This window comes from Eschscholzia californica, unplaced genomic scaffold, assembly GCF_041429995.1.
Source record: "Eschscholzia californica isolate CP2 unplaced genomic scaffold, dmEscCali1.0.p SCAF_4, whole genome shotgun sequence".
Lineage (NCBI taxonomy): Eukaryota > Viridiplantae > Streptophyta > Magnoliopsida > Ranunculales > Papaveraceae > Eschscholzia > Eschscholzia californica.
This window is the reverse complement of record NW_028238461.1, coordinates 9146699-9284269: the sequence shown is the minus strand read 5'-3', so window position 1 is coordinate 9284269 and position 137571 is coordinate 9146699. Positions and strand designations below refer to the sequence as shown.

The window sequence follows — 137571 nt, the reverse complement described above, 5'->3', positions numbered from 1 at the left end:
CATAAAAAAATATAAATGATTTAATTTGCTTTTTCTTTTTAAAACATTAAATGGGGTGGGTCCCAAATGGACTCCGAGAAGATGTGGCTCTCAGTCCCACCGAGAGCCCAACTCGAGGGCTCCAAGGTTGGAAGCATGTGGGTTGGGTTGGGGCTCCCAAATTTGAATTTGGGACCCCAACCCACCCACATTGGACTTACCCTATCAGGGGAGTTTAGGGGTTGGGCTCTCCGTGGGATTGGGAGCTTGGGCTTAGGCTGGAGGGGCTCCCAGCCCAATTCTATCCGTTGGGGACTCCCAACTCAATTCTATTCGTTGGGGACTCCCAACAGTGAAATTGGCTGGGTCTCATTTTTTTTTTCTAAAATATCTTTTTTACTTTAATTTTATTTGTTTAAATTAAATTTTTTAAAAGGTAAATTTTTTAATAGATATAACATTGATTAAAAAGGCAAATATAAATTTAAACTAAAATGGATATAACTGAATTACAGAAAAACAAGTAAATTAGCAATTAAAGATCTGTCAGTCGTTGTGATCTTTGGTATTCCACAAGTGCTCTATAAATTTTTCTTTAATTGTGTATGGACTTCTCTGCTTCTAACCCAGCCAAAACGAGTAAACATTTCTTCGACAATATCTCCCTTAGGAAGCACTTCTGGAACACTTTCATCAAGATCGGTGGTTGCATTAGGTGATTAGGTCCTTCGTTTTCGATTATCATGTTATGCATTATAATACATACCTTCATGATATTACCTAGTGTTTCTACATCCTAAAGACGTGTCAGTCCTCGGACAGTAGCAAAACGAGCTTGCAATGCACCAAAGGCTCGTTCAACATCTTTTCATACTGACTCTTGACGTTTGACAAAATATTGTTCTTGCAAAGTAAACGGAGGTTGTATGGTTTTAATTTTTATAGCCAATAATTTCATGGTTGAAAATTGAAACAAAAATCCCACACACGTACATCGTACATGTTAATTTGGATTTGGGAGCCCATGTTGGGAGCCTGATATTGGAGAGGAAAAAATCAGGGGCTCCCAAAATTGGGAGCCCGAGCCCCTAAGGGCAAGTCCAATGTGGGGCTCGGGCTCCCAATTTTGGGAGCCCTTCATTTTTAGGAGCCCCGGGACTTTTTTCAATTCCAACGTCGGGCTCCTAACAGGGGCTCCCAAATCAAAATTATGCACGTGTGTAATGTACGTGTGCGGACTTTTAATTTCAATTTTCAACTATAAATTATTAATTTTAAATATAAAATTGAAATTTAATATTATGTTAGAGAGAGAGAAGGAATTTTGAAAATATAAAAAAAATTAAAAAAAGAAAAAATTAGAGAAATGATTGGAAAAACAAATTTAAAACAATTTATATTTTTTGAAAAAAAAATTAGTTTAAAAAAAAATAAAAAAAATTAAAAAAAATAAAAAGAAGTGGGGTGGATCCCCTTTTTAGGGGATCCACCCCAAATATGGCCGTTGGGAGACCCCCAACGGCCATATTTGGAGCTGGGAGCCCCCCAGCCCGGGCTCCCATTTGGGAGCCAGGGAGCATGGGGCTCCCAGCCCCACCGGGAGCCCAGCCCGGGGCTCCCGGGTTGGAGCATGTGGGTTGGGGCTGGGGCTCCCAAATTTTGAATTTGGGAGCCCCAGCCCCCCCACATTGGAGTTGCTCTAAGGGCAAAGCCAGTGTGGGGCTCGGGCTCCCAATTTTGGGAGCCCTTGAATTTTGGGAGCCCCGGGGCTTTGTCTCAATTCCAACGTGGGGGCTCCCAAATCCAAATGATGTGCGTGCGCGAAGTACGTGTGCGAAATTTTGATTTTGGATTTCGACTATAAATTATTAGATTTCGACTATAAATTAGAATGTGATATTGTCCGAGATAGATAATTTCAACAAGATAAACACACAAAAGAAAAAAGAAAAAAGGAAAAAAAAAAAAAGATTCAAAAGTAGCTCAAAACATTTAAGAAGATTAAAAAAAAAAACAATTGAAAAAAAAAATTTAAAAAATTAAAAAAAAATAAATTTAAGTGGGGTGGATCCCCTCAAAAGGGGATCCACCCCATTTGTTACCGTTGGGAAACCCCAACGGTAACATTTTGGGGCTGGGAGCCCCCCAGCCCGGGCACCCAGCCCGGGCACCCAGCCCCACCGGGAGGCCAGCCCCGGGGCTCCCGGGTTAGCCAACGGGCTGGGCTGGGGCTCCCAAAATTCAAATTGGGAGCCCCAGCCCTCCCACGTTGGCTTTGCCCTAAATTGGAGATGAAAAAATCAGGAGCTCCCAAAATTAGGAGCCCGAGTCCCTAAATTGGAGTTACTCTTAGGGCAAGTCCAATGTGGGGGGCTCCCAATTTTGGGAGCCCCTGAATTTTGGGAGCCCCGGGACTTTGTCTCGATTCCAACGTCAGGCTCCCAAATCCAAAATATGTGCATGTGTGGTGTACGTGTGTGGGATTTGTGTTTTAATATTCACCCATTAAATTATTGGCTCTGATATTTTTAATTTCAAATTTTACGAAAATTTTGGGGGGAGTTTAAATTTCAAATTTTAAAATTTTGGGGGAAGTTTAAAATTTGAATTTTTTTAACTTTTTGTTCATCTATAAATACAACCACTCATCCATTAAGTTTTCTACGTCTTGTTTCTACATTAGCTAATCTTCTTTCGACATTCTTTAAATCTTCTCTCTCCCTTCCATGGATCTTACTCATGGGAGACTAAATATGGTCATTCAACAAGAGTTACAAGATAGGGAAGATGATGAAATTTTATATGAAATGTATCTAGCGGAGTTACAAGATAGGGATCAACGACCACGTTTCCGTTATGTTGGTTCTGTTTCGGATCATCGAACGATAGATCGTAACAGACGAGAAGGTCATGAACGACTGATGCGTGACTATTTTGTGGAGAATCCACTTCATGATGCTACTACATTCTGAAAGCGATATCGCATGCATCATGATTTATTTCTTCATATCCTCAATATGGTGGTTGCTCATAATCCCTATTTTGTACAAGCGTCAGACGCCTTCGGTAAAATGGGTTTATCACCCCATCAAAAGATAACTACGGCTATGGAATGCTTGCTTATGGAACACCAGCAGATGCAATTGACGAATACCTTCGACTTGGAAAGACGACTACAATCGATTCACTACGAGAATTTGTATTAACGATGGCCAATGTGTTTGGCCCTCATTACTTGAGGTCTCCAAATGAATCTGATATTTGTAGGGTTTTAGAACTTGGTGGTGAAAAACAAGGATTTCCTGGAATGCTCGGGAGTATAGATTGTATGCATTGGGAGTGGAAAAATTGTCCGACCTCATGGCACAGACAGTATACTGGCCATTGCCATAGTCCAACAGTCATACTAGAAGTTGTTGCATCGTCAGATTTATGAATTTGGCATGCATTTTTTGGACTCCCTGAATCATTGAATGACATCAATGTGTTGGAGCATTCTCTGGTGTTCGATACAATTGCCACAGGTAGGGCTCCAACTGTTAATTTTGAGATTAATGGCAATCATCATGATATGGGTTATTATCTCGTTGATGGGATATATCCACAATGAGGTTGTTTTGTTAAAAGCATACAAAATCCGTTAACTGTGCAAGAACAATATTTTACGAGACGTCAAGAATCGGTAAGAAAAGATGTTGAACGAGCCTTTGGTGTATTGCAAGCTCGTTTTGCTATTATCCGAGAACCGACACGTATTTGGGATGTAGAAACACTAGGTTATATCATAAAGGCATGTATTATATTGCATAACATGATAATCGAAAATGAAGGATCTAATGCGACTAATGATTTTGATGGAAGTATTCCAGAAGAAGTGCGTGTTAGGGAAATGTTGTCGGAGAAATGTTTGATCGTCTTGGTCGAGTTAGAAACAAAGATTTTCATACACAATTTAGGGTTGATATTGTAGATCACTTGTGGAATACTAAAGATCGCAACAACTAACAGAACTATTATCGTTATTTTACTTATTTTTCTGTATTTTGTTATGTGTTTGTGGGGGAGTTATTATGTATTCGGTTTTCAATTAATGAAGTGTTATTTCAAAAAAACCAATGAAATTCTATTTCAAAAAAATTAGATCAAAACAGATTTACATTTAAAAAATAAAATAAAATACTTATTACATTTAGCAAAAGAAAAATAATTTAAAAAAAATAAAAAATGGGGTGTGGGACCCACCCTAAATTGCCATTAAGAGTTCCCAACTTCTCAACGGCTCTTTTTGGGGGATGGAAGCCCCGAACATGGGGCTCCCATCCCCACCGACAACCCAGCCCCGGGGCTCCCGGGTTGGGAGCTAGGGACTGGGCTCCCAAAATTTGAATTTTGGGAGCCCAGCCTCCTAACATTGGATTTGCCCTTAGAGCAAAACCAATGTATAGGGGGATGGGGCTCCCAATTCAAATTTGGGAGCCCAAACCCCCAACCCCTACCTCCCAATCCGGGAGCCATTTTAATTCATAGTCGAAATCTAATAATTCATAGTCGAAATCTAAAATCAAAATTTCGCACGCGTATTTCGCGCACGTACATTATTTGGAATTGGGTTCCCGGGTTGGGAGCCCAACGTTGGAATCGAGAAAAGCCCCGAGGCTCCCAAAATTCAGGGGCTCCCAAATTTGGGAGCCCGAGCCCCACGTTGGTTTTGTTCTTAGTTAAAATATTTGATGGTTTTAGGAATTCAAAATAATCACTTTGAATTAAGACTTTGGACAATTACATTTGACTTAGACGACAAACTTGATTTGAGTCTAAAAGATAATTTTTTTATTTATTTTTAGTCTTCAATCGAGTTTCGGCAACCACCACTTCCGACCAAGCGCGTCATTTTATTTTTTCTCTCATGTCCTCGCCATCTCTTTTTCTTATCTTTTGTTCTCTCTCTTACCCCTCTTTTCCCATTTTTTTTTTCTCTTCTTGCTCTCCCCCCTTCACTTGAGAGGGGAGAAAGAGAAAAGAAAACGATACTGGAGATAAAATGACTCCATAACAAATGGCCAGTCGTTAAAAAAAACGGTCCATCGATTTTTCTTGTTGTCGAGTCAATTTCAAATTAGTTTTTAAAGAAGTAAAATATTAAAAAGGAAGTTGTTTTAAAATGAAATGAGACAAATGTATAGTTACATGAGAGAAAGTTTGGTCGTCTATTTTTATTGGGAGATTAATAAAAATCACATCCCACCACAGATATTAATATCTCATTATGTAAATCAATTCAAAATAGAAGGGGTATATATGTCAACAATCGGTTACAGTATCCTCAAATATTTACTCCCTCATATTTCTCATACATCTACACAATGACGTTGGCCAAGAGAGATCTGCCGTATGAGGCGGCAGAAATTTAGTCCTTGTATACAAACTCGTCCGGGTAAAGAACGATCCAGATCGTAACCAAATTTTGAAATGTCTTGTAGTGAAAGTGAGTCAGCATGTCAAAGATTAAGAAAAGAAATTGTGCGTACTTGTAGCACCCCTTTGAGAATTAAGGGCGAAAATGAATTTATACGGTTAATTAAAATTTTAGTTATTTACATTTTGCCTCTAAACATATTAGCTATTTTCATTTTAGTTAAGGAAAAATATTTCTACGAAAAAATAATTATATATAAACCTAATCGTCTAATATTTTTTTCCAAAACAAATCTGAATTGCTAGTAAGAAAAAAAGACGAACCCCCAATCATCCTATTTACGTCAATGTGGCTAACATGGGTCATTTTTGTTCCGTCGATATAGCTTGGTTGAGTTCTAGATTATTGATATAATAACAATACATTTATATAATTTCCTCGAGTTTACTCAATTTAAAGAAATGCCCGAGCATGAATGTATAAAAGATCTTCATTCTTCTTTTTTATTTTTTACTTAAAATAGTTCCGTTTTGTTAGCTATTTATGAAGCAATGACAAAATATAAGCTCATCTTATTCGTAGCTATTGTTCATATTCCATTTGGTGGATCTCAATCTTTGTTAAATTTGAAGTGTTTATTCAATCACCTTGTAGTACGTTTGCCCATTGGATGATTGATAATTACCTTTTCAAGTATTATGCGAAATTCAATCTAAAATATTAAATCCAGTTATGAAGTAAATCACGAGGTAAATACCACGATAATTAGGGGGGGGGGGGGGGGGGGGTAGTGGTTGGGGACATTGGGGGACATTTTCATGTCCCCCAATGTCCGTGTTATTGGTTGGGGACATTTGAAATGTCCCCAAATGTCCGTGTTATTGGTTGGGGACATTTCAAATGTCTCCAAATGTCCCCAAATGTCAGTGTTATTGGTTGGAGACATTTCAAATGTCTCCAAATGTCTGTGTTATTCGTTCGGGACACGAAATTAGGGACATTTCAAGACAAATTGTTTTTGGGGACATTTGGAGACATTTTAGTGTAAATTTGGAGAGCTTTTGGAGAGAAAATGTCTCTCAAAATATGGAAGACACTTGGGGACATTTGAGTAAGGAAGATAATAAAAATAATTATTATTACCAAATCATATTATAATAATATTATCTTATTATTATATTACTACATTATTGTATTATTATTATTATTATTATTATTATTATTATTATTATTATTATTATTATTATTATTATATTATTATTATTATTATATATTTGAGTAAGGAAGGTAATAAAAATAATTATTATTATCAAATCATATTATTATAATATTATCTTATTATTATATTACTATATTATTTTATTATTATTATATTATATTATATTATATTATATTATATTATATTATATTATATTATATTATATTATATTATATTATTATTATATTATATTATTATTATTATATTATATTATATTATATTATATTATATTATATTATTATTATTATATTAATATTTAACTATATTAAATAATAAATATTTACCAATTGTCCATCAATGTCCACAGATATCTACAGATGTCTACGAAAGTCGAAAAATATATATTTGGAAATATTAATTAATTTTTTTTATTTCATATGGTAAGACAGTAATAATATTAAAAATAATAAATATCAACTAAATATCTATCAATGTCCACAGATATTCACGGATGTCTACGAAAGTCGAAAAATATATTTTCAAAGTAGTAGGGCAAATTTATTTCGTATGATTAGACAATAATGATTACATTAAAATAATAAATGTCTACCAACTGCCATCAATGTCCTCAGATATCCACAGATGTCCACAAAAGTCGAAAAATATATTATTGAAACATGAGTACAAATATATTATTTCATATGGTTTGACAATAATGATAATATTAAAATAATAAATGTCTATCAATTATCCTTCAATGATGAGATAATAATAATAATAATAATAATAATAATAATAATAATAATAATAATAATAATAATATCCACTACACATTTTGTCCATGGATTTAATATGTTGAAATGTCCCCAGGACATTTTGTCCATGAACCAAATGTCTTGAAATGTCTCTGAGACATTTTGTCTATGAATCAAATGTCCTGAAATGTCCATAAAGACATTTTGTCTACGGACAAATGTCCCGAAATGTCTTGAAATGTCTCTGGAACATTTTGTCTCTGAGTGTCCTCCAATGTCCTGAACCACTACCCCCCCCCTTAGTCTAACAGACACACCTACTCCTCCCTCAGGACCAAGGATAATATTTCTCCTGCATTCAAACACAATGATAATAGTAACTCTTCCTGATGCAGGCACATAACACGTGGGCCCACGTCCACGCCTGCAACGTCCCGGTCGGCCACAATAGTGGTCCTAGTTAGTATAGGATTAGGAAGTTACCGTAAATTGGTATTTTTGTTATTTAGGAGTTTCTATGTTTTAAGTATTTTTATTATTTAGGAATCCTAGTTTGAGTCTATTTGACGGTCAATATCATATAAATTTTTGGATTCAACATATGGAAGATTGGTTCATAAACTAAGATATCCATGATGAAGATAAGGTTTTTCTCATTGAACAACATATGTCCGAAAGAATCTATGAACAATTCAATGCAATGCAATGGAGACTCATTAATCAAGGGAAAAAATTCGTTGACGATTGGACTACATTGAAAAACATCTTTAGGTATGTTTTTCTTCCTTTAGATGAATATTTTTCATATGTGGAGATAAAGATTGAATCTAGTAGACAGTTCTCGAATGTTATTCTTTTTGTCAAGAACTTATTCTTCAATACCATCGAACACGGTGACCGAAATAACATTCGAGAACTGTCTACTGGATTCAATCTTTGTCTCCACATATGAAAAATATTCATCTAAAGGAAGAAAAACCTACCTAAAGATGTTTTTCAATGTAGTCCAATCGTCGACGAATTTTTTCCCTTGATTATTGAGTCTCCATTGCATTGCATTGAATTGTTCATAGATTCTTTCGGACATATGTTGTTCAATGAAAAAAACCTTATCTTCATCATGGATATCTTGGTTTATGAACCAATCTTCCATATGTTGAATCCAAAAATTTATATGATATTGACCGTCAAATAGAGGAATTTTAGAAACGGTATTAATTTTTTCTTCATATTTTCGATCAACATAAAATTGTTTTGAATCTCGAAAAGGATCCCAATCTAAACGTGGAAAAAATTTGCAACACTCAAGGAGAGATGTATCCATGAAAAAATTTCATCTTTTGTTCCCAGATTTTTAAAGCTCTGAATACCAGCTAATGTAGATTGTTGCGGAAGCGTAAAAGTAATGGAATCCACCATTATAACAATAATTTAACACATACTAATCAATCTTTGCAGGTTGGAGAGTGGTTGCCGCCACCACAAGGAACTATCAAAATAAATTTTGATGGTTCTTACAAAGAAACGGAAGCGTCTTGTGCGGCCATAGCTTGAAATTCTGAAGGTAGTGTCTTAGGGTCAAAGAAAAAGCAAGTTGCTCCTAGATCTCCTCTATTTAGTGAACTAGAAGGGTTTTCTACTGGTCTTGAGTTGGCTGAAGAACTAGGGTTTAGGGTATTTATAATGAAGGGTGATGCTAAATTATTACTTGATCTTATCTCAACCGTGGATTTGGAGGTTCCTTGGAGAATGATGAGGGAGATAGATGAAATAAGAATGAAGACACGTGCTTTCCAGTTGGAGTGTAGCTGTAGGGATTTATACCCTTCTACTAGTGTTTATAGCGGAAATATGACATCTAATGTCTACACTAGTATTCCCAGGATCACATGCAAAACTAGTAATTAATCTAATGGAGATAGTAGATTACCTTAATCGCTTTTCCCTCAAACTAGTTGAATTGATTGAAGAAGACCAAGAGCTTCAAGTGTAGCTCCTCTATTTGGGACACGAGCAATCAATTTGATCTCCCACCTTGTTGTATAGCTAGCACACCAATGGTGGTTGGAAAAGAAGAACTCCTTTCTTCTTGACTAGATAGATAGTTAATGGGAATTAGCTCACTTTCTCCTCTCTACTTGATGTGGTAGAGTAAGAAAGCTTAGAGAGAAATTCCACACCTTATTCTCTGCCCTAAGAGTGTTTATATAGAACCCTAATAAGAATCCACCTCCTTTTAGGTTTCCTAAAACACCCTTTAGAATAAGATTTAGGGAAATAGTCGAAAATAGCAACTATTGGTATTTTCTCAATTCCCTAAGGAGGAGGTGCCCAAACACCACGAAAATTGGCAGATATAATTTTTATTATATCAGCAACTAACCCTCCAAAATTCAGCCCAATCCGAGTCCTAGAAGTACCCGAACCGGTCTAGGCCCAAAAACCCTGTTTTTGGCCTTTTTGTACTATCTTTGCCTAATTCCTTTTTAGGCCTATGAGATATGTTTATGGGACACTCCCATGATTATATCTCACTCCCACTAGTCATATCCTAGATCAATTTGTCACTCTTATGTGTAACCCGTTGTAGGATCCGATCGAAGTTAGCCGCGAATTACTTCGTAATTCGACGATCGTAGTTGGTCTCTAGCTACAACTCTACGATCCCTAAATCAATCGGACTTGATGATCTTCCACATCAATTGTCCTATCCGACAATTTGTTCGCATTGTCACCTTGGTCGAAGGACATCTCCTTCAACTCCTTCAGACTCCCACTTGGACTTAGAACAAGTGCAATGCCTCGATTCCCGTGTCAATTTAGTATCCCATCTGATACGTCACATCATTCAGACTTTCTTGATATCCGAGTACAACTGTAAAAGACAAACGATTAACTTTAATCCGTTTGAGCGCGGCCACGCATTTTCAGTTGCTACTCATCAAGTGGCCTTGAGACACTTTGTACCTAATGTGATTAGGGTGACACAATCCATTCTTGCGCTCCCACTTAACTTCATGTCTATCCTGTCCTTCCCAGTATCCGTCTTTATAACCTCCTTTTACGGCGCGGCGTTTAACGGAACCAAAGTCGGGCATTCCTTACATAAGATGAGTGGAACACTCATGTTTTGAGGAATCTCTCCAATTGTCTTTATGAGAAGTATTGACGTTCATCACGAGTGATGTACTTCTCATTTGAGGGTTATCCAGTGTATAAACCTTTTACACACCCACGTAGTCGAATAGAATATACTATTCATATAGCCCATGAAACTGCGCTATCCCATCGACTCCCGTGCTAGTCTTCGTGAGTCATTGTTGTCCATGCAATGACCTGGACCAGGGATTTTTGATAATAAATATTCCAAGTTCACTTAATAGGGTTTCATTCATCAGATCACGTATCTGACAAACCTATTCGGAACGTTTTATTATCGATGGACTGTCGTTTAAACACTAAACCAAGTTTAGACGACTGGTGAAATAATTCTTATTATTTCTGATAACGAGAGTTGTAAATCTGAGCCTCTTCCGTAAAACTCCTTTTACCCACTCAGTTTTACTTGTCGAGGTTTAAAATTATACCTCATGCCTTAGACTGTGTATGAATCTCATACTATGTCTAAGGTGACAGTTTAGTTTGACTACCGTGGTAGTCGGTTTTAAACTTTGCTTATTATCAATTAATTTGAAGATTACTATCTTCAACCTTGATAATATCTAGTAATCTTTACTAGGGTTAAGGCCTTTAATTCTTTGTGTAGTATTTGCAACAGTTCCCGGCTTAAAACACTTTTAGCCTACTTTCCTTCCATGTCTGGAAGTTTGCTACGATGACATGTTCAATTTTGTACTACTTCATCCTTTAGCCTTCTAGGATGTACTAAGTAGTGTTTCGGTTTTCCAATCCGAATTCGGATGTTTAAATGCTAATCATGTCCAACATGATTGACTTTATGTTTTCGAACATAAATGTCTCTCTCATGCGTGCTAGCTCATCGGTGTCTTTTAGACTCCGAGTTTTGCAACGCCCTCTGTCATGAGTTTTTGGGTCGAAATTCTTTTAGACTTTCCGAGTCTTAGATTTTCTGTTTCGGATCTCAAGCATCTCAGCGTACTGAGTCTCTCTAATCCTATCATCCTTTTGATCTATGCTTATAGATCTTCAGATGCCCAAAATGGCATTTTATCCTTCTGTGTGTGGTCCTTTATTGAGTCAGTTCGTTACTGTTATACAACACCTTATGTCGTACTCAATCTTTTGTATGTACTCTGCATACGGACCCGGAAGGTTTGTTTACTCCCACTTACCTTCTTGAAACTCGTGATTCAAGATTTTCTTCATTCTCCAGGAATCAAATTTCTCTGATTGCCTTTTGAATCGAAGATTCTAACTCTTGCGTGCTTTTAATCCATCGATAGATTTCTGAAGCATGCTTGTGGACATAACTTGATTGGAAGAATCTTTATTCTTCTTGTCTCGTTTCGGGAAACACGAATGTTTCCATCCTTCTCAGTTTTCTATTTTGGAAAACCAATTTAGGTCTTTTGTTGACTTAAATTATCAAGCTTCATGTCTTGACGAGATATGGATTCCACGATGATTTTGGCTTCTAGCCAAAATCTAGAGTCAGTTTCCGTTTCTGCGCAGGTCTTTTATCTCTTTCAGAAATAACCTTTATTTTCTGTGTCTTTGAGATTTGACCTTTTAGGGCTTTTGAACAACAATTTGGAATTTTCTCAACTACTTTGAGATATTCCTTTAGAGACACTTTCACTTGTTTTGAGAGTTCTCCGGCGAATGACATTCGCTTTTGTGCGGTGGGTTTATAAGATCATATCTTTAACCTTTCCTTTTCCAAGGAGTCGCAGTTTGTTGCTCTTGGTCGAATTTAATCGACTTGTACAAGTTTCATGATTGTTCTTCATGACCCTCCATGATTTTTCTCATGATCGAATTAAATCGACTTGTACTTTTCTCCCACTTATTCTTTTAATAATTAGTGTTTTCTCCCAGACTACTAGGTGTGCTAATTATTAGAAGAATACTATCATGAGCAACAAACACTTTGTTCTCTTGATTAGTTATGGAAGAAGCCCAAATTTCTTTTAAAAGAAATTGCGTCAGATATTAGCTAGTTTTGTAATGCTTTTACAAGCTTAGCTGTTAGACGGAATTTTGGTAGTTTTGTGAGAAGCTATGTCTAGACTAAATGGATTTTGGAGGATAGAGTTTGATTCGTGTTCTTCATCTTAATCCTTTTGGACACTCCAAATATGGATAGGTTAGAAGTACGTTTGAAGATCAATCTCTGTTTTTGACTCAAGGCTTTCTTTCTTGTCAGTTTGATTCATGTTTTGGTTATAGTGGACTTGTTGTCCTCATCCCTTTCGATTGGGATGAACCTATCTTATAGGTTTTTGACCAAGTTTAGAATCTTTTGGTATAGTTTGTTAAACTTAGCACTTATTAACATCTCAATTTAGAAATAAAATTCTTTATTGATTCTCCATAATACTTAGTACAGAGATGATGTTAAAAAACTAGAAAAACGATTAATCTAGAATAGTGCCTAAAGTAGACTTCGATCCCTTTCAGCATCCTTAGCAGTCGAGGCTTCTGCTCCCTCTTGGATCTTGTCTTCCTTAGCCAAATACTCAGTTCCCAGCTGCGCCTGTACATTCACAATGAAAGGGCAATTTTAGGTATTACATACCATAATTTGGGAATTTTACAGTATTTGATAAGTTAACTGTTTATACCTGAATTGGAAGCTACTGTTCCATTCTTTTTGTCCTCCAAGAACTTAGGGCAGTTTCTTTTCCAGTGGCCTATGCTACTGCAGTAGAAACATCTTGACGTAGATTGAATACCTTTGTTTTGAGGTTTAGCAATACGTTTGCCTTTTCCTTTTAACGCGGGTTTCTTCTTCTGCCTCTTGTTCTCTTGAGCCACAAGAATCTTATTCTTTGGCTCAAAGTCCATTGTTAGTCGTTCTGCTGCCTGAAGCATTGCATCAAGTTCCTCTAAAGGCTTGTTCCATCCATTCATCGCATATTCCATCTTAAATAGATTGAACCCTTCATGAAGTGAATAGAGGATCATGTCATTAGCCGCCGATTGGCTAACAGGAGAACCCAGCTCTTCTAGTTTAGCAAAGAGTTCTATCATTTGCCGAACATGAGGACCTACTGGTTTTCCTTTCTCGAGGCGCAGACGCAATAATTTACTGGTTGCATCAAACCTCTCCACTCTCGCTTTGCTTCGGATTGAATCCTCAGTTTTCGGAGTGATGGAGGGGACTTCCATGTTCAGAGGTTTCTCGTTAAGAGTAGCCTCCATGGCTGATAACAACCGAGAAGTCATTGATTCTGGTTCTGCCCTCTTTTGATCATCCTCTTGATGCTCTGTTTCTTTAGCAGTCAGAAAATCCAATTTTGAAAATGGATAGTCTGAGACATTTAGCTTGTTTTTAAACTCTCCATCCAATATTTGAAGTATCTCCCGATTCCTTCCTTCATGGATGTTTTCGTTTAACACCTTCCTTAGGTACGTTCCAAGGTCGAACATGTTTCCTTGTGTCATCTTTAAAAACTACATAAAGTAATGGCAAAGTTTTAAAACTCGTTATCGTTTTTGAAAAACATTAGTTTTCCCACATTATTCAATAAAAATCGTCCCCGATTGAATAAGTGATTCCAAGACCCCAGTTCTTCGAAGTAAAGCGGACGAAGGCCCTACCCTTTGACTCCGTCGTTCCGGGTGAGTGAACTACTTCACTGATCATACCTTATGACTCTTGGTTGATAGATTTCATTAATGAATGACTAATCTATCTTTTTGCCTCGAGTATCCAAGGCTCTCTTGCTGATCTCGTTGAGTAGAACCATTTAGACGTGTAGGCCTCTTCTATAGGCCTACCCGCATTGTCCCAAGGTAGAGGAGGTACTCTGCGAAGGCCGACCCACCTTCCTCGAACAAGGGCGCAACGAGTGTCTTAATCTGGATAGGCGATTACTCAAGATTACTTTTGGGGACTTTTACGCTAGTCTGGCGTTTGTTATAGTGAACTATTTAGCCTAACTAACATCCACGACATAAAGCGTAAATAAGTAAGTAAATGCGCGCGAGAAAGTAAATCAAGCAGACATGGATCCTAGTATGCCCCCTAACCTAGAAGATCTAATCTCCCTTGGTTTTCTTCTTGTTTCGCCTTTTGGTTCGTCTTGGATCGCCATCTTTGAACCTCCATTGATTTCTCCCACTCGCCTTTGGATTTCATCCTCGAGTTTCTTCAATGGACTCATAGACCCTAAACTCTAATTACAAGACTCTAACGATTCGCAGATCGTATAAACTTGAAATTAAAATTAATTACAAAGCATGCACCCATCCGTGCTTAAAACAAGAATAAGGAAATAAATCTATGGCCATACTAGTTTCCCGCATTCACATCACATGCAATCATATAATATATCAAGGCTAAGAATTATATATGCATGATTATCTTGGGAGATACTTTTGTTGACATCACATGTCACATTGCGGACCTTAAGTCTAAATTCGAAGAATTCAACTAATGGTGCTTTCCGGTTTTATGTTTTATGATTAAAATCATCTTTTAGAAAAACTCCGTTTTGGGCTCGAGAAAGCCCGGGTCAATTTCGGAAAAAATATTGGTTCGATTCTTAATGATTTCATAAATCAATTTAAAGAGAAATCCGTTTTGGGCTCTTGGATGGCCCGAATTGATTTTGGAATTATTTGGTTGGAATCGGAAAAAAAATTTGGCAAAAACTCCCACTCGAATGATGGTCCCTTTTCGTGGTCCGAAAAGCCTCGAAAAAAGCCCGGGACAAGTCCTAGACAAGTCCCGGCCCAAGCCCAAAAAGGGCTCGGACAAGGTCCGGACATAGCACGGCCCATAGGGCCGGCATGTCCTGGCCGAGGCTTATCAAGGCCTGGTCTCGTCCTGGCCGGAGCCAGGACGCTAGTCCATGTACCAGACGCGTCTGGTACTGGACCGGACCAGCACTAGGTGTCTCGGACTAGTCCGAGACACCCAGAACCTCCCAGACGCGTCTGGTCGAGTGCTCTGGACGCGTCCTAGACGCGTCCAGGAAGCTCCTTCGCAGCTGCTGGTCGCGTCTTAGACGCGTCCTTAGTAGCTGTTCTGGACGCGTCTTCAAGACGCATCTCAGCAGTTGCTCTGGACGCGTCCAGAGGACGCATCCAGGAGCTTCTGGTCCGACACTAGGGTTTTTCAAAACCCTAGTTTCCAAAAAGAAAAAAAAAAAAAATTTCTTATGCAACTTTAAGTTGCTATTTTCCAATTTTAAAACTTTTCTTAAAATTTTGAAATTCCTTTTAGAATACTTCTAAAATTTTTCAAAACTTTTAGAAACTTTTAAATTTTTCCAAATTTGTTTTGAGAGTTTCCCAAACTCAAAACTACTCTTTTTAGAACACTTCTAAAATTCCAAATCTTTGTTTTTCAAAAGTTTCCAAAATTTAAAAAAACAACTCTTAATCAAACCAATTTTGGATCAAAATCTAGGTTTTTGAAATTTTTCAAAGAACAATTTTGAAATCAATTTGAAAAATCTTTGAATCCAATTCATAATTAATCAAATTTTATGTTTTAAAATCTTTTTAAACATAACTATCAATTTAATCAAGCATGGATTAGTTTGAAATTCAATCAAATTGAGACTTTTAAAACACTTTTAATCATCAATTTGATTCTCAATTTGAAAATTTATTGAATCCCATCAAATTATGAGTTAAAAATACCTTTTAAAACACCTTTTAAAATACTTTTATAAACTCAATTTTCAAACTATCAAGCATATGAATTAGTTCGATTCTTAGCAAAAACTAGTTAATGGCAAGAGGCTCTGATGCCACTGTAGGGATTTATACCCTTCTACTAGTGTTTATAGCGGAAATATGACATCTAATGTCTACACTAGTATTCCCAGGATCACATGCAAAACTAGTAATTAATCTAATGGAGATAGTAGATTACCTTAATCGCTTTTCCCTCGAACTAGTTGAATTGATTGAAGAAGACCAAGAGCTTCAAGTGTAGCTCCTCTACTTGGGACACGAGCAATCAATTTGATCTCCCACCTTGTTGTATAGCTAGCACACCAATGGTGGTTGGAAAAGAAGAACTCCTTTCTTCTTGACTAGATAGATAGTTAATGGGAATTAGCTCACTTTCTCCTCTCTACTTGATGTGGTAGAGTAAGAAAGCTTAGAGAGAAATTCCACACCTTATTCTCTGCCCTAAGAGTGTTTATATAGAACCCTAATAAGAATCCACCTCCTTTTAGGTTTCCTAAAACACCCTTTAGAATAAGATTTAGGGAAATAGTCGAAAATAGCAACTATTGGTATTTTCTCAATTCCCTAAGGAGGAGGTTCCCAAACACCACGAAAATTGGCAGATATAATTTTTATTATATCAGCAACTAACCCTCCAAAATTCAGCCCAATCCGAGTCCTAGAAGTACCCGAACCGGTCTAGGCCCAAAAACCCTGTTTTTGGCCTTTTTGTACTATCTTTGCCTAATTCCTTTTTAGGCCTATGAGATATGTTTATGGGACACTCCCATGATTATATCTCACTCCCACTAGTCATATCCTAGATCAATTTGTCACTCTTATGTGTAACCCGTTGTAGGATCCGATCGAAGTTAGCCGCGAATTACTTCGTAATTCGACGATCGTAGTTGGTCTCTAGCTACAACTCTACGATCCCTAAATCAATCGGACTTGATGATCTTCCACATCAATTGTCCTATCCGACAATTTGTTCGCATTGTCACCTTGGTCGAAGGACATCTCCTTCAACTCCTTCAGTAGCTACTGTAATAGAATAAATAATAGGGCAGCACATGATCTAGCAGCTTCGGTTCTAATCCCTTCAAATCAGTGAAATTAATCTTTAGTCCTTATGGTGTTAGATTGTTATAGATTTAGTCCTTTTTTAAACATTTGTTTGATGGTGTGGACAAATTTGTAACATATATTGTTTTTAGTAAAGGCTTATCTTCAAAAAAAAAAAAAAACAATGATCAAATACGTAAATAAACTGATAAAATACGTAAATAAACTGATAAAGTAAAGAACAAAACGATAAACTTGATTAACAATAAACTTAATTCATAATATTCTCTGTTCTGAATAACAAGGACAGATGCCCACGTCCTGGTCGGCCACAATAGTGGTCCTAGTTAGTATAGGATTAGAAAGTTACCGTAAATTGGTATTTTTGTTATTTAGGAGTTTCTATGTTTTAAGTATTTTTATTATTTAGAAATCCTAGTTTGAGTCTATCTAGGAAAGTCTATTATCCTATAAAAGGAGGTCTAGTCTATTTTGTTATGCATATAGAAGAGAAAAACCATTAAAGTTAATTAAGTTTTAGTTTATTTATCGTTTTCTTTACCGTTATTCGTTTATTTTATTGTTCTTATTTTAATTCCGCTGAGTCTACATCATTTCCCAACCAGGGGCGGGCCCACATAGGGGCCCGTGGGGGGCGCAGACCCCCACGACCCAAATGTGAGTCCCTCCTGTAGTAGTAATACAACAAGGGGGTGCCTATTAATTTATACCAAGTAAGTAGTGGCCAATCCAAAAGACCAGTCCAACTTTATTAGTTACTATTTTTTTTTGAATAAAAAAGTGAATGGCCCACCACCATTTACTTCCATAAAAAAATCACCACTTTCCACTCAATCTCACTGTGTCTTGGTATACTTACCAATAACCCCACTTACTTCCCTACCTATTAATGTTATTTTTTTAGGCCTAATTTCTTTCTACGTTGGAAATTTTTTATAATTCCTTATAGTTAGTCACTTCTATTTTACTTAAATCTTAAATTATTTTCTATTCTAATTAAAATTAAATTTCTAATCTACCATTATATACTAATTCTAATTCTAATTCTAATTCTAATCAAATGAGAAACAAACAAAGATATAGAAGTTATAAATTTCATTATTCAGGTTCCCTTACAAAAGCGTATTCTCATCTTATCTTTTGTCGTGACATCAAAAGAAGACAAGTATGTGATTTTTCTTGGTGGCCAATACGCGGACAACTGTTTTTCTTATATGGACAACTATCTTATGTGGACAACGCAAAAAAATTAAATTTTTATATGGACATCAGTTTCTAAGGGGACAACTCTCTATTATTTTCACTCAAGTCCTCTTAGAATCAGATGTATTATTTGATGACCTCTCTCTTTCTCCATAAACCCTAGGTTAGTTTAGTCTTCATCTCTTCTATTACTTGTTCTTCATCATCACCCAAATTTCTAGAGAGAGAAATTTCTTGGAGAAGCATTAGTGGTTATGGCATCAAACAAAGGCAAGGGAGTTGTTGTAGAATCTCCCCAAAGACAAAGGTTAGAACCCTAAAACTCTAAAACCAACCATAAAGAAGAAGATGGTACTGATGGCAGAAAATTAGAGAAGATGTGGAAGACGAAGATAGATCTGTTGGATCCGACTCTGAAAACGATGGTGAAGAGGAAGATGAATCTGGTAATATGGGTTGTGCAAAAATATGGCATAACAAAACATTACTTGCGACGAAAATCTAGCATAATCAGAAAACTTGTCAGATTTTCGTCGCAACTTAGCTTCTGTTATGCAATATTTTCGTCGGTTTTCTCCGAAAATACGACATAACAGAAGCTAAGTTGCTACAAAAATCTGGAAAATTGTCTGATTTTGCCAGATTATCGTCGCAAGTTATGTTCTGTTTTACCTCATCAATGTCATTAATGCCTATTATAGAAACGCCCAGAAAAACTTCTTCAGGTCCAGATTGAGGGATTTTGTCTTCTTCATCCATCTAGGGTTTGATAAAAAAAATGGTAGAAACTACAGTTTATTTTAGTAGAAGTGAAGAAAGAAGAATAAGACTAAGAAGAGATTTTGTCTTCTTCATCCATCTAGGGTTTGATAAAAAAAATGGTAGAAACTACAGTTTACTTTTAGTAAAAGTGAAGAAAGAAGAATAAGACTAAGAAGAAGGAAGAAGATGAAGAAGAAGAAGACAGTTTAGGTTTTCAATCTTTAACTATTATTTTTGTTAGTAGTCCACAAGTTACTAATTATTACTATTTAAGACTTTATGGAGTTGTCCTCTTATTAAATCAAAGTCAACTAAGTCAAGCATAGTTGACTTGCATCGGGCTCGAAAATAATTGTTCATATAAGAAAAACGGTTGTCCGCGTATTGGCCACCTTTTTCTTTTCTATTCTTATATGATTTAAATTAAATTTTTTATATTCAATAAGTTTGTTAATGTCCGTAAACTAATGTGCCCCCACATCAAAAAATTTCTGGCTTCGCTACTGTTCCCAACCCTAGATTGGTGGAATTCCGGCCGACTCCATTGTATTTGTTTATTTCTGTAAATTTTGTCTGTCCACCTCAGCCATTGGAATGTCATTAAAACTAGGGGGCTATATTTGTGCACTCAAAATTATTGGGACCCCACAAACAAAAACAGGAAATCGAGATAGCAAGATGTTGTTATCCAAACAAGGATTACATTATCAACTGTTCTTCTAACACTGACGAAGCGCTTCAACGACCCACCATTTCTTTCCCTAAAAAAAATGGCCTTCTCAACTGTCATATCTTCTCATCTCCATTTCCACACCCAAACCCAAACCCTAACTCTTCCTTCTCCCACATTCAACAACACCAGAACAAGACCAATTAAAACCCTAATTCCCAAAGCCCTCCCACCACTTTCAACTCTTACTGATGTTTCATCAATAACCTCCCCTTTTGATAGTACAACTCTAGCCGTAGTTGGTGGTGGTTCAATAGCTGCTCTTGCTGCAATTATCTCCATTACTGACCCCGAAAAACGTCGTCAACTTCAAGCCGAAGAAGTCGGAGGAGGCGATAAAGAAGTAGTTAGAGAGTATTTTAATAACTCTGGGTTTCAAAGATGGAAAAAGATTTATGGAGAAACTGATGATGTTAATAAAGTTCAACTTGATATTAGAAATGGTCATTCGAAAACTGTCGAAAATGTTTTAACAATGCTTAATGAAGAAGGTTCAATTCAAGGTGTTACAATTTGTGATGCTGGTTGTGGAACTGGGTGTTTATCTATTCCTCTAGCTAAACAAGGTGCCATTGTTTATGCTAGTGATATCTCTGCTGCTATGGTTGCTGAAGCTGAAAAACAGGTAATTCGTCTGTTTAACTGTTTTTTGGCTAATAGCTAGCCCGTTACAGACGTTTTAACAGTTTGGTGCTATATTGTCATTTTTTGATGAAAGGCTATATTGTCATTGTTAGTTCACAATCTATTAGGTAGATATAGTCTTTGTGGGGATATGGTCGACCGCTCCTACGTTTGGTTGTAAAAAAACAGTATATTGTGCCTGAGCCAGGGTGCCCGACCTAGGCCTGACCCTGAACGCTGGTCCAATGGCTTTTGTGCCGAGTTACTACTTCCATGAGACGTGCTAAAAGAAGACGAGAGTCGAGATAAATTAAATTGTCTAATTGCTAGTCACAAAATGTTCGAGCATTATTGTTTAGTCGTATCACGAGAAGGTCTATAATCATTTAGTTCGGGATGGATCATTGAACATTATAGTTTGAGGCTTCAAGTTCAAACTCGTTAAGTCGTTTTCTTCTTGATATGTCTCATTTTTTTTGTAATAGTCCTACATTACTTGTGAGTATGTCTGTATGGGTGGGCTCGTGGATCTTTCAATAGGAACAAAATCCCGTACTCGTTGGGCTTGGGACTGGGTACTAAGATCGGAGACGATATCAGTAACTGCTAAGGCTCGGGGCTTTACATTTCTTGTACTGAATTCGTAAGCCGAATGGAATAGCAATCAGTGTGATACTGTAATTGTTCTAATATTGGCACAGCATTAAGTAGATTGATTCGATACAAAAAATTGTTAGTACTATGGCCTAGGGAAAAAAATGTTATTTTAGATTTGAGGTCTTTCTTCTAAAAGTTGATATTTTGCAGGCAAGAGAAGAGCTTCAATTGGGGAGTAGTGAAGGATCATCAATACAACAAGTGATGCCAAAATTTACAGTAAAAGATTTAGAGAGTTTGGATGGGAAATATGACACAGTAGTTTGCTTAGATGTTTTAATACATTACCCACAGAGTAAAGCAGACGGAATGATCGCACATTTAGCTTCATTAGCCGATAAACGATTAATACTAAGTTTTGCACCCAAGACATTCTACTACGATATATTGAAAAGAATAGGAGAACTTTTTCCGGGGCCATCGAAAGCCACTAGAGCTTACCTTCATTCAGAGGCAGATGTTGAAAGAGCATTAGAGAAGGTTGGATGGAGAATAAGGAAGAGAGGCCTTACAACTACACAGTTTTACTTTGCCAAGCTAATCGAAGCCGTTCCTGCCTAGACAAGAAAAACTAAACAGAGAATTTGTATACTGGTTTCTGTGTAATTGTTATCTTGGTTAAAGTTTTCGATCTCAAATGTTCTATTAGTGTATGTAACTTGTATACTAGTTTCTGTAATTGTATCTCCTTGAGTTTCTATTGCTCTGATATGCCAATAGTAAAGTATCAATGATCCGTTTCTTGTAACAAGAATAAATTTGCATGGAAGTTTTTGAAAAATTCGAAATATGTCGAAGGTACTTCTACACAAACAAATGTTTCTGACGAAAAACTACCCAAAATGGCAAAATCTCAAAACATTCAGACAAAATTAGGTTTATAGATAAACTTCATTTCAGATCCTAGCAACTAACATGTTTAACTTGCAAAACCCCACCACAAACTCTATATATTTATAGTAATTCTAAAAAAGTTCGAATGCCAACCACTGTTCTTCATCATACCTATACATCTGATCTGATTCTTCTAATCTTCTTTTTCTATAACTTATCGGCAATTTTTCCAAGAGCATCAGCGAGTTTATTGAGCACGGCGACTAAGCTGTTGGCATGATCTGTTCTCTGTTCTCTATCTAATTGACAGTTAACATTCTGAGCTTCAAGTTGGGCAGTAAGCATTCTACTATTCCTATCCAGTACTTGAATCAACTGATCCTGAAGATTTGTATCTTCACCTGCTCCGCCATCTGAAGAAGTTCTCTTCCTTTTATTACTTCCTTCCTGCAGCAAAATTGATTCTTTCTCGAGATTTGAAGAATTTTGCTGCTTTTCACCTGCCAAGTTCCACAAAACAACTAAATAATCGAGAAATGGAAGCAGATTTTATGTGCTTTTGGCATTCATAAACATAATAGGAGAAGCTTCAAGTAATCTGTGGCTACCCACTAGACAGGGCTAGACGAGAGGGCACTCGACTATGCCCAAAAGAAAAGCAAATCAAAGATTAACATTTTCCGCAACCATTAAGGATGCAAGTCTGAAAGAAGTACTTCTGCCGCATTCTTGAAAAATTGTAGGACTGACAAGCTTGTCATGCCCAAATTTTTAAGATTATGATCAATGGTTTTACATGGCAGTCTTAGTCAAGTGTGGGAATGCCTCAAGCCTTTAACACCATGTCCAAGACCAAATGGTCCAAAGTTTTGTTTCTGGCAGAGACTCCGCAAGCTAATCCAAAAGGCCTCGACTCTTACTAAGCTTGAGCAAGCCCCTATAGCCTAGGGTCCGGATGCTCTCCCAAACGATGTGGGACTATTACTAATGCACTATAAACAAAAGTTTCTCAGATAACTCATATGATCAAGGATCGATATTATTCTACTGCCCAACATAATTCTACGAGATTATGTTTTATCGACACGGTAAGCATCGCGTAAACTCTGCCTAGAGTGAGAAACAGAGGAAAAAAGGTAGAATTAGAAACCAAGCTTTTTTTGTATAACTAAGAGGACAATATAATCAATGGCTAAATGCTTAAATCAGATATATTATATATTAGATATGTCTAAATTGCATATAGTTACCTTGATCTGAATAGCTTCTGTAATTTGATTGATTTCGTTTTTCTGCGCAAAAATCATTTGAACTTGGTCATAGATCATCAAGAAATCAGATACCCAATAACAAATTTCTACTGTAAATTCAAAATGGAAAATCAAATATTTCAGAAATCCAATTGATATTCAATTTGATTCAGCTTTAAATTTTGAACTATCATGAAGAAAATACCATATAAAAATCAGAACTTTTTGGGGGAAAAAAAATCAAAACTTTTATGAATTACCGGAAATTGGAGTCGGAGTTGGAACCATCTTTGCCGGATTGGTTTCCTTAGATACTGTTACTTTATCTTCTTGACCCGATTGCTCAAAATCTGAAAACAACCCATCATCTGCGGCGGCCGGTCTACAGCTATCAAACAGTACATCCTCCTCTTCCTCCTCCGCTGCCGTCGCCGCCGTCGCTGCCGCAGTTACAGTCAATACCCCACCTTCATTCATATCCTTACCATCAATAACCACAGTCAAAGGGGTGGTGGCGACAACCGGAACCACAGCTCCATCCAGGATATCATAAACCTCTCTATCAAAAAACCCAGGCAACTTTCTCTCTCTTCTCAAATCATTTCTCATAACCCAATACGACTCAGATTCTTCACTTACCTGAGATTCCCATTCTTTAATTTTCTTAAAATCTCCGGCGAGATTACTCCATCGTTTCCGGCACTGAACTGGTCCACGATTCACACCATGCCGTTTACAGTGAGAAGAAACTGAAGCCCATTTCGGTTCGAGTTGATTTGACCCGAAAGGTGAACCGGCGGCTCGACCTCTTCGAACCCGATTTTCTGCAACTTTTTTCCCTTCAATGAGGGCGAGTATCTCGTGTCTCGTCCATCGAGGAAGTCTTGGTGTTCTATTTCCGTCATCGTTTCCGTCAACCGACGTTTGTCCGCCGTTACCAGATATAACGGGTTTTGAATCTTTTGATTCTTCCTCTACTGGACCTACCGTTAGATTTAACGTCTCAGTTGACATTTATGCACGTGACTTAACGGATTAGTGAAAACGGCGTTTTGAAAGAGAGAGGAATTAGGGAGAATGGGTTAGTGCCCCATGAAAGAGTGCAGAGACTAGAGAGAGAGAGAAGATTAGGGAGAGAAGGAGAAGTAATCTAATCTCTTGCTCTCTCTCTCTCTAATGAAAATGTTTAGAGGGGAGGGTTGGGGTAGTTGTGATTTTGGGTGGGTTTTAAGTCTTAAAAGTTTGTCTTTCTCCCTCTAATCTAATAGGGGAAGAGTTTTAGAGAGGTTGATACTAATTCTAAATAGTGATACCCTTTTTTATGATTATAAATATAAATGGGGTCTTATATTCTATGCTTTGTATGCAATTCTCACTATAAAAGTTAAAAAAATAAAAGACATCACTTTCTTTATTTGTGAGATGATAAGGCACTACTACCTTCCCTATAATTTAACCCCCTTAATTTTAAGACTTTTCTCTCCCTATATGAATCTTTCTCACTCATGCAAAGAGATTTGTACTAATCAATCACCCTTCCATCAATATACTCAATATCTATATTTTGATTTTGTACCCAAAAAAAGCTTGGGGTAATAAGTATATATGGCCATTCAACTTTTTTTTTTTGATGAAGATATGGCCATTCAACTTAGGTAATTCTTTTCAGAATTTCGATATTTACTCTCTAAACGTCACTAGTATTCAAATTCAAGGTCGCGCATCACATAATTCACATAATATAAATAAAAATGAGGATCAAGGATCACTTGAGGTGCATCAGGGACTATTTGTTTTCTTTTTGCAAAGCATTAGGAGCACTTGATATTCAAGGTTGCATTTGTATCTAATGGCCACTTAACCGAATCACATTCATAAACAACCTTCGTGTGGCAACTCTGTAAAAATATTTTATTTAGTATCTTAGAGATTTGGCCAATAAATATTTGTAGTCTTAGTGATTTGTCCAATAAATATGACCGTCTTGCTAGGGACCTTTCATAAACAACCTTCATTCTAAAATTATTTTATCTAGTATCTTAGTGATTTGCCCAATAAATATTTTTTTTTTATGTGTGGCAACTCTGTAAAAATAGGATCGACTGTCAATTGATATCTTCCGCTCTCAATAAAATAACTAATTAAATTTAAGATGGTTATAAGATACTTTTGAGTTTAGGTGAGTGAGATTTTCTACCAATATTACAATTTCAAAACACAATTCCATGAAATATTACCACTATCCATATCATAAATTTCCAAAGAAAAACTCCTCCACAGAATCCAAAATGAACTGTCAAGAGAGGTTATGTCCTAAATATATGGCATCCACAATTAATACCATAATTTTTTGCAGTTTAAAGTAAACAAAATTACCAAATACAAAATGCAAAAAGAAGAAAAGAAATACTCCACCAAATATTGGAGCTAAATGCTTAATTAGGAATGATAATCAAATGGATATTGCCTGTCAACACCAAGGACCAAGTCACTAAGGTCATGGTAGTGTAATTGGTCATCTTTATAAATGGGCATTCACTACCTTAGCTGTGGGTGACTTTGATGTACCCCACAACTTGATTAATTTAGTATTAGTATTTTTCTAATTGTTTTGATTAGGAATTATTGCATCCTTGTTTTACAAATTTTCAGTTCCTAATTTGGTGGCTTAAAGTCGTTTCCACATTTGATGGAATATATATGTGAGATATTATTCAAACTTTTATAATTGGTAAAAACAATGTGCGAAATGCAAAATTGATTAAGAATTATCTCGATCATATGAAAATCATAATATATTGTTCATTAAGTCCTGACCTCTCTTGTCTAATTTTACCAGACAAAGTTTCGGTGAAGTGATCTCCTCCCCTTCACCAGGCATATAGAGAAAAGACCGCGAATGACGAGAGAGAGGGAAAGTGTGTTGCGGTGGTGGTCGCAGACTCGCAGTGGTGGTGGGAAAAGGAGAAACAGAATGTTTTTATTTATTTAAAGTCAAAGAAGTTTGCACGACAAAAAAATGTAAGGTCGAGAGATGGAAAAATGAATGAAAGAGTGAAGTGCAGGAAAGAGACATAAATAATGTGGAAAATGTTTTATGTTTTTTTTAGACTTTCTCTTGTAAATCTCATGTTGTACTCAAAGAAGTCGAAAGTCTTACAACCATTTAATGTTTTGGATTAAATTCCTACGTATAAATGAAAATTCTGGTTTAACTCAAAAAAAAAAAAAATTACAAAAATATCTTAGGTCCAAAACACACGGTTGGTGACAATGCTGACCCAAAACCCAAAATAGAATCAACCCATAAAATGATAAATATAATAAGTAACATATAGTTGTACTATTTTAGTTGTTTTTTTTTTCGATGAGATTACTCTCTTTTTTTTGTTGAAAGAATATAGTTGTACTCATAAATAATAAATCGTATGGGCTTAGAAGGATTTGAGTTTGGATATCGTGCTTTTATCCATGTCAAAGCAAAGTGAAAACCCTATGTGCCCATAACATTATACACTTCCGGTTTGGGACCCGAACCGGCCCGCCGTATCAGCCTGGACTCGAACATAAACTAAAAAAAAGGTAGACATGATGATTTCGCCGTCTTCTGCCATTGATCTTTGAAATTTCCACCTTCTCCGTTCTCTGATACGTTTCCTGCTTTCAGACCGTTTCAACATCGCATCTTCGGTACGATACGTGGCCCTCTTCCCTTCTCTCTCTAAGATTCAGCTCCTAGTTTTTCCCAGTTTGAGTAGTATAGTAATCAACCCATTTTAGGGTTCTTGAAATAAAAAAATTTGATTCCACTTTGAATTTTTTTTTTTGAAATTTCTCTAATTTGTTTATCTTGATGATTTATTGAAGGGTTTTGAGGGAAGTAGTGAGAATTTAGAGTTGTTTAATTTCTAAAGCCAGTTAGTTGTTCTTGGTGTTTAGGTTTCTTCCTATTCTGAATAAACAATTGCTTTCAGTATCTTCTGGAATTGTGCTTGTCTATTTAGTGTTAATCACTTGTGATAGCAATGAAATTGAAGAGCTTTGGTAAAATTGGTACTGTCAGTCGTTTTCCCCAGTATTGGTTGTTACTAATCCTAATGATATCATAGAGGGAATTCAGCTGAAAATGTATACAAGAAAGTAGTTTGGTTATTTTTGTCGGGTCTGAGCGCTCTCTAAGTGTATAAAAATGGTCATTACTATTTCATACATTGATATTTTTGGGGTTGAAATGCTATCTAGGGATAGATTATGAGCTTTCTATATCTTCACGTAGCTATTGTTTCTTTATTCAATGTACTTCTTAGTTGGGTTTGTGTTAGAATAATGAATGGGTGATGTTATATATCTCGTAATAGAATGCGTGCAAGATTCGTAAAAAGTCGGTAAATACATTCATGGCTAGTGAGTGAATAAAGGCAAGAGCTTTATTTACCATGTGTTCTTGTTTATTAAATTGACTTCTGGCCTTTTTCATTCAAGAAATATATTAATAATGGTGAAGATGTTCGAGTAACCCTGTGACGTTGGTGTATCATTTAGGAAAGCATTTTATGATTGACGAGACAAACTTCTCTTGGACCTTCTTATACCCCAATTACTTGCAGGTCTAAGACGCCCTGTTCTATGATCTTCATTCTTAAATTTGTGTCTTGGTAGTTATGTTTTTCTATTATTTTTGAAGTTTGAACAAAGGTAATATTTGTAGAGTAATAGCAACATAGCAGAGAAGAATTATTCTTTTTAATCGTGCAAACTTTATGTTCTCTATCTTTAGTGAATAGTGAGTTATATGTATATGATAATACTTCCTTATTTTTGGCGAGGAAAGTTTGTTTTCTCCACTTTCAAATAACATTCCTCTTCTGATATGCTGGCATTTTTGCTTGATTCCGAACAAGTCTGAATTTAATGGTGTAAACTTGAGAAGCATTTTAGGTGGTTACAGATTTTACAATATTTTCTCATGGTACTTGATCCGGATCGAACCTTTTCTAGTCCTTGACTTGTCTTCCATTGTTAACTTAGAATAATAATTTAAAGATGTGGATAATAGCGAGTCAAGAAAAGAAAAGGTAAGTCATAACCCAATGCAAAAGATATATAGAAATTCTAACGTAATTTTGTGGGGTTAGCGGTTATAAATTAATATGGTGCTTAATGGACGAGATAAGCTATGAGATATTATCTTCAAAATACGTATGGAACTGCGCTAAATGCGAAGGATAATGTATATTGCGATTTCTTCGCATCATGACTTGTGAAGTCTTCTAAACTAGTACCGGGTAGCAGGGGCTATGGAAGTAAATGTCATTAATATTTGTGGAAAACAATGAAAAGCATGTAGGGATGTGAAGGGGAGCATACATATCAATTGCCTTTCCATGAGCCAAGACACTCACTTAGGTATTCCTAGTCTAGGAGAGAGGCTCATTGCACAGTAGTGCTTTCCCACGTCTATCCAAAAAAATCTCCTCTACCATCTTCTTACTATACGTGGCATATATGTATGTTTATGATTTTCGTATTCCATTTATGATTGTTGGTTTATTTTACCTGTCGTATTGGTCGTTGTCTCACATCTCAATCTCTGTTCACTTTCAGTCATAATATATGTAAAGTCCTGATTATGGCGAGGGAAACGGGGATCAAGAGAAGTAGAGCCGATTACTCTGGTAATGACCACACACCTACAAACCACTTGGTTCCAAATAGGGATGTTGAGAGGGCACCTGAATCAAAAAATAAGAAGATGATTAATCCTACCGGTCCTGCACCTGATGTTGCAAGTTCTCCTTTTGCTGCTACCACTAATGGAAGCTGTGATTCTAAAGAACTAAAGGAAGAAGAGAAACCAAAGGAAGGTCAGGAAGCAAAAAAAGAACAAACGGTAGAGGAGGGATCACCGGGTTTCATTTTCATGTGTAATGGAAAAACAAAACCAGAATGCTATAAATACCGTGTTTTTGGGCTCCCTGGGGGGAAAATATCTGAAGTAGAGACTATTAAACCTGGTGCAAAGCTCTTTCTCTATGATTTTGATTTGAAGCTTCTCTATGGTGTATACAAGGCTACATCTAGAGGGCAGCGTGGTTTGGAGCCAGCTGCTTTTGGGGGGAGATTTCCTGCTCAGGTAACTGATTTCTTATTATATTTTTCATGATATGCACTTCATAAACAATATACATGTAAAAGAATGAAAAAAGTGAAGTAGTACTTCACTTGTGGGACTTGTGTTGCCATTTTGACTTAGGTCGAGAACCTAGGTTAGCTTACTATATCTGAAAACACAGTTCTTCATTAAACCGTGCTTGCATTGAACTTCTTCCTGATATTGTGTAGTGGTGTTTGTACTTTCACTTTTGTAGGTGAGATTCAAGATTTTTACGAACTGCTTACCTTTACCTGAGAGCGCCTTTAGACATGCTATCAAGGAAAACTACGAAGGTTCAAGATTTAAACCTCAGCTCAGTAATCATCAGGTGGGAGTTGCAACGTTATTGTTCTCTCATGGTCTATTTCATGTTGTGGATTTCATTTTGTTAGATTGACAATTTATTTACATATTTTGCCTAATTATCAATGCAGGTTAGGAAACTAATCGATTTGTTTCGTCCCATTGTTGTGCCTGCCACTGTGAATGTGGTCCCACAACCACAACCACAACCATCCTCAGTCGGAGATCGGTATCAACAATCAGCAAGGTTGCTGCCACTGGAGGATCCATATCGCCACAGTCATGCTCCACTACCTCTGGAGTCTCGACATACTCTACCTATTGGACAACCACATTTCACCAATCCGTACTTTCCTGCAGAAGCCCATAACTCATATTCGCGTGAAAACATGAATGCAACTGCTCACGATCCTTATAACACCAGGTAACAACTTTTTCCCGAGGACTTGCACATTTTGGTGTTTCTTGTTTTTCTGTGTATCTGCTCTTTTAGCAAGCAAACCTATTCCAAATCCAATGGGCCTTTTTGTGGATCTGTGACAGGTACGGATATGCGCCGGACCTGGTAACAGGGGATGTACTAGTTAGGGAGAGCGAGTATAATCGATCATTACTTTTCGAGAGAGAGAGGGAGAGGCAGAGGGAGGTGGAGAAGGACAGGGAGACCGAGTATCATCGGTCACTGTTGGAGGAAGAGCTAGCTAGAGAAAGGGAACGGGAAAGGGAAAGGGAATTGAATTACCATAATAATCGTGTTCATGGCTATTATACCAACCCATCTCATGCTGCTGCACCAACCTATGCTCCCTCGCTGCAAGCTCCAACATTCGGTACATCATATGAGACGCCATTATCGCATGCTCCCACACCACCACTGCTTGCTCCCTCACCACCTTTGTTTGCCCCCTCACAACCCGCACCACCCTTGCTTGCTCCCGCACCTCCTCTGCTTACTCCCCCACCACCTGTGTTTGATCCTGCACCACCTCTACTTGCTCCGGCACCACCAATTTATAGTCCTCGTTATTGGGCCAACGTGGCCCGTGAAGATCCAAACCAGTTTTATGTCGATCCTCTTCTTCACAGGTCGTCATCAGGAACACCTAATTTAGCAGGTCCACCTTTTCCCGATCCTGCTCCAGGTTATCGTTGAACAAAGTTTAATGATATGGGGAAGGACAAATCCTGTTGTATGGTACTGGCCTCTGCTGTCCCCTGGATAGCTAGCTAGTTGATTGCATATCACAAAAGTAAACTACAAGTACATTTTGATATGGAGTTCCTAAATGTTGTTGACAAGTGATTATAGGAAACACTGTTATTTACATAACTTTGATCTTCTTTCATAATTTTAGAGTCTGACTATTGTGATCACAGTTCTTAGACCTTTTAACAGCTCATATCTTGAGATGTCATTATGTCATGGGAAAATTTTAAACAGTTGAAAGTACAATTAGGCGAGTGGCTTTGTCTAATTTACTGTCTAGCATTCTGTGTATATAGATCTCTCACATCTTTGTTAGTAAGTTGGGCTAAATTTAACCCTACAACTGGTGTAAGGGTACCGATTTGTTGTCATATGTACTGATAATCTGATTGTAGTATAATCGGACAAAGTTAGATCACAAAAATCAACACTTCCATTTGTTCTAAATAAATGAAGGGATGCCACTCCCAATAGTTGCCCATAACCAAGAACAAACAAATCATGTGACATTACATAACTAGTCCAATCTTGTTTTTCAAAAGATTATTTTGATTCTGTCACTACCCCATTTATATAAAATTTACCTCCTTCAACACACGTCTTAATTTCATATCATATTATATTGGAGACCAATTTAGACATTTCTCACTAAATTGCGAATAAACAAACATGACTAAAGTACACATTTTTGTGCTTTTGTGGGGGCAAGTTTCAGACTTTAAATGACAAGGACAACCCAAACCCTATTTTTTTTTTTTTTTTTTTTGTTGCACTAACCTATTTTTTGTTTATAGAATAGAATAAGTTGATGAACTACTTACCAAAACAGGTTGGATGCTCATGGCCCTAAAAATAATGGACCATTTTTATAAAGTGACAGAATATCATATTTTCTTGCAAATATAAATATATAATTATATATATTTTGATTGAGTTATTTATTAAAATGTTTGTCCAAAATAATTGTTGATCTTATTTATTTTACGTTAGCGTAATTATTGAACTTGTCAATTTTTACACAATTTTTTTACACTTTGTACGTTGTCCTGAGACATACAAATATCAAATTTACCATTGTCGCTAAACGATATCACATCAGTAAGAGACAAAATGTGATGTTCTTCCCGAGTATTTACGCACTCTATTTAATTTAATGATGCTTTAAAAGTTGTAAGATCTTAAAAACGTCAAAATTTTAGAAGACTAATCTGCACAAACATTAATGGTTGATAAAAATGTAGTTTTAAAAAGATGGATTGTAAGCCATTCCACTTACATATACAGTGTCTTTTATAAATATTGTTCTTCGATAACACACTTTAAACCTCTTTCATTATGATTTAAATTAGTCAGTTATTGTGCTCATCACGTCTCCATAATGTATCAATGTCTTGTAATGACTAACGTAAATCCTAATCAATTTCTAAAAAAAAAAATCGTTAAAAAAAGGGGTATTTAGCGATACCCCTCATCCCTAATGTCCAATTAGGGATGCCCCCTTTTTTAATTGGATATTAGGGATGCCCCCTTTTTTATACTTAAAAGTACTTAATTACCCTTATATTTATTGTTTCTTTTTTTCTTTAATTTCTTATATCTTTTTGGTGTTATGCTTACCAACAAATTTTTGTTTCTCATAGTTATTTTTCTCTTATCCATCTTTTTCTATTTTCCCAACAATATTTATCGAAAATTTAAAATTGATAAATCACAACAATTCGAAATAAAAATCGTAAATTGTAATAATTTTTTTTTTAATTTACTCATTTTTTAATGTATACGAGTTATAATTAATAAAAGAACAATAGATATCAAGAGGTCTTCTTCAAATTAGTTACATATATCAATTTTAACGTAAAATGAAAAAACAAATGTGAAGTTAAATTTTTTTCTTGAAATTTACAATTTTTATTTCGAATTGGTTTAATTTATTAATTTTAATTTTTCGATAAATGTTGTTGGTATAAATAGAAAAAGATGGATAAGAGAAAAAAAAAACTATGAGAAGCGAAAATAAATTGGTAAGCATAACATCAAAGAGGTATAAGAAATTGAAGAAAAAAAGAAAAACAATAAGGATAAGGGTATTTTTGTACTTTTAAGTGCAAAAAAGGGGCATCCCTAATATCCAATTAAAAAAGGGGCATCCCTAATTGGACATTAGGGATGAGGGGGTATCGCTAAATACCCCTTAAAAAAATTGTAAAATATCGTACCATATCAGTAATAAGACGGTAGGGTGGTCAATGGTGGTCACAATCCTATAAGAACCAATTAAATTCTAGAGAGAGACTTCCTCCTCTTCAATTAATCTCGAACGCGCTTTCTTTGGTTCCTACTTTTTCCTTTCCCCGTCACTTTTTGATCCTTGTCTTAAACGCGGCAATTTTTCCTCTCATATTTTTCTTTTCTTTTCAACTCTCCCTCTCTCTCTATCTCTCTCTCTCTCTCTCTGCAGCTGAAAATGGGGAATTGTTGCTCTGACGTCGCAGGAGGACGGTCGGCCGTCAGCGGCAACTCAGCTTATAACAATAACCAGTCCGGCGCCGCCGCTAACGACGCCGTCGATATCTTCCTCAACTCTCGTGGCTACCGAGGACTATTCACTCAGATCGAGGTTACTTCATCTTACTCCACTGCTCGATTTCCTTTTTTCTCGAGTCAGTCAACTGAACAATCAACACTATATACTTCATTTCGCCTAAATCTGTTATACAAATTTTGATAAATGATGATTTTGATTTCAATTTATGCATAAATGTATGTGGATCCGTCATTTTTATTCATTATTTGATTTGATTATGTTAATGACTTTATTAAGTGAAGAAATTCTACCTCAACTCACTTGACTTCGTTTTAGCAAGGAAGGAAGATCTTGGAAATTTGAGATTTAGAGATTGAAAATTGAGATCTATTGATGAGTATTGAGAGTGACACTGGCAGTAGAAGAATTTTTTGATGAATGTTTTTTTCAGCAATGAAACGGATAGAATTATAGACAGTTTATTCTAGGTTGTTTTTACTGAGCTTTTGAAGATGGGAAATGCCAAGTGTACAAAGGATTTTTGGCAAAATCTGTCACATGGGTAAAAGAACGGTCTAGATCAAAGTCAAACTTCGAAAAAACTTTGTCTTTTAGTTAAAATTAGTCATCAAGTCATGGATTTTGTCATTGTAGCACTCCCGAGTGACGATAATCAGAACATTTAACAGAGTGCAGAATGTCTGAAGCAGTATACTTGAGTCCACATTTTGTACCTTTTCTTTTGTGTCGAGTGGAATTTTCGGAAGTACATCAACTTTTACAGTATTGTGTAGAAATTATTTTGAAGGTTTTAAGTTACCGTGATACCCCAACCCTTTCCCATTTTAGGTGGAACCAATCTACTAATTCTTTGATTCCAATTAATGCGGGGAATGTTGAACTAAGAACTAGACCGTAGAGCTACAAATTCTGAATGTATTGTGTAGAAACTAGAAAGTATACCAATGGTATCCTATGGTCAGCTTGATTTGAGTATTATCAATAGCTTGTTATATGAAACTAATGTTGTTGTCAGTAGGTGGTCTTTTACTCATTTAATTCTGACATGGCTCCTTAATACATTTCATCTCAGTTATCGCTATCTGCATTGGAGTTACGAGATCGAGACACATTCTCCAAGGTGTGTAGCTTTATTTATACAGCTTTCGAAATGAAAAAAATGGTATTTGTTTGATTCGGTTTTGCAATCGTTCCAGTTTGGCTTTTTTAAGTCAACCTTGTTCAGTTGTACTCATTCGTATGTTTGATTAGGTTCATTTCTAAGTTCTAACAGAGTTCCCCTAGGCTGATTCGGATGACTTGTATGGTTGATGCTAATCTTGAGTTAGATGTTGATATGGCGATCACTTTCAAGAAAATTGGGCAATGATATCATGTGAAAATCTAAGGATGATTCAATATAAGCAAGCTTTCTAAGATCAGGTTGTTCAGCTAATAGACAAAAACATGACTTTTTAAGTTGGACTTCTTACTCAACTCAATTACTTCAAACTGTATACCATACTCTCATTGTATTCTGGTTAATTCTCTTCTAAACCCCACACAACTATTTCTTTTTTACTTCTAGGCTTTAAGTAATCTGCTATCTCGTGAACTATTAGATTCCGGCCTTGCTTGTTAACCTATAAACGAATTTATTATGGGAAATTTTCTCTTCAATAAAAAGTCGGAACACTCTTTACACCATAATGAATCACTTAGGGGCTACCATTGTAGGGCAACACATGTGGTATTTATCGTACAGTATTTGGTTACCTGAAATTTTGCTGTTAAGTTAGATTGTTATCTAAGAAGTTCCATTTTTGTGTATAGAGTGATCCAATTGCAGTTATTTATACCAAAGGAAGAGATGGAAATCTTGAAGAACTTGGTCGCACTGAAGTTATTCTAAACACATTAAATCCAGTGTGGGTTGCAAAACATATTGTCACTTATCACTTCGAGATTGTGCAGACTTTTGTGTAAGTACAATACTTTCGTCAGGTGGAACTCTATCATTTGCATTTTCCTAGTACACCTTAACAACTTCTCGTCATCTTAACCAAGTGATATCTATCTCACCTTTGTGTCAGCTTTCGTGTCTATGATGTTGACGTGCAGTTTCACAACATTCCAGTAAAGGTGTTTCCTTTTGCTATATTTTGGTTCTAAATTCTTTGTTGAAGATGATAAAATTCTTTATCTACTTATCTTTTGCATATTAAACGGCATCTAAGACTCTTAACATATTTATAGTTCAAGGCTTCAAGCTGAATGCAACATATGCACCACATCTATTATTAAAATAATAAATTGAGCCATCAATCTTGTTTTTAGTTTTGACTCTAATCCTTCATAAGCTTGCAATCGCATCATTACCATGACATCTTTTCTCGGGTGGTCGCCCAATCCAATTCATCTAAAATGCAGATAGAATATGAATTCCAAGTTTGAACAGTAATTGATATTAATTTTGGGATAGTTACGTAACATCAACTCCTGAAAAAACATTGTGGTTGCTAAAGCTGAGTGGCTGGTATCCCGAGGTACTTACTTGGGTTCCTAAAGATGAACCACTAGACCCTCTATGGGTGTTCACTAATCACTACTTCTGTATGAAATTTTGTTGATTTACTTTCTTTCTTCTGAATTCTGATACATCCACCATATTAACTAGTATGTATGTTATTGTTACATGTACAGTACTCAGTTTTCGTGGGCACCTACTCCCACATCATGCATGCATTAAATAACACGGGAATTCATGAGCCCTGCATTAATGCCATTGCTTTGATTTTTTAATTTAAATTTTCTGCCTTACAGTAATAAATTTTTAAGCAAATTCTTTCCAACGTGCAGGAGCTTAAGCTGGATGAGCAGCAGTTTATTGGAGAGGTTACTTGTGCCTTATCTGAGGTTTGACCTCCTGCTGAGCCTAATCTTCAGAATATCTTAACTTGTTTAAAATTGTCGGAACCTTGTAAAACGAAAAGAAATTTTATAACCATAATCATAAATTACACGACCCTGGATGCCCAGAGTGCCCATTTCATACACGTATTCACAATATATGGATTTCTCAATTGTTACGCTACCTGTTGTTCGTCTTATATTATCTGACCGAAGTCCCACCTAACTGGTCATGATTCCAAGGAAGAAACAAACTAACTACAGACACTAATAGTTAGCACATCTTATTACTAATTGTTTATCTCCTGGTCAGTTTTTGTAAATACACGCTTTATTTTAATTGTCTTTTTGCAGATAGTCTCTAAACCAACCCAATCATTGACGCTAAAACTTGTACAAGGTGAAGAAACTACCAAATCTAACCATCTCGACAAGTTAGGGGAGCTCACTATTCGTGCAGAAGAATGTGTAGGATCAAAGACTATGACGGAAATTATTTTCCGCTGTTCTGATCTTGAGTCCAAAGATCTCTTCTCTAAAAGTGTATGGACTTCTATCCATGTTTCATGTTTCTTCCCCACATATTGTCAGGATACTTAATTGGCACTTGAACATGATTTTTCTTTCTCTTTCAGGATCCCTTTCTGTTAATTTCTAAGACTGTGGAGAGTGGAAATCCTATCCCTATTTGCAAAACAGAAGTAATAAACAATGATCTTAACCCAACATGGAAGCCGGTCTTCTTGAATATTCAACAACTTGGAAGCAAGGCATATACGAGTCTCCCTGAGTAGCTAGGAATTTCTCATGGTGTCTTTATGTGAGGACCCCGTCCTTTCTATCTTAAGGGCATGATTTGTTCACTAGGCACACTTGTTGATCTATCTTTCAGCCACTTATTGGATTGGAAAACACCTAAAGTTGCACCTGTCTGGACGTCTTAACAGTTCTTACTCATGGATCTTTTCAGCTGATTAATCTATTCTATTTAACTTTCATTTTCTCCATGATCTGAACGTTTTCGATGGTTAGGGCTGTTCGTTACCGCAATGTTTGGGGCCTACCCAATTAGTGGTTTGACATTTGATGATTCACATACTAATGAGCAAATGTACCACGTTACAGAGCATGCCTCAGATATGGACGTGGGTTCTTGCTCTAATGACACTGTGTGTTCTTTGTTATATCTCTCTTACTGTTTCATTCTTTTCATAAATGCAGGATAGACCTTTAACTATAGAATGCTTTAACTTTAATAGCAACGGAAGGCATGATTTAATTGGGTAAGCCAGGACCTCTATCTCTTTCTTCATTAGTCTATGCTGATTATGAATTTAAACTCTTTTAGTTTACTTGGTTTCTTTTTTATTGCAGCAAAATTCAAACATCACTCCTACAGTTGGAAAAGCTGCAGAATGAACAGGGAGAACATTTATTTTTGCCAGCTGTTGGTGCACAAGATCACCATAATAAGGTCATATGGTTGTTTGGATCAGGTTCATTCTGCGATACAATGATTTTTTTTTTAAAGTTTGCCGACCGTATCACAGATGTTAAAGAGTCAAATACATGTGGAGAAGTTCTCTGAAAGCATACAACATACTTTCTTGGATTATATCTCTGGTGGATGTGAATTGAACTTCATGGTGGCTATCGATTTCACAGGTACTCAAGCCTTAGTTATAGTCATTCAGTAGGAAGCTTCCTTGTATTTAGACAGACATTTACATTATTGGTGTTAGGGAAACGTCAGAGAAAACTGCTTCTCGTCTTGTTCGTTCTCCACCAATAATTCTCTGTATACACATATAATTGGACCAAACCAATGTCCTCAAGAATACTTAATACAAAGGTTTTTGATGCCTATATATGCTCAGATGCGAATATCTAACTCCAACTTTCTCATGTATCAGCTTCAAATGGAAATCCACGCCTCCCAGATTCATTGCACTATATCGACCCCACAGGCAGGCCAAATGCATATCAAAGAGTGAGATTAAGAAATTAGCTATTTCTCTCTTAGCATATTGTTTCCTGTACACTTTTGATGGATATTGATCTGCACGTACTTTTGCAGGCAATCATAGAAATAGGAGAGGTCTTAAAATGTTATGATTCAGATAATAGGTTTCCTTCATGGGGATTTGGAGCTCGTCCAATTGACGGTCCAGTATCTCATTGTTTTAACTTGAGTGGAAGCAATCACCATCCCGAGGTGAAGATACCGTACCAACTGAATACCGATGAATTTGTGTTTGCCTACAGCTTAGTTCTATTTGGTATCCCCGGTACTTAGCAGATTATCTTCCGTGTGTTTCAGGTTGATGGAATTAATGGAATTATGATGGCATATACAAGTGCTATCCATAATGTCTCATTTGCAGGACCTACCCTTTTTGGGCGAGTAATCACTAATGCGTCGCAAATAGCTGCCCAGTCTCTTGCCAAGAACGAGAAGAAGTACTTCGTTTTGTTAATTATCACGGTAAGCATATCAGTTGGAGAACATTCTAATCAACATTCAAGATAGAATTGCTACTCGTATCTGTTTTAAGTCTCACTCAACTTTTTCTCTAGGATGGAGTAATAACAGATCTCCAAGAGACAAAAGACGCTCTCGTAAAAGCATCTGATTTGCCATTATCTATTCTCATTGTTGGAGTCGGTGGGGCTGATTTCAAAGAAATGGAGGTACAAAGTTCTACAAACTACAAACCACTGTGAACTGATATTTAGTGATTTAATCTATTCATTAGAGCTTTTATTCATCGATCATCCACAAACTACAAATTACTTTTAGTTACACTCACCTGCATCTTTTGTGTCTTTGAATCGCCCCAACTCTGCTTTTGGCAGGTATTGGATGCAGATAAAGAGAGACTAGAAAGCACAACCGGTCAATTAGCATCCCGTGATATCGTACAGTTTGTTCCATTTCGGGATGTACAAAGTAAGAACATGCAGTGTTTTTTTCTTCATTTCTGAATCTAACTTTGCTTGACTTGTTTCGGCCAAGGAAACAATAGTCATTTCAACTTATTTCAGACAGTAAACTCTCAAATTAGGCTTACTTTATGTATGCTTCAAATGGACCCAAAACCGTCCAGAGTCGGCCTTTTAAACTTGATCAGATGCACGAGTTAGGCAAAAACAATTGTTTACAAATCCAACTCTGAGTCAATTAAGATCTCTAGCCTTCTTTGTTTATATATAGTCTTCTTTATTTATTTTCATTAGATTAAGGTTCATACTGATTGTTTATGGCTTGTCGCTTAGGTGGAGAGGTCTCAATCGTTCATTCGCTTTTAGCCGAGTTGCCTACACAGTTTTTAACCTACATGAGGACTAGAGATATACAACCACAACAACCAGGCATAAGTAAAAACTGTATATAAATCTGTAATTTTATTTTCTTTTAAGTTTTGTTTTGTTATTTCCGTCTCCTCAATTCAATAGTACTAAAAATTTTTCCATGGGGGAAGAGGGTTCGGTTCAGTTTTTCTTTTTCCATCTCTGCGAGAAAAGTAATATGTATTTATTTATTTTATTGTTCTGGTCAAGTTGGCAAAGAATTCATTATTGTTCAGCAGTTGGAAAAAAAAATGTGAAACCAGTAAATAACGAAGTATTCCACGCACGCACTAAATTTATCTATGTATTCGAAAAATCAATTTTGGTTGCTTATAAAAATTGTTGTTTTTTTGTTTTTCTTTTTTGGAATCAAAATTGTTGTTAAACTTGTGTACTAGAACTCTAGAAGATTATGGTCTGAGTTATTGCTTTCATTATAGATATGTTTACGTCTTTAACTTTTTATGTGTATATCTTATGGAAATATCTAGAAGTGCTTTAAGTCATTTCAATTTTATATATATTTTGTTTTTAAAGTCAGAAGGAACTTCATCTTATCTTTGAGTATGAAAGCAACCATCTTATAATGGACCCAAGAGGAGAATTTTGGTTTTGATTGTCTACTTCAAAGATTACTTGCATGTGTAATGGGATAAAGATCGTCAGCATTTAGTGGTCAAATATTTGACTTTGACTTAATTTACCTACAAAAAAAAAAGAACAATTATTAAAGGGTGTCACATGTCATACCTGACAAATTGCCTATGTCTATATACATAGATGACTTTGGGGGTATAGGAGCCAAAGTACCAAATGAATTAATGAATACCTGCTTATATACTAATTACAGAGAGAGCGGTGGAAAAAGTGGGGCAAAATCAAATTAAAATTTGGAGTGGACAGTCTGATTTACCTAAAATCAATCAATATATTATATATTATTTGTGCCTTATGAATAGTTTTTGTTTTTGTTGAAACGCCATATGAATAGATTTTTTTTTTTTGTTGAAGGGCCTTATGAATAGTTAGAAATTGAAAAGTTTGACATATGTTTTTTTTTGTTAAAGAGAGCTAGTACATGAACGAAGAACTAAAGAAATGGGGGAATTCTTAGAAGAATGAAAGAAAGTGAATGAAAACCAAAAAAAAAAAAAAAAAAGACAAAAGTTAGGAAGAGAACAAACCCTTAAGTTCTTCCAACGTATAAAACTTAAAGTTGTTTGTTTCTTTATGATATAAAAAAACAAACAAAAAGAAGTTTGTAGATCTAGAGAGGAGAAAGTAAGGAACAATAAGTTACATATAAAATCGATCATCATATCTTTTCTTTTCCCCTCTCTCTCTCTCTCTCTCTCTTGATAAATAAATAAATAAATAAATAAATAAAGAAGTTTTACAATAACTTTTCCACTTCAAACTCCTGTTCTTCACACCATGAAAGTCAAGCGGCTTCAAAGCCTACAAGTTTAGTTCCTCCCACATTCATAACTCTCTCTACTCTCTATAAAAAAAAAAAACCCTTCCCTTCTATCTCTCTCTATACCTCCTAATCTCTCTCTCTCTCTCTCTTTCATTTTCACTTCTTTCACTATCATAACCACTTTTTTTTTTTCATCTTAAATTCTTAATTATATGTCAATATATTCCTTCTTCTTTTTCTAGTCTAACACGACTCTCATCCATCTATCTACTTTCTTAAGATTATAATTCTAGCTATCTAGCTAGCTTAATGAGTTACAAGTAACATCAACAAGGGCAGAGAGAAAGAGAGAGTTGATTAGTACATATATAGTTGAAGAAAGCTAGCTAGCTAGAAGAAAAAAGAGTGAGTAAAGGTGGCTGATCGAAGGTATGGAAAAAGGCCACTTCCTCTCGAAACATCGGAGGCGAAAGAGGTCCATCCTCAACAGCAGGATGACCATGACCATCAACACAATATCTTCTACCCTAACCCCTATGACTATTCTGCCTCTTCTGGTGCTAGTGGTGGTGGTTCAAATCCTACTAGATCCCAACAAGACATGACATCTATGGTATCGGCTCTTTCTCATGTAATCGGCACCACCGCCGACTATCATCACCATGTTCAACAACCGGCAAGCTACTATCAGCAGCACCATGATCCATCACTACCCACGCAGCACCCGCAACAACAACAACAACAACAACAACAACAGGATGAACAAGGTACCTATCTATATGCCTGCAATATTTAATTTTTTTTCGAAACCGTAAAATTCATACTTTGGTCTCTCCAGTGGACAGACATATATACTTGAGGTACATTTTATTTAATTACTGTAGTATATTAGAAACCCTAATATGTTTTATGTTTTTTCTAATTTTGTTGCAAAATTTTAGGTCAAACTAGTAGTATAGTAATCATTTATGTTTTGGTTTTGTCTTTATTGTACAAAAACAATGTATGAACTTAATTTTCAATCTTGTCATCAGCCTTATCCCATTTTGCAGATCCACCACCCCTATCCCTTTTCTTGTTCCATTGGTCATATACATCTTTCAAACCCTAAACTTAATAATGAAGCAACTGTGATATTATGGGGGACACATACTCCGGCCGGATTTCGGCCAAGATATTTGTCGGGTAGAGAGTCATTTTTCATAATGAAAATTTGAATAAGAAGAAGAAAGGGTAACACGATGCTTTCCTTTTTATCAATAAAGTAAGATTTTTGGATTGTAGATCGGAACTCTAGTTTTTACTTGACAGAGACACGCCTTCAACAAACGTCGGTCTCACAACAACAAGACTTGTCTATAAAAATATATATATATCATTCTAAATAAGCGTAACTGCGTAAGACTAAGGATATATGATCTTAGACTCTCTTCATTCATTGTCAATTGATTTGAGTTAGAAATTTACATATTAATCTATGAGCAGAGCCATAAATTAACCACAAGATGAACACAAAGAGTTCAAATCCTACAACTAGGTCAAAAATGAAAAAAAGCCCTCTCTAGTAGGAAGGGCACGGTGGAGATAGGTATGCCTAAATGCAAAATAAACCACTAAATTTTCTATCTCTCCATTAAGCACAATTGTCTTTATTAAAGCGAGTTCTTGGGTTTTTTCATTAAATGATAGCATAAGTTGATAATCTCTTTCTAAATAAATAAACATCTCATAATTATTAGTACTTCTGGTTATATTATACTATGTCATTTTATTAATCAAACTAATTAAGACATGCACCAAGCTTACAACATCAATATCATTTTATGTGAAATTGGAAAAGGGAACCAAAGGATGAGAAGGCACTACAGAGGAGTTAGACAAAGACCATGGGGAAAATGGGCAGCCGAAATACGTGATCCAAAGAAGGCAGCCCGTGTCTGGCTCGGAACATTCGACACAGCTGAGGGTGCTGCCATTGCTTACGACGAAGCGGCTCTTAAGTTCAAAGGCACCAAAGCTAAGCTCAACTTTCCCGAACGACTTCAATCAACCCCTTCAGGAATTGTTATCAGAAATATTACTCCTCCTACTACCACTACCACCAATACCACTTATCAGCCGTCCACCTATATAAGCAGCAACCGAGTAGGACAAGTCGGGCAAGAACTCCTCCAGCCACAACCACCCACATCAAATTTCTTTCAAAGTCAAGAAATGTATCCAGATCTTTACAAGTATGCTCAAATTCTATGTAGTAATCAAGATGAAGAATTGCAAAATGTTGCATCTCATTTATATAGTTTTCAACAACAACAACCCTTTTTCCCACAAGGCAGTACTAGTGCTACTTCAACTGAAGCATCATCAACTCTTCACCAGCAGCAAGATAATCAGTTCTCATCTCACTTGAGGAGCTCATCTCCAAGCTCTGAATATCCTAATCAACAAGATCAATATAAAAAATATGGATAGTAGATATCCAAGAGATTACAAGATTAGCCGACGACCCTCTGCTGGAGTGGTGTGGTCAAGCTTGCACTTGTGTGACTGAGCTCCAGGTCAAGAATTCGAGACACTTAGGTTTCAGGCTCCCTAGTTACAAGTTTCTGTTGACATCAACAAAAAAAAGAGAAAGAGATTATATGATATGCTTTTCATGCATGCATGCATGCAAAAAAGAAGAAGAAGAAGAAGAGGGAAGGGTTAATGGGTGGGAATACCCTTTATTACTTAAGTATTACATTTGAATTCCTTTACCTTTATTTAGTAAGTGTTTGATTTTCATGTTTCCCTCAAGTGTAATGAGTATTTTGATCAATGGCTTTATTTGTGCATGCCATGCCAGGAGATATATATATATATATATATATATATATATATATTATGAGAATGTTCCCTACACCATGAAAGATAGTTTAAGTCTCTAAGCTCTAAATAATATTATTTGTGGGGTAGTTCGGTGACGAATGTGATCACCAGAAATCACGTTTCAATTTTTTTTCTCTTTCGCATGGAACAAAATAAGTAAAATTGTTCGTTGTAGGTAAAGTGTAAGGAAAAATCGTTTACTCTTTACCCTGTTAGGCTACTACTAAAATTAGGCAAAGTTGGAGCCAAGCTAGCTTACTCATGGCTCTAATTTGGATTGCTTTATATGTTCACTAATATATTTTGGGACTTTAGTGATCAGTGGAGGAGGTCAATTCATCTGTTAAAGTAGTAGTAGATATAGTAATATATATCACTAGCATCCTCTCTATGTTTGGCATTATGGGGCTAGCTAGCGGGTACACAATGGTAAAGTGGCTCGCGGCTTGAGCCCTTCACAGAGGTTTAGGATCGGATGAGAAAGTTTTAAGAAATGACGTCCTACAATTTTTCTCTTTATAAAGATATACAAGTACATGTCTTGTTATCGATAAAGAATACCTTTGATTCTTTGATCATTATTGTGCCACATCTATTATTTTCACAATTCTTAAGATTGATAAGTTGAAAATAAAACACATGTTGAAATCATAGACACAATCATAAACCAGTACCTAACATAAATTTCAAAAGTAGATACATGGAATGAAGATTGAAAAAAGAAATGCATATTGACAAGGGGTTGGCACTTTCTGGTCGTACCAATGATTTGTCGACCTAGTTATATTGATTCCTTTCTAGAAAAGACATACATTGAGTTTAGTACTCATCCCACATTATGCATTTTCTGTCTTGTTTCTATTAGATACTAATAGTTTTAGGTTCATACGCGATAGGTCCAAAATAAAAATATAGTATGGGTTTAAGATCCAAATTTAAAATCGTGATTAAGTTTCTACGAATCCTTAGTTTGTTACTAAAAATTGTCCAAATGTTACTCTATATATGCAAAATGGGCGCTATTGAATTGCTAAATTTTCACTGTTTCTCGTGATGAAATAATGTAAAAACCAATAGTTAAATTATAAAGGACAAAATAAAATGTTGTATAAAAGCGTGCCGATTTAAGAACTTTTGGAATGTGAAAAACAGATGGGAATATGAGAGTTTGAAGGAGACTAGAGGGGTTATTTGGTCGTCGAATTCGGCTAGAACTCAGCTTTTTATGAGTTTATAGTAATCAAGAAAAAAAAAGAGAAAAAGGGAGAAGAGTACTTAAAACAATAATATATGAATGAGATGAAGTAGATTGAAGCAAGCATGCGTGCACTTGATTGAAGGCTTCCCCACACCACTCCTTTCTCTTTACTTCATCTCCTTTGAATAAAACATGACCCCACTATTCAATATTATAGTATTCCTTTTTCCTTTTCTTAGTCACATTTCATACAAATTTGTGTCAATTAAAGAAAATGTATTGCCTACTAGAGTAAAAGGATTAATTAGTTCAACAAAAAAAAAAGAGTAAAAGGATTAATATAATAATTAGTAGATGAGAATCAATATCCTTTCACATTTAGGGTTAAAGGCTTAAAGCCAATGAACTACAAGGGGATGGATGATCAAATGAATTTATAGAAGGTAATGAACCCTACCACAAGGGATAAGAAAAAAAAGCTATTTACATATATAAATGAAAACTCTCATCATATCAATGAGGTAATTAACTATAGTTCAAATTGTATAGCATACCGATTTTCTGCAAAACTTATACTTTCTGTATAATCAAGTTAATTAAGTCATCATTTATTCTTCAATCTTGCACATATTAAGGTAATTAAACATCTAACATACATATATCAATCTCGTCTGGCCATCTTAAATGAATCATTTGGAGAGGGAAGGAATTGCGACTCTGTGATATAGCATTACTAGTTCTCAACCTGCCATCCCTTGATCTGGTCCTCGGTAGACTGATTCTAAGCATTCTTTGGCTTTCTGAACCTTGGATTGAAGATAAAAACTCCCACTCGTCTCGTTCCGCTTAAACGCAGTATCATACCGCTGTATAGAAAGACAATTACAGTTTTAGGTTTGTTGTCCGGAAAAGCACAAAGGAAAGGTTCTATCCCCCACTAGACTCTTAAGTTGAGAAAGGAATAATAAGAAACACAAACCTTCAAAACTTCCTCCCATGGTGCCTCCTCGGCAACGCCTAGAATCTGTCTGGCCTCTGATTCAGTCATGGTCTTGCTTACTCTGCGCACTGTGTTCTGTATAGTCTCTTGAGCAACACCAGATTTAGAAGCATCTGTTTACCCGTGCAATAAATGAAGTTAGAGGATGCAGTAAGAAATTTTCTCCGATACTTTGTGAAGTAGAAAGAGAAAAAGAGTACTCATTCTGTAAGGAAGATATGGATCGTGCAAGTTCAACGGGGACTTACTTGTTAGTGCTTGACGGTATGCCTGCACAACGGCCCGTGCTAAGATTCCAGAGCCCATAACTAATAAGTTTGCAAGAATCTTTGCAGCCTGTTGCATCATAACAAAGGGTTTAACTATTCACACTTACAATACAACAAATTATGGAAGTCATAAAGAAAAGGAACATGTACAACAACAACACTTGTGCAATATGCCAGAAAAAGAAAATCGGTGCATCTAGCCGACTCGAACAAATAACTACAGAACTGTAAATAAGACATAAACAAGCTTGACGGCTGGGGCCAATAGGCAATTCATAGAACTAAAGAAGTTTAAGTCTGAATGAGAGTATAAACTATCAAGAATGGATGTAGCAGTTTTCATGACTAGATAAGCAATAATAGAAAAGAAAGAAGAGAGGAGAATGTATAGTTTGTTCTTCACTCGAGGAAAAAAAAACGCAAGTTACAAGTATATCCGCTATATCGGCTAACAAAAATAAAATAATACAGGTAAAAAAAAAATCTATTGAATGCATTATAGTAGTGTCTCCAGAAGACGAAAAAGGGAGATGTGTACCATGGTTCTTCACGAGCAAACCAAACTTAAGAATTAAAGTCTCCGGTGAGCAAAATTCACTTCAGGTACAATTGATGCAGCAACCTAGAGTGTCAAAACCTGTAATGCCAATAATTGAACAGAAGAAGAAAATGACTATTCCACTCATTATATAGAATACGTAAAACATGTGGAATCTATACTAAATATAATTCCCTTCCCTGATTTATAGAGTATCTGTAAATGAAATCGTGTATAAGTAACAAAACGATCTTTTGAAGAACACAACTAGACTTACAAACTATGAGAAGTTCCCTCCTATTGTAATCTCATAATCCTTGATGTGACCTCTTCAATACTATAACCTTGTTAAATTGTGTATTTCTCACCCCATTGGGATTCTGATGACTAACGGGCATTAAAACCTTCTCCAAACAAGGCTTATATTCCACATTGAACCACTTACCCTTCACAGTTTGATTTCCATAGACACACATGACTCCCACCCCAACCCTTACTTTTTCATATTATTTATAAGCATAAAAGGTAAAACAAGTTTATTTCATAATATCAAAAACTCTACCATGGCCAACTTCTTGAATGAATGCTTGTGTTAAAAGGTTGTGGAAGAATCTCGAAGGGTAACATTTAAAACTACTAAAAGCCCAACTACTCTTCTCTTCACGAATACTAGAGCCTGAAGGTACAAGCGGCATCAACAGAACACTACATTTTCTTACTAGCGTAACGTTGCAAATGTCTAATATACAAATTTTGGAGTCTTGGACTCCTACCCTTTGTTTAACAAACCACCACGAGACTCATATATAACCAATATTCTCGTTCTTATTGGATGATCGCATACATCATAACGCAAACAAATGTCTATTTCAAACTCCAACATTTCTATCTAGAGTTCTACCTACCCAAGTAGCTATCTCGACCCTTTAGTGTTTTTTTATACGGACTCCAAGAGTCATTACATTCATTACATGACACAGATAAATCATGAATTGAATGAATAACCCATATTATTGCCACTGTCCTTGGCCCCTAGAAGCCATGACCCGTTTAGTTTTTTTCAATTTTTTTATTTATTAATCATATAACGCGATTTAAGTGGCAATGTCAAATTCGGCAAACAAACACAAACCCCTAACTTAAGGGTAAAAAAACTACAATAATAGATGTCCTTAGCTAGTTCTTCTGTCTGACATCGATAATTTCTAACATTTCACATCGAAACCCATGGACGAAACAAAGAATAGCGCCACCCATGATTCAATATACACTCCAAGGGGGAAAAGGCACCACATTTATCTATACAAGGATTCAATCTCGGTTCCCATTAGAGAGTTCAAAATCCCCAAATACATAGAGAGATACCTATCTATTCAATGAACAAAGCATCACTCTTCAACCTCCACATATGAATTGAAACAATAAAAAGAGACAAAATTTCAGAAAAAACAATCGAAACAAAAGGTAAAAACTTTCACTCTAATAACAAAGAGTAGTTAATGAATCAAAACAATTCTATGGGTATAATTAAAAAGGGCAATATAATCACAAAGAGATTGACTTACCTGTTCTGATGAAAGAATTATTAGGGTTTCCGAGAGAGAGATGTTAATGCTGAAAACCAAGATGCCCCAAATTAGGGCAACGATTCTATTTAAATAGAAGAAAAACAGAGGAATTACACATGAGTCCAAAACAAGTACAAGACATACGAGAAAGTCCCTGACAGAACACAATGTGTAAAAGACACCCTCACCTAACTATTTTATTTACATTAACACCCCCCCTCAAGCCGAACGACCATTAACGAGTGAGAGCTTGAATCTCAATTCATTAAACCTTCGTGATGGCAATCCTTTGGTGAAAATGTCTGCAACTTGGGATTCTCCTGGAAGATAGTGCACCCTGATATTTCCAGCTTTAACTTGTTCTCGAACAAAGAAGAAATCAATGGCAGCATGCTTGGTTTTGGAGTGTAGAATAGGATTAACAGAGAGATAAGTAGTACTGATGTTATCACAGTAGATTACTGGAGTAGAAGAAGAAGGAATACCCAATTCAAATAACATGTTTGTCAAACAACGAACCTCAGCACAAGTGTGAGAAACTGCTCGAAATTCAGCCTCTGTTGAAGATCTCGCAACTGTTGGTTGAGTCTTAGATGTCCACATAATGAGATTTGGACCAAGAAATGCGCAAGAACCAGTGGTAGAACGTCGATCATCCGGCGAGCCAGCCCAATCCGCATCAGAATAGCCGAGAATCTGATGACTGATTGCTCGCCGGAAACAGAGACCATTAGAAATAGTACCCTTAAGGTATCTAAGGATTCTTTTAGCTGCAATTAGATGAATAGATGAAGGTCGACTCATAAACTTAGATACCTGATTGACAGAGTAGGCTATGTCTGGTCTTGTGATTGTCAAGTATTGGAGAGCACCTACTAGACTTCGAAAAGAATGAGGATCCTCCAATGGTGTTCCTTCTGACTTTGAAAGTTTAGTACCAGTGATTGCTGGAGTTGACACTGGTTTTGAAGATTGAAGCCCAAATCGATGAAGAAGGTCATTGATGTATTTCGTCTGAGTTAAGAGAAGAGAGTTATCATCTCGAATGGCTTCCAAACCCAAGAAATAGTGCAAATTTCCCATATCAGTCATATCGAATTGATTCTTTAGTTTTTGAATGAGGGTCTGAATAACTGAAGAAGACGAGCCTGTGATGATTATATCATCAACATAACGAAGCAAAATAGTGAGTGAATTCGAATTTCGAAGAAAGAACATCGAGGAATCAGAAATTGATTGAATAAACTTTAATTAAAGAAGACAGTCACTAAATCTTTTATGCCAAGCCCTAGGTGCTTGCTTTAGCCCATACAAGGCTTTATGTAGTCTGCAGACATGATTTGGTGATGATGGATCGACGAACCCCTTCGGTTGATTCATGTAAACACTTTCTTCCAAATCTCCTTGCAGAAATGCATTCTTAACATCCATCTGATGAATGCCCCAATTTCCCGAAACAGCAAGAGAGAGAACAGTACGAATTGTTTCTGGTCGAACCACTGGGCTGAAGGTTTCAGCATAATCAATCCCAGGCTGTTGAGTGAATCCTCGAGCGACAAGACGAGCTTTGTATCGAAGAACAGATCCATCGGGATTCTGTTTGACCTTATAGATCCATTTTGAATCAACAATATTCATTGATGGATGTCTAGGAACAAGCGACCAGGTTTTATTCTTGTGTAATGCTCGAATTTCCTCTTCCATTGCTTGATTCCAGGGAGTAATTTTGGAAGCTTGATTAAAGGTCGTAGGTTCCTGACTTAAAATCTAAAGAAGAAATGTTAGTAGTAAGAAGTATTTTGGGCTTTCGTGTTCCATCTCGACTTCGAGTTATCATAGGATGAGTTGAAGAAGGAGGTAAAGATGGAATTTGGGAATTAGGGTTAACTGCAACAGTAGTCGTAGATGGAATAGAATAGGAAGAAGGAGAAGTGGTAGTGCCAGGTGGAGGGACCACCACAGTAGGCGTGACAGCTGGGACAGACTGTGAGGGAGTAGTGGAGACAATTGGAGCAGTCTGAGAGGGGTCGTTTTGTCGAGGGACCACAGACACTTGGGGGACAGATGGACGTTAAGGTGGAGAGAGAGGTGGTCTCGTACGATGTGGTCCAGAAGGGACCACATTCTCAAAGTCAGGTGAAATACGAGAAGAGGTCATAGGGACAGAACCGTTGGTGGATAACGATTGAGGTAGACGGTTCAGATTAGAAGATGGTGGAGTGGAATCAACGGTCCAATTTAAAATTAGGGGATTAGAAGATTTGGGCGGAAAAATTGAATTGGGTGAAGAAGAAGATGAACTGTGAGAAGAGGAAGAACAGGGAAAGAGGGTTTCATCGAAAATTACATTTCTAGAAATGTAAATTCGAGATGATTTTTCATCAAGACAGAGATAACCTTTGTTATTAGGGATGTATCCTAAGAAGATACATGGAAGAGTTTTGTTGTCAAGTTTAGAGGAACGATAAGGGCTCAAGAGAGGGTAGCATCTGCAACCAAAGATCCGAAAAATTGAGTAATCCGGTTTTGAATTGAATAGGACTTCATAAGGGGATTTGTAGTGTAGGACCGATTAAGGTAGTCTATTAATTGTAAACACAGAAGTCTGAAAAGCTGCTGGCCAGAAAGTTTTGGGAAGAAAAGATTGATGGAGAAGACAGAGAGAAGTTTCAACAATGTGCCTGATTTTGCGCTCAGCAACCCCATTTTGTTGTGGGGTGTGAGGGCAAGATCTCCTGTGATGAATGCCATTTTGAATAAGCAAATTTGAAAATTCTTTGCTTATGTATTCACCCCCACCATCTGATTGAAGAACTTTTATAGGTTTTGAGAATTGAGTTTCGACAAAGATTTTGAAGTTTTTAAAATGTGTTGGAACTTCAGATTTGTGTTTCATGAAGTAAACCCAAGTGAATCTAGTATAATCATCTATTAAGAGTAGCATAAAACGAAATCCAGAAGATGAAGAAACTGGTGATGGCCCCCAAACATCACTGTGAATAATTTCATTAGGGTGAGCAGCAGAGTGAGAAACAAAATTAAAAGGAAGAGCATGATGCTTTCCTGAAATACATCCAATACAAATTGATTTGTTAATCTTAGATGAAATTACAGGTATTACATCATTGCTATTAGGTAATTTAAACATTTCTAATGAAGATGAGCTAATCGATGATGCCAGACATCAGGAGAAGCTTTAGAGCTAGCAGACATGGTCTGAACAAAGAGAGAGAGAGAGGTGAAACAGGGGCTGAGGAAAGACGAAATAATCCGTCTTCAATCGTGTCTGCGAGCAGAGTCTTCCTTGTGAGAAGATCCTGGACATAGAAACCATGACGAATTAAACACAACTTCACAGTTGAAATCACGTAGGAGACGAGAAATAGATATTAGATTCTTTTTTAAAGAAGGAACAATTAGGACATTTTTAAGAGTAAAAGAAGGAGTGAGATGATAATTACCAACACCAGAGACAGAAGCAGCAGTACCATTACCAACAAAAACATTTTCAGGAGGATGAATATCAGATCTGGACGAGAGAGAAGTTGTATCAGATGCTATGTGAGATGTAGCACCTGAATCCACATACCAATGAGGATCAGGAGAGAGAGAGAGTCGATCCCAAGAGCAGCAAAAGATGAGGAAAGATCATTTTGACGAGTCAGATGATAACATTGGCGTGCTGAATGACCAACACGACCACAATATTGACAAACCAGAGGAGGACGATCTGGTGGTCGACCAAGAACAGAAGAGGAGTAGCCTCCTCGACCACGACTAGAGTAGCCTCCTCGACCACGGTTACTTTTAGTGTAGCCTCCTCGACCACGACCTCGATAAGTGTTTGTGAATGAAGGCGAAGAAGAAGAAGGAGGAGGAGGAGAGTGAGAGTAGAGAGCAGTTGGTTGGGAGACATTGGATTGAAGAAGTTGAAGACGAAATTCATGAGTAAGGAGTTGAGAGTGAAGTTCAGAGAATGTTGGAGGTATTAATCTTGTGGTAATGGAGGTGACAAAGCCTTCATATTCAGGGCCAAGGCCAGAAAGCACTATTAGCACTAGCTCCTACTCATTAACTGGATGGCCTATAGCAGCAAGAGAGTCTGTGATTCCTTTCAGACGAAGAAGAAATTCAGAAACAGAGAGAGCCTTTCTTAGATGTTTGAAGTTGGAGTTTTAGATTCATGAGACGAGCAGAGTTGAATGAAGAAAAGGAACGTTCTAATGAATCCCATACAGCACGAGAGGAGGTTAACCCAAGAACTTGAGTGAGTATAGGTTCAGTGAGAGTGGCATTAAGCCAAAAGAGGAGCATTTGATCAACTCTGTACCAGTAAGCATAATCTGGATTAGGAAGAGAAACAGAGGTACCTGATTCAGATGATGAAGAAAGGAACTCAGGTGGAGGAGGATAGGTGCCATTAACAAATTTGTAAAGGTCTTGAGAATGCAAGATTGGAAGGAGCTGACTCTTCCAGAGAAGGTAATTTGTGTTGTCTAAACGAATGGAAACAAGATTGGAGATATTGGTGAGGGTGGGAAGAGTAGAAACATTTGAAAAAGGTGATGAAGAAGAAGCAATAGGAGAAGAAGCTTGAATGGGAGTGTCAGCCATTGAGACATAGAAGATGAAGAAGAAGACGAGATGAAAAACACAAGACCCAAAAAGGATTTAGGAAGATGGCTCTGATACCATGTTAATGCTGAAAACCAAGATGCCCCAAATTAGGGCAACGATTCTATTTAAATAGAAGAAGAACAGAGGAATTACACATGAGTCCAAAACAAGTACAAGACATACGAGAAAGTCCCTAACAGAACACAATGTGTAAAAGACACCCTCACCTAACTATTTTATTTACGAGATGAAATATTGAATGAAGAAGAAAGAGGAATAATTCTGAATAGAAGAAGGCCATTGTTAAGTTAGCACGTGCGAATAAATGGTTCGTAAGAGGACGTCTAGTGTGTTCTCCAAGTATACCGAATAACCTATAAATGGTTAATGTTAAGATGACGTGGGCAGATTGGTGATGACATGGAGGTGAGAGAAGCGTGTTTGGTATTTTTAAAAGAAATTCTGTTTTGACCCATAATTTTTTTCTAAACAATTTATGTTTTTTGGGAATCAACCCATTTTTTAAGGGGGTCAAATTTGAATTTCCAAAATCCTTTTATAAACAAGGGTAATAATGGAAACAAAAAGATTAACCATAAAAGTTGACTGATGGTATTAAGAAAATGAGGCCATATTTGAATTTACGAAAAAAAAGGGGGCCATAAAGGAAGTTGGTCACAAAGTAGGGGCCAAATAAGAATTAACTCTTTTTTTTAATATACCCCCTCAACCCTAGTTTGCCCTTCAATAATTGATAACTGAACTTTTTTTTTTGTTAAGTCATTGATAACTGAACTTACCTATGTAATTGAATTTCCCTCTTCAATAATTGATAATTGGACTTATCTCTTTGAATTTAGAATTTTTGTCAAAATCACTGAGAATATATCTGGCTAGTGATAATAAAATCATAAATAAATAATATACAAACAAAATCAATCTTTACTAATCATATTTGAAGCCAAATCAAACAATAAAATAAGGTGGAATAAATACTAAGAATCATATTGAAGAATAATTGTGACTGCCAGTCACAATTATTTTACGTACGTCAAACACAACCTTTGTGTTTTTGTCAAAAATAATAAACGTAAGGAGGTAAGCTCAATACCCATCATTAAGGGAGGTAAACTCAATTACCAATCAATTATGAGGGGATACGCTCAAAAATCCCTATCTTGAATAACAGTGGGATTTTGGGTCGTGGCCCGGTGCCCGCCCACGTCCACCTGCGTTCGAAGGGTCCGTGGACGATCAATGAACGAATCGGTCAAAATTCGCCCGCCTGATAGATGTTGAGCAAACGGACACGGGCAAGGGGGCTTAACTAGTTTACCGCCCGAGTCAGTTCGTTTACCCGTCTGTAATATCCAGGCATAATAAATATGAACCATCAAAATGATTAGAGGAAGATGGTAGTGTTATATTAGATTAACTATGACATATAACCCTCGAAATTAGAAGAAGACTAACCATGTATCAGGCGGGCGATTTTCACTGTAAAATAACTGAGAGAACTTCTCATGTAAAATAACTTTTTGATCGAGAACCATAGCCCTCCTATGGACGTTTATTTTTTTCACTTTTAAGGACGTATTCCAATATTTAGACCATTAAAACTTCAACGATGTTTTAAACCGACATCATGGACTCGTATAAAGCACAAAGCATTTGTTCCCCTACAAGTTTAGTAAAAAGTTTCATTAATTTAATAATCGCACAAAATTTAAATCGTGTATGTAAAACAGTTTTTTATTAAGATCTATAGTTGGCCACAAACAATTTGAATTATACCTAACTATATATATTGAGATGTCCTCTCAAATCACCACTTTTTGTGGATATATATATATATATATATATATTTTTTTAGAAATCGACTATGATCTATGTCAGTCGTTACAGGCATTGTTACATCTTGAAGATATGATAAACACGATAACACCCATAGATTCCACTTCCTCTGAATCGAACTTGGAACCTCAAAGATTTTGTCAACCGCTAGGGCAATAGAGTGCTGACCTTAATTATTACTGTAGTATTTTACTACTCCTTTAGATTAGTTTGGTTAATTAATGCCTTTAATCTAATTTTCCCCCATTACTGTTTCTCTCTCTCTCTCACTCTTTCTCGTTCTGTCGTGGCAGAAATTTTCCTTCTTTTATCTCCTATCACATTCGTGGGAGTTCATCTATTTGGAATCTGGTAAGAATGCTTTCACCAAAATGTCTTTTAGGAATTCGTAGCATATAGTATGCCTTTCCCATCTACGTAATGCGCCAAGAATTAGGGTTAGGGTTTCAGATATTTGGGTGTTTCTAATTTTTACGCTTAAATCATTATTTGGCATGATCTATTTAGATGAAATTTGTGTGCTTTTTTGTTAACTTTTCAAGTTCAGCTAGGTCAATTAGTTTCATGATAAGGGTTTCATAGTAGTAACACTGTATGTTGTTATCATTTTGAACCTCTTTCCTCTTTTTTGTTTTTGCTATTTCAGTTTCTTTTAAAAGTATTAATTTTTTTTTGTTGTTCTGATAAAAAAAAAAGGGTTTATTTATCACCATTACTATTAAAACAAACATCAAAATGGGACTGAATCATTGTACTTTCAGGTGTTTTTACCATTTTTTTTCTTTTTCTCGAAGATCGATTTTGGGATGCAAAGTTCAAGATCAAACAAGAGGAAAGACATTGAAGATCTTGACCTAAGATTAGGACCATTGGCTAGAAATTATGATGGGAGATATCCGGATTTAATCACACTCTTAAATGATGTAGACGATGATCTGGTAATGTATTCTTGTAGTTCGACACCGTCTGGGTGTCTGGGGGGTATGCTTCAAATTTATGTACAATTATCCTATTATTAATGTTCTCGATATATATTCACTATTTGTGTGCTTGTGTTTCGGTAATGTGTTATGTGCAGGCAATGCCTTTGTTTCCAATTTCAAGTTCGTGGGTACCTATCATTACCGAAGAAGACTTAGAACTTCGGCTAGGATTTAGAGGTGATTATATGAATTCGTTGCGTTGTTTGATGTTTAGTCTCAATTTTGCTTGTTTAATGCTTAGCCACAACCATGGTATTGAATTTTGGTGGAAATAATGCAAAAAAAAAAAAAGAGATTTAAGTAAGATTTCGTTTCGGTTGGACCAGAGATAGAAATATTTTATATTTTTCGATAATGTCGGTGGAAATCTTGGGGAATTTAGTACCCTGGTCACAACTTACAAGGTCACAGGAGTACTTCCTTCTTAATTAGTTAATTTGGTTACATACTTTTGGTTTGGCCAGCACAAAATGGAGCTGCTGGAAACTCCGGCGAGTCTAGAGGAGAACCTTCAGAGTGTGTCGAGGTATTTCCAATTCTATTTAACTCGATATACAATGTGCATGTTAGTCAAAAGTGCATTTACAACCTATTAGATTGTCGTCAAATACTATGTTAGTGGCGAAATAGTGGTTGATTAGAAAGGTCTATGCTTGACCCATGTTGTGGTGGTTAACTGGAAGAGAATCATCCTTAGATTTCTCTAGTCATTTATTTGGAGATCCATGTGTCTTGAGTTATATCACATCAGAGCTATTACAGTTGTTTCATGTAAACAAGCCTGGTTCGTAAAATGGAGAAGAGATTGTCAGGCTGGCTGTTAATTTGGTTATGACAATTTCCTTACCATTTAGACAATCCCCGCAGTAAGAAAAACGACCTTGAGCCCATTCGGACAAAAAAAACCACCTTCTGAGTTCTGACACAGGTAATCGGTTGGTAATTGAAGGTTAACTTCCAAGGGTGGTTTACAAGGCAACAGGATAACGGTTATTGATTAGGTTAAGGCTAACACGGACTTGAAATCTTTAACTAAGTACTTATACATTTCTGAAATTGGGATGTCGACAGGCCAAGTATGGACTGGCTTCTTCAAGCAGGAGGGAGGTTATGGAGTGTGTAAAGCTAAGATGCACGATCTGCATGGATACTATGAAGGAGGAGACGTCCACACTCTGTGGGCATGTATTTTGCAAAAGTTGCATCATCAATGCTATTCGATTTCAGAACAAGTGCCCTACCTGCCGGAAAGAGGTGTATATGAACAACATTCACCGAATCTATCTCCCCGGAGCTACTTCCTAACAACTACAATCCCCCGCTAGTACTAGGAGTCTAGGACTACTCAAGTCATACCACCAATACGTCTCTTAGCCTATTCATGATGTGTGATACATCTCTTAGCCTCTTCATGATGTGAAATTGCAGCAGAAGGTTCAACGAGGAGAAAGGGTTAAAATTCTTCAGAAAGAATAGCTAGTTTTGGTCAGGATTTGGTTTGCTTCTATCTTCCCTTCAGGGAGGAAGAATTTTGTATGTGTATCGAGATTCGATTATCAAAACTTAAACAATTGGAAATTCACTTAATACTACTCTTTCTTGTGGACATCTTGTCTTGCTTCTACAACACCAACTTCTTCCTCACCACTAATTTAAAAACTATAAGCTTTTTGAAAATAAAAATATGGGACTACATTAAAATTTAGCTTAAAAAGAGAATGTTCCTAACGTAGTTATGCCACAATTTTCATGCCAAGATCATTTCAGAGTAATCTCTTCAAATTGACAAACCCAAATAATGTAGCAAGAAGAGCAGATAAATTTGTTTGACAAAATCTCCCGGTGAGAATTTAAACTATGTTTTGACTAGGGTATTCATGATCATAGCCGTTGAGCCGCCAGTGTTTTTTCAATGACCTACCCTTGTTATAACTCTGATTAACCTGTCGAATTTGCTGCTTATACTTGGATCTAAAGTTGCAGAATCAAGGTGATCCCAGCGTTGTCAAGCCCACTGGATTACCCCTGAGAGAGACGATTCCTTATCCTGAGAAGAGAGAAAAAATTAGTTGCATGCAAAAGAAAACTTAGAAACCAAGAGAAGATCAAAAGAAACTGACCTGAAATATTGTACATAATGTGTTGTTTAAATATACTTCAATCCTGTTATATGGAGCTGTCTAGAGATTAGATACTGAGACAGGGAATAAATTATTCCTAATAACCCCAATATCTTAACCTTGATCAAATCCGTTATTATAACAGGCGGCAGATTCAAGGGTATCGAAAGCAATGGTCTCGAGTCTGCCTGCTTCGTGTGGCTCCACACAAACCGATTGAAGAGAATATGGCTAGGGAACGTCAGGATAAGAAGAGCAGCATTCTTGACTGCAAAGAACCAGTCCGGCCCTCCAATTTCCACTCCCCACCATGCATTCCCATTACGGAGCTCTTCCCATATCCTGTATAATGATGTAAGAACTAAGTAGACAGATATGACCACCGTGACTGGGAAATACCTCTGGCGATCCTTGAACCCGGCAACTAAGTCAGAATCTTGATTGAGAAGCAATAATATAGGAGCCAACAAGAATATTGCACGGTCTGAACCACCAGTTAGATTGAAGTTCAGGATTAGGCATATAGCGAAACACATCACCGTGGCAACGTTACCAACTGAAGGCATCCAAGCACCCTCAGCAGCTAACCTCTTGATGGTGAATGTTGGGACTGTTGAGACCCTTCTCTGTTGCATAAACCTCATCTTCGGTGCAAAAGCGGCAGAGGAACTTCTCTGTCCTGGCCGACTTGGCCCACCAACCCTACTATCCATTGCCTTTTCATGCATCAACGAGGCCAGCTCAAATTTTATCTCAAGAGCTATAACCATGAAAATTGCAGCATAAAGCCCGAGGAGAGATGTCCTAGCACCTTCCACTGCCAATAGCATAGTGAGCTTCTTGTCCTCCTCTCCGAAATCTCCGAGCCCTGCACCTTCTGCCAAGCTTTTAATTCTAATTTGGCCCTCAAGTAGGTAAGTGACTGGGAAGAGAGCCACAAGTAGCGCAAAGACCCATGGGAGAAGTCTCGTGCTGGAGGCAGATGGGAAATGGGTGAAAACCACGAAGACAGAAGTGCATACGACTGTTGTTACTATGAGTGCATGCAGCATTGTTGCTTGGAAAAAGTATTCCGCAGAGATGTAAATGCCGAGAGCAATACCAACCCCAATTGCATAAAATGTCCTCAACTCCACGATGTATTTGATGGGAATAATAGAAGTTACCGCTGATAAAGTAAGTAGAATAGCTGCAATAAGTAGCCAAGACGGCCATGTGGGCTTCGACGTCACAAGGCCATATATGGTTATGTCATCAACAGTGTGATGAGCTGCCCTGATGATATCTGAACGGAAGGCCCATGACAAAGGAACGGGCGGTTGCAAAAGGATAAAAAGCAGGCCTGTAGCCACAACCAACACCACACATCTCTTGGCAGACTGCACAAAGCCGATAAAAAGAACCAATTACTAATTTAACCCCTATTCAGCTGAGATGATGAATGAAGCAAGACAATAGTACGAAACTCTAGCCATTAGCCCATTAGTGCCGCATATATCATCTGCTTTAACAAAATAAACTCAACCAAAATCCACAACCAATATTCTCTCTAAGATAGCAGTATGACCTGATTGAGCCGTTCGGTTTTTTACTATTTTCTACATAATGACTCGTGCTCAAATCGAGATTACTCGTGCACTCTAGTCCAAAGGTGGAGACTAGGATATGAATTAAGCAAGCGCAACATTGACTCATAAATTAAAACAGAAACATAAAGCACGAAGAAGAATATAGTACCTGGACATGCGAAAAGTGGAGGGCGACAATTGGAATGCAAGCTAAACCCGTTAAACTAATACATAAACCCAAGAGTAATCCATTGGATGGAGATCTTCCAATCCACCATTGTAAAGCCTCAAAAATTGTTTCCCGGCAGAACCATGTAGATAAAGCAACAACAACCGCATGCGCATAACCTTGCCAAGGTTTCATTTTCGAGGCTGATTTTGACTTGTCCCTGCAAAATTCCAAGAAAAAGTAGACAGTGAAAAACAAACACTTCAACTAGTCATACATGAAAAATCAAGACAACTGTCAAGGTTGGGCATATACTTATAAAGTAGCAAGGGGGGAGAAATAGCCAACAGAAGAACAGCTGACACCCATATAACGAACTTAGATGTAACAAACAGCATGGCCAGCTTCGATGCATACAGACAAGTTAAGACCCAATATGACTTTTGTCCAATGCGATGGTCTACAACAAGCCTCCTTGCCAAAGCCAGACCTACAAAAGTAGTAGTAATAACCAAGTAACTTGGGTACACTACCTCTTCATCGACTCCAAAATAGTAAATGCTGTGGTATGTAAATAACTCATTTTCTATGTAGCACAGCAGCAAGGCATGGCCGACAAGACCAACCTCGGTCAACAAACGGAATTTGAGTGGAAGAAGAGCAAACCCCGGAACAGCCATTGCGAGGATTACATTTGCTACTACAAGCTTACAAAAAGATTTCAAAGACATTCCACCCAACCAAATGCTAAGATCCCAGAAGTTATGTACCACAAACCAAGCAACTATCAGGCTGGCGAGAAGGATAGCCACAAAGTATGAAGACAAGCTTTTTCTTGTAAAAAATTGAGCAAAATAAAAGCCTGTGATTAATGGAACTGGAAGGAACTGCAAAATAAAGATAACAATAAAATATCTTGTCAGTATCTGTCTAAGCTCCCAGAGTTACAAATTTAAAGCTCATATAGATACTGTATCGCTGTCATTTACCTAGACAAAAATTATCTATCATAACCAATTAATTATAAATGCCAACGTAATATAACATTCAGAGTAAGTGTTAGAAACAACAAAAACACTAGGCTAACAATACTTTCTTTAATTAAACCATATCACCGTCTTTTCTGAAATCCATTTGAAATGATTTTCACGAACTATATGGTATGTTGCCTCTAAGTTAGAGAAAGCTGCATAATCAATCACCATCTAGTCATTTCTGTAGTGATGACCCTAGCATTCAATTGAATGGCCAATTCAGTACAGCATATCGGAGTTTGACCAAACCAAAAGGTCTTGAATCATTCAGTTTAACCACATTTACAGTTACTTGTGGACTGCCCCGGAAACACTTCTAGTTGTAGCTTAATTTAGAACTTAACAAGCAAACAATTCATCATAACGAAATAAAACTCTACCTAACAACAAAACCATATTCGTCCATGATGCCATCAGTAGCATACCAGTCCCATTAGTATTAAACCAGAAAAGTTAGTAATAAAAAGGTTAGAGTTTTACGATATTGAAACCAGAAAAGTTAGCAATAACATATTCAACTAGTTACAAGAGAAAGGAAGTCTTGAACAAACAAGTTATATGCATACCAAAATGGGGAAGCCAATGACAAGAGCACCAGCTGCACTAACTAGAACCGACAAAGCAGTAAATGCCATTGAGCTGAAAGCATCACCAATCATATCAATAGCATAAGCCCCTAATGCCGACGCTCCTCCCAACATTGTAACAGTCACAAGAAGATAGCTTAAAGGCGGTGGCACCTGTATATACCGATCGAACGAATGGAATACAACCCTAATCTCCAAACAAATTACAACTACAACCAACGCTACAGCACCATTAACAATCCGAATGCTCTTAAGACTGTTCGGATTTTTCGTAACCCACCACAGAGCTCCCTTCGTAGAGGCGTAAAGTTGGAACAAAAACGGAATAAAAAACAGCAAGAATAGGTCACTGATTGAAGAAAACATAACCCCATGATGAGATGCAATGTGAAACATTAGAGGCATGAAAAGAAGATGCAATGTGTGAATACAACTCTCAAGGGGACCCAAAATTAGGTTTTCATCAGGTACCTCTCCACCATAATAACCAGTTTCCTGCTTGGATTTGAATGACGAAACACGAGGAATCGAAAATAACCAGTAAAAAGCACAAGAGAAAACCATAAGATAATAAGCAGAGTTTGCCATACCAACTGCTGAAACAGTCGCCCAAGTAAACAATGTCGAAGCAGCGATCGGCACAGAAGCAAACAGAAGTCGTTCGAGTACAAGTACTATCGACGGATTCTCGATCTGAATCCATTTGAACTGCAACGAAATCCAAACTCCGATCAAAAAGTTGGTTTGGGCACAGAGAAATGCCGCCAATAGAGAAATCGGAAGAGAATTGAAAGATGAGGTCAAACTCGAATTGAAGAAGAAAGCGATCTGAGAAGCAATGAGAGAGAACCAAACACCAAAGAAGGAAGCAGATTTGAGATTGAGAGAATCAAGGATGTAAGCGATCATAAGACCTAGGGTTAGGGTTACGATAACAGGAGTTCCACCAAGATCAAGGAGAAAAGCAGCAGAAGGAACAAGAGCGATGGCAATTCTGTAATTGTGAATGAAAGAGGAAGGAGAGAATCTGGAATTTTTAGAAGATCGATTAGGGTTTTGTTGTTCAGGAGAGTACCCGCCATTGAAGGATGACAAAGTTGGAGCACTGAGAGAAGAAGAGATGAAGGAACGTTGAGGACGAGGTTGGAACTCCGGCGGCATCATAATTGACGGCAGCGGTGGGGATGAGAATCGGAAAAAATGGGGGGTTTTGGTCTGAAAGTAGGTCAGAGGGTGGTGAGAGAATTGGAGAAGGAGGTCATTGGGTTGATCCACTTTCGAGTTTGGCCCCCCTCCCCTTTCCTCCGACTTCGAGTAATTAATTTTTAATTTTGTTTTGGACTAGTAAATTCTTATTTTATCTTACTAATCTATCACCATTCTATATATATTATCTATTCTAACCTAATCTTATTTTTTTTTTTTTGATGAGAAAGCCTAATCTTATTTGATGGAGTATAAATATTTTTTCCTCTAATGGTCGAATCTTATTCATTAAGCAGTAAAAATGTGTTTCAACAAAAAGAAAAGCAGTATTGTGACTTGATCGAGTTGACATAGCCAACAAATAACAAAATTTGATGATAGACTATCTGTACTGTACACTCAAAGTTTAGTAGGAGCTAGAGAGAGTGGTTTTTGACTTCACATTCTGCAAGCGACTATATATTTTGCTTTTGTTTCCTCGCATAGATAAGTATTTATAATATAAGATTATTTTCCTTAAAGAGCATTTTCCTTAAGAGCATGCTCGTCATCGTGATCAAAATCTCATTTCGTTTAAAATGGTCTGAGCAGACATTGGTCAATTGGCCCATAAGAGTGTAAGAACCCTTTGAACTTTCCATGAACTAAGGTTGAAAAGAAAATTTATACACAACGTGGTTTGTGCTATACACACCGCAATAACTAACACACGACTCGGTTAACTTATCACTGTGAAAGCATTGTGTAAAGGGACATGTTACCATTTTTTTTATATACAATCACATTTTTTCTTTTAAATGGACTGCATTCTCACTCACATTTTTTTTCGGAAACGAAAAATCCTTTGCTGTGAGGGCATATAATAAATGGATTTCTCAAACAAAAATGGTGCATTTAAAATTTCCCAGCAAGAATCCTTGGCGTATACAAGATTTCCCAAAATGAAAAAAAAAGGCACTGGGGATTTTACAAACCCAATCCCTAGCTAAAGGCACCACAGCAAAAAAATACAAGTTTTACAAGAGAAAGAGACATCCAACCCCTCTAGTATTTCGAAATCAGTTGATTTTGATTTTTCTCTCTTTCTTCCCATTATCTTCATCTTTACCTTCACGCGCACTATCTTCATCTCCCTCACTGTTTTATCTTCCTCTCTTGTTTATCTTTTCTCCTCTACTTGTTTTCAAGAAAATGGTACTAGGGTCCAAGTTGGTGGAACAAGTCAACAAGTTTTCATTTGGGGGGGACAATAAAAAGGATACCAAGGTGCTTATGTAATTACCCCGTTTCTCCTTTAACTTCAAGGATTCATATACACTAAGACCGAAGTCTTACCCATTTATAGATGGAGCTTCGACATCAGCTAGGTCTAGAGGGAAACTGTGAGCATTACGTTCATGCATAACTTCCATACCAAGGTTAGCACGGTTGATGAATTAGCTATATATCCATGATTTGGCTATAGATATTGTAAGTCAAAATAGTTTAGCACCATAAGAATGTCAATTCATAAAAATAAAGTTACTAGGTCGCGATCGTATATGACCAACATGCATATATGTATACAAAGAATCTCAACCAAGCAGTCCTCCGTTGCAAAAGATCAACTGTTAGTATTTTTAATACTAATGACTAATGTGGACTAATATATGTATTAATTACATAATACATGTTATTTCACTTAAGGGTCCCAAAATGTGATCTAATTAATTTATACATTATGGACCACAAAATATCAGTTTGAAGTGTGGGGAGCGTATTAGCAATATGTCATGTGTAGAGCGCTCAAAAGTAATTATCAAAGAATAATGGGCTCTTTAATAATTACTTGGGTAACTGCTAGTAACTTCCTAGGCAGTTCCCATATTATTCAGAACAAATCCCTAAACCAGAGGAGATAATGGGACTACTGGTCCGCTGCTTTTACTTTTTCTTTTTTCAACTACTGTGACGAAAGAAAGCAAAGAAACTCAGCTTCTTGCGGGTCCCAATAAGTGGGTAACTAAGGTCTACTCGTCATGAGAGACGTGATTTTCCCAACTCTCATTTTTGAGAAATCAGAAACAACGTCCATTCTCAAGGTTTAGAAGATATTATCCAAAAATTAGGGTTAACAAGGAAATCTATTGTATCTTCAAGCTATGGATTCGGGTAAGTACCTAAAACCTTTTACATCTCTTTAATTCATCAAATAGAGATCTTGGTTTAATTCATTATTTGTGTTTTTATTATTTATATGCATGAGTAATGAATTTTCCATCATCAACTACTCTCTTAATTTTGAACCTAACTGTTCATTGAATTTGGAGAAAGCTAGCATGGATTTATAATGTCAAATACAACCAAACTAGTCTAGAACTCTCTTTTCAATTGTCTTTAAACATCAATACCCGCATATGGGGTACTCTACTTGACAACTTGTATATGTATAGGTTTTTTTCTTAGGACAAGTCATTTTCTCACCAAAAGATTTCTAACTCTTTTCTTCTTCTCCCTCCCTCACACACACACAAGACACACTTGATGGGACCCAAATAACTCCACCTAGAGAGAGAGAGAGTGAGTGTGTGAGAGCATACATATATCATATATGGATGTTAGGAAGCCTCCAAAATTTGAGTCAAGACAAGGACATTAATTTGGGTGTTGTCACTTTCTCTCATATAGCTCCCCACTTACCCTCATCATTTCTATAAATAGTAATATGTTTGATCTTTGAAAATATCATGGAAATAAATGGATAACATTGAGTATTCTTGAAATATCTTGCTTATATGATCAAGGTACTCCTTGTTTCACCACCATTCAAACGTATAGAGACTTGGACAAATTACTCTCACACAAAATGAGTGATGGTAGTAGACATATATAGATGCATGGTTTTGGGTTCCCATCAAGATCAGAGGATACTGATCAAATGTTTGGAATGAAACATTGGCATGTTCCTAAACAGTATTTGTTAGGCAACTAGCTAGATACTCCTCTATGTTATCAACAAACAATATACTACTAACATTATTTTGTACATGTAGTCTTCCTCCAGCTATAATGCATCTAATTGAAAATTCCGGACGTGAAAATTTCTTACGTCACAATGATCGATAAAAGTGAAAATCCAACATTTATTAATTATGTATCCAAGGATATACATAATGGTCTTTAAAATAGTTTCTACATAGTAGGGTGTATAAATTTGACCACTATCATGACATTTATGGTCATGTATCATTTTTATGATGTTTGTAAGATTATTAATATATGATGACTGATTGTCTATTGTACTCATGTAACTCGGTAATTTAAACTTTAGGAAATTAGTAAAGCCTTGTTTTCTTTGCTGCAATTAATTTCTAGCGATAAACTTTCAGAAACTTTGAGCTGACATTAAAGATGAATGTTCCGAACCCAATTCTTCCGCCTCTACTTGCTGAAAACCCTTCGCCCTCAACCAAACAATAGGAATCCATATAAGATTCAGTCGTAGCGCCAAAGACGAATAAGCATTTCAAAACTTCATATCGAGTTCTTTTCCATAAAGTTGGCTAGAAATGACTTTAAAAACGGACGGTCCGATGTGATTGCTACCTGTGGGCAATTACATTTAGTGTTTATCTCGCCTAGTCGCCTGCCTAAAATCCAGTAATATTGGCTTTGACTCATCGAACCCTCATCGACTTTTAGCCTCTTTTGATACACACTGAAACGATTCTCGACACCTCTTAAAATTCGAAACTCACCTATCTAAAAAAAAATGTAGTTTGAGTAATAGTATTTTTATTTTATGATATCTGTGGCATGCGAACAAATCAATTGTGAATACAGAATATCAAGAACTAAAGTGTCGGCCATATAAATATATATACATATAATCTGCAGGAAACTTAAATGAAAAATAAGAGTGTATAAGTAGTATATTTCTTGCACATATACTACTTATACACTCATAAAGTTGGTTAGTTAGTTAAGAGGGTATCGAGAACACCACATATTCGTTTTGTTTGTATAAATGCGAAACGGCATAGTAGGTAGCTGTGAACCTGTGACAAGATGGGGGCATATGAGGAATGTAATTTGTGATCGTGCAAAAACTAAAATCTGAAAATGACATTTCATATAGGGTGGGAAATTGCTAGTAGCTAGCTTTTTCAATCTCCCAATACCAAACTCGTGGCTTTACTCTCTCCTCTCCTTCCTCATGGCTGTCCTCTTTCATCTCATTAATACCATCATTTAGCTTTCTCTCTCATTACTTATATGAATTTGTTTCTACTCTAGATGTTGATATATTTGTTGTATTTGTACATCAATTCACAACTAAACGACAAAGAACGAAACAAAATACAATACTCCTCGTATAATATCATGGGGAATGTTAAAACTAATATGTACGTCTTTCCACTTAAGAAACCCGTGTCCGAACCTTTACCATTTCCCACAAAAAAAGTGATTAAAGAAACTTCATTTTATTTACCACTATTGAGATGAAATGAAGTATTTTCCTAAATAGACATAATTCCCACACATTATGATTTATGAACAAGATAAAAAGACTAACACCACCTCCTTTGAATAAACACAAACAAATATTAACTTCTTCAACAAACTAAGATGGCAGTTTGGTCATACATTCAGGAGAACCCTAAAATGGAAAAATAAAAGGAAAAGAAAAATGAAACAAGTTTTACAAATTCAAATTCTAACGGATTCCTGACCTACGTGCCACAATCTTCACCACTGCCACATACCACCTCGCCGGATTCCGGTGAAGACGTCGAAAAATACGACTGCCGTGGCAGATTATTTAGTTTCCATTCTGTAAGGTTTCCAAAAAGGTGTTTTCCTACTAAAGAAGTTCCCAGTTACCCTTGAGTCCAAAATCTTGATTGTTTCATCAGATTTGATGCATCTTGGTGTTTTATATTGATTCACAGAAGAACCTTGAGACACACAAAAGTCCATTAGAGCATCAAAAGTTCCATTTTTAACAACCCTTATCTCTAATGGCCCAATTGATTTATCTTTGCTCCTACATCTTCTATATACTGAATCAAGTGATTCTTCAACTTTTGAGCAACATTCTTCCATTACTGAATCATTTAGTTCATCGGGCAAATCGCCGTTTTCTCTCATTTTGAGCTCCCAGTAAAGTACATAGTGACCTGGGATTGATGAAGTATCAGCATAACTTGTGTACTCAGTTAAAAGACAACCTAATGGTTCAAGTATTAATTTTGCATTTGTTACAGCTTGTAGTAAATCTTCTTCATTTGTTTTGTCTGTGTCAATGCTTAAAACGACGTTTCGACGATGTATGAATTTGAATTGAGGGGCGTTGTTGTAGAAACCAGTCACCTTCAATATGTCTCCAACTCTGTACCTGTATAGCCCTGAAAAGATGGAAACATAGTGATTTTGCCATCCATGACATGAAAAATGTAAGTTCTTGAAAAATAACCACACGGGTATTCTGATGATAGTGACGCTATACTGGACGTACCCATTATAGAAAGATCGAAACAAAACAACATGAAAACAAAAATGCAAGTTCTTTCTGTGTGTCTAAGTTTGGAGCTTTAGTCGGGTACTTGGGGGAGGAAACAACACAACATGTGGGTATCATTTATGAGGGTAGAAGACTTTAAATTATGGCAACTCTTAGTGGAATTTAATAAAATAAGACAGAAGGGACTGAATAGAAATGTGAATCAGATCTGAGGAATGGAGAAAAAAAAACTTACCTGTCAAGGTGGTAACAATGATTTCGTAATAGTGACCGAGCTTCACTTCTGTAAGATCAACAGTTTCAATTTCTTCTTTCTCCTTCTCCAAACAATTCTGACCAGAAACTCCATTACATTGGTTTGATTCTTCATGGTTGTTTTCAACATGGAGGAATTCAAAGTAAGCCATGTTTGGGAGGAGAGTATAAGAGACATCAGACGGTTTACTTAATGGATCGAGATTGATCCCAAAGTAGCATTCTGATGAAGCATACATCGTCGATACTAGAGGAAGTCCGCCGCTGTAGAAATCAAGTGTGGGTATGTATTGAGCCATGGATCCTGTAACTATGACATCGACATACTTTGTTTTGGGCCAGAGCCTCTTAACTATCCCATCCCATGATCTCGTACTGCATTCTAGTTCGATTAAATCAGCTAAATCTGAATTCGGTTGCCTAAGAATGTCCATTACAGCGGCCCGGCAACTAGAATCCGTGATCCAAGAACTGACATTGCCTGTCCTTATGTTAGAACATAATTCTTTCCAATAATCTTCCAAGAATTTGATTGCTCGCAAGAAAGCAGATGCGAAAACTGCACCAACACGAAGAACCACATCTCTCTGGATCAAACCACAGAGTAACTGGCAATACATACTTTGTTTGCAATCTGTACACAAAATGGTCTCATCTGGACTTGTATAAATATTGAACTTATTGAAAGGCCTATTTCTGAAGTTACTACTCTTGTAGTAGCTAGTCAACACTGGACGTGCCATTAAACCAGACGGAGTGCTGATTTCTGGTTTGATAAACAGGAGATACATTCCTTTGCCTTGATCTAAACCATCTACGCACCTAAAATTTTAGACCCAAAAGGGGGAAAAGAGATAAGTGACGAATAAACTAATCTTGTGATTTTTAATATCACGGAAGAGAGATGTTAGTTACTCACTGGTTCATTACAGGTACTAAGAGATTATATAAGAAGGTCTTTCTATCCAAGTCTTCAGCAGTTGTTGGCATCATCTTTGATTGTCCACCTGAAGTTCCTGAACTGTACGAAGAACAAAAGCTTTTTTAGTTTGGGATCGAAATGTAGGAAACATTAAATGAAATGTCAAGAAATTCCTTATAACGATTATACCTAGTGAGGAGCTCTGTAATGGGTTGAGCTGATATGATACTAGATGGTTCACCATTGCCAATTCGCTCAATATAAGGCTTAACATCTTCATAATTCACGACAGGAACTTTTTTCTTGAACATCTCTTTGTTGTTGGCATCATCACCAAGATAGTCACGTAGATATTCTGTCTCAGCATTTTGTTTCAATATCTTCTCGAGTATCTGTTGCTGAATATACTCAGCATTAGTCGTCAGGTCTTCTAAAAGCTTCATACTACCTCCACTGTCATTAGGGTCACAACTTGGAAGCATCTTAAAAGCAAAAGAATTCTATAGATGGGAGACAAAAATGGGTAGTTTAAGAGAAAGTCACTGAACACAACAGATACTAAACTCTTATATCAGTTGAAAGATACAAGTACAGGATGCGTTTATGCAGATTCAGGATTCTGTTGAACTGAATAAAAAAAACATGAAGGATGCTCAGAAGACACAGAGAAAAATGTCTGAGAGGAACCAACTCCAACTAACTTAATGCCTCTTGCTCAGCTATCTCACTTTGTACCTCTATATTTAAACCACTCACTCGGGTATCTCTCTTTTTCTGCGAGTTTTCTGAATCGTGTTTCTGTTTTCTTGGTAGCTGCTAGTAAGAGAGAGTCAATGATTAAATAACAGATTATTGAGGAGATTTTGGGTAATGGTGTATTTCAAAGAAAACCAATTTAAAAAAAATTGAAGGAAATGTAGGGGAAATAGAAGCTATGGAGGTCCTACAACACGTGGCCTTGTCCCGAAATTGTAACTAGATTTCTCTTTGAGTCATAACGACATACTTTTCTCTTCTTTTTCTTCTAAAAGATAACAGTTTAGATGTCCCTTTTATCTTTTCTCTTGGATTCTGCTTTTCTATGGGTAAGAATATAATAAGTTGGTGAAAGTTCGGAGTAGAAAGATAAAGTCATAATATTAGACGGAAATTTATATTCGACATTGAATGTTAATAATGTGACTCGTGGTCTCGAAAAGTCTAGGCAAGTGGATAACAAATAAACAAGTACAAAAACTATAAAGAAGGAATCTAATGTAGGAACAAGACATTATAATCAAAATTAGCAATCACAGAGAAAGAGAAACACTAGTACAACCCGTGCAAGGAATAATAGCCGATCGTGTTCTAATAAGAAATATCATATCAAGGTTATGTTTCTCCTCCATACCTTATGCTTCCGGTTTGGCTAACTCTCCCCTTTAGCTAATTTTAGCAGCTGATTTGGTTAGGCATTAGACATATATAGTTACATGTCATGAAAAACAGCATTTACCTTAGTCACTCACAATATTGGCTTAGATACAGAAAGTATACTCAACCCACCTCCCGGGACGCCCGCGTGAACCGCTTGTGAGAGCTCTCTCTTCTCACATGTTCAGTCACGCGGAGAGAGAAATCCTTGTTTCTCTCGCAGGCAGTTCAAGTGGGAGTTGAAAGAGGCGGGTCATGTAGACTTAGAAAAGGGTAATGTGTGTTTGTTTTATAAGTATTCATAAGGGTATTAAACTCATCATCATCATATTCAGTCAGAGATTTCGACAAACAGTTATTGGGTAGTAATAATGCCAACCTTAGCTTAAGCAACTACCTCCTTAATTATGAAATAAGATATTAATATAAACATGGGTTGTCCTTAATAAGATGTCTTCTTGAAGAATCACAACAAATTAATCACTGAAAAATCCTTTTGAACTATATAAATAATATAATTATCAAAGACTAGTTAAGGCCCTAAAAATATTGTCAGCTCTAGTCAAATTGATCATCAAAAGCAATCTAAGTATCAAATTTTGATATAAAGAAGACATTTTTAAAAGTAAAATCAAAGTAATGAAGAGTTAAGCAAAGTGGGTAATCACAATTTTGTTTACTTGTTGTTTAGATGAAATGAACATGGTGAGAGATCAATTAATCAATCAATATAAGCAAGTTAAATAGCACAGAGAGAGAATCTGATGCAGGGAGATTTTCATGAGATATTCCAAGTATCTTGGATATCTTAAAATCTAGTTATTTTAGTAGCATAATATTTTTGTTAGTAGAAAATTATTATTTTTAGCAGTTTTATATTTTTAGGAAACCTTTTAGGTTTTAGATTCTAGTATTTTATTTTGTTTAGAAGTTGTTATTAGAATTTGATTAGGTTTAGGAAAGTAGTATTTTATTTATTAGAAATTGTTATTTGAGTTTGATTAGGTTAAGGAAACCCTAAGTCTATCTAAAGGGGGATCTAGGAGTTGTTTTATTCATTCAAGTTGATCAATAATATTCGGTATTTTAGTTTATTCTTATTAATTTCAGTTCTATAGTCTTTAGACGGAGTTCTAAGTCTTTTATTAGTTTTCCGCTGCGTCAGTTGGCATCAAGAGGGAGGTTTCTCCTGGCTTAATGGCAGAAGACGAAGCTAGAAACGCAAACCTCGACGGTGAACGAGGTAATGATGCTTTGTGGGTAAAAGTTGACGGTTTGAGTTATCAACTAAATCAGATGATGGAGATGATTAACAACCTGAATGTCAACATAAACCCTAGGCAACCTATTAACAGAAAACGTGTTGAGGGATTCGCCCACAACCAAGCTGTTAATGGAAACAAAGGCAGAGCACAACCACTTCAACAATATGCTGACAACCAAGAAAATAGAGGTAACTATTATCCTAACCAATTATATCCGCATAGATATTATGATGAATACAAAATCAAGGAAGAAATACCACTCTTCAATGGTTATTTGTCGGTCGAAGAGTTCCTTGATTGGCTACATGAGGTTGAGCGGCAAGTGAATATGTCATATACTGTTCCTGGTGAACAGATGGTAAACATTATTACTTGTAGACTGAAGGGAAGCGCTGCTGTTTGGTGGGATCAGTTACAACGTCAAAGAGTGGGGCAAGGAAGGGCTCCAATCCAGAATTGGTTGTCTATGAAAGAAAACCTGAGAGAGAGGTTCTTACCACCAGATTATCAACAACACTTGTTTATGACTTACCAGAACTGTAGACAAGGATTGCGTTCGGTGGGTGAGTACTATGAGGAGTTTTCAAAACTGGCTCAAAGAAACAATATGGAGAACATTATAGAATATGAAGATGTTGTAGCAAATCGATTTCTAAGCGGATTAAAATTTAGTTTGCGAGAAAAAGTGGGGATAGTTACAGTATGGAATATTCGGGAGGCGTACAACTTGGCCCTAAAAATTGAAGCTGAGGAACGGGAATATAGGAAGTTTGGATTTCGGAGGGAAGAACAACCTCACTTAACTATTAAAAAGGTAAAAACGACTCCCTTAGAGAATGTTGAACCACCACGAATTATCACCATAGACGATTCAAACAATATTGTTCATGAAGCAAAATCTGACGTTATTGTGTTCAAGGATAAGTCTCCTAAAATCAATTTACACAATAACATAATTATTTCTGAAGAAATTATTCAAAAAATTGAGTTAAAAGAAGTGGTTCAACCAATTGAGTCAAAGGAAGTTGTTCAGGAAATTGAGACAAAGGACGTTGTTCAAGAAGCTGAATCAAAGGAAGGTGAAAAACTTCGGAAGTCAGACATTAGTCCAATTGAAGTTCCTTCATACGAAGATCCGTTCTCAGAATTTTGCGAATCTCAAATTGTTTCACATGGATTGACAAGTAATTTTATTCGAAAGTCTTCATCGAAGTTCGTAATTTTCAATCACTATACTCATGATCTATACAAGTTTATTTTTGGAGTGAAAAGGGAGTTTGAATCACATCACAATTATAGTCAGAAAATTTTGTGTGACTTAAGAAAGTCTTCCGTCCAATCTGATAGCTTGGTGATTCCCATGCACAATTCACGACAAAGTTTTCTCATGGCTGTACCATTCAAGACAACCTTCCAATCAATCAGTAAACTCGAGGCGAGTTTCTTTGAAGTGGAGGAGACTGATGCAGGGAGATTTTCATGAGATATTCCAAGTATCTTGGATATCTTAAAATCTAGTTATTTTAGTAGCATAATATTTTTGTTAGTAGAAAATTATTATTTTTAGCAGTTTTATATTTTTAGGAAACCTTTTAGGTTTTAGATTCTAGTATTTTATTTTGTTTAGAAGTTGTTATTAGAATTTGATTAGGTTTAGGAAAGTAGTATTTTATTTATTAGAAATTGTTATTTGAGTTTGATTAGGTTAAGGAAACCCTAAGTCTATATAAAGGGGGATCTAGGAGTTGTTTTATTCATTCAAGTTGATCAATAATATTCGGTATTTTAGTTTATTCTTATTAATTTCAGTTCTATAGTCTTTAGACGGAGTTCTAAGGCTTTTATCAGTTTTTCCGCTGCGTCAGAATGAAAGACAGTAATTAGTTCTAAGACAAGTTAAAGTCAAATCTAACAGTATTAATATAATAGATTAAAAAGTGAACCTTAGCTTATAAAAATCAATAATAAGTTGATATTAGAACACAAGAAACGGGATTTGCTAGATTTGGTACTGCAGATTCTATGTTTAAAAAAGGGTTATTTCCCCAATAGCCCCTAACTTTGTGAGCAGCTTCCTGCCTAGCCCCTAACTTTATCAAAAATTCTCAGATGGCCCCTTTTTCCAGTTACCGTTATAACACCGTTAAACAGTCATAAACTCTATCTCTTACATCTCTTCCTCTCTCTCTCTCTGCCACCTCATCGTCTTCTCCAGCGAAGGTCGCCGACTGGCCAATTTCCGGCCGACGACCTTCAAACATTAAAAAAATAATAATTCTTCACCCATTAGTACAAATACATGGAAGAAATTGATGTGGTCAAGTATAAAGGTGACAGACGACAACGGGCAAAACCGAAGCTACAAGTGTTGGAATTGAACGAAATTTTGAGAGATGGTGCGAAATAATCTTCCGCTGATTCGGTGTGGCTTCGCCACAACGGGCCCACTTTGAATGTCAAATTTCATCGTTTAGGTCCTCAAAATGGACTATAGTAATTTTTTTTAACTATTTTTAGTAAGTGTTTTTAGTTTAGGTACTATCTTATTTTCTTGAGATTTTAGTGTTTTTTTTTTTTTTAGGAGTTGCTATTTGAATTCGATTAGGTTAATGAAACCCTAGGGCTATTTAAAGGGAGACGTAGGAGTTGTTCTATTCATTCAATTTAATCAATAAAGTTCAGTATTTTAATTAATTCTTCTTAGTTTCGGTTCTATAGTCTTTAGACAAAGATCTAAGGTTCTTTTAGATATTCCGTTGTGTCAGATAAGTTTTTTATTCTTCAAATGCAAAACGAACCACTATTTTATAGAAAGAGTTATGATGGTTTTTATGAAAAGTGCAGAAACAATCTTTAAAATTGACTACTACGGAATTTAGCTAGACACTTCCATTTGTTTCTGCATTAAAGATAATGTTATTGGCATTTCTAAAATCTTCTAGTGTATCTAGGGTCTTGCATGTTTGTCTAAATACTATGTACTGTCCATTAGTAAGCCAAATAGTCTATTCTAGTGGGGAGGTTGTTCCAACTTTTAAAATAGTGAGTAGTAATTTGTTTTAGAGCACATCATATTTTTTTGAATAAAAGAATATTGAAAGTCATGTGGAGTGGTGATTTAAACTTTTATTTCTCAGTTGTATTCTTTTCTCTTTCGAGAAAGCGACTGCGATCTACGTTAGTCGTAACAAGACATTGAATTAAACTTTTATTTCTCATTTGTATTATCTTTCTCTCTTCCCCGTTTCCTAACACTGGTTTTATGCAATTGGAACGGGTTTGTGTCGATGGTGTCATTGGGCCCATGTTTTCCGGACCAAAGATAGTAATCCTTGCGGCCTTGCCTACCCTATTGATTATTGATTACAAAAAACCCGTTTTAAGGTGTCGGGTCGGGCATTTATCAAATGGGTCTTATTCTGTCATGTTGACCATTGACTGTACAGATGTCGGGCCCGGTTGATCTGACGCATTGACCTCCTGAGTTGCACGACCGTCCAGTCAGAACACTAATTTGCTCACCTGTATTTAAAACCAATCAATAATAACAACTATTATTTATTATTATAATACTACAATTATTGAAAGTCAAAGCATTTTTTAAATTACTTAAGACTAATTCTTTAACCTTAATCGAGATTAACACATGGATTCCATATCTAAGCTAGACTAACTAATTCAAGGTAGTTAGATAAATAGGCAACAAATAATGCCTAGGGGGTAGTAGTTAATCAGGCATTATGTCGAGACCAATAGTAGCTTCATTTTAATTATTATTTGGTCTGGTAAATTTTTATTCAATCGCAGACTCACAGGTTAATTATATTGGCTGACTAACTGAAATCACGATTCTATTGTGTTTACCATGTACTCCACCAACTAAGAGATAATAACAGTGATTTTAAGGATTCGATAAAATTAAAATATATACAATATTATATAATGTAATATATATATACACGTATTATTTTAATGTTTATATACATCAAGTTGGGAAATATTATAAGCCACCCACATGAGCCAAATGTAGATGTAATGTGTATGTTCTTTTGTGTGCACAATCAAATTTAGTTAGCTCTTGATTAATAAAGAAATCGATTTTGGGGAGGAGATAAGGTTGAGGTATATAAATATGAGAGATTATATTTCGGCCGAGCTCACGAGGAAGAAGAGATTTTTCAGATCTGAAGCCGCGTACTTTCTCTCTCCCTCTCTCTCTCTCTCTCTATATATATATATATATATTTCTCTAGGTCTCTATCTTGTAGTATCTAAATGTTTGTTGAAGAAGGAGCACATGAGGATCTTTGAATTATCATAAAAGAGAAGCTTAAGAAGAGGTAGTTATTCCATGACATCCTATTTTCACATGCTAATCATTAATAATTCTTTAGACAATTATGTGGTCCTCACTCCGTGATAATAACCAATAATTTTATTTAAAATTTCATCCTTAATGTGATCTGGATTTTGACTTTGACCCACCACCATTTCCCGTCTTTACAGCCTACCAACCCTTGGGTGTATCTGGAAGGTGCTTTTAACACTTTGGGTACACGGGAAGCGTCTCCTTCCTTCACAAACCCCTTTTCAAATTTGTCAAGAGGAAGACGCCTTTAACACTTACCAGAGTGCCTTTAAAATTGAGCTCTGTTTCTATGGTGTTGTTGTTTAGGTCCAAGTCAATTACAATTTGATTAGTTTGAGCCTTTCCATAAGCCCAAAATCAATGTATTTTGTAGGCAATGAATCAAACCCAAGCCCAACAAGTAAGCTATATGGGTTTGGGCAGAGCAATTTCAGTGATGCCCATGAAACTTTCCATCATTGCTGAATGATTCATAAAGTTGAGTCTAGCATGTATTGTCAAGGTTAGGATACTAGTGGATACTGTACCTCTAGACTTGTCCAATTGAGCCACTCTATGTCAAAAGAGGTGAATTGCACCTACAAAGTCCTATTTGTTTTCATATGATAAAGATATACTAAAAAAAAATAATGGGAGATTTGATAGGCCCCCCATTTTTTTTTTTTTTGTTAAAAAGACCCCTCCTATAAAGGCTCCTCCAAATCTCCCATTTTGGTTAGAAGGGCCCTGCAGAAAAAGACAATCTTCCTTTTCTAGTTTGACCTAACGGTAAAGTTAACGTCGCTAGGTAAAAAATATTCAAACCAAGAAAAAGTCCCTTGACCAATCAAAAGGCCCACCCCTCTTTCATCTTCATCGATCATAATCTCTGTTTCATCGTCTTCTTCTTCAGTTTATCTTCTATCTCTCTATAAAATCAATCACATTTATCACTACCGCTATTTTCATCTTCATCTCTCCCTCATTCTCTCTCTGTTTTTCTCTTGTTATCTCTTTCTCCCTCTTATCATCTTCATCTCTTCCTCTTTCATCTTCCTCATAACCTTAGGTTTGGTAATTTTCGATTTTTTGAAATTACATTGTTTGAATACTTGCATCCACTGGTTAGCAACACAAGCAAGAAGATTTGCGGACCTTATTTGGAAGCATTTCGTCTGGAGGCGGGTGAAAATCAAGAGAAGAAGAAAATCCCCAAGTGAACTTTCAGGTAGCACCCTACCGATAACCTACTGGTGGCAAATACGATAGGCTCGAGCTGTAAATGTTGCATAATTCACCCTGAGCCCACTAAAAATTGGGCCAGTAGCACCAATAGCTCTGTTTCATTTTCTTCTTCTTCTTCAGTTTATCTTCTCTCTATCTTACTCTATATCTCTCTCTAAAATCTATCACTTCTATGACTATTTTCATCCTTATCTCTCCATCATTCTCTCTCGGTTTTTCTCTCGTTCTCTCTCCCTCTTTTCATCTTCATCTCTTCCTCTTTCATTTTCCTCAAACACTAGGTTTAGTTTTTTGAAAGTTTGGTTATCACCAAAGTGGAAGAAGAGGAATGTTCAGGGATTTGAGTTTTGGAGAGATTTAGGTTGAGGCATGTAGATTGATAATGTAAGTGATATACACCCTTAAAGTGGGTATTTTAAACCACTGCATAGGGGCCCTTTAACCAAACAAGCTCAATGACTCTTTACCAAGTCAATAAATTAACGAGGAGGCCTTTTAACAAAAATAAGAGGGCCCTATAAAATTTCCCAAAAATGTTTCATTTTTAAGTTAAAATTTTTGGGATGAGTACAATCTGTAAATTGTGTTGAACTTTGACTTAATAAAATTTAAATTTTTTATAGAATGACCCTATTTTTTTTAATTTAATAGGCACAACTAGCTAGAGGAGTGGAAGTCCGACTAGTTAAATTGAAATTTTGTATAATGTACCATGTACCTTTTAGCATTTCCAATGCGACGCTCAATCTTAAATTCAGAGCCGCACATGGTTTCTAGAGTTTTTTTCTTAAAAACTCTCTTCAATCAACACTCTATTTAGATTTGTAAGATGACATGTCGAGGCTGAAATAGAGATATCTCAAGAGGACTATCTATTTTTAGAGTGTCCTTTTAAGATATCTCCAATTGTCCAACTCATCAATATTTGATTTTTCAACCAATAGAAATCGACCTTCTATATTATATATAATAATTAATTATTTATTAACAAGAATAACTATGTCACGTAAGTAAATAAGATAAGTTTAGAGTTTTGCATTGATGACAAAAAAATTGAGAATCTCTATTTTCGCCACCTAGGAGTGAGAATCTCAATTGGAACCTGACACTAGGACGAATAGAGATTTCTTTGAGTTTTGCATTAGAGATCTCTTAAAAGGCAGGCCTGTTATAAAAATCACTATTAGGTAAGCAAAACATTTAATGAATTAGTGAATGATTTTCCTGACATAACTAAATATGAGACATTTTTCAACAACAAAAGTTAACTACCAAACATATTTGAGTGATTTTTTTTTTCTTGTTTTGGAGAGAAAATTTAATATGAGACAAATAGTTAGACTTTTACTTAATAAAAACCCAAAGAATTTTTTTTTGATGAAGAGAAGATACATCAAAACACTAGCTAGAGCATGAAATTAACTTTTAGAGATTGTGCCATGTGCGTTCTGCCGGTTTTTCCTGCTCCATCTGGCCAACGAGTCAGCCATCTTGTTATTCTGTCTCGCAGTGTAAGAGAAGATGATGTTTGTGAAGTTATCTTTGAAGTTGAGGATGTCTTCAATTTGCTTACCTGATTGCCATTAAACTAATATACTAGAGTCTTGGAGATGCCTAATCACATTGATATTATCGTTCTCAATGTGGAGATGATCAATTGTTATAACTAAAAGTCGCGGAAGCTATCGAACCTATCCTAGAAATTGATCCGATTATGAAGATTAATCTAAAAGCTAAGTCAAAACCAAATATGCGAACAGAATTTAACGAGGTTCGGCTTTAAAGCCTACGTCCTCGGGCGAACAAGAAATCTTTATTGAAGGATAGATGAAGACGACTAACACAACCCGCAAGTTCGTCCCAAGATGGTACCGCATAGAAATTAACCTTCTATACTAGATCTTCGACGACCGAGAAATTAAACACCGCTCAAAACTATGAACCAAATTTCTCTCTTACTTGCTCTCTCTCTCTAGCTTTTTTGTCTGCTTTAAAAGTTGATTTCATTATCTTAGTTGGGGTAGCTTTGATTCTGATAATAACCTGCATAGGTGTTTGAGACTGCAAGGAGAAGCATTTCTCACACTTGCCTTCTAAATAAACCATAAACTTTTAGCATAAAGGTTAATTAAATAATCATCAAGGTACTTCCAGTTAAGAATCCAATCCTTGTGGTTGGTGATATTACCTGTCAGTATTTTGAAGTAAAACCAAATTGGTCTAGCGTAACAACAATGTAGTAAAGCATGATTAATAGTTTCGTTCTGGTTGCAATATGGACAAATATAGGAGTTACTAATAAATTTACCAATCTTTCCTCGCATCGGTAGACTGTTTGTACAACATTTCTATAGAAAAACAACAAGGCTACACAACCCGCCTCTAGGGATTTCCACTTGAACCGCATGTGAGAGAAACAAGAGTTTCTCTATCATCTCACATGTTTAGTCACGTGGAGAGAGAAATTAGAATTTCTCTCACATGCGGTTCAAGTGGGAGTCCCTGGAGGCGGGCTGAGCATACTTTTTGATAGAAAAAACTTCATTTTAGGGTCATGTTGATATTCTAGATGAAATTCCAATTAACACCATCATTTTGGTTAATATTCCTTGTAATCCTTAAATTATGGTACATGGAACTGATAGTGTAGTTACCTAGATTTCATTAACGACCATCTTACCGTGCCCTCGTTGTTTTCCTGCAGGTGAATACTTAGAATGACATTAACAATATCAATAGTAAAACACTGATTAATTAAATTTATGTTCCACGTGTTACTGTATATGAGTTGGGCCACCTGATTAAGGTTGACGTTCCTGATGTTAGGAATAGGTGGAGGATGATCAGGAATCCAATAATCATGCCAGATAACAATGTGAGTGCCCTGATTAACATCGCAGAAGATTAAGCTTGAAACCTGGTTAAAGTGTTGCAAATGGATTTCCAAATCCAAGAGTGATTAGATTTGGGACTGGAGGGTTTTGACTCTTTCGGAAAGTACTCGACTTTAAACAATTTCGCTCAAAGGGGCTGAGGGTTCTTAATCTTGCACCAAGCAAGCTTGCCTAGAAAAGCTTAGCTGTTAAGATGAGAAAGGCGGAATCATATTCCCCCAAATTGGCGCGGAAGGCAAATGGAGGACCAGTTAATAGTATAGATGGTTTTGAATTTTCCCCACCAGAAGGACCTTTGGAGGATCTTAATTTTGTTGCTTATTCCTTTGGGAAGGGCGAAACACTGCATTTGGTACCAGAGAACAACCGTTGCAATTGTGGAGATAACCACATAACGACCAACTAGGAATAAGAAATTTGTTTGTTGGAAAATTTATTCTAAATCTGAGATAGGAGGGAGGAGAAAGCTTGTTTTTTGTTAGCACCAATGAAGCGGTTGGTTCCCACATACTTGCCAAGAGAAGAGGATTGCCGAACTTTGAGATTGTAGATGATCATCCTTTTGAATTTAGAATGAGAGTTTTTGGAGAAAAAGATAGTGGATTTAGCGTAATTTATCATTTGGTCAGAAGCATCACTAAAAGTTTTGAGGATCTGTTTGAGGTTGTAAACGTTCTCTAGTGTGTTCTGACCGAAGATGATGCAGTCGTCAGCAAAAAACTTAAGTATTCCAATAAATATGAATTACACAATGACGAAGAATATTTGAATATATATTTTGTAGAGGACCTATAAATGCCATTAAGTTTAGTAACATATCTAACCATTTGACTTTTTTAATGGGGAAAATTTAAGAATTTCTTTTTTACTTTTTTACCAAAAAGAAAAGAAATTGTGATTGTAAGGGGAGTTTAACTCGCCTTAACTTACTTATCTATCGGGTTAAAGTTGTATTTGAAAATATTCACATCTTGTTGGTCTAAGAAGATGACTCAATTATATATACGTATTAACAGTAAAAAAAAAATGTAACGATATAAAGATTAAAACAATAACAACAAAGATATATAATTACTCAAATAAATTTGAATTTCTGAAGTGATAAACTTACCCAACTTAAAAGGGAACAAATAATACTAACTAGGATAATATAGACTTCCAAAAGACAAAGGAGAGTGAAAAGACCCTTTCCTTTTATTCACCAGTCACCACACCATTACACCATTAACTTTTAAAACAAACACATCACATGAAATAGCAAACACCCATAAATATATCATTTTTTACCCCCATCAACCCCAACCTTCACATTTCAGCTAGAGTTTTTTGTTCTTTTACTCCGATTCATAACCGACTCAAAATCACTGAGTTGTAACAGTAGGAACACTGTGAAGCACCACGGTTTCGACGGTCAGACCTGGTCCGAACCCGAATAAGACACCCCATTCTAACCCTTCACCAGTAGTTGACTTTCCTTCCTCAATTGACTTCTTTCTCATTTCATCAAGAATAAAAAGCACACAAGCACTTGACATGTTTCCATACTCACTTAAAACGGTCCGTGTCGCTTTGAGTTTCTCTTCCTTGAGACCGAGTTTAAGTTCAACCTGGTCAAGAATCGCTGGACCGCCAGGGTGAGCGATCCAAAACAGTGAGTTCCAATCCTTTATACCAATTGGAGCAAAGGCTTCGTCTAAACTTTTTTCGATATTTTTCGAGATCAACCCGGGCACGTCTTTCAATAGATGAAAAGTGAGACCTACTTCACGTAAATGTCCATCGATAGCACCGTGTGAGTCAGGGAGAATCGTCTGAGCTGCCGACACAATTTCAAAAAGTGGGCGTTCTATGGAAACATCAGGGTCGGCCCCGATAATCAAAGCACCTGCACCATCACCAAAAAGTGCTTGACCCACAAGTGAGTCCAAGTGAGAATCATTTGGTCCACGGAAAGTAACAGCTGTGATTTCAGAACAAACGACGAGTACACGGGCTCCAGCGGTGTTCTCGGCTAAGTCTTTGGCTAAACGAAGAACGGTACCACCAGCAAAACAACCTTGTTGATACATCATCAAACGTTTAACCGAGGGTCGAAGACCAAGGAGTTTACTAAGTTGGTAATCGGCACCAGGCATATCAACTCCTGATGTGGTACAAACGACTAGGTGAGTGATCTTTGACTTAGGTTGACCCCATTCTTTAATGGCTTTTGTGGCAGCTTCTTTTCCTAGCTTGGGTACTTCAACAACAACCATATCTTGACGTGCATCTAAGGATGGTGCCATAAATTCACACGTGTTTGGATTCTCCTTCAAAATTTCCTCTGTTATGTGCATATATCGCTTCCTTATATTTGATTTCTCGCCTGTAAATTTCGTCAGACGGAATATAATATTACACAAAAAATACCAAAATTTATTTATAATAATCAAATGATAGTAGTTAAATTTTGTATTATATAATGCATATGACCGAGACGATAAATAACTACACAATTTTACAAAAAGAAGAGGCATAAATATATACGTACACATTCTTTTGAATTTTTCTTTGAGATCGGTCATGTGTTCGCTGTTGGTGATACGGAAGTAGTAGTCAGGGTAATCGGCTTGGTAGACGCAGTTCGCAGGGGTAGCCGTCCCGATGGCAAGAACATTGGCTGGTCCATGAGCTCTTTGAGCATCCCTGATTTCTTGAACTGATACCATTTTCACTCACTAAACTAGTACTAACTACTTGTTTAGTGATTGTTTGTTTTTTAGGGGTAGAAGGAAAAGAATAGTGAAATGAGAGTAGTGAAAAAAAGTGAAAGAGAAAATGTGAACTTTATATGAGAGAGTTAGGTTGGACGAACGGCTAGATGTGTGACTACTTGTAAATTAGGGAATGTTGGTTGACCAAGCGGTAGATATTTATCCACGTCTGCCCCATTCTCTCTCTCTCTCTCTGGTCTGTTTCATTGTAGTAATGTTGTATGAATTGAGGAGTGAGTGTTGGACTAGTGTCACTCAAGTGGTGTGTGATGTGTTAATTGTTTTGGACCCTTAAAAGGTAGGTAGGTAGGTAGGTCGCAACTCGCAAGGTAGAGAGACCAATAGGCCTCCTTTGTTGTTTATTTCCATTCATATACATGTTGTTTTGGACCCTTAAGAGGTTATGTTATATGACTTGCACATTATAAGTTTAAATCTCTTAACTAATAAACTATACCCGAAATTAGTTTTTGGTCCAAAAAGTTATCTCTTAATAAGAAAAAAAATTCACGCCCGAAACAAAAAGGAAACATCAAATATCATGTTTGGAGCTGACATGCTAAGTCAAGTTAGGTTTTGATGTGCTTATGCACATCTCGAAGAGTAAAATGTAAATTTCATGAATGTACGTGATTTTGGGTCGGGTTTACATGAATGTAAAGAGCGCATGGGTGGTGTCAAATGTACAAGGACTTGGCAGCTTATGGGAGACGAAAAAGGTTAAGTTACGTCCTTTTTATCTGGGATCCAACACAGTGCAGAAACTCGTGCATAATACATTTTGAAATATCTTGTACGAAACATCAAATATCATGTTTGGAGCTGACATGCTAAGTCAAGTTAGGTTTTGATGTGCTTATGCACATCTCGAAGAGTAAAATGTAAATTTCATGAATGTACGTGATTTTGGGTCGGGTTTACATGAATGTAAAGAGCGCATGGGTGGTGTCAAATGTACAACGACTTGGCAGCTTATGGCAGACGAAAAAGGTTAAGTTACGTACAAGATATTTCAAAATGTATTATGCACGAGTTTCTGCACTGTGTTGAATCCCAGATGAAAAGGACGAACATTTGGAAATATACTTGTGCATAGATTATGTATTGGAAATTTACCTTGTTTGTAGAAATACGGCGTCTTGCATTGTGAATTATGTGATATGCAAGGGCAAACATGTTGTTGTACAATTTTTTATGTACCAGAACTAACAATTTTTCTGACACAAAAGTATGATGATGTCACTTTTTGTCAGTTCAACCTGATTTTTCAGACTTTTCATTTATTATTTTTCGGACTCAAATTTCTCTCTTACTGACCATACTTTTTAGACCTTTTGTAGAAACCCCTAAAAATTATATAGGGTTAATCGCTACGAAATTATATCAAGTAAATATGGTAACCTTTTTTTTGAGAGTTGGTAGCCATAATCCTATAGTTTGTGCAAGTAGATTAGCAAGATGCAAATTGTATGAGACGACTTCAAATGGGACAAAGGAGTCGTGTACACACATAGATTGGAAAGTATTGACATCAACCGTTCCAATCAAGCATCACCTACCAAAAATAAACTTAAATTTGCTTTAGCAACCATGGTGGTAGTTAGGCGTGTGGCCTTTATTTTTAGTACTTACCCAAAGATGTAGATATTATAAGCTAATGTGGCCTTTACTTAGTCGGTATACCTTGAATGTTTATTAGGATTAGGTTTAACACGTGACAAAGGCACGAAAAATATTATTAGGACAAACAGTTTAATTTTTTAAAAATAAGTAGCACATCAACTTTAAAAATTGGAGTAACCTAGTTCCTGGTTTTTTGTTGTTGAAAACCAGTTTCTGACTTTAGAACTCAATAAAACATCATTTCGCACTTATTAGCGTGTTGGTGTTCCGCTTGGTCGTCTTATTAGGTTTTTCTTTAAAAAAGTTCGTCTTCGGCACATTTGGCCCAAGCGTTCATGTTTTTTTTTTGTCCCATATTCACGCTCATTTCAGTAAATAGAGTATGAGAATATTTATATTTTCTGGAAATCTCGTGTTAAAAAATATTATAAATGGGGTATATATATATTTGTATATATACACAACCCAGTTTCTTCTTTCTCTATTTATAAATGTTTTCTCTCTTTACTTCTTTAAAACTCTATTTTTTCTTTTTCTTTCTTGTTTCTCTCTTTACTTCTTCTTTAAAACTCTATTTTACTCTCGTAGGGAGGGATCCCTAAACCGGGATTTTCTTTTTATTTTTTTTATATCTTTTGGATGTAATATTATCCATGTTGGAGTAAAACAAAGAGATTTGAACAACGATGGTGGTTTGGGTAACTGTTTCTTCATCATCAATCTCCATAACACTAAAAGGGTTCTTCTCGGCTTAAAGATGATGGATCCATCATAATAATTTCTTGATCACCATGGTTGAGTGTTGTTCTTGATGCAACCGTCATGCGTCTCTACTTGGTTCAAACTTCTTCATTAGTATAATAATTTTCACGATTTTTAGTTTCTCTTTCGTGATCTTTAGGATCTTTAGTTTAGGGTCTTTTTGTTTTATCTTTGCAGTCTTGTACTCCTTTCTCTTCATGTTGTCTTTAATTTGTAAGTTTCATGTTATTTACTTTAGTAAATCCATGTTGTAGTCAAAAGAGTAAAAAACTATCAAAACCATGTAACTTGGATTATGAATGAAATTACCTCTTGTCTTATACCCATAGCCAACATCCAACATCAAAATCTTTACAATTAACAGTTCTCACTGTTCATCAGGTTGTGGCTTTGGGCTCGTTATTAATAGGCCCACATAGTCAATCTTTGCAACATCATAAGGCTTGCCTTCGTGTGTTTCTTTTGGTTTCCCGATTTTATCATGCCTTTTTTTAGTGGAGAGGGTGCCTACAAGAATCTTTACGTTGTCCAAATACCCTGGAGCAGTATTTACTAAAAAAAAGTGAATTTGTACGTTGTCTTGTCAGAAAGTTAATATTAACAATTCACTTTTCAAAAACCTATATTGGCAACTGAACTTTATTTATTAGTAAAGTTGTATTTTATCCACTATATAGACAAACGTATAAGCTGTATCTCACTATGTCACCATAACATCTTGATCATTTGTATGACTTTTCTTTATGTTCTGATCATAACTACCTTCTACAATTTCATTTGCAATAGGATTGTTGCCAACGGCAATCTTCTTCTTCTCAATATATGGAAAAAGACCAGTAAGATAACACTTCGAAGACCAAAAACTGAAAAAAAAAAATTAACACTCGAGATCCAATGGGTTAGAACGTTACTGTTGAGGTAAAAACACCCATATAAGAATTGGGTTCTTAGCATAAAAAATACACCTTAATGCACCCCCTCTCGTGTCGGATTTAATATCTAAAGTTGCTGACAATATTGAGGAATAATATTAAGATGAACCAACACTAAAAATAAAAAATGGCCTTGTTATACTCGTAAAACGATAACCTAAAACAAAACTGAAGAAATAATATAAAACGACAGTTGTGTTTATTAAACGATAAATGAAAGATGTTGAAAGACTAAAACATAAAGGACTCAATGTAGAACACAACAATGTTCAAGGACTAAAACATAACGTCTCAATGCAATCAACAATAATGTCGCTGATGAAAATTGTGGTTTTACAAATTGTTAACAAACCCAACTTATAAAAATACAAGACCACAAAATGCTAATTTCAGTGTTCTCTTAATTGATACTGATTAAAGATAAAAATTGAGAGAATAATGAGTTCATATTTATTTCATTATCCTTAATTAATTACCGTTACTTCCCCCTCTACATTCTACAATTGCTGTGAAAATCAAAGGAAGATTAAATGTTACGTTTTACAAGTGAATGCTAAGTTTTAATAAGAGAAATATGAGATTTGATAATGTGGATATGATAATGTTCTAAAGGTTAACATCATTGTTGATCTGGAACAGATGACCAACATTTGATGTGAGAAGATTTTTAACGGCGAGATCTAACGGAAGATGGTGAGTTATTTTCAACAGTCAGATTTTTCAACGTTAATAAAGTTGATTTGAGACAGACGACTAGATTTATCTCTGAGTTTTCAAAATTTGTCTTTGAGTTTGTCCCAGTCAGGACTCTTCATTCTGTTTATATAATAGATGATATGGAGAAGTATTGTATGTGGACATGATATGAACTCTTGAACATGGAAATGAAATGAATTCTTCCAAATGTTGCTTACATGTAAAAATGGAAAAAATAAGAATAAAAAGAAAGGGGTGCTTCTAAAGGCATCGGGCCAAAAGGCTGTTAGCGGGCGGAAATTTGATTGACTCGGGTAAATGGCCATTGACCTGAGTTCTCTATACACTTATTTTTAATGTGGGTGACGTTCACCTTCGTATGCTTAATCCATCTTCTTCTTTCAAAATAAAAGGAATCCCAATTCATTTACAAAATCCTAGAAAAGAGTGTCACATTCTCCGGTAACGGTACCGACACCTACCGGCGACCATTCTTTTATTCAGAACCATCAATCCGAGTGATTTGTTCATCATTCGACTGTGTTATATCTCCTTTATAACTTCTTTATACCATCTTTTCAAAAGAAATTAGGAAGTTAACCATGGAAGAAGGGAATTCTAAAATTTTGATTTCTACATCGATTCCAATTCTTTCACCTACTTCCGAGCAAGGAGAAGTTTCTCATGAGGTATACAACCATTTTCCGACCATTTTTTCTATGTTTCAATACATTTTGTGTGAGTTTTTGAAAAAAAAATGTGAAACTTTGGTTACGTGAACAGTCTGAACCAGTCAGGGACCTCTCAGCCCAGAACGGATCACCTTGGTGGTCCAGGTCTGAAAGGTCATGGAGAACCTAGTCCGTGACCTTTCAGACATGGATCCGTTCAGTGCTGAGACGGGCCCCGGACTGGGCAGTCCGTTCCATCCTGAATATTTTTTTTATCTTTAGGAGATTTGTATGTTTTTCAGCTTTTGACAGATTCCAGACCTTAATATTGTTCCTAATGAAGATGAGTACAATGTCGAAGAGGAAAATCAATCTTCAAATGATGGTTGTCAATTTGGTATTGATGTTGGTGAATATTTTTTGACTGAAAATATTTTTCAAACTCGAGAGGAGTTAATCGCTTGGGCTAAAGAAATTGGGAGACAACATAAGTTTGTAGTATTGATCAAAAAGTCAGGTAATAGAAGAGGTGGAGAGAAACCCCGGTCAGAATTATGTTGGGCAATTCCGTTCACATGAGAAAAAGGATTTGGTTCCAAAATTCCATCAACCACCTATAAAGAAAAGGAAATCGAGACAAAAAAATGTCAATGGCCGTTCAAGCTCAAAATAATACTGGGTGTTAATGACACGTGAAAAGTGACAGTTGTATCTGAAATCCACAACCATGAGTTAGCTGACAGTCTTCTGGGTCATGCATATGTTAATAGGTTGAAACCCGATGAAAAAACTATTGTGAAACGTCTATTAGAAATTAGTTCTAAACCAACCCAAATTCATGACCAATTCAAGGATAACACATCAACGTTGAAAACCGTTTACAATGCACGTGCAAACATACATAAGGAAAATCAAGAAGGAAGAAGTCTGACGCAACAACTCATTAAGTTATTGGTGGAACACCATTACGTCTATCATTTTTCAAAGAATGAAGACATTGATGAGGTAACAAATCTATTTTGGGCACATGCTGATTGTATTTTATTATTACAAAGTTTCCATACCGTGTTAATGTTCGGTTGTACGTATAAAACCAACCGATTTAAAAAGCCATTGCTTGAGATTGTCGGGGTAACATCTATGTTGAAATCCTTCACCGCGACATTTATGTTTATGGACGGGGAGGCAACTAATCGTTTGAGGACGTTGTTCCCTCCCAACTCAATGCCAAGTGCGTTTGTTACTGATCATGAACTTACACTAATTCACGCTATTGGTGAAGACTTTCCACATGCTCAAAGGTTACAATGTATTTTCCACATCGACAAGTGTGTGGTAGAGAAAGTCAAAAGTTATTTCAAACAAGAACAATTCAATGTTTTTATGACAATGTTTCGAGCTATCATGTATGTTAGGTCTGAAAGTGGTTATAATGAGGTTGGAAATTTTTGTGAAGCTTTGGTCAGACACGCATCATAAAGATGTTAGTTATGTTCAGGATACCTGGTTGGAATTGAATGAGAGATTTGTGACTGCATGGACTAACAGGATTATACACATGAGAAATACTTTAACAAATCGTGTGGAAGGTGCTCATTCCAAATTGAAGAGATATCTATGTAACTCCGAAGGTAACTATGTTACATACTAGGAATTTATTCATATCATGACGGAAACTGAGACAGGTGAAATTATAGCATCTTTTAAGAACAATCGTATTAAGGTGAAGGAAGGTCACCTAACCAAGTTTACGAAAGAGCTACTTGGTTATGTCTCGCACGTTGCATTACATCTTATGGTGGATGAGATCGACCGTGCAAATGTGATTGATATTAAAGTTTAAAATTGCAGATATGTTCGCGGATATGTTCTAAGGTATGTCTATGGTTTCCCTTGTACTCATGAGATGGTATCTTTAATTAATCAAGATAAGGTATGTCCTAAGGACATTATTCACCCTCAGTGGACCAAGCTATCGATTAACCCGGCTCTGTGACTTATAATGATCAAGGCGCATCACATGAGACGGAACACCTTTATTTTATGTGGGATAAATCGAGTGATCCTGAGAGGTCTGCAATACTTGAGAAGTTGAGGGATATTTCTTGTCCGACCATGACAAACTTAGAGTGAGTCATTGCAACATACAAAGACCAAAGGGGCTCCGAACAAAGAAGAATGAGCAAAAGAAAAGAAGCTGGAAAATCTACTAAGAGGAATCCATCTGCTTTCGAATATTCCAAGTGTGTTGATGAATATGTTCCCTCCACTCAGACAGTACCTAAAGTTAACAGAGCAACTAAAACAACGAAAACAACCATATCCAATGTTGAAAGATACAAAAATCAGATTATGTTAGTTATGCATCCATTCTTGGATGACATTATAGATGTGTCAGGCGATGGGTCATTGTGGGTTTCTGCTGTTGGTAAAGGACTTGGGTTTTCCATAGAAGATGGTTGGAACCAAATTCGCGAAATGTCATAGAAGAACTTGAGGTACGTCACACACTCTACAATGGTATTTTTGGACAAAGAGATTACACTCGGATATTAAGTGCTGCAAACAACTTCAATTATACATGTCCAGATGATTGGAACTATGGTCACATGTATACTATTATGGTTGTGCAGACTCGTTACAATTGCATATTAGTTCATTTGTCTTATGATTGTTCAACAACTTTCTTACCCTTAGTCAGTGGTCCATCTTCCGAGGGTGATAAATTTGTAAGCATTACATATAGTGGTCGTCACTTTATGCCCGTTAAACTCGCAAATGAATCTCTGCTCCCTCTAATTGCACCTCAATGGGCTAGGCATGCATCGCTAGAGGCAATGGATTGGCTTGAAATTGTTAAAAATAGAATCGAGGAAGGAGCGAATTTTACCTCCATCTTTCGAGGAAGCCAAGTAGTGGTGTGGTAAATTTAAGTGATGATTAAAGTGTATTGAAATACCAGGTTACAAACTTTTTGGTTTAATATATGAATATATTTAGATGATGGTTAATAGTCTTCGTTCTTTACCTTCCTTTTTGGTTTAAAATCGAATTATACAAAACATTTGCGACCCGAAGTACTCGACGGTCTGTTCATCTCCTAATTGACGCATCCATAGCTCCGTTACACTCACCTTAACGACTTTTTTGTTATTCCCTTCCCCGAATTCGAGTCGCGAATTTTTTGTGTTCTTTGATTTCCATGTTTACAACTTGTTCCGCAAAGAGTAACGATGTTCAAATAATATTACTTCTAATTAATGTATTATAACTTGTTCAAAAAAGAGTAACGATGTTCATGTTCATACTTCAACCAAACATTACGATAAAAATTGTTTAAAAAAGAAGTTCAAATGTGTTTCAACTTCATTCCCTTTTTGATTTTCTTATTTTCTTCACCTTGGTTTTTTGGACGATCTTCTTGGTTCGGGCTCTGGTTGAGATTGATGGGGATATTCTGGAAGCGGCATTTCAGCCCTCGTCTTAGTTACGATTTCAAGCCCTAACCCAACGTCAGACGCTTGAATCGCTACAATTGCACGATCAATTCCATCTCTCTAAAAAGAACAACAATAGATTAATACCAACTTATAGCTATAAATTCAAAAGTAAAAAAAAAAAAGAATGATAAATCAAATACTCACGTAGTACGATACTGAACTTACGTATTGGTTCGGTATGCTGGATTTGTACCAAGTTGGGTTTTGTACAAACGGGTGAGATACCCTTTTGAACCAATCGTAATAATGAGCACTAGCCTCCCACGGAGCCAAGATTACCGAAGTTTTTGGAACCTCCGTCCTTCAACACCTTCTTTGTTGGTCGAATCGGTTCTTTAGGGATGACTTGAACCAACCCAAACTGCCGTAACACTCTCTATCAGGGTGATAAGGCTCGACAATATCGTTCACCGCGATGCATCTGGTGTAAAAAGAGTATTCCAGAGGTGGTAGTGCAACGTCAGACAATAAGGGACGATATGGGTCCCAAATGACCCACATGATACAAACGTTTAACATGTGCTTCCTAGAACAAATGCATTGTTGTTGGGTATTATAGAACACACGAAAAATAAATAAATAAAGTACTTATATCTCTCTCGGTCAGACCGTCCAATTGTTCACGGGTGCTTCCTAGAGTACATGTCTTGTTGACTTTCATGATGTGTTCCTCTCATCTATACGTCCGGGGGATGTTAGATGTAGGAACATATTTTGGATTGGGAACAGACGTCCCAAGGTTGAAGTGTTCATCGATCCACGTCTACCAATGTAAAGTTAAATACAACATTGTTATTCACTACTCCAATACGATAAATACAATAAATAAATAAATAAATAATCGAGACACAAAAATATATAAGAAATTACCTAAAATAAAGTAAGGTAACCAACTAATTGGTTTACTCCTCTCGAAGCAAAACCAAGCATCTATAAAGATAGACAAGCACCACAGTTTTCCACGAGTAGGTTGAAACATCATCTAAGTTTTTCAGATAATGTAGATAGATAATCGGTACCTTAGTTGCACTCTTATTAGCAAAAAGAATACAATCAAATAGATGCAAAAGGTATGCCCGTGCAGTAACAAATTTGATAAGGTCGGTGTCCTCCTTCTGCCCTACTACATTGCTGCCTCAACCACTTAAGCTCCACAAACTTAGATTTACCGAAGTGTTGTTTCACATGTTCGTAACCTAATCCTAAATAACGGAAGACTAGTAATGCGTCTGGATCTTTTGTACCATCATCATCATCCGCCTTGGACAGAACAACAGATTGACCTTCAATTGGAAGACCACAAATGCGATACACAACCTCTAACGTGATCGTCATCTCCCCGAACAACATGTGGAAAGTATTTGTGTTTTCGTACCACCGCTCTGTAAATGCCGAGAGTAGAACCCGATCTAACTTGATGTGTGAATATTTTGCAATGTGGACCAATCCTGTGTTATGGACTCTCTGTTGAACACTTTGATAGTCAATTTCCAGGTCCCACCCATTATTCTTCTCCAAAATAGTACCCACAACTACGACATACGCATGGTTGTGTAACTTCAACACTGGCATCTCCTGAAAATAAAAAACAAATTGTTTTAGATTAATGATTAACACAATTCTTATTATAAATACTAAAATTAGAAAATAATATTTGCTTACCGGTTTGTTCCAAATCGTGAAAGCAACATGTTTTTTGAAACAGGATAGCAACGTACGATCTACCGGACCTCCACAGTACGGGTCCGAAAATAAATATGACTCTCCTACTTTTCTTTCTGCTGTCGAAATTGGAGGCTCTTCCTCTAAAGCTTGGTTCTCATCTCTCCGCTTTCGTTGTTGCCTACAACCTCTTTCACTCGTCGTCGGATGAATACGTGATGTTATAATAACTTTTGAATAATACGCGGGGTACGTGATGCAAAAGCAATAAATAATCAATATGCTTTCTAACTCTAAATACATCATAAATGAATGTCTCCGTAATTATATAAATTAAAATTCTAATATATACATGTATCACTAGTAAAAAAAAGTCATTCAAGTAAGAAATAAAATATGAGAAAGAAAGATAAGAAAGAAAATTGAAAAAAATAAGAAAATAAGCATGTCCCGAATCAGGTAATCCGAGACTTTTCAGTCCGTCACGGATTACCTGATCCGTGACCAGGAAGACTCAGACGAACTGGACCAGTTCGTCTGAGTCGTTCGAACATCCATGATCACCTTAGGGCAGACTCATAAGGCATCAAATACTCACACAAAAGGTTCTAAATATGTTAAAAATTACAACATACAACATTCTAAACATGTTACAAGATACTATTAACATCCCCAATCAATCAAACTACCAATTTATTCAAAAAAATCATAAAAGTTAGGATTTTTGAACCAACCTTGAAGGAGAAATTGTAGCTTGATTTCTACATTGTCTGCACCAAATGATGCTTGATTCTAACACTTAGAGAGTGAAAGGACTTATTCACAACAAAATTTGAGAGGGGTTTGGAGATTATGAGCGATTTGGTGAGGGTAGAGTTCGATTTTTCAAAGCTTAGAGAGAAAAAGTTCAGAAATCCCCATTTTGGTTGAATTTTGTGAGAGATAGATAAGGGGTTATGGTTAGCAGAGAAAAGACCGGTGCCTACATAGTTGGTCGGTGCTAATAGAGAAAGGGGCCGTTGGGTCTGGTGCTAACAGCCTATTGGCCCGGTGCCTTTGGAAGAAAATTAATGAGAGTGGTAAATTTGACACATTGGGAGAAGCCACATATTTCCCCTAGTTGTGTGGTATTAAACTATTAGACTCCATAACGGTTTTTAACTATGGACCATTAAGTCATTTGAGACCTGACCGTAAGTTGTTCCGAAAAGTTCAGTTAGTAAATAAAATCGATTTGATTCAATATGTTCGTGATTTGGTTCAGTTACTGAATCAAATTATATGCGAATTGAACCACAGGGTTACACTCCAACAAAAACAAAATTTTAACTTTAAAACCTATTATACTTAAAATCTGCTGAAAAATTAGCTTGTGACACAAAATCACGTAAACCTGGAGTCTTGGAGATGAAGTATTGTTCAGTAATTTAGTCGTTACTCAAAGAGACTCAGAGAGACGAACTGATGTTGAAGAAAAATAAATAAAAGGAAGAAGAGGGGCAACAAGTCAACAACCCTTGGGAGAAAACAAAGGAATGAGAGGAGAAATGAAAAATCCTAGCGTTATCATTTTTTAAATATGTGGGTGTTTTAATATTTTGGTGTAACTGGCTTAACCATTAAATCTTCTATCATCCATACATAATTTGATTCGGTTTTCTTTTATTATGAATTAAATAAATCTACGCACTGCACCAAACAGAAGCCAACCTTCCCTAGGTGGTTTGATCGATTTGAATAAAAGGAGAGTGAAAAGACTCTCCTTTTATTCACCATGCCATCACACCGTTAACTTTTAAAACAAACACATCACATGAAATATCAAACACCCATAAATATATCATTTGTTACCCCCATCAACCCCAACCTTCACATTTCAGCTAGAGTTTTTTGTTCTTTTACTCCGATTCATAACCGATTCAAAATCACTGAGTTGTAACAGTAGGAACACTGTGAAGCACCACGGTTTCGACGGTCAGACCCGGTCCGAACCCGAATAAGACACCCCATTCTAACCCTTCACCAGTAGTTGACTTCCCTTCCTCAATTGACTTCTTCCTCATTTCATCAAGAATAAAAAGCACACAAGCACTTGACATATTTCCATACTCACTTAAAACGGTCCGTGTCGCTTTGAGTTTCTCTTCCTTGAGACCGAGTTTAAGTTCAACCTGGTCAAGAATCGCTGGACCGCCAGGGTGAGCAATCCAAAACAGTGAGTTCCAATCCTTTATACCAATTGGAGCAAAGGCTTCGTCTAAACTTTTTTCGATATTCTTCGAGATCAACCCGGGCACGTCTTTCAATAGATGAAAAGTAAGACCAACTTCACGTAAATGTCCATCGATAGCACCGTGTGAGTCAGGGAGAATCGTCTGAGCAGCCGATACAATTTCAAAAAGTGGGCGTTCCACAGAAAGATCAGGGTCGGCCCCGATAATCAAAGCACCTGCGCCATCACCAAAAAGTGCTTGACCCACAAGTGAGTCCAAATGAGAATCCGATGGGCCACGGAAAGTAACAGCTGTGATTTCAGAACAAACGACGAGTACACGAGCCCCAGCAGTGTTCTCGGCTAAGTCCTTGGCTAAACGAAGAACCGTCCCACCAGCAAAACAACCTTGTTGATACATCATCAAACGTTTAACAGAGGGTCGAAGGCCAAGGAGTTTACTAAGTTGGTAGTCAGCACCAGGCATATCAACTCCTGATGTGGTACAAACAACTAGGTGAGTGATCTTTGACTTAGGTTGACCCCATTCTTTAATGGCTTTTGTGGCAGCTTCTTTTCCTAGCTTGGGTACTTCAACAACAACCATATCTTGACGTGCATCTAAGGATGGTGCCATATATTCACACATGTTTGGATTCTCCTTCAAAATTTCCTCTGTTATGTGCATATATCGCTTCCTTATATTTGATTTCTCGCCTGTAAATTTTGTCAGACGGAAAAAAAATATTACACAAAAATACCAAAAATTATTTATAATAATCAAATGATGGAGTAGTACTTAAATTTTGTATTATATAAAGAATAAAAAATAGAATAAAGAGAGACATGAATATATATACGTACACATTCTTTTGAATTTTTCTTTGAGATCGGTCATGTGTTCACTGTTGGTGATACGGAAGTAGTAGTCAGGGTAATCGGCTTGGTAGACGCAATTGGCAGGGGTAGCGGTTCCGATGGCAAGAACATTGGCGGGTCCATGAGCTCTTTGAGCATCCCTGATTTCTTGAACTGATACCATTTTCAACTCACTAAACTAGTAGTGTTGTTGTTTTGTTTTGTTTGAAGGGGTAGATAGATAGAAGGAAAAGAATAGTGAGATGAGAGAGTAGTGAAAAAAAAGTGAAGAGAAAATGTGAACTTTATATGAGAGGTTAGGTTGGAGGAACGGCTAGATGCGTGACTACTTGTAAATTACGTAATGTTGGTTGACCAAGCGGTAGATATTTATCCACGTCCACGGTCCATCCCATTCTCTTTCTCATTTACTATCTCTCTCTCTTTCTCTCTCTAGTCTGTCCCATGGTAGTAATGTTGTATGTATGAGGAGTGAGTGTTGTACTAGTGTCACTCAAGTGGTGTGTGATGTGCTAATTGTTTTGGACCCCTAAGAGGGTAAGTAGGTAGGTCGCAAGGTAGAGAAGTATAGGCCTCGTTTGTTTATTTCCATCCATATACATATTGTACAAATACAATGATACATTTTCTATATTATTAGATGATCTCAAGAGTAATTCATTTTCATCTAGTTCAACAAAAAAAAAATCATTTTCATCTTTCAATTTTTGGAAAATGTTATTTGATCCGTCTACATAGGTGTTATGCGCAAGTCAATCTTAAAGTTTTACTAAAAAAAATTAAATTATGTATAAGAAATTTCAAAATGTACTGTGCACGAGTTTCTGTACTTTGTTGATACCAGATCAAAGAGACGTACATTTAGAAATATACTTGTGCATGGATTTATGTATTGTGTAAGTACTAATAAAGGGAATGACATTTGGAAATGTATTGTGTATTTTAGAAATATGGCGTCTTGCATTGCAAATTATGTGATGTACAAGGGCAACATGTTACTATCCAACTTTTTATGTATCAAAACAAACATTTTTTTTGACACAAAGTTTGCTGACGTCATTTTTTGTCGGACATGTCATTCATTCTTTTTCGACTCATATTTCTCTCTTACTTACCATACTTTTAGACCTTTTGCGCAAACACCCTAAAATATTATATAGTAAAAAGGGTTACTCGCTACGAAATTACATCAACTAAATATGGTAACTATTTTTGGAGAGTTGGTACATTATTAGCAAGATACAAATTGTATGAGAAGACTTCAAATGGGACAAACAAACGAGCCGTGTACACAAATGGATTGGAAAGTATTGACATCAACCGTTCCCATCAAACATCACCTACCAAAAAAACTCAAGTTAGCTTTAGCAACCATTGTGGTAGTTAGGCATGCACCCTTTATTTTTCGTAATTACTTAAAGATGTAGATAATATAAGCTAATGTGGCATTTACTTAGTCGGTCGTTAAATTTTTAATATACAAATGTGTCATCAACTTATGATAAATAATTCACATTGTAAACTTTTCAAGGAATAAAAGTCACCCACAAATTCTCATAATTGTCTATATTTTGCTAGGAATGTTCTTGTCATATTTATTAGGATGATATGGAGAAGTATTGTATGTGGACATGACATGAATTCTTGAACAAGGAAATGAAATGAATTCTTTGAAATGTTGGTTACATGTAAAAATGGAAAATAAAGAGAAAGAAAGAAAATTAATGAGAGTGGTAGTTGGGATAGAGGGTGGTAAATTTGACACATTGAGAGAAGCCATATATTTCTCTAAGTTGTGTGGTACTAAACTATTAAACTCCATAACTGTTTACCACTACCGATCATTCAAAAAATTTGTAGATCTTTTTTTTCTATTTATTAATTCATTTCTTTTGGGGCCTATCCATAAATTCCCAAAGGTTAGGTTACTAAATAAGCTCAACCTGAGTCAATCCATTTGTGATTTGGTTCGGTTACCAAGTCAAATTATATGTGAACGGTTTGATTCGGCTGGATAATCGAACTACAAGATTGAATTTCAACAAGAATAAAATTTCAACTTTAAATTTTGTTATACTTAAAATTTGTTGAAAAATTAGTTTGTGACACAAATCCATGTAAACTTGGAGTCTTAAAAATGAAGTACAGTTTAGTGATTTAATCGTGACAAACTGATGTTCGAAGAAAAAAAAATCAAAAAAAGAAGAGGGGCAGCAACTTACCCTGAGGAGAAAACAAAGGAAGGTTTTTTAACAGTATATATATTTTTTTAAATATGCGAGTGTTCTAATATCTATGTGGCACTGATTTAACCATTAATTCTCCACCATCCATACATAGTTTGGTTCGGTTTCTTTTTATTATCAATCAAATAAATCTATACACCGAACCAAACCATACCCAACCTTCCTTACATGGTTTGATCGATTTGGATACTAAATATACACTCCTAATATTTTGACCGGTGTGAAAGACAGTTTGACTCAATTAAAGAAGGGGCAAAATTAATTCTTGTATTTGGTGTAACCATGACACCCACAAATTCTACCTACACCCAAAAGAACACCAAAAAAGAAGTCACTTAATTAGTATGGCTGATAACTTAAGCATAGGATTGGTAGCTAATAATATGAATCTCTATTGAGTATAAGCTGATTCCCACGTGAGTGATTCAATTCTACTTGCCAGTCTACTTCCCAGACAGTATAGTAAGAAAAAGACAAGGTGAGTAGTCGGAATCAAGCTCTTGAACTCTTTGATGTTATGTCAACTACACTTATATTCCAACAAGGGGCGTTCCCTGTCCAAAGTTATCAAAGCGATCGTTTCGACCCCAATTTTATGAAGGGCTCATATTTTAGATATTAATGTTTGTTTCGTAATAACAATTATGTTCTAAACAAACTTATAACATGATTAAATTGTAGTTCAGTGATTAAGAGATTAGTTTAGGACCCTAAAATTTAATTTCTCATGGGGCCAATGTTTGGGTCGACCGTGATTCGATATACTTTATTTTATTTTTTTGGAAGAAGGTAGAATTGTATTCAAGAATTGCTAAGGTTGCAATTACAAAAGGAAAAGTAAAACACTGAAAAAATAAAGGAAAATTACATATGAGTTATTGCATCCCAATTGAAAATTCACTCCGAGAAAATAGTGGAAGAGAACCAAGGCTCGTTAATACTCCAGTAATGCATAAGTCCTTTGATGGACATCTAGAGTCTCTTCCTCCATCTTGCACGACGAACATTGATTTGGAAACGAGAAACCTCTTCTTTGAAGAAGATCACAAGTTGGGAGAGAGTTGAGATAGGCTGTCCAAATGATAAAAGAAATTTTTGGAGTATTCTAGGGGTGGTTTTCTACATACAAAATTAAATGACAAACTCTTTATGTGTTGGTTTTATTCACGATTAATAAATTCAATCACGAAGACAAATCGATGAACACGAAAATTAGGGACCAAAAAAAGAGAATTAGGAGGGAAAAGGGTCAAGTTGTTTGCTTCGTAGTCTACATTTGCGTTGATGATTTTCTTTTTGTTTTTCCCATGCATAAGTGAGGATAGAGAATTCCTTCAACACAAAGTTTTTATATTTAACAAATTTGTGAGTAAAGCTTTTGGTGAATAACTTTATGTTTTTAAATGAAAGACGCTCTTTCTATCCTTAATTTTCCGTCTTAGTACGAGGGTTATTGGTTGAGAGAAAAAGGTTGTTCCGAACGTAACTGGTTCGATTCTTTTGAGGTAGTAATAACCCATGGTTTTGTATTTTCAAAATTATAGACTATTTACAATGGTACATCAAGTATTCAAGTCAGAACATTATTGCTTACATGAACAGGATAAAACATTAGCAATCAATTTGTATGATTTGTTTTTCGTTTTATACTCTTACTTTTTAACTGTGAAAGAATGGAGTAAACTGTAGGTAACTTGTTATCGATCCTTTTCCTTATTTAACTAATGAAAATAAACTACAAATTTTATACTTACCCATCCTTCTAATTGCTTTTTTAGGGACTCAGGTGCTATTTTTCATCAACTTTGGGTCCTCATAAACTACAATTTGACTGATTCATGAGGTTGTGGTGGTGGACGGGTGGTTGTGGGAGAGTTGATGTGGAATTCATTCTGCATAAATAATTTATTGACTAGACCAAACAAGAACTCTACGTATAAATGAAACAGCTTACGAAATCAATCTCACAAAAATTTGATCAGAATTTAAATCTAAATTTGAACTCAAAAATTAAACTAGAAAAAGCGTATTTGAGAGAATAATTGAAAATAACTACTAAACTTAATCAACACTGACAAAATAAAATAAACTCGTAAAAGACGAAAAAGTGAGAAACTCAAATAAGATACCATTGAAAATGAAACAATGACCTTTGTTAGAATATATGAGTGTTAGAATATTTAGTACCACATTACTTCATGTTCATAGATTTAGTTGGAATTAAAGCCGAAAGAATAGATTATGTACCAGATAGTGGGAATATCTTAGGTGCAAACAACGAAAAAGAACAGTTGTAGAGAAGGCGAAAACCGTCGCTAATGGACTAAAGAGTCGGTAATAGTTTTCAGCCACGGCATAAAAGTCGTCGCTAAAACTGCAGTCCGGATATTATTCCAACAGTTTGGGTACGACGGTTAAAAACCGTCGTTAATATTAGTTCTGTGACGAATTTTGAGAAACTTTTCATAGCAAAATTAAATTTGATATTTTACTTTTTGGTCCCGATGCTTAAGAAGCCATCGTTACTGTATAGTAATGACACAACAAAATCGTTGCTATTGAGTTTAAAACATCTTTTTAATAATTTTCACAATTGCATTGATCTCATGACTTCAAATTAATCCTATAAAAAAACATTCTCTTTTTTTTTTTTTTTTTTTGGAAATCAAACTTCATATAACGGCCAAAAGGCTAATGAGAATTACAACATGAAGTTTAAAATAACAAAGACATAACCAAACGAGCCAACAAGCCAAGATATGCCCACTTGGGTTGCTTCTGGAACTACCTGGTCTAACTGGTGGGCTACTTCTGGTACAACCACCACTCGCCATTTAAGGGTAGTAATATAGTCGATGCTTCGTTCACCTTCTTCTTCGATGATCAAAACACTCGACCCTAGAGAAAATGAAAGTAACAAAAGGTCCTAAAGACCAACATAACAGGCCCTAAAGACCAACATAACAGGCCCTAAAGACCAACAAAGAGACATAACCTTTATTATAGTAAAAATGTAGAGAACTAGTAACTCTTTCTTCTTCCTTGCTCCCCAACACGCACTTAATCCATCTTTGATTCCATAATACCACCATATAAATGAACCAGTAATTACCTTGTAATCAAGAACAAATCTTTCCAGTATTTAATTCATTTTCAAATCTGGTATAAACCCTAATGGAACAAGTTCATCTCTTCATTTCTTCCATTCGACAAACATTATTGATGTCTTTTCTACATCCATTGATCTTGCTATCAAGAGCCTCATCATTGTTTCATCATTATAATCCTGAGTTGAAATTTCTTGATTTTCTATTCTGCCCAAATAATGGTGAAGAACACATCAACACATGTATAATTGAAATAAAGAAAACAAAAGAGAGAAGAAAGATGGGAGAGAAATAGAAAAGAGAGGATCCTAGAGACTACACATGGAGGAAATACTAAATAAAACAAAAGAGAAAGGGGATCCGGCGAAGGGAGAACCCTTCGCCGGAGGAGCAAACACAGATATGGGTATCTCAGAGAGAGACGGTTATTGAGAGAGAGAGAGAGAGAGAGACGGTTTCTAACTCAAAATTATGAGTGATCCAAAACATTCTCAAATCATCATCAAACACATTCCCAAATCCTTCATATATCTATATTCTAAACACTATACAAATTAATATCCAATGTCTAAGAAGAAGAAACACTATATATGCATCACATTTTTAGATCGTCAAAACATATTCAATTTTTCTTCTCTTCTAAAGTTAGAATACTTACTTTTCAGTTGCTACCATACCATATAGCTGTCTACTCCCCCATTGGCTACAAAAAAAAGTACATAATGATTAAGATTATTAAAATTGATGCAGTAATTTAATAGTGAGGTTTCCAAAGACTTAAATTTCATAATGAATTATCTAGCAAGTTAAAATATGACCCACTCCAGAGGACAATATGTCGAAATATAGTAGAGAAGATTACTATTAGATTTCCAACAACTAAATCATTTGTACTAGAATTTATTGCAGAAAAAACTCACTTATTCTAACGAATGATCAAATACACAGATTAGCATAATTCATGTAGAGTAATGAGAAAATTTAATTGCAGTTTTGGACAATGTTTATTGCATTAAAATAGGGAAATTGGGTCTGGGAAGAGAGAGAGAGAGAGGGTATCCATTGATTTCAATTAATAGGATTACAGAATCAAGAACTTCAAATAATTCAGACATGGAACATGAAAAATCCAGAAACATATTACTAGCTATGAATCTCAGAAACCATAAAAACCAAGAAATAAATTTTCGAGTTCAAATACGTTCTTCATTAGAAACTGGAAGAAGAAAAAAAAAAGGAATGGAAAAAGATTGACTAAAGAGAATGATAGGTACTTGTTGCCATAACAATCTGCAATAGTTGTAGGAAAAACATCTGAACCAAGAGGGAAGAAGCTCCATCATCTGCATACCAGCAAGGAAAGAGAGAAAAAGTGTAAAGAAAGAATGTAAGGACATTTTAGTGAAACAGATTTGCCTACAAGTTTACTAATTGTTTATAGTTTATTCAAGTAGTATACGAATGAAACCTGACAATGATCTTGACGAAACATAATAATATTTTATTGTAGATATAGTAGATATACCCATAAATTAATCGAATAGGATCTTTGTACGAAACTAAATGCACATTGAATGATTTTTCATTAGATGCAACATACATAATAATTTTGAGGTACAAAAAGCTTTAAATAAAAAATCTGATTTTTGTCCTAAGCCCTCACCACAATTGGCAAGCGTTCGATTTTTTTTCCTGATCTTCTTCTTCCTCTCCGACCACCACCACATACGACTACCACCACCATTCTCTCTTTGTTTTTTTTTCTTTCCCCTCTTTATTTCTCTATTCAATCTCTCTCTCTCTCTCTCTCTCTCTCTCATTTTCTCTCACCGACACTATTACGAAGGGGAGGTCCCCTTCGCCAGAACTCAACATCTGGTTTGGGAAAGATCCTCTAAACCAGAACGCGATCTGATTAGGGGATTTCCTCCAAAATCAAGTCGAGCTATGTTTTGGACGATTATCTCCAAATTAAAACACTAGCTTTGACGAAGAAGACCTTCTCGGAATCGGAACCAAGTTTTAGTGAAAAGAATCTCCTTTTTGCCAATTTTCCAGAACAAAGAGAGGTGATTGAGTTAAAGAGAAGAAGAAAATATAAGAAGAATGAGAAAGGAGGAAAGAGAGAAATAGAAAGGATGTTAGTGGTGATCAGAGATGATGGCGGAGGTGGTAGTGGTGGTGGGAGGGGATGAAGAAGAAGATGTGATTTTTTTTTAAAGGTCGTCGACAATGGCAGTCTGTCAACGAATTTTACCAACAAAAAGAGAAGTGGTCATGGAGACTGGTGGGAAATTTTTTTTACTTATTACTCAAATTTTTGTTCCTAGAAAAAATTTCTTCTTTTCAAAGGCCGCGGCTTTGGGGAATAAAGAAAACTCTCAAGGTAATAAAGACTTTGTCAAACAACATTGACTTAGAAATTATATTTATTGTTTAGTCCAAAAATTCACTTGATTGTAGTTTGCTACCTGATCTTCATCTTCTACCTGATCTTCATCTTCTCTAGTCATCTTCACCAACCTGATAATAACCAGAAACTGGAAGCAATCTCTGAAAACGAATGAGATCTGATCTGGTAGTCTTTTAATTTGTGTTTTTGTTTTCAGATTTGATTCAATCTCTACTATTTGAAGCGGAATCATAATATAAGGTAGTAGAAACTGTTCTAAAAGGAACTGTGAAACCGATTAATAACATGTTACTAACAAATCATGTTTCAAAATGCCCAACCACTGAGTCCTGACCAGATTGTAGAACCCTCTAACCAAGTTTCAAGGCTAGTAATAGCCTAATTGATAAAGAAAATTAGGGTTTTTAGGGAGAGGACTAGCTGGAGAATGTTAGTGTTAGGGTTTTCGTCAAGAAAAGTTGAAGATCTATAAGCTATAAAATAAAAAATAAGCCCGGGAGAAAACCAATTTTGTGATTATAAGAAGGGGAAATAGAGTAAGAAGAAAAAAAGAGAACTAGGGTTTTGTTTCTTCCATTAAAATACATCAAAAAATTGAGAAAGCCCACTCTCAAAATCTCGAAGATCTGAAACTTAATCAATTTAAAACTTTCTCTCTCCAAAATTTGACTGTAGTAGAAGATCAAATCGGGGTGAAGAAAACAAAGAAATTATCCATTCCTAATTTCTTTCCTCTCTTCCTTGCCACAACTCAGTGCGAGAAATGAGAGAAAAATAGAGAGACGGAGAGAGAGAGGGAATGAGTAGTGGAGAAGGAGAAAGAGAATGGACAGTTTAGAGAGAGAATGAGCAACCTTGAGAGAAAATCAACAGGAAAGAGATGAGAGGGATGTAGATTAGGAGCAAAATCAAAGAAAATTAGTTTTTGGACTAAACAATAAACATGGCTCTTCAGTCCATCTTATTTGACAGAGTCTTTATTCCCTTGAGATTTTTCTTTATTCCCCAAAGCCCTGACCTTTTCAAAATGGACAGTTATTATCCCTTTTTTTTGTTGTTGTTGAAAGGGGACAATCATATCTTATGTGGTGAAACTATTTTACTTCTGAATAAACAAGTGATATCAAATGAGTTAGACGTCATTTGGTTTACTTTCAACTTATATTAATCGCTTATTGAAGAATATGTGTGTTTGGATAAAAAAAAAAATTAGTTATAAAAGTCCATTTTATTAGAAAAGCAGAAGGCCAAATTTTTTGGCTTCTGCGTATAGCTTTTGGCTTTTGCAGAATAATTACGGACATAGATCAAATTTAAAAGGGCCGGTAATTATAAGGCCCAAAATGGGGAAGTTAAAGAGAATCAGGCCCGATACTAAATAATAATGAGGAAAAAACCCAGTAGGTAAAAATACAATTTTACCCTCCAAAATGAAATTTTCCGCTCAAATCAACGTCAAAAATAATTTTGAACATAACTGAACAATTCTTGGTTTGCTCTCGACAATTTTGTAAATTTCTGAACAAATCTTAGTTTGTCTCAACAATTTATAAATTTTTGAACAAATTCGTTTTTGCTTAGACATCGTTTTGTCAAAATATTTCGCATTTTTTTCTTTTGCATTTCACATAGACAAACTAACACAAACATTTTGGCTACAACATTTTCCGATTTGTCTTGTGAAAAAATAAATTGATTTCTGCATTTTTTGTTTTGCTTTCGACATAAATATAAAGACTAAAGCATTTTCTTATTTGTCCTTTACAAAAATTAAAATGTTATGCATATTATCCTTTGTATTTAACAAATCCGTTAACGAACAAATAATATTTTGACGTTGTTAAGAACATAATTATATATGACGCCAACATTTTATAATAAGTTGGGACATTATTATAGATATTGTCAACATTTTATAACAACACAATGATATATGTTATCAACATATAAGGGTAAAAATGGAATTATGAAAAAAAATATGTTGTCTTGTTAACAACATAATTACATATGTTGTGAACATTTTGAAAAATGTTTAAGAAATTAGTTTTTTGACATTATTATTTTTTTTAGCGGGTTTTTTTTTCTATTAGGGTCTAGATTTTTGGGTTTTTCACTTATTTTTTCAAATTTAAAATTAGAAATTGTCTTTTTCTTTGCACAATTTTTTGCCTTTTTCTGGCTTCTCCTTCTCATGGTAGCCTTTTCATGGTAGTGAGGAATTGATCCTTTTATTACCAAATTTCAGTTCACCAACAAGTGAACAATAAATAAATATTTGTTCGAACTTTATCCATTAAATGGAGATAAATAAAACATAAGTAGACAATAATAATGATAGATTTGGTTTCCAAAGCATAAGCATCCAGACATTGGCTCATATAACTTCAGCCCTACATTTTGAGTGTTCACTTAATAATCTATTTCGAAAAATAAATTCTTTGAATAATCTATTTCAAAAAATAAATTCTCTAAATGACTTTTATTTGAAAAAGTAAAGAAAACACGAATCATTTAGTAAATAATGAAAAGCAACTAAAAGACAAGGTTGAATATTGAAATCAACAAGCAGAAGATCACACTGGTTGATTGTACAACAAAAGACAGTTAAGAATGAGATGAGATACATATTAGTGATAGATATCTTTTGCGGTAACTATGTTATGCTGATTTGTAGGATGATAATTAGTTTTTAGTATAGACCTCTAAAATGTTTTTAATATAGACCTCTAAAATCCGTTTTCATGACATTAGATTCACATAAAACTTAACATTACCATTTGCTAGAAGTGGTGATTATAAGTTAATCCGAATTTTTTGACATAATCTTATGGTGTTGAAAGCTTAACTTTACTGGAAGTTTAGTAACTCGTCCTTGTATAGCAGTTGGAGATGAATAACGGTTTCTTACTTTATCCGTTCTTTTAGATACATAATCTTACATTGTCAATTTCACATTACAAATGTTTTGAGAGATGGATAGATTGATTAGAAATATGTCTAGCAGATATATTCCAATCGCCGTGTCCTAACTTTTAGGGTCGGTTTCGTACTAAAATCAAATTTCCCGTTTTTGATTGAGTTGTGAAGTGTGAAAACTCATTTTCTGGTAGAAAATAAAGTGAGAAAATATGATGATTTATTTAGCACCAAAACAGTGGTAAATCCCTTTTCCCATCCTCGTCTTTAGAACGCGCTCTCTCTCCATGCTTCTGGATCCTTCGCCTTTCTTCTTTCTCCCAGAATTCATCATTCACAACTTCTCTCTCAAATCTTCACCAACAACTTCTCTCTCAAATCTTCACCCCAATATTAAATAGTGATTTTGAATCAAAAGCAACTAGATAACCATTAAGAAAAATCCTCTTGATCAAATGATTGAAGATTATGATTTTCCTGTTCTTGGTCAAATGATTGAAGATTATGCTCTTCTTGTGTCTTGATCAAATGATTGAAGAGTTGGTTAATTGTATATGTGAAAGATGAATCCTCTTGTAGGGCTGAAAACCACATGGGTAATGACTCAATTTGTGTCAACTATTTAAAAAAAGTTGATCACAATAATAAGGTGAACCATTGGCCTGTGCATAAGTTTTAACTTCAACCATCCTTGAATGTGGAGTTAGGGGTGAAGCCAGTTTCGTCACCAGATTCAATTGAACTGGTGGTGCCCTTAGAATTTTCGTCAATTCCTACCTTTCTAAACGGAAAAAATTGAAATTGTGTAAGAAAAACTTAGCTTCCCCATCAGAAAAAAAAGGTTTTCACACCAAATATTTCCACACGTATCAAATGGACTGTTAGAGAGAAAAAACATTTTTAATAGGTTATGTGGAATGGTTACAATAACTTTTTGATGTAGATTGTTGCGGAAGCGTAAAAGTAATGGAATCCACCATTGTTAATAAACTAAACTAACGAAATAAAACTGATAAAATAACGATAAACAATAAACTTGATTAATAACTTGATTAATAATAAACTTGGTTGATAATATTCTCTGATCTGGTTAACAAAGACAGACTAGACTTCTCTTATATAGAGATTGTACTTTCCTAGATAGACTCAAATAAGGAAATAAGATAACTACTAATAATACTTTCCTTGATTGCTAAGACTCATAATTATGGAAACCCTAAATACTTAATTATAGAAACTACGCTAATGTAGCTTCTTGACCGTGAGGCCCAATAGGAAGATGGTCTCCATCATACTCCCCCGCTGCGGAACAACTTGCCCTTAAGTTGGTGTTGTCATAAAGCGGATCGTCCAAGTAATGAGGATATATATCAGCGATGTTGAAGGTAACTTCGGCGACGAGTTTGAAGGCAATCCTTAGTTCCCACTTTTCACGAAAAATGCCGAAAATCCGAAGAAGAAAAATATTGACAATATCACCAATTATAATGTGAAACATATATTGCCAAGATACTCGCAAAAGCAATACCAACGTAGATACGTCTAGTAAATTGCGACATCGCCCGTCGTCTTTTAGTTTGATGAAAGATACCACAAATACTACCTTTGTTATTCTTGGAAAAACAATGAATGTCGTCCTCCCATCCAAAATGTATAAGACGGAGTTGTAAAGATCTTGAAATCCACCATCTTTGAACAAAAGGAGTGAAAATACCACATCCTTCTTGATGTAAAAATCAACCTTGAATATCTTCGCCCACTTCATCACTCTCTCTGTTTCTTCCCGCTTAAAAACAACTTGCATTATCTTTCCACGTTCGTCTTCGTGATGCTTATAAACCAAAACTTGATCATAATACGTGAAGTTAGAAAATACGTGATGCTTATAAACCGCAGCAGAATCTCCCATATCTACTTTCAGTAGTTTAATTGAACAACTTGGTCCAATTTTGATGTTATAGCCACCATTGTCAAATGTTAATCCCTTTCCAACCAGAGCAAGTTTGGCGTTGACAGTTCCAATAGGAGGTTCGTAGCATAAGTGGATGATGTGAGAAAGATTTTCATAAGAGGCAGCAACACCTAAATAAGAACCCATTTTCAATTCTTTGCACAAAATCGTTGTAGTGAGAACATCAATGTGGTTAAAAGCAACTTTTGAAGCTTCTTCAACTACCACACTAGTAGTTAATACATTAGTTGGTGCATTCACAAGTTCTTTCCCAAAAAGAACCCTTGAGCAAACATTACCCACGTATTTCTTCTTGTTATCAAGTTCAGGTCCAGTACTAAGACCAAGAATATCAACCGACTTGAGCAACGACTGCTTTGATTCCGACTGAAGCCAATTATCTCCATAAAAACCCAATACAACGCCAGATGCTATTTCCGAAGCAACATTAACCTTTGACAAACCCTTAAAAGACGCAAGTGTAATAGCAACGTTACTTGCTTGAGAAGACTTCGCCGCTGCTGCAACAGTCTCACTCAGAGTTTTGTAAGCACTTACAAAAGAAGAGGTAGAGTTCCCAAGACCTATTAAACCAATCTTCTTTGAACCCAAATCAGGAAGTCTGAAAATCGTTGGTTTCCCAACCTTGCCAGTGAAATCCTCTCCAGAGGATGCTGCAGCCAAAAAACCACCCAATTGCGACTCTAGTTTTCTTAAGACTGGGTTCTCAAATTTTGAGTTTTCATCTTTGTCAAATTCAGAGGTTGAAAGCAAGGAAGAGAAAGATGGACTGGGAAGTATCGTATGATTCGAAAGAACTAATTCCTCTCCTGGAATTACATACGGATCAAATAGATAGTTTGGGTTTGTGTCATTCAATTGAATATCTTCTTCTCTATTCGTCTTAAAGAACTTTTCTTTCTCCGTCGTTGAAAAACTAATATTTTTTTTTATCAAGAACCACTCCTTCAACAATATCGATCATGGTGGTCGAAGGAATTTTGGTGGTAACGATAACTTTCTCTGCAACAAGGTAAACCGAGTAAAACCCAACTCCAAACTGCCCAATCATGCTAACATCAACACCAGCAACCAATGCTTTTATGAAATCCTTGATTCCAAACTTAACACTTGTTCCCAGATTGTCATCGTGTGTCAAGCTTTCATATTGAATCTTTTTCGAAGCATTAGAAGCATTACTAATTAGTTCATGAAGGAATAACTCCTTATCGCTATATAAGGTATTGATGACTAAACTCAAAACTCGGTAGGTTTCAGCTTGAAAAGCAAACGTCTCATTGTCCACCATCAAGGGTGATCGAGAACTTGTAGAGAAAGCAATTGAGTTTCTAAGGATTCTCTGAAATTTAGGAGATGAAACCCATGAAGACACAAGAGAATGAACAAAAACAAACAAATCACCTGGTTTCCAAACAAAGTTACGAGAATTCCTTTTTTTTTCGTCGGGTAAAGAATAATAAACGAGAGAATTATCTTTGAGAATTTGAATATCATAACCAACACAATCGTTCCAAAAATAAGGGTTTAATTGATTTTTAAGAGATGAAACCAATATCGGCAGAAATTGATGCGGCAGAAATTTATGATTTGAAACATGAAAATCTTCTCCTAGAACTGCGTACGAGTTAAATAATTGGTTTGGGCTTGGGTGTTTCGTCCCACGGCTAAGGTAGAGGTGTGATGAAGGGAAGTTACCTACCTCTTCTTCCTCCTCTATTGAAAAAATTATGTTTCTCTCGTCAAGAACTTCTCCTTTAATATCCTTGAGTACAGAGGTAGAATTAACTTCGAAGTATTGTCTGCTTGATTCAATCTTTGTTTCTTCATAAGACAAATATTCATCGAAAGGAAGAAAAACATACCTGAAGATATTTTTTAATGTAGTCCAATCGTCTATGAATTTTTTTCCTTCGTCAATTAGTCTCCATTGCATTGCATTGAACTGTTCATAAATTCTTTCGGACATATGTTGTTCCACGACAAAAACCTTATCTTCATCATGAACCTCTTGGTTTAGAAACCAATCTTCCATCTGTTGAATCCAAAAATCTATATGATATTGACAATCAAACATAGGGATTTTGGAAACGTCATTAATATTGTTTTGATCTTTTCGATCAACATAGAGTTGTTGTGCATATCTAAAAGGATCCCAACCTAAACGCGGAAGATTATTCCAACATTCAAGATGAGAAGTATTTAAAAAAAAATTATCTGTTCCCAGATTCTTAAAGCTCTGATACCAGCTGATGTAGATTGTTGCGGAAGCGTAAAAGTAATGGAATCCACCATTGTTAATAAACTAAACTAACGAAATAAAACTGATAAAATAACGATAAACAATAAACTTGATTAATAACTTGATTAATAATAAACTTGGTTGATAATATTCTCTGATCTGGTTAACAAAGACAGACTAGACTTCTCTTATATAGAGATTGTACTTTCCTAGATAGACTCAAATAAGGAAATAAGATAACTACTAATAATACTTTCCTTGATTGCTAAGACTCATAATTATGGAAACCCTAAATACTTAATTATAGAAACTACGCTAATGTAGCTTCTTGACCGTGAGGCCCACTATCACCATGGCCGTGAGGCCCAATAGGAAGATGGTCTCCATCACTTTTGCTTTTGTCAACGTGGTTTGGTGGGCCAAGTGGTTGATAATGTTGATATAAAAATCCAAATCCCTGAAAGTACCAGGTTCGATTCGCACTGGAGGCGAAAACCATAGTTTATTGAACCTGAGTTATTACAAGTATAAATAATGTAGTTAGATGGCCTTTATGCCGTTTATTTCGTTAGACTATAGGTCACTAATTTAATAGCTTTAGGCTTTTTCATTCTCGATCTTCAGTATCTTTTGTCGACCTTTAGGGTCTTTTCATTCTCGATTTTCAGGATCTGTTGTCGACCTTTTTAGGGTCTTTTATTTGAGTTTGTATCTGGTCAATTTCTTTCCCTTCATGAGGCACTTGACATTCGAAAGTTCAATGAACTTATCTCATGTAATTCTCAAAGAAATAAAAATTATCATCCATGTAGCTTGTGATTGAATCGTTTAAAATGAAATATGGTTTCGCTTGGTTTCAAAAAAAAAAAAGCTTTAGGCCCGTTTTTGAGAATTTTTTTTTTTTTGATGAAATAGCCATTTGCATTTTATTCATTCAATAGAATTTAGCATCAGATGATTTTTTTTTAGGATAACATCCTTAATACAATTAGGTGGGGTTGGTCCCATCCATAATTTGCTTACATTGTTCTCAAAAACATATTTTGTTAAAGAATGGGCTGCACTATTGCCTTCTCTAGGTATAAATTTGAAGACGATGAATTCAAAAAATTTCTTCATATCATGGATCTTGGCAATTAATGCTCTGACTTTCCAAGGGGAGCGATCCAAATGTGTGGAACATGCTTGTAACGCCGTTTTTGCATCACTTCAATTGCACAACATGTTAAGCTTAAATGAATTGCTAGCTCTAGCACAAGTATTATTGATCTACACTCTGATTCCATAGATGTGTTTGCTAGAAAAGTTTTTGTTTCACATACTAATACTTCTCCTTGATAGTTTCTCGATGAATTTTTTGGTTCCTAGTCCAAAAATCTACCCATAAACACATATTTAGTCCCCCCTAATATTAATATAGGATTTTAAGCCAAAATAATAATTGTAATTGATATTTAGTCCAAATTAGTTAAAGTATGTCTATACTTTAAAGTTACAGTATTTTTCTGTTTAAAAGTTCTTGTTTTGTTTCATAAATTACCTGTTATTTATTGTTAAAGTTTCATACTTTATTTCATGTTTTCCATACTTTATTTCATTTTTTTTTTATATGTGTCATACATAACACGTTATTTATCAACAATGTTTCTTACAAAACGAAAAGGACTAAAAACCTATTTTCTGGGAAGATTAGACCTTAAACTTTTTGTGAACTTTATTTTGGACTTAAAATTCATGGACCCTTTCTCGATATACATAAAGTTGCTCCCTGATTTGCCGAGAAAGCGCCATCAACATTAATCTTCACTACATTCGCATTTGGTGTTTCCTATTTTTATGAGATAAAAGGTTGTTCTCAGGGATTTAATGACTCACCTTCCTTTTTCTGGTGCTCCTCATAATCAAGATACATTTTCGTTGTGGTTGTTAATATCCACGACTTGTCTAATTTTGCTCCTTCAAAAACAATTTTGTTTCTAAATTTTCACATCTGCCGCAACAAATACATACCCAATTTAGTCCCTTCAATGTTCTATTTTTTATTCAACCAATCTTTTATCGTTTCTTAAACTGAATGATGTTCTTCTGTTCGTAACCCTAACAGAGATTTGAACTAGATTTCTTTACTGAATTTAATTCTACAGTTATCATGAAGATTTAATTCTACAGTTATCGTGTTTATCACCTCTTTGATGTATCAAACGTCATTGTAATGACTTTGGTAGTCCTTTTTTCTTCTTTTGTTGCAACAACTTTTGTAGCCACTTTCCAAAAAAAGAAATAGCCTTTTGCTTCATTTGGTTGCACATAAAATAAGCTAAAGCACTTTTGTTTAAGTGCTGTAAAAAAGTTCATAAAATAAGCCATGTGTGTACGGAATAATCCAAAAATGGTTATAATATCCCAAATTTTAATGAAATTTCCATCGAATAATTCCTTTCCAGTTTGGTTATCATCATCATCATCTCTTGAAAATGCCTACTTTCTACTTTATCTCTCATCTTACAGGCGATCCACCTCGATATCTCCATCCATTATCGCCGGAAGTTGATCTTTAATGACTTTTTCTCGCAGCGACTTGTGGCTTCTTCATTCATCAAATAACGTTTCTCCTTCTCGTCATCCACGATAACCACCGACGTCAAAAGCCCGTGATTTTTGGTTAATTACAGACGACACTCCGACTTTTGAGGTTATTATTTTCAATCTCTCTCTCTCTGCTTTCTTCTTTTGATTGAAAAATATTAGGTCAATTTCTGTTTTGTCTTTGAGTTAATTATTGTTTTCTGTTGACCTAATTGATCTTTTGTGGAATCTTAATAAAACCTATAATTTTTTAATATTCAGATTTGATCCATTAGAGAACTGGAACTTGGATCCTTGGAGCTTGAAGATTGTTGAATCTGTTCCATCTTGAGTGAATCAGATCGAAATTTGTAATGCTGATTAGTACAAATGCAAATAGGTTGGATCTTTGTTTTTGTTTATCTAGCTAGTATTCTGTTATAGCTTTGATTAGTAGGTATTGGGATTTAAATGGTTTCATTGATAATTGACTGTTAAGTTATCATTTTGTCATATTGGGATACTTGAAGAGTTGTGAGAGTGGGCTGAAACTTGGGTAAGCTGTTGAGTGTGTGTTAGTTTCTGAAAATGGACGGAACGAGAACAACTGCAAAAGAACGACCTTCGGGTGGTTGCAATCCTGTTAAGAAAGCAGGGCCAGTTAGTATTGATCATGTTCTTCTAGCATTGCGAGAAACAAAGGAAGAAAGGGAGATAAGAATTCGGAGTTTGTTTAATTTCTTTGATGCTTCGAGTATTGGGTTTTTAGACTATGCTCAAATCGAAACTGGTCTCTCTGGCCTCCAGATACCGCCAGAGTACAAGTATGCAAAAGATTTGTTAAAGGTTTGTGATGCAAATAAAGATGGTCGAGTTGATTACCAAGAATTTCGACGCTACATGGATGATAAGGAACTCGAGCTGTACAGAATCTTTCAAGCCATTGATGTTGAACATAATGGGTGTATCTTACCAGAAGAGCTTTGGGATGCACTCGTTAAGGCAGGTATATGATGTACCATGCATTTCGTATTCCTATATAGACTTTTCAAAATTACTTTTTGGTATTGAACTGATTTGGTAGTCTTCTTGTCTTTATTGGTAATTGTCTTTATTAATAATGCTATTTGGCTGAGGACAGCCATCTACTTTACGTGTCCGCTTCTTGCCTATAAGTTGATTTCTTTTCCGTATATGGATTTATACTCGTTTCAGTGTTCACTTTTTCGCTCCTTATCTCCACGACTGATTCTTTATGTAAAGTAGGTCCAAATATATGATTCGCGAGACACCCTGTTGTTCCATACAGTTGTTGTGAATAAAGAAATATTAGAGACATGACTTGTAGAATTGCACTTCTATAATAGGTTCTCACCAACTTCAAATCATAGCCATCTTATTTGAAGGAACATGTTATGGCCTCTTGCAAGAAGGATCTATTTCGGAACAAAATTTGCGGGTTTGCAATTAGGACATAGAATAAACAGCTATTTACTAAGTAGGATATTAGTAAGTATTTACTTTGCTTCGAGTTCCATAGGTCGAAACCCCTAAATCAAGGATTTGCTTGTCCTCCTACCTGGACTGTGCCTATTGGATTTTCCTTTATATGAAACTTACTGTGGGAATAAAGCAATTTTGTGGATCTTAATATCTTATAACATGGCAAATCGGCAAGTGATCCTCTGTCTCATGAGTAGTTTTTCTCCCCATCGGTTAAGAATTTTAAACTCATGAGTACCAGGTACTATTAGCCTCATACACGATATTATGAATAACTGAATTTAGTCTATAGAAAGGAATTGGGTACCTCTCGATATTGAGCAAATTATTGATTTCCCTTGCAACAATAGTAACTATGAAGTTTCCGTCAATCTATTGCTTGGTGAATTTATTTTCGCTCTCCATTTCTTGCTGAACTTGGTGTGTTACAGATTTCTTTATGGTTCATTATATTGCTGAGTTGTTCAACTGCTTTTTGTTTCTGAAAGTAGTTGTTTTAATGCTTACAGTTCCTTTAAGCTTGAATGTTAATCAGGTAAAAATTAAGTTTGTCTTATTGCTTCTTATAAGATGTTACCATTCTTCCTTTGCAGGGATTGAAATTGATGACGAGGAACTAGCTCGTTTTGTGGAGCATGTAGATAAGGATAACAACGGAACTATCACCTTTGAAGAATGGAGAGATTTTTTATTACTTTATCCCCATGAAGCAACTATTCAGAACATATACCAGTACTGGGAAAGGGTTTGCCTTGTTGACATTGGAGACCAAGCTGTTATTCCAGAAGGTGTCAGTAAGCATGTCCATGCAAGTAAATATTTAATTGCTGGAGGAGTCGCAGGAGCTACTTCTCGTACTGCGACCGCTCCTCTTGATCGTTTAAAGGTGATATTACAAGTTCAAACAAAACAAGCCCGTATTATGCCAGCAATAAGAGAAATTTGGAAAGAAGGCAAATTTTTGGCATTTTTCCGAGGGAATGGATTAAATGTCACAAAAGTAGCACCTGAAAGCGCAATTAGGTTTTACACATACGAAATGCTGAAGAACTTCATCGTTGAGATTAGAGGGGAAGACATTAGTGATATTGGTGCTTCTGGGCGCCTTGTCGCTGGTGGTTTGGCAGGAGCAGTGGCGCAAACTGCTATTTACCCAATGGATCTGGTTAAAACTCGGTTACAGACTTGTGAAGGTGGAAAAGCTCCTAAGCTGAGTGCACTTTCTAGGGATATCTGGGTTCAGGAGGGACCTCGAGCATTTTACAGAGGCCTCATTCCATCTCTTCTTGGTATTATCCCATATGCAGGCATTGACCTTGCTGCCTACGAGACATTGAAGGATATGTCCAAAACATATATTCTCACTGAAGGTGGTAAGAACATCAAACCAACAATTCTCCTCTTCTTGTTTCTACTTGACAGCAATCTCTAGTTCAGACATTTTAAAATCGTAGTACTACCTGACAGTCTTTGTTTCTCATTAGAACCCGGGCCACTTGTACAGCTTGGTTGTGGTACCATTTCAGGAGCAGTTGGGGCTACATGTGTTTATCCATTACAGGTCATTAGAACAAGGTAAGTTCTATCAAAATTAATTTCTCATATGATCATATCAAAGTTGAATCCAGTGTTATGTTTGTACTATATAAATCTTGATACTGATTCTTGTCCGGATTCAGATTGCAAGCTCAGCGGGCCAATTCAACTGCTTATACGGGGATGTTAGATGTGTTTTGGAAAACCATTCAACATGAAGGGGTTAGAGGATTGTACAAAGGAATCTTCCCTAATATGCTCAAAGTTGTCCCGTCTGCAAGCATTACTTACCTAGTTTATGAGAGCATGAAAAAGAGTCTAGATTTGGAGTAACTTATGGTGTAGCTCTGACTGATGCTAGGTACCTTAATTGACAATGTTGACTACAGGGCTGACAGTGGTGGCGATGTTCTCGATGATGACGATAATAACATTACTAATCCTTTAGGAGTTTCGATTATTTCATTTTAGTCCCCTTAAAATTTTGAAAAAAAAAACAGATTCTTTCAGTTAGTTATCAATACTCTCCTCAAGAGTCCCATGTATGTGGTCTGATGGTCGCGTAATATTAGTTTGCAGGCATTTTGGGAATAAAAACAATGAGAAGATAAAAGAGTTACCTATTATCTGCCTCACTAACAGGTACAACTCTTTTCCATTTCATATACAGTTCTGTAGTAGAATATGACTAGAATGAGTATATAGTGAAAGCTATAGTGAATCTTTCAGGCAGTAGTTCCCTATTAGCTGATATATTCTTGTATTAAGGGCCATTCACGAGAAAATACTCTCATGGATCTTGTCCTCGCTAAAGCTATTCCGAATCATTTTCATTTCGGTCTAGTAGTCATATTACTTCCATATATTTGTTTGCGTAAGGTACTCTCGATATGTTCTCTTATGGATCTTGTGCAAGTCTTATGCGCCACTCAGTTAGGGTACAAACACTAGGAGAGGGATGAACTTAGACAGGAAATAATTTGGGATATCTCAAGTTGTTGGTAAGAGATTCTGACATGGTCAGGACTCTGGATTACGACTATTATGAGAGCACAAAAAACATACATGGTGCTAGATGAGAGACCAAATTTAGATAGTAGTAAACATGGCATTGACTAAAAATGTAGCTCTAGAGATAAATGGACTGACAAATAAGGTTCACGATGATTTCAACACTGGAGCTTGTGATGAATGAGCACTTGGTATATAGGGGTAATGTCAAGTTCACAAAAAAATTTGACAAAATTTTTGCCGAAATGATGTGGCAAGTCTCTTTTCAAAGTTTGACTGAATCCGTTCATAAAGAGAACGGTCCAGATTCAGTCAAAGTGTGAAAAGAATCTTGGCACGTCATTTCGGCAAAAAAAAAAAAAATTGTCAAATTTTTTTGTGAACCTAGCATCTCCCATATGTTTATGATAAATTTTCGTTTGGAGTTTCACTTATTTCTTTTAGTCTTAGGATTTTCCACTTGTGCAACATTGGTCTTTGGAAATGAATACAGATTTTTTCTTTTTAACCCAAAAGGTTTATGGGGTTTCTTAGCTGATGCAAGTTTTTTTATTTCAGTTGATGGAATCACACATACTAGGTTTGGGAAATCAACTACTACAAGGATAACTACTTTTATTTTTTTGTAATTAAACAGTTTTTTGCAAATCTTTCATTTGCACAAGTATACTTCTATTTACTGATTTGTAGAGAGAGAAACAACAAAAATTAGAAAATTTCACTTGCAGACTCAAGTGTGCTATTAGTAGGTAGTATTGTGTTGTGAAAGAGTTTAGCTCTAAAAAAGGGTAGTTGAGAGGGAACTACTAAGTCAGTTGGCTATCACATGTTGACACAAAGGAAACCAATTACAACTACAAACAAAAGTAATTGAGAAGTAGAGACTAATATATACTTTTCTATTAGAGTTAATTCTTATATGGCCCCCTACTTTGTGACCAGCTTCCTTTATGGCCCCCTTTTTTTTGTAAATTCAAATATGGCCCCCTATTTTCAGATAAATGTCATTACTACCCTTCTTAATTCTAAATTTAAAACAATAAAAAAAATTATTTCCACCTCACCCCCTCTCTCCACCTCATCTCTCCCTACACCTCATCTCTCCCTACACCTCACCCCTCTCTCTCTCTCTCTCTCCAATTCACCTCTCTCTCTCTCCAACTCTCCTCTCTCTCTCTCTCCTACTCGCCCCTTTCTTCTCCGGCAAGGTGACCGGCCGGAAAATTTTCCGGCCGGCCACCTTCAAACTTAAAAAAAAAAAAAAATTGTCTCTCCTCTCTCTCTCTCTCTAAAATTTTTTTTTTTTAAAAAAAAAAATCTCTCCACTCTCTCTTTCTCTAAAACTCCGGCGAAGGGGGTTTCCCTTCGCCGGAGATCTGTTCGTGAACAGCAGCTCTGTTCACGAACAGAGTTGCTGTTCGTGAACAGAGCTTCTGTTCACGAACAGATTGCTGTTCGTGAACAGCAATCTGTTTCACGAACACTTATCTTCCCATTCATAAAACAAATGATAACCCACATGATAATAGAAAACAATCAATCAATCAGAAGTGCTTCATTTGGTGATAACTGATTCAAACATCAAACCTAGAAAAAGTCGATTTGATTTGGAACATATGCATAACTCGAAATAAAGTAGACAAATTGAATGGGTCGAAATAAGTAATTGAAGGAACAATTAATTGATACTTATTCTCTGGGCAGAAGAAGCATTAACCAAACTCGTTCTGATCATAACAAAAGTTGAAAACTTAGATCTGAAAAAACCCTAAAATTGGGAAAATCGATCTCATCAATTGCTTGACCAACACAGGACCAATTAACTTGATCGGATCTAAAGGAACCAGGATTAATAAAGTAATTAGGGGTTTTCTTCCGAAATTGAGTTTACCCAGGTGTCTCGGCGGAGGAAGGCGTTAAGCGGTGGCGGTGACTGGCTCGGCGGTGGAAGGTAAAGCGGTGATTGGTGGTGGAGTAAGGAGACGGTTTTCTTTTTGTTCTTCATATTTTGCTAGAGAAATCGAGAGAAAAGGCAAGGGTAGAAAACAACTCTGTTCACGAACAGATCTGTTCCTGAACAGATCTCCGGCGAAGGGAAACCCCCTTCGCCGGAGTTTTAGAGAGAGAGAGAGTGGAGAGATTTTTTTTTTAAAAAAAAAAAAATTTAGAGAGAGAGAGAGGAGAGAGAATTTTTTTTTTTTTTAAGTTTGAAGGAGAGAGAATTTTCCGGCCGGCCACCTTGCCAGAGAAGAAAGGGGTGAGTAGGAGAGAGAGAGGAGAGTTGGAGAGAGAGAGAGGTGAATTGGAGAGAGAAAGAGAGAGAGGGGTGAGGTGTAGGGAGAGATGATGTGTAGGGAGAGATGAGGTGGAGAGAGAGAGGGGTGAGGTGGAAATAATTTTTTTTTATTGTTTTAAATTTAGAATAAAGAAGGGTAGTAATGACATTTATCTAAAAATAGGGGGTCATATTTGAATTTAAGAAAAAAAGGGGGCCATAAAAGAAGCTGGTCACAAAGTAGGGGCCATATAGGAATTAACTCTTTCTATTATTATTTACTCAAGACTTAAACTCTCCCAAAAGTTGCTTTTCCTCGCAATGCCAAATCTTTAGGTAGAACTAACTACACTTACTGAGTTGATTATGCTTCTGATTAAAAACTATATCTTCTCAGTCGAAAGTGGTCATCGAAGTCATCATGCCCTTTCTACTCCGCTAGACATGTGAGTAAGCATCCCAATTCAGTGTTAGTGGAGCTAAATCTGAACCCGTCTCCATTTGGGATTGTAATTAGTGCAAAACTCAGTCTGCATGAAGCTAGATTCATCGCTAGACACTGAGCGGCGGCGGTGAATTTGTTCTCAGCTCTGTACAGGCCACGGCACTGTCTATTGTTTTATTGTTTTAGGTGATGGAGATGATGATGTGGCAGTCTATAACCCGACCAATAGTTGCGACGTGGACGTTTTGTTTTCTCTGTCGACATAGTTCGTTATGAGATGAGTAACTTGTATCAGTCGGTCCCTGTCTCTTTTTCTTTCAACTTGTTATGAATGAAGTTAATATTGGTGGGGGCACAGTCCTTCCTCACGTGTTTGGACTTTTCTGGAGGTGGTCGGGTGGATCCACGTCAGATCGATCCCAACAAACTATTCACCCAAAATTTAATCCCTTCAAGATATCTCCCTACCTTTTCCCCTTTCTCTAGGCCATTGTTTTGAGAAAGCTGAAAAATTTTAGGAGAAGACCGTGGAAAACTTAAAAAACTAAAACTAAACACACCTCATAAATCGTCGGCGACGGCGGACGACTTCATCATCTTTATCTCTCTCTTATGCCTCTCTCTGTTCTGCCTCTCTCTTTCTTCACCCTCTCTTCTATCTTCTCTTTTCCTCTCTTCTATCTTCTCTTTTCCTCTCTTCTATCTTCTCTTTTCCTCTCTTTCTTCTGTCTCCGGCGAAGTGGAGCAGCCCCTGCGCCTGCTCCCCTTCGCCGGAGCAAACCAGTCGAGCAGATTTGGTTTGTTCAAACCAGATCTACTCGTCTGGTTTGGTTTCCAAACGAAATCAAATCTGGTTTCGTCTGGAAACCAGAGCTCCGCCGAAGGGGCTCCTCTCCTTCGCCAGAAATGGTGGTTCGTCGAAAATAGTGGAAGTTGTCAGAAATGGCGGAAGTTGCCGGAGATGGTGGTAGTAGGTGAAAGGAAGAAGAAGCTAAAAAGTATTAGGATTTGGTTGTTTGCGGAAATAAAAAGTTGTAATTTTTTTTGTTTCCACCCAAAACTTCACACCTCGGAAAATTTCTTTATTTCCCCGTAACACCGGCCTTTCTCTAATATGACACTGGATAATTTTGTTCCAACGCAGTATTTTTTTTTTTTTACATTTAGTTTCAAAAGTCACATGTTAGTCAGTTACAGTATTACGTGTCGTTAACAGGTTAGAACTGAAATATATATCATGTTAATATAATAATAATAAGAAGAAATATTGTATGTTATGAATTGAATAAATATTATAATTGTTATTATTAAAAATATCTCGATTGTTATTAGAGGTGTTACGACAACAATAGCGAAGAACAAAGGAGGGATCATCGCAACTTTGAAACGAGGGTTCAATCCACAATTAGCTCTCCACAGCGTGCTGTAAGGCTTTCTTTTTTCTTTTTTGGAAATTCACTACGATCTACGATAGTCATTACATTAACATTGATACATCAAAGATGTGATAAGCACGAAAGCCGAATTCAAACTCTTACAAAGAACGGGCCTATAGCCCAACTAAACTATGGCCTAAAGCCCAACAACATTATTTATTACCTTAATAATTCAAGTTCAATAAACCATGGAAACCACCTCCGGGAATCGAATCCAGGACCTCCAGAATTTTAGAGTTTATGCCAAAACATTGGACCACTTGGCCAACCAATTGTTAACCGCTGTAAGGCGACTAGATGACCAGAAGATCAGCAAGCCACATGGAGAATTTATAGTGGAGGAGGGATCATTGCAATTGAACGGCCATCAACAAGCCACATGGAGAATAGAAGATCAGATCACTGAGATACATGGATGGATCGCATAGGCGAAAACAGAAGTACTATTTTGCCACTGTGACAGTATAATAGTGCAGAACATGCTAGCAACCTAACCTTGAGTACTTCAAATGTGCAAGTCTGCAAGAGCATGACATTACCGCACAATTAACTCATAATATATTAATGATGTGTTAGGTTGCAGGATTTATATCAAAAGTGAGATTTGATACGAATCAAAAATTCATGATTTATTTGTCTACCAAGAATCTTAGGACTCTTCAGTCCTAAGGATTCCTAGTTCTAAAATTTGTATTAGATCAAAGTTTCACCTTACCCCCTATAATTTGCTAGAATATTGTATTAATAAATATAGATTTCAAACTTAAAATCAATAAAAATAATAATTCCTTCTACAAAATAATTATTTTAAAAAGTATTTTTTTTCAAAAGTCATTTTTTTCCGAAAATTGATTTTCCTACAACAGTTTTTTTCCCGAAAAATCGATTCTTCTCCAAATAACTTTTTTTACCGAAAAATCATTTTTTTTTTCTCGAAACCTCTCCAAATAACTTTTTTTTACCGAAAAATCATTTTTTTTCTCGAAACCGTTTTTTCGATAACTTAAATTTACTGAAAACTTTTTTGCTTCATGAAAATTGTTTTTTCCCAAACTAATTTTTTCCAGGAAAAAACGTTTTTCGAAAAAATCGGTTTTTGGGAAAGTGAAAAAAATAAGGTTTTCAAAAAGAAATTTGGGGAAAAAGTTTTTTTTCGAGGACGGCTTTCGGAAAAAACTATTTTTCGAAAAAAAAATTGTTTACGAAAAAAATTAGAAAAACGATTCTCGAAAACAAAATTATGAAAAAAAAAACATAGATTTCTTAAATGAAACGATATTTGAAAATATAAATTTTAAGAACAAGGTTTCTTCAATATTTTTTTTTAAAGAAGCGTTTAAAAGTATTCAAATAATAATAAAACATAGGATTCTTATTAGTTGTCAAACAAACTAAAAAATATTTCTTAGATTCGTGAATCCGCGGATTCATAATTCTATCGTCCAAACACACTATCAGTCTCTATTTTAACATTTCTTTATTTTGGACTTTTGTAGTCTATTATTAATGAAAAGTTTCTTCCTTTTTTTTTGTTGAGAAGAAAAGTTTCTTCCTTGAAAAAATACTTTAAGTCATCTTATATTTCTGTTTTTTTACTTATGACATAATTATGGTAATGGTAAAGTGTTTTGTATGATCTCATGACCTCACAGACTTGTAGAGTGTCCAACTACTATACTAAAAGTAGTTGAAAGTTTGATTACATCAATATTTTAGGTAGACCATCAACTTTGAGTTGATCTTGAGTTTGAGAACCACTAAGTCCTTTTAATATAAAAATTTATATGATTTCATATGAGGTATTTATTTTCTCTAACCCATATATCACAACCCTCCAATTATTTATGTAACTGTGAAATTAAGAAAATATAGAAAGTGGGTATGTCTGAATTTGATTGGCAATTGTGGAAAGTATACCATCAATAAGTAAAAGTGAAACTTGCAACAAAAAAAAGTAAAAATATAAGTGGTCCATATATCTAGCCCTGTATTTGGCACAAGAGAATCATTTTATACTTGAGAAGTCCAATGCTAGCTAGTAATCTCATGCATAAATAGCATAGTTGGTAAAGTTTAGGTCTCCATCTATGTCTTAGATAACTAAGATAAGGTATTGATGTTGGGTCTTTTCTTTCTCACTTGTCAGTGGGATTTCCTTTTAATAGAGAATCCTACCTCAAGCATGGCTACATGGGTCTTCTAGTTCATCCACAGAAAGCAGCCTATCACATATTCCCTTAAGGAATATATGCAGAATAATAGGAGTCATTAATTGAATACTTTTGGCTCATATTCTGCACCAATAATTGTAAAAGTTAACTAAACTTTTCTCCATAAGTTGTTCTAATCCAAAGAGCTAGGAAAGTCGACTCTAGTAGATTATTCAGCTATTCCAACCCGAGTTTATTCACGAAGACCGCAACTTTGATTCTTCTTCCGATGACTAAAACTTACCATGATCACTTTAACTTCAATGAGATAATGAAACACGATTGTAAAGTGTATTACATCAATTAATACAATAAATATTACGAAAAACAAAGTGAAAAAAAATATATATATATTTAAAATATGTAATGGGCCTTAACTATGACACCAAATACATATTTATATAATGAAATGCAAAGTAGGATTACATGGGGAAGTTAGGTTTCTCTTCTTATAGTATATAAACCCTAAACCCTTTCTAATGTCTTTTGGTTGCATTTTTGTCTACTTTTGAAGAATACATTAGTCTTTCCCTTTTAATTTTCAAATTTGAGATTTTTCTTGAGAATTTGATTTGTTCCAATACTTCTTTTTAAAGTGTGTGGAAGTGTAATGTATAATGACATGTCTTAACCACAATATCAATAATTGTAGGTTGAAATGACCTAATTTTCCTTAATTTATAATCCACAATTAAGATGATATTGAATTTATATTGACTCATTATAACACCATTTGAGCTCTTCCAAAAGTGAAATAGAGATAGACCCTAATTTATACCCATTGGTTTAGAATCTTATTCCAATATTAATCTTTTCAAAGACAATAACATGTGTCTTCCATGATATATTATTTAAAAAAATTTATCATGCTTTCTTGTTTTGTATAAAAGATTTTACTTACAATAAAAGAACTACATTTATTACTAATTGCTCATATTAATTAAACTCTTATACCTAAAATAATTGTCCAATATTTAATTAGTATGATTTTGTTGACTTGTGCTTAAATTAAATATTATTAAATCAATCCGTTATTTAAAACGTCGGACAAAATAATTACATACATAGATTTGTAATGTTGTCTCATGTGACTCAATATACATTACATTATTTTAATGTCTTGATCGAGCTCAGAATCAGAATATAAAGGAAACATGATAAAAGAGATTCACCGAGTAAATTATAGAGAAAAAGATTGTCTTAAGTTGGCTTTTTTGAACTAAAAGTTCTTCTATTTTTTATCTACATATAAAGAAAGAGAGAAACATGAAATAAATGCATCATGTGCTATGAAGAGTCGAGGAGGCATTAATGGAGTCAATTGTATTTGTATTCCTACCCTTGTGGACAACCCTCTCTCTCTCTCTCTCTTTCTTCTTCTTCTTCTTGGGGGTTTAATTTCTCTCTCTATATTCTGTTGTTTGATGATAAAAGATTAATCACAAATAAAAACCTCAAGTAATGAACTCTAAAATTATCAATCAACTAAATCTCATCAAACTTAGATTCAAATATGAACTCAAATCTTTTCTACAACAAAGTTAAATACTCATAAATAACTACTAACCTTTTGACATAAACAACACAAAATACCATTAAGCTAAAGAGTCTTGTTCCATTAGATTGTCTCTTTAAAGTAGCACATCCTCTTGCAAAGGAACCACCAAGAACTCTATCTCATTTTTACTTTCTCTCACTAGGATACTTTTTTAATCTCTAAAAAAAAAAAGGCACAGGCACGTTTTTGACTTGCACCACCTTTTTGTTCCAACACACTTCTATTTGATAACCCTATAGTACTCAAGCCACACTCAAACTCCAAGCCCACATAATATTCCCTACAAGGCCCAACTTCAAATTTGGTTTAAAGCCCCTTTTTCCAACATCCCCCCTTAAACCAAATTTCCGTAGCTTCTCATACCTAACATCCACTTCAATCTTTCAAAGACATCATGCTTTAAAGGTTTCGTAAATATATCCGCTATTTGATCTTGAGACTTGCAATACATCACTTCAATATCACCTTCTTTAACATGTTCACGAATAAAATGGTAGCGTGTATCAATGTGCTTGCTTCTTTCATGACAAACGGGATTTTTGGCTAAAGCAATAGCCGATTTGTTATCAAGGAACACTTCGGTTGGACCAACTTGAGGGCATTGAAGATGCTTCAACATATTTCTTAACCAAATTGCATGACAAACCATAGAGCTAGCGGCTACATATTCCGCTTCACAAGTAGATAAAGTCACAATGGGTTGTTTCTTAGAAGACCAAGTAAATGCCGTGTAGCCCATGAAAAATACAAATCCGGATGTACTCTTTCTTTCATCTAAGTCTCTACCCCAATCACTATCGGAATAACCGATAAGCTTAAAATCTTGTTCACAAGAGAAAAATAAACCATCATTGAGTGTACCTTTAACATATCGAAGGAGCCTCTTTGCAACATTAAGGTGAGATTCATCCGGTGTCTCCATGTACCTACTCACTAGCCCAACTCCATAGAGAATATCCGGTCTTGTACATGTAAGATAACGTAGACTTCCAATCAAACTTTTGAAATATGTAGGATCGACATCACTTCTTCTTGTGCATTTTCTCAACTCCACTCCACTTTCAAGAGGGGTGTTTACCGGATTACATGACTCCATTTTAAACCTTTTAAGAACTTCCTTGGCATATCCACTTTGAGAAATAAATATGCCATTTTCCATTTGCTTCACTTCAATTCCAAGGAAATGACCCATCAACCCAATATCGGTCATATCAAATTCCTTAATCATGCTCTTCTTGAACTCATCAAATAGTTTTGAATCATTACCGGTGAATATCAAATCATCAACATAGAGACAGACAAATAACATACCTCCATCTTCTTTCACTTTCATATATAAAGTGTGCTCATGAGGACACTTTTCAAACCCATTTTCTTGAAAATACTTATCAATTCTTGCATTCCATGCACGTGGAGCTTGCTTTAACCCATAAAGGGCTTTCTTCAACTTATAAACTTTATCTTCTTTTCCCTTTCTAACATATCCCAAAGGTTGTTCAACATATATCTCTTCCTCTAGGATACCATTTAAAAATGCCGACTTGACATCAAGTTGATAAATCTTCCATGAATATTGAGCCGCTATAGAGATTAACAATCTAATTGTTTCCATACGAGCAACGGGAGCAAATACCTCACTATAATCAATGCCGGCTCTTTGCTTGTAACCTTTAGCTACAAGTCTTGCTTTGTATCTTTGGACTTCTCCACTTGCATTCTTCTTTGTCTTATACACCCACTTCACGCCAATAGGTTTGTATCCCTTTGGCAAATTTGTCAACTCCCACGTATCATTTTTTTCAATTGCATTAATTTCTTCATTCATTGCATTTTCCCATTTTTCTTCTTGGATGGCCTCTTCATAACTAATAGGATCACAATCCATGAGAAAACAACACAAGTTCAATTCTTCTTCATTATCTACAACTTCATAAATTTCTCTCAAACTTCTCGTCTTCATTGGTCTTTCATTAGAACTTCCCCCCGATGATGAAGATGATGGAGACGAGGATGAAGGTGATGACGATGATGATGCTTCTCTATACATCGGTGTTTGTGGCTCTCTTTGAACTTCTCTTGGTGCTTCTTCTTTTTCATGTTCTTCCCCTTCAAGCTCAAGTTCAACTTGAGTAATTTCTTTTCCTTTCCACTCCCATGCCATTTCTTCTTCAAATACAACATCTCTACTAAGGAGAACTTTATTGGCAATAGGGTTGAATAACTTGTAGCATTTTGTTTGTTCATTATAACCAAGGAATATACATTTTTCACCTTTGTCATCAAGTTTTGTTCTTCTTGCTTCCGGTATCTTTGCATAAGCAATGCACCCAAAAACTTTTAAATGAGCCACACTTGGCTTGTAGTAGCCCCATGCCTCTTCCGGTGTCTTCATATACACACTTTTTGTGGGACATCTATTCAATAAATATACGGCACATGCCACGGCTTCCCCCCAAAAATTTCTAGGCAACATTTTCTCTTTTAACATGCTTCTTGCCATATTTAATATGGTGCGGTTTTTCCTCTCGGACACTCCATTTAGTTGTGGTGTGTATGATGGAGTAAGTTCATGAATAATCCCATGATTTTTACAAAACATATCAAAATCTCTTGAAGTGTATTCTCCACCTCTATCGGATCTTAATTTCTTGATCACATAACCACTTTGTTTTTCAACCATATTCTTGAATTCTTTAAATGCTTCAAATTTATTTTTCAAGAAGTATACCCATGTTTTTCTACTATAATCATCAATGAAAGTAAGGAAATAGTTATTACCTCCATTTGTCATCGGCTTCAATGGACCACAAACATCGGTATGCACAAGTTCCAATGGATTATAAGCTCTCCACCTTCCTTCTTTAGAAAAATTTGTTCGATGATGTTTACCAAAGATACATCCTTCACACACTTTATGTGGGTGATCAATATATGGTAAACCCCTTACCATATTCTTGCTTGCCAAAGTCTTCATCCCATCAAAGTTTAGATGCCCAAGTCTCAAATGCCACAACCAAGATTTATCTTTCACAATAGAGTTTAAGCATTTTACATCACCATGTTGAATGTTCAAAGGGAATAATCTATTTTTCGCCATCTTCACCTTGGCAATGAGAGTTCCACTTCTATCTCTTAACGTGAGATGAAGATCCTTCAATCTAATATCATATCCCTTCTCTAAAAGTTGTCCCAAACTCAAAATATTATTTTTCATATCGGGAACATAATAAACATCGGAAATATAACTATGGTTGCCATTTTTTAGTTGAATGAGGATATTACCTTTTCCTAGCACCGGAATCTTTGAAGAGTCGCCAAACTTTATATTCCCTTTTACATTTTCATTTACTTCAACAAACAATTCTCTTTTCCCACAAATATGATTACTTGCACCGGTATCAAAATACCAAGTATTTGTTTGAGATTCATCAAACCCATCACAAGAAAATAACAATGTAGGATCCACATTAATTTCTACATCGTTCTCAACAAGATTTGATTCTTCCTTCACTTCATTTTTATACCAACATTCATTACTATAATGTCCAAGTTTGTGACAATTGTAGCATTCAATATCCCTTTTATCTCTACCTTGACTATTATAAGGTCTAGTAAAGTTTCCTCTACCTCTTCCTCTTGATTCATTTGTTCTTCCTCTATTAAAAGGATTTCTTCCTCTTTGGTTTCCAAAGCCCCTTCTATGATTATCATAGCCTCTTCCATAACTCTCATAGTCTTTTTCCTTTTTTGATATACATTGTTTTTCTTCTAAAGTTAGTTTTGCTTGAAGCACTTGATCAACCGAATAATTTGAAGAGTTTGTAACATTTCTATTCACCTTTTGTTCATGGATTTGCAATGTTCCCATCAATTCATCTACCGTCATAGATTCCAAGTCTTTTGATTCTTCAACAACAATAACCACATTATCAAATTTTGGTGTCAAAGACCGTAAAATCTTCTCCATCACCTGAACATCATCACATTTTTCACCACACCTTTTCATTTCGTTAACATTAGACAATACTCTTGAAACATAATCGGAAACAAGTTCTCCTTCATTCATACTCAACCTTTCAAATTCACCGCGCAAAATTTGAAGACGAGCCTTCACTACTTTATCAACTCCTCTAAAAGAATTCTTGAGAATATTCCAAGCCTCTTTCGATGATTTTGCTTCGGATACTTTTTCAAATGTAGGACTATCTATCCCTTGATATATGAGAAACAAAGCTTTTTTATCATTCTTCCTTGAATCTTTAAGAACATTTTTTTGTAAATCATTCATACTATCCTCTTCTTCTAAACTTGGTTCTACATAACCATTTTGAACAATATCCCACAAATCTTGAGAACCCAACAACACACTCATTTGGATAGACCAATGTCCATAGTTTTCTTTTGTTAATCTAGGTATTTGAGATTGTACCATATTTGCCATCTTTCTTACAAGATCCCCAATTTTTTTACAAACCCTATATTCTCAAAGTGTTAAAATGCTAAAGCATTATGGCTCCGATACCATGTTGTTTGATGATAAAAGATTAATCACAAATAAAAACCTCAAGTAATGAACTCTAAAATTATCAATCAACTAAATCTCATCAAACTTAGATTCAAATATGAACTCAAATCTTTTCTACAACAAAGTTAAATACTCATAAATAACTACTAACCTTTTGACATAAACAACACAAAATACCATTAAGCTAAAGAGTCTTGTTCCATTAGATTATCTCTTTAAAGTAGCACATCCTCTTGCAAAGGAACCACCAAGAACTCTATCTCATTTTTACTTTCTCTCACTAGGATACTTTTTTAATCTCTAAAAAAAAAAAGGCACAGGCACGTTTTTGACTTGCACCACCTTTTTGTTCCAACACACTTCTATTTGATAACCCTATAGTACTCAAGCCACACTCAAACTCCAAGCCCACATAATATTCCCTACAAGGCCCAACTTCAAATTTGGTTTAAAGCCCCTTTTTCCAACATATTCCTGTTTCGGTGGGAGTTTTCTTCCTATAAACTAGACTATAGATCATATATAGGTGGGTGGTTATTTGTTAGATGTTAGTTAGTACCTTACGACTTTAATGTGTTTGTTTATGGTTTTAAGTTGGCACTTTTTTTAAACTTTTTTTATTTATTGTATTATGACCGTGAATTATGTATATATATGTTTTCTTATGATAAAGTGGTATTTTAATCTTACATTTTCATAATGTAATCAAAGTCAGGTAAAATATTAAGATTTAGTTCTTACATTATTGGAACACTAATTACCATAAATAAAAAAGAAAATACCACCAAACTTTTAGAAGTCCATCCCTTCACTATAAATTTGAAATCTATATATTTAGAGGACGAAGTAAAAGAAAAAGTTAGACGACTAGGTCCTCGTTAGTAACTTACCCACTTTTCTCTTTTTTGGACGGATGCACTTTTCTTTTTTGTCTTAATCAATGTACTTGAGTATCTGTAATTCAGTCTAAATCAATGATCACTTATCAAAAAGAATAGTTTCTAACGTCTCGACAGAGTCTCTTGTTTGTTGCAAGATCGACTAAGTTGAATACACAGAACAATTGGACAATTGAGATTAGAACATAATATGAGGAGTATTACTACGTTTCTGTCCAAAACATAAATACCTAATTTATTTATCTAACTATTATCCGTTTTAATTTCAACCCTTCACTATAAGTTTGATATCTACATATTCACAAGAGGAACAAAAAGTTAGGCGACTAGGGGGGCGGGGGGAGGTTAGTGGAGTGAGACATTTCAGGATTCTGGGGCATACAAATCCAGACATTTAAGAATCCTGAAATGACTGAGGCATTCAAATTCAGACATTTGAAAGTCCTGAAATGTCTGAGGCTTTCAAATCTAGACATTTATAAATTCCCGAATGTCTGTGGCATTCAATTATAGACAAAATGTCCGCGAACTTTGGTAGACTTCATAGTTTGATGGATTTTGTGAAGGATTTGGGACAAGTTTGGAGTCCAAAATGTCTTTACAAAAATAAAAGACATTTAGAGTCCATCATGTGATTAAACAACAATAACATTATTAAAATAATATATGACCACTAAATGTCCACAAATATTTACAGATGTCTACGAAAGTCGAAATATATTTTTGAAATGTGCATACAAATATATTATTTAATGTGATTAAACAACAATAATAATATTAAAATAATAAATGTCTACCAAATGTCTATCAATGTCCACAAATATCAACAGATGTCTACGAAAGTCGAAAAATATATTTTTGAGATGTTCATACACATATATTATTTCATGTGGTTAAACAATAATAATAATGTTAAAATAATAAATGTCTACCAAATGTTCATCAATATCCACAAATATTCACAGATGTCTACGGAAGTCGAAAAATATATTTTTGAAATGTTCATACAAATATATTATTTAATGTGATTAAGCAACAATAATAATATTAAAATAATAAATGTCTACCAAATGGCCATCAACGTCCACAAATATTTACAGATGTCTAAGGAAGTCGAAAAATATATTTTTGAGATGTTCATACAAATATATTATTTCATGTGATTAAACAAAAATAATATTAAAATAATAAATGTCTTCCAAATGTCCATCAATGTCCACAAATATTCACAGATGTCTAAGAAAGTCGAAAAATATATTTTTGAAATGTTCATACAATTATATTATTTAATGTGATTAAACAATAATAATAATATTAAAATAACAAATGTCTACCAAATATCCATCAATGTCCACAAATATTCACAGATGTCTACGAAAGTATATTTTGAAATGTTTGTGCAAATATATTATTTCATGTGATTAAACGATAATAAGAATATTAAAATATAAAATATCCACCAAATGTCCATCAATGTCCGCAGATATTCACAGATGTCTACGAAAGTCGAGAAATATATTTTTGATTAGTACAAATATAATATGCATTACACATTTTGTCAATGGATTCAAGATCTTGAAATGTCCTCAGGACATTTTGTTTATGGATCAAATGTCTTGAAATGTCTATAAAGACATTTTGTTTACAAACTCAATGTCTTGAAAATGTCTATAAAGACATTTTGTCTATAATAAATCACCCGAAATGTCTTGAAATGTCTACGGGACATTTTGTCTACAAACCTTTTTGAAAGTCCCAATCCACTACCCCCTCTAAGTTTCTACTAGTAACTTACCCACTTTTCTCTTTTTTTGGACGGATGTACTTTTCTCTTGGGTTATTTCCCAAATGGCCCCCAACTTTGTGACGAGCTTCCTGCCTGGCCCCCTACTTTAGCAATAATTCCCGTATGGCCCCCTTTTCTGTTATCTTTAATTTTCCGTTACTCTCTCTCCTCCATCTCATTTTCTCTCTCTACCAAGTCACCTATCACGCCACATCATCATCTTCTCCGGCATAAGTCGCCGACCGATCAAATTTCTGCGGCTGACCTTAAATTTTTTGTATTCTCTCTCTCTAAATTTTTTTTTATTTCCTTTCACCTCTCTCTTTCTAAACTTTGGCGAAGGGGGTTTCTCTTCGCCGGAGGTCTGTCGAACAGATCTGTCTGTTCGTGATGAACAGACTTGATCTGTTCATCACGAGTCACGACATACCTCCGGCGAAGGGAAACCCCCTTAGCCGGAGTTTAGAGAGAGGGAGAGAGGTGAGAAGAAATTTAAAAAAAATTAGAGAGAAAGAGAGAATAAAAAAAAATTGAAGGTCGCCGGCCGGAAATTTGGCCGGCCGGCGACTTATGCCGGAGAAGATGATGATGTGGCATGATAGGTGACTTGACGGAGAAAGAAATGAGATGGAGGAGAGAGAGTAACGGAAAGTTAAAGATAACGGAAAAAGGGGATCATACGGGAATTATTGCTAAAGTAGGGGCCATGCAGGAAGCTGGTCACAAAGTTGGGGGCCATTTGGGAAATAATCCAAAATGTCTTGAAATGTCTATAAAGACATTTTGTTTACAATGGAGTGGTGTGGATCCAAATAACGGTGGACGGACAGGATCTTGTACCTTGGGAGATGGATGTTATGAAAAATGGAGTGGTGTGGATCCAAAGTTCCAAAAAAGTAGATATCACCCAGGCTTTATCTAGGTTATCTCGGGTCATTCATGGCCCTAACAAGTTCCATCTCACCGAAGTAAAAGATAATGTTTTCCTTATCAAATTCGCTACAGCCACTGAACTTGACTTGGCGATGGAAAGTGCTCCATGGGTAATCCAAGACGAATTAATTATTCTTCAACAATGTAATCCGGAAGTTATGCCAATTGATCACGAGTTTAATTCGGCTTGGTTTTGGGTCCAAATGCATGGGATCCCACCTAGTCATCTTAATAGCACAGTGGTTAATCGTTTAGCGGGTTCAATTGGTAATTTCATTCCAACTACAATTGAAGAAGCCTCAAAATGGAGTCTTTTTGGAAGAGTAAAGATCGAACTTAATATTCTCAAACCATTGCAACAAGTGGTTTATCTGAAACTTTCAAACACCAAAATCATGGCTATCTCACTAAAAATAGAAAAACTGCCCAGGTTCTGTATTTTTTGCGGTCTCATAGGTCATACCATCAAGTTTTGTTCGACTATCATAGCATTTAATGACCTTTTGAAACAAGACATTTCGGAAGATCTTAGAATTAAAGTAATAAAGGCCATGAAACCGGAATATAGTGAAGACTTTAAAGTTCCGTTCAGCCCTAAGAGTAGAGTTAAAGAACTGGATTCTTATGGTCTGGGTTTTAATTCGGAATTGAATCTATCTAACGATTCAACGTCGAACCAGGATGATCAAGAAAAAGAGTTTGATTATTCGATTAAAACTAATTTTGGTGAACTGTTGTCTAATCTGTGTAGGACAAGGAAGAGAGGAGTACCGAATGCCATTATTCCTATGGGTGTTCACAATAATTTGCTTTTTGAACAGGATAAGTTACATCAGGATAATAATTCGGGGAAAGCATCAACCAGTAATTCTGGTTATGTCGACGTTGATATGACTCTCGAGGATGTTCGGGCTACAAAACATTTCAAGCGATCTAGCAGACATCAGGCACAGGACAAAAAAGATGATCGGGTATCGGCAACCCTAATGCCGACATCGAAATGAATATTCTGGCTTGGAATTGTCGGGGGCTTGGGAACACCCCGACAAAGGAAACACTCAACCAGTTCCTGAGGGCGCTTAAGCCCTCCGTTGTCTTTCTTTCTGAAACTAAAATTTCTACTTTTATTCCTCTTTCACTTTTTACTAATGCTAATCTTCGGAATTTTCACGTTGTACCCTCCTCCGGTCGGAGTGGTGGGTTGTTATTGTACTGGTCTAACGATATTAAAATAGATGTTAATTTTTCCTCTATTAACTTAATTCATGCCACTGTTAGTAGCCCAGGAGTTAATTCTTGGGAATTGCTTTGTATTTATGGTCCTCCTAATATACAGGACAGACCAGCATTTTGGAATAACCTTCTTCATAGAATTCAAGGGTTAACGAACCCTTATTGTTGTATAGGAGGTTTAAATGCCTTATCCAACCATAATGAAAAATTTGGAGGTAGTTCTAATATCCCTTTCTTGAATCAATTTCAGCAATTTATTAGCAACGCTAATCTTCTGGATCTGGGGTTTAATGGACCGGCATACACTTGGACCAATAACAAAGCCATACATCATTTGACTAAAGAACGATTGGACAGGGTCCTCTGTGATGCAGACTGGTTGATGTATTATCCGGAGGCGGGGGTTTTTCATCTCCCGAGATACAATAGCGACCATGCGCCAATTCTGTTGAAATTAATTGTGGAAGGACAACCCATTAATACTGTTACTAAGTATGAGATGTTTTGGACGAAACATAAAAATTATAGCCCTCTTTTCAAAGATACATGGGATCAGAGTTTAGGCCCCTTCCTGGATAAAATTCAAACAGTTAAACACTCGATTCAAAAGTGGAGTAATAGAGCATTCGGGGTTATTAAAAATAGACTCTATATCTCGAGGAAGAGGCTTCTCCAAATACAGGCTCTACTACCGACAGACGACATATTAAACACGGAGAGTAAAATTCAGGAGGAACTCGTTTATTTGGAGGACATTCAAAAAACTAGAGCAGAACAAAGAGCAAGATCAAAATGGGTGCACAATGTTGATCGAAACACTAAGGCATTTCATGTTGCTATGTCCAGCCGAAAACAGAAAAATAAAATCCATGAACTTAAACTCAGTGATGGTAGTTCATCCAAAAACAAGGAAGAGATTCAAAATGAGTTTATAACTTTTTTTCAGAATTTGTTTACAGGTGACCGGGTAAATGACCCTCCTGAGGAAGTCATCAATGCATATAAGGTTCTTTCGGTCGAACAACTGGCCGATATCTCAAAGATTCCGTCAGCTGAGGAAATTAAGGTTGTAGTGATGGAAATGGGGTCAATAAAGAGTCCGGGACCTGATGGGCTACCTTGTTTCTTCTTTCAACATCATTGGGAGGTAATTGGTCCGGAACTAACTCAATATATTCAACTTTCTTTCTCGACAGGCAACATAGACCCTCAATTAAATTTTACTACTATAGCCTTAATACCCAAAATCAGGAACCCGAGTACAGCCTCGGAGTTTAGACCAATCTCCCTTTGCAATTCGGTTTACAAATTCATCACTAAAATTATAGCAAACCGTATTAGACCGTTTTTGGAGGGCTGTATTTCTTGGAACCAGAATGCATTTGTTCCAAACAGACAAATCATGGATAATATAATTATCACCAAAGAACTCCTTCATTCTATGAACTCTTCTAGGGCCAAAAAAGGAACTTTCTCACTCAAAATGGATATGGCGAAAGCCTATGATAGAGTGAGTTGGGAGTTTCTTCATACTGTATTAAAATCTACTGGTTTCTCTGGCACTATCCTTGCCTTGATTATGTCGTGTGTTACTACCTCTAGATTCAATGTACAAATCAATGGTAGTATTGTAGGCAACTTTTCGGCCTCTAGAGGCCTTAGACAGGGTTGTCCGCTTTCGCCCTATCTATTTATTCTTTGCTCTCAGTCGCTTTCTCTCCTTATTAATCATTATGAGAACAAAGGTAAATTTACAGGCTATAAGGTCAATTCAGCAGCCCCCTCTATTACACATCTCCTTTTTGCTGATGACCTTATTATTTTTGGCAAAGCAAATACTAATAATCTTGATACGGTTATTCAAATTATGGATCACTACTCAAGCTTCTCGGGCCAACAGGTAAATTTCAATAAATCTTCGATTTTCTTCAGTAGAGGTGTGCCTTTAAGTATCAAAGAAACTTTCATAGGCAAACTTCAGGCTCCATTGATGACAGACATGGAGAAATACTTAGGAGCCCTAGTCCTCAAAAAAGACAACAAAATTCAGAGTTATAACTGGCTTATAGAGAAGTTCAATACCACTTTGTCTGGTTGGAAACACAAATTTACAACCCAAGCTGGCAGGACGGTTCTTATTAAATCTATTTTGGCCTCTTTTTGTACATATACGAGTAGTTTTCAGCTGATTCCTAAACATGTGGTATACCAATTAGAGAAAATTGAGCGTAGCTTTTGGTGGGGTCATAATACTAATGATAAAAGTTACATTTCATAAACTGGGACATTATTTCTTCCCCTAAGCATAGAGGAGGCCTAGGAATCAGATCTATACATGAAGTTAACCTCTCCCTTATAGCCAACATGACTTGGAGATTTCTAACTAGACCAGATGAGGTCTGGGTTAAGCTTATTAATGCTAAGTACTTGAGACATATTGACTATTGGTCCTAT

At 35.9% G+C, this 137571-nt stretch overlaps 12 protein-coding genes across 19 annotated transcripts in view; 6 read left to right on the top strand and 6 right to left on the bottom strand.

The window, feature by feature from the left end:
- The first annotated feature begins 19878 nt into the window (after nucleotides 1-19878).
- On the top strand, nucleotides 19879-22000 carry CHLM (magnesium-protoporphyrin IX methyltransferase). The gene is made up of 2 exons (XM_086634278.1): nucleotides 19879-20586; nucleotides 21393-22000. The coding sequence occupies exons 1-2, from the start codon at nucleotides 20002-20004 to the stop codon at nucleotides 21801-21803; spliced, it is 996 nt and encodes a 331-aa protein (XP_086490404.1). The 5' UTR covers nucleotides 19879-20001; the 3' UTR covers nucleotides 21804-22000.
- Nucleotides 21981-24641, bottom strand: LOC147542390 (trihelix transcription factor ASR3-like). Its single transcript, XM_086634277.1, has 3 exons — nucleotides 23587-24641; nucleotides 23327-23368; nucleotides 21981-22576 (listed from the first exon to the last, which is right to left on the bottom strand). Exons 1-3 carry the CDS (start codon nucleotides 24338-24340, stop codon nucleotides 22284-22286), a joined length of 1089 nt encoding a protein of 362 aa, XP_086490403.1. The 5' UTR covers nucleotides 24341-24641; the 3' UTR covers nucleotides 21981-22283.
- Nucleotides 24642-26919: 2278 nt separating this feature from the next.
- Nucleotides 26920-40114, top strand: LOC147542389 (protein BONZAI 1-like). The gene is made up of 21 exons (XM_086635299.1): nucleotides 26920-27016; nucleotides 28931-29459; nucleotides 29695-29808; nucleotides 29915-30207; nucleotides 30327-30933; nucleotides 33368-33607; nucleotides 34608-34655; nucleotides 35348-35496; nucleotides 35608-35656; nucleotides 36374-36430; nucleotides 36779-36967; nucleotides 37060-37194; nucleotides 37646-37707; nucleotides 37799-37898; nucleotides 37975-38089; nucleotides 38338-38414; nucleotides 38502-38639; nucleotides 38745-38909; nucleotides 39002-39115; nucleotides 39281-39374; nucleotides 39701-40114. The coding sequence occupies exons 2-21, from the start codon at nucleotides 28956-28958 to the stop codon at nucleotides 39817-39819; spliced, it is 3369 nt and encodes a 1122-aa protein (XP_086491425.1). The 5' UTR covers nucleotides 26920-27016; nucleotides 28931-28955; the 3' UTR covers nucleotides 39820-40114.
- A 1070-nt stretch (nucleotides 40115-41184) lies between these two features.
- LOC147542388 (ethylene-responsive transcription factor ERF113) lies at nucleotides 41185-44029 on the top strand. Its single transcript, XM_086634276.1, has 2 exons — nucleotides 41185-41962; nucleotides 43036-44029. The coding sequence occupies exons 1-2, from the start codon at nucleotides 41797-41799 to the stop codon at nucleotides 43665-43667; spliced, it is 798 nt and encodes a 265-aa protein (XP_086490402.1). The 5' UTR covers nucleotides 41185-41796; the 3' UTR covers nucleotides 43668-44029.
- A 1789-nt stretch (nucleotides 44030-45818) lies between these two features.
- LOC147542387 (mitochondrial import inner membrane translocase subunit PAM16 like 2-like) lies at nucleotides 45819-48750 on the bottom strand. Of its 2 annotated transcripts, XM_086637269.1 has the most exons (5): nucleotides 48634-48750; nucleotides 47069-47167; nucleotides 46510-46597; nucleotides 46241-46374; nucleotides 45819-46127 (listed from the first exon to the last, which is right to left on the bottom strand). In XM_086637269.1, the coding sequence occupies exons 2-5, from the start codon at nucleotides 47069-47071 to the stop codon at nucleotides 46002-46004; spliced, it is 351 nt and encodes a 116-aa protein (XP_086493395.1). In that variant the 5' UTR covers nucleotides 47072-47167; nucleotides 48634-48750; the 3' UTR covers nucleotides 45819-46001. The 2 variants fall into 2 exon arrangements, with proteins under 2 accessions (XP_086493395.1, XP_086493394.1); XM_086637268.1 differs by lacking the exons at nucleotides 47069-47167; nucleotides 48634-48750 and having other exon boundaries at nucleotides 46510-46606.
- Nucleotides 48751-55149: 6399 nt separating this feature from the next.
- On the top strand, nucleotides 55150-57696 carry LOC147542386 (E3 ubiquitin-protein ligase complex slx8-rfp subunit slx8-like). 4 transcript variants are annotated; one of them, XM_086634274.1, is made up of 5 exons: nucleotides 55150-55458; nucleotides 55902-56045; nucleotides 56186-56267; nucleotides 56555-56616; nucleotides 57162-57696. In XM_086634274.1, the coding sequence occupies exons 2-5, from the start codon at nucleotides 55914-55916 to the stop codon at nucleotides 57393-57395; spliced, it is 510 nt and encodes a 169-aa protein (XP_086490400.1). In that variant the 5' UTR covers nucleotides 55150-55458; nucleotides 55902-55913; the 3' UTR covers nucleotides 57396-57696. The 4 variants fall into 4 exon arrangements, with proteins under 4 accessions (XP_086490400.1, XP_086490397.1, XP_086490401.1 ...); XM_086634271.1 differs by having other exon boundaries at nucleotides 55155-55458; nucleotides 55869-56045; XM_086634275.1 differs by having other exon boundaries at nucleotides 55350-55458; nucleotides 55869-56105; nucleotides 57162-57691.
- Nucleotides 57697-57757: 61 nt separating this feature from the next.
- NEF1 (no exine formation 1) lies at nucleotides 57758-62880 on the bottom strand. The gene is made up of 5 exons (XM_086634270.1): nucleotides 61548-62880; nucleotides 60263-60834; nucleotides 59948-60167; nucleotides 58211-59589; nucleotides 57758-58137 (listed from the first exon to the last, which is right to left on the bottom strand). The coding sequence occupies exons 1-4, from the start codon at nucleotides 62730-62732 to the stop codon at nucleotides 58237-58239; spliced, it is 3330 nt and encodes a 1109-aa protein (XP_086490396.1). The 5' UTR covers nucleotides 62733-62880; the 3' UTR covers nucleotides 57758-58137; nucleotides 58211-58236.
- Nucleotides 62881-67338: 4458 nt separating this feature from the next.
- LOC147542384 (indole-3-acetic acid-amido synthetase GH3.17-like) lies at nucleotides 67339-71582 on the bottom strand. The gene is made up of 4 exons (XM_086637154.1): nucleotides 69644-71582; nucleotides 69452-69553; nucleotides 68513-69354; nucleotides 67339-68161 (listed from the first exon to the last, which is right to left on the bottom strand). Exons 1-4 carry the CDS (start codon nucleotides 69934-69936, stop codon nucleotides 67572-67574), a joined length of 1827 nt encoding a protein of 608 aa, XP_086493280.1. The 5' UTR covers nucleotides 69937-71582; the 3' UTR covers nucleotides 67339-67571.
- A 10080-nt stretch (nucleotides 71583-81662) lies between these two features.
- On the bottom strand, nucleotides 81663-83638 carry LOC147542383 (chalcone synthase-like). The gene is made up of 2 exons (XM_086632531.1): nucleotides 83150-83638; nucleotides 81663-82984 (listed from the first exon to the last, which is right to left on the bottom strand). The coding sequence occupies exons 1-2, from the start codon at nucleotides 83325-83327 to the stop codon at nucleotides 81981-81983; spliced, it is 1182 nt and encodes a 393-aa protein (XP_086488657.1). The 5' UTR covers nucleotides 83328-83638; the 3' UTR covers nucleotides 81663-81980.
- Nucleotides 83639-94814: 11176 nt separating this feature from the next.
- LOC147542382 (chalcone synthase) lies at nucleotides 94815-96566 on the bottom strand. Its single transcript, XM_086632529.1, has 2 exons — nucleotides 96295-96566; nucleotides 94815-96147 (listed from the first exon to the last, which is right to left on the bottom strand). The coding sequence occupies exons 1-2, from the start codon at nucleotides 96470-96472 to the stop codon at nucleotides 95144-95146; spliced, it is 1182 nt and encodes a 393-aa protein (XP_086488655.1). The 5' UTR covers nucleotides 96473-96566; the 3' UTR covers nucleotides 94815-95143.
- A 16526-nt stretch (nucleotides 96567-113092) lies between these two features.
- LOC147542381 (calcium-dependent mitochondrial ATP-magnesium/phosphate carrier protein 3-like) lies at nucleotides 113093-118548 on the top strand. Of its 4 annotated transcripts, none has more exons than XM_086634440.1 (7): nucleotides 113093-113894; nucleotides 114050-114167; nucleotides 114298-114773; nucleotides 115864-116643; nucleotides 116755-116845; nucleotides 116950-117448; nucleotides 118376-118548. In XM_086634440.1, the coding sequence occupies exons 3-6, from the start codon at nucleotides 114356-114358 to the stop codon at nucleotides 117137-117139; spliced, it is 1479 nt and encodes a 492-aa protein (XP_086490566.1). In that variant the 5' UTR covers nucleotides 113093-113894; nucleotides 114050-114167; nucleotides 114298-114355; the 3' UTR covers nucleotides 117140-117448; nucleotides 118376-118548. The 4 variants fall into 4 exon arrangements, with proteins under 4 accessions (XP_086490566.1, XP_086490567.1, XP_086490568.1 ...); XM_086634443.1 differs by having other exon boundaries at nucleotides 113627-113894; nucleotides 116775-116845; XM_086634441.1 differs by having other exon boundaries at nucleotides 113480-113894; nucleotides 114050-114773; nucleotides 115864-116640.
- Nucleotides 118549-134884: 16336 nt separating this feature from the next.
- Nucleotides 134885-137571, top strand: part of LOC147542380 (uncharacterized) — a 3980-nt gene continuing 1293 nt past the window's right edge. Inside the window, exons 1-3 of the mRNA XM_086635298.1 lie at nucleotides 134885-136264; nucleotides 136493-136726; nucleotides 136826-137017. Coding sequence (XP_086491424.1) covers nucleotides 134885-136264; nucleotides 136493-136726; nucleotides 136826-137017 — 1806 coding nt within the window. The remainder of the gene's footprint in view (nucleotides 136265-136492; nucleotides 136727-136825; nucleotides 137018-137571) is intronic.

What these genes read in the sequence shown, in the direction of transcription:
- LOC147542383 (XM_086632531.1), bottom strand. Translation starts at nt 83,327, where the DNA reads ATGGTATCAGTTCAAGAAATCAGGGATGCTCAAAGAGCTCATGGACCA. An exon ending in AGAAAAATTCAAAAGAATGT is followed by an intron (nt 82,985 to 83,149) that starts GTACGTATATAT and finishes CGAAATTTACAG; the next exon opens with GCGAGAAATCAAATATAAGG.
- LOC147542390 (XM_086634277.1), bottom strand. Translation starts at nt 24,340, where the DNA reads ATGTCAACTGAGACGTTAAATCTAACGGTAGGTCCAGTAGAGGAAGAA. An exon ending in AACTCCGACTCCAATTTCCG is followed by an intron (nt 23,369 to 23,586) that starts GTAATTCATAAA and finishes ATTTTTGCGCAG; the next exon opens with AAAAACGAAATCAATCAAAT. An exon ending in CAGAAGCTATTCAGATCAAG is followed by an intron (nt 22,577 to 23,326) that starts GTAACTATATGC and finishes GGAACTTGGCAG; the next exon opens with GTGAAAAGCAGCAAAATTCT.
- LOC147542382 (XM_086632529.1), bottom strand. Translation starts at nt 96,472, where the DNA reads ATGGTATCAGTTCAAGAAATCAGGGATGCTCAAAGAGCTCATGGACCC. An exon ending in AGAAAAATTCAAAAGAATGT is followed by an intron (nt 96,148 to 96,294) that starts GTACGTATATAT and finishes CAAAATTTACAG; the next exon opens with GCGAGAAATCAAATATAAGG.
- LOC147542389 (XM_086635299.1), top strand. Translation starts at nt 28,956, where the DNA reads ATGGCGAGGGAAACGGGGATCAAGAGAAGTAGAGCCGATTACTCTGGT. An exon ending in GGGGGAGATTTCCTGCTCAG is followed by an intron (nt 29,460 to 29,694) that starts GTAACTGATTTC and finishes TCACTTTTGTAG; the next exon opens with GTGAGATTCAAGATTTTTAC. An exon ending in ATCCTGCTCCAGGTTATCGT is followed by an intron (nt 30,934 to 33,367) that starts TGAACAAAGTTT and finishes TCCTTGTCTTAA; the next exon opens with ACGCGGCAATTTTTCCTCTC.
- LOC147542386 (XM_086634275.1), top strand. Translation starts at nt 55,914, where the DNA reads ATGCAAAGTTCAAGATCAAACAAGAGGAAAGACATTGAAGATCTTGAC. An exon ending in GGGGTATGCTTCAAATTTAT is followed by an intron (nt 56,106 to 56,185) that starts GTACAATTATCC and finishes TGTTATGTGCAG; the next exon opens with GCAATGCCTTTGTTTCCAAT. An exon ending in ACTTCGGCTAGGATTTAGAG is followed by an intron (nt 56,268 to 56,554) that starts GTGATTATATGA and finishes TGGTTTGGCCAG; the next exon opens with CACAAAATGGAGCTGCTGGA.
- LOC147542384 (XM_086637154.1), bottom strand. Translation starts at nt 69,936, where the DNA reads ATGCTTCCAAGTTGTGACCCTAATGACAGTGGAGGTAGTATGAAGCTT. An exon ending in TTAGTACCTGTAATGAACCA is followed by an intron (nt 69,355 to 69,451) that starts GTGAGTAACTAA and finishes CTAAAATTTTAG; the next exon opens with GTGCGTAGATGGTTTAGATC. An exon ending in CATTGTTACCACCTTGACAG is followed by an intron (nt 68,162 to 68,512) that starts GTAAGTTTTTTT and finishes CCATCTTTTCAG; the next exon opens with GGCTATACAGGTACAGAGTT.
- LOC147542381 (XM_086634440.1), top strand. Translation starts at nt 114,356, where the DNA reads ATGGACGGAACGAGAACAACTGCAAAAGAACGACCTTCGGGTGGTTGC. An exon ending in GGATGCACTCGTTAAGGCAG is followed by an intron (nt 114,774 to 115,863) that starts GTATATGATGTA and finishes CTTCCTTTGCAG; the next exon opens with GGATTGAAATTGATGACGAG. An exon ending in TTACAGGTCATTAGAACAAG is followed by an intron (nt 116,846 to 116,949) that starts GTAAGTTCTATC and finishes GTCCGGATTCAG; the next exon opens with ATTGCAAGCTCAGCGGGCCA.
- LOC147542387 (XM_086637268.1), bottom strand. Translation starts at nt 46,606, where the DNA reads ATGCAACAGGCTGCAAAGATTCTTGCAAACTTATTAGTTATGGGCTCT. An exon ending in ATACCGTCAAGCACTAACAA is followed by an intron (nt 46,375 to 46,509) that starts GTAAGTCCCCGT and finishes ACGGGTAAACAG; the next exon opens with ATGCTTCTAAATCTGGTGTT. An exon ending in CATGGGAGGAAGTTTTGAAG is followed by an intron (nt 46,128 to 46,240) that starts GTTTGTGTTTCT and finishes CTTTCTATACAG; the next exon opens with CGGTATGATACTGCGTTTAA.
- NEF1 (XM_086634270.1), bottom strand. Translation starts at nt 62,732, where the DNA reads ATGATGCCGCCGGAGTTCCAACCTCGTCCTCAACGTTCCTTCATCTCT. An exon ending in CCCCCCTTGCTACTTTATAA is followed by an intron (nt 60,168 to 60,262) that starts GTATATGCCCAA and finishes GGAATTTTGCAG; the next exon opens with GGACAAGTCAAAATCAGCCT. An exon ending in TCCACTTTTCGCATGTCCAG is followed by an intron (nt 59,590 to 59,947) that starts GTACTATATTCT and finishes GGCTTTGTGCAG; the next exon opens with TCTGCCAAGAGATGTGTGGT.
- CHLM (XM_086634278.1), top strand. Translation starts at nt 20,002, where the DNA reads ATGGCCTTCTCAACTGTCATATCTTCTCATCTCCATTTCCACACCCAA. An exon ending in TTGCTGAAGCTGAAAAACAG is followed by an intron (nt 20,587 to 21,392) that starts GTAATTCGTCTG and finishes GATATTTTGCAG; the next exon opens with GCAAGAGAAGAGCTTCAATT.
- LOC147542388 (XM_086634276.1), top strand. Translation starts at nt 41,797, where the DNA reads ATGACATCTATGGTATCGGCTCTTTCTCATGTAATCGGCACCACCGCC. An exon ending in ACAACAACAGGATGAACAAG is followed by an intron (nt 41,963 to 43,035) that starts GTACCTATCTAT and finishes AAATTGGAAAAG; the next exon opens with GGAACCAAAGGATGAGAAGG.